This window comes from Phaenicophaeus curvirostris, chromosome 9 (genome assembly GCF_032191515.1).
Source record: "Phaenicophaeus curvirostris isolate KB17595 chromosome 9, BPBGC_Pcur_1.0, whole genome shotgun sequence".
NCBI classification, from domain to species: domain Eukaryota; kingdom Metazoa; phylum Chordata; class Aves; order Cuculiformes; family Cuculidae; genus Phaenicophaeus; species Phaenicophaeus curvirostris.
Window position 1 is genome coordinate 24,424,726 of NC_091400.1, and position 143,504 is coordinate 24,568,229.

At 39.8% G+C, this 143,504-nt stretch overlaps 7 protein-coding genes and 1 long non-coding RNA gene across 15 annotated transcripts; 5 read left to right on the plus strand and 3 right to left on the minus strand.

The window, feature by feature from the left end:
• Positions 1 to 288: 288 nt before the first annotated feature.
• LOC138724093 (uncharacterized) lies at positions 289 to 5,993 on the plus strand. 3 transcript variants are annotated; one of them, XR_011337975.1, is made up of 4 exons: positions 289 to 864; positions 3,728 to 3,814; positions 4,067 to 4,173; positions 5,945 to 5,993. It is a non-coding gene; the product is annotated as an uncharacterized lncRNA (long non-coding RNA). The 3 variants fall into 3 exon arrangements; XR_011337974.1 differs by lacking the exon at positions 3,728 to 3,814; XR_011337976.1 differs by lacking the exon at positions 3,728 to 3,814 and having other exon boundaries at positions 5,951 to 5,993.
• A 23,545-nt stretch (positions 5,994 to 29,538) lies between these two features.
• LOC138724214 (pulmonary surfactant-associated protein A-like) lies at positions 29,539 to 35,400 on the plus strand. The gene is made up of 4 exons (XM_069864075.1): positions 29,539 to 29,681; positions 31,843 to 32,008; positions 33,838 to 33,915; positions 34,585 to 35,400. The coding sequence occupies exons 2-4, from the start codon at positions 31,858 to 31,860 to the stop codon at positions 34,959 to 34,961; spliced, it is 606 nt and encodes a 201-aa protein (XP_069720176.1). The 5' UTR covers positions 29,539 to 29,681; positions 31,843 to 31,857; the 3' UTR covers positions 34,962 to 35,400.
• An 8,430-nt stretch (positions 35,401 to 43,830) lies between these two features.
• LOC138724243 (pulmonary surfactant-associated protein A-like) lies at positions 43,831 to 46,171 on the plus strand. Its single transcript, XM_069864125.1, has 3 exons — positions 43,831 to 43,846; positions 44,252 to 44,329; positions 45,835 to 46,171. Exons 1-3 carry the CDS (start codon positions 43,831 to 43,833, stop codon positions 45,945 to 45,947), a joined length of 207 nt encoding a protein of 68 aa, XP_069720226.1. The 3' UTR covers positions 45,948 to 46,171.
• An 11,467-nt stretch (positions 46,172 to 57,638) lies between these two features.
• Positions 57,639 to 66,093, minus strand: LOC138723996 (uncharacterized). Of its 2 annotated transcripts, none has more exons than XM_069863585.1 (6): positions 65,924 to 66,093; positions 65,519 to 65,598; positions 63,957 to 64,071; positions 63,174 to 63,280; positions 62,843 to 62,957; positions 57,639 to 58,378 (listed from the first exon to the last, which is right to left on the minus strand). In XM_069863585.1, exons 1-6 carry the CDS (start codon positions 65,988 to 65,990, stop codon positions 58,371 to 58,373), a joined length of 492 nt encoding a protein of 163 aa, XP_069719686.1. In that variant the 5' UTR covers positions 65,991 to 66,093; the 3' UTR covers positions 57,639 to 58,370. The 2 variants fall into 2 exon arrangements, with proteins under 2 accessions (XP_069719686.1, XP_069719685.1); XM_069863584.1 differs by lacking the exon at positions 57,639 to 58,378 and adding an exon at positions 60,521 to 61,574 and having other exon boundaries at positions 65,924 to 66,085.
• Positions 66,094 to 69,261: 3,168 nt separating this feature from the next.
• On the minus strand, positions 69,262 to 87,555 carry MAT1A (methionine adenosyltransferase 1A). The gene is made up of 9 exons (XM_069864232.1): positions 87,416 to 87,555; positions 80,670 to 80,747; positions 79,204 to 79,326; positions 77,393 to 77,505; positions 75,899 to 76,042; positions 75,077 to 75,295; positions 71,536 to 71,718; positions 70,864 to 70,997; positions 69,262 to 69,957 (listed from the first exon to the last, which is right to left on the minus strand). The coding sequence occupies exons 1-9, from the start codon at positions 87,507 to 87,509 to the stop codon at positions 69,855 to 69,857; spliced, it is 1,191 nt and encodes a 396-aa protein (XP_069720333.1). The 5' UTR covers positions 87,510 to 87,555; the 3' UTR covers positions 69,262 to 69,854.
• Positions 87,416 to 113,465, minus strand: LOC138724305 (DPY30 domain-containing protein 1-like). 5 transcript variants are annotated; one of them, XM_069864238.1, is made up of 8 exons: positions 110,836 to 110,917; positions 109,253 to 109,405; positions 109,031 to 109,153; positions 107,006 to 107,107; positions 106,084 to 106,176; positions 104,513 to 104,571; positions 90,521 to 90,563; positions 87,416 to 88,024 (listed from the first exon to the last, which is right to left on the minus strand). In XM_069864238.1, exons 2-6 carry the CDS (start codon positions 109,397 to 109,399, stop codon positions 104,518 to 104,520), a joined length of 519 nt encoding a protein of 172 aa, XP_069720339.1. In that variant the 5' UTR covers positions 109,400 to 109,405; positions 110,836 to 110,917; the 3' UTR covers positions 87,416 to 88,024; positions 90,521 to 90,563; positions 104,513 to 104,517. The 5 variants fall into 5 exon arrangements, with proteins under 5 accessions (XP_069720339.1, XP_069720338.1, XP_069720337.1 ...); XM_069864237.1 differs by lacking the exon at positions 87,416 to 88,024 and adding an exon at positions 88,175 to 88,448; XM_069864236.1 differs by lacking the exons at positions 87,416 to 88,024; positions 90,521 to 90,563 and adding an exon at positions 103,506 to 103,900.
• On the plus strand, positions 113,443 to 119,458 carry EXOSC3 (exosome component 3). Its single transcript, XM_069864233.1, has 4 exons — positions 113,443 to 113,746; positions 116,486 to 116,635; positions 117,506 to 117,657; positions 119,162 to 119,458. The coding sequence occupies exons 1-4, from the start codon at positions 113,477 to 113,479 to the stop codon at positions 119,364 to 119,366; spliced, it is 777 nt and encodes a 258-aa protein (XP_069720334.1). The 5' UTR covers positions 113,443 to 113,476; the 3' UTR covers positions 119,367 to 119,458.
• An 11,694-nt stretch (positions 119,459 to 131,152) lies between these two features.
• Positions 131,153 to 139,507, plus strand: PRXL2A (peroxiredoxin like 2A). Its single transcript, XM_069863975.1, has 6 exons — positions 131,153 to 131,260; positions 134,033 to 134,212; positions 134,582 to 134,673; positions 137,535 to 137,675; positions 138,736 to 138,900; positions 139,036 to 139,507. Exons 1-6 carry the CDS (start codon positions 131,251 to 131,253, stop codon positions 139,132 to 139,134), a joined length of 687 nt encoding a protein of 228 aa, XP_069720076.1. The 5' UTR covers positions 131,153 to 131,250; the 3' UTR covers positions 139,135 to 139,507.
• Positions 139,508 to 143,504: the final 3,997 nt, after the last annotated feature.

Sequence of the window (143,504 nt, forward strand, 5' to 3'; positions counted from 1 at the left end):
AAGGCTAAAGGAAAGAATTTTAAGTTGAACTTCAGGGATGGTCTGAAAATTTCCCACCACCAAGTTAAGAAAAGTAACTCTAATGCAAACATAAGTGCCATAAGAGATTGAATGTTCATAAATTGATGCTGCTTGCAGGACAATATTATTAAGGCATTAAACCAATGGAAAAAAAAAATGTATGGAACAGAAGGCTGCTGAAAGTTGTGAAAGGTCACATAATCCATCTCTCTGGCAGAAGGAATGGTAGAAAAATAGTGCCTTTAGAGCAAACCTTAAGGCAGAAGAATTTTTACACTTTTGTTCCTTGCAGAATTCCTGAGATCTGCAGCAATGGTGAGGAGGATACTAAAGAAGGTAGGCAGACCAAGATAAAACAGCAGCTGTTTTCCTGCTGGAGAAACCTCCCAGCTTAGATAGTAATAAAGTCAAGACATGCTGCTAATAAGGCCAATATTAACTCACTGTAATTACTTGACCTTACAGTAATGCTAATTCATCATCATGGCACTGCTATAAATAGAATATCATCATTTCACATTTTCCAATATATTCAATACATTCTAAAATTAAGTAAGGTAGTAAAATTTGTGATTCCACAAAATAACACATAGCAATTGCTATTTACCACTGAAGCTCTTCTTTATGAATTCAGGTTTAGGGTTTAGTGATGGTTGTAATTTCAGAATAGAAACTGAATTTTCTACTGAAATGATGATTTGTATATTTCCAGTATATCTAGGTCAGTGCGGTTGCTTAGTGTATGTGGAAATTTGACTACTGTGTACATTTTCTGATGATGAAAGAAGAAATCCACCATGTAGCACTGAAGACTCTTCACTATTGCACCTCCCCTCCCATCAAGTAACTTTACAAATGCAGGACAAACTTGCACAGAAAGCAATATCTCTTTCCCTCTTAAATAATTTTACGAAGTACAAAAGGAAACTTAAAAAAACCATTACTCAAGCAACTGTAGGAATTTATTCAAGATGGATATACATGCAAACGTCTAAACTTTTTCAATATATTCAGTTCTGAAATTCCAGTTAAGGTCCATAAGGATCAAATCTGGTATTTTGCATTTGTAGTAAAAGATTAAGGTTTCCTTTTAGTTGTTACAGCCTGTGTCTAGTGGTCTTAAGAGCAATTTGCAAATATTTACAAAGCTCTGAGACTAAAGTAATGATTTGCTTTATTTGCACTGTTTCTCTTCAATTCATTCTCTTCAGCTTCCCTGATCCAACTCATTGGATCATGAAGTGCTGAGGATCTTCTTGGAAAAAAATGGACAGTGTGGACCAAAAAGGGCCGTGTACAGAGACATTAGATAAGCTGGGTGACATAGTTCAGCCTTTTCATAAAAAAAACAAAAGACATAACGAGCGGTCTATTGTTATAGGCAGAAGGCTTGTAAGGTAAACAAACATGTTGTAAAAGTGGGGGAAAAAAGATCCTCTTCCTTTTTTCAGAGTGAGATAACGTCCTTGTTTACATAGGAGAAGGTTCTGTAGCATAGGTACAGTAGCTTCTTTTAGTCACTACACTCATACAGATACATTTTTTGAAAGGTGAATCAGATTGAGATTGGATTTACAAGTGATTTGGACACTTATAGGGTTGCAAGTTTTGGGTTGTCCTCAGCTGAGACATATATAGCCAAGCTGTTGTGTGGCTGGTGGTGATGTGCAAATAGCATAAACAACAGCACATTAGTGTGTGCAAGAAATACAACACTGCTCCAAGAAAAAAAAAGCGGTTCCCAGAGTTACTGCATCTTCCTTAGGGATCTGATTGAAGTATTCTCCAGGATCTCAGTAACACCAGTGCAACATAAAGTCTGTCTCAAAGGGATTCTTGTTCCATGACCCTTTTGATCTTGAACCCCCTCAATCTTTCAGAGAGCTACAGAGCTAGGAACCCATTTAAACTTTATTTGGAATGCCAGTATTCAGCTGAACTGACATCAAAGTGAAATGGCAGATTAGCTATGAATTTATATGCAGTGCTTTCACACGTAGGTCACTCAGGGAAATGATGTGGCCTTGCTCAGTGGGCTTCTAGAAGCTGCCACTCTGCCGTGCTGTGCTGAAAGTAATTTTGATGTATTGTGCTTCTGGGTCCTCCTCATTCTCATATTCTCAAAAGGCATGATTGCTGGTGGAAAAACATTCAAAAGTGGTATTTTTGAAGGTGACTTGAGACTTCGAGCTACTGGGCAGCCAGCAGCCAGCAGTGCTATAGACTAAATAGCATAACCATCATGATGATGAAATACAGGCAGGAGAAATACTTAGGAATGTAAACAATAGAATCCTGTAACTCAGACCAGAATACAACAGAAACAAATAGAAAGTAATGGACAATACGTGTGAGTGAGAAGATGGATGCTGCTAGTAATTTCTGACTCTCTAATCTACCTGCTCTGGGTTGTTTGTCACTTGGTAAAATGCGCATGTTGCTTTCTATGTTATCAGTGTATCATATATAAGTAATGTTTTGGCTTATATTGCATACATGACAAGTCCACTATGGCTGTACTGTATCACAGTAACAAAGTCACTATTTTAACAGTTCCACTTGGATTCCATATTGAAGTTCATCAGCAACGTGACTTTTTTTCCCGTATTCCTTTTGTCATCCGTGAAAATTAATTTTCCTGTATTGTGCCCTTCTTATCACTTTTAGACAAACAGAAACTGTCTGCTGGATTGGAACTGGATGGCTTTAAGGTCATTTCTGACCCAAACCGTTCTATGATTCTGTGAGATTATACTTATTTGCACATCCATCCAACTGGTAATAATGGCTAACTGCTGAAAACATCTTTATACTGAAAATGACATAGTTCTGGCAGAGCCTGTAGAAAAAGTCCTTGAGACAGCTGTCTAAAAGGCATATGGAATCTGAATTTCTCAATTGCTGATAGGTACTAAAAAGTGTGATAGTGCTGCCGATATGATACATAATTCAAACTGTGTAGATGTACCACATAATATTGCAGCACCTCCTAGCCCAAGATGTTCGTTGCTAAATTTGATGTCCAAAGGAGTGCAGCAACGGACCTCTGCAAGTGCTTTAGCAGAGGTGAAAAATGTGCATTCCCCCCTCTTTTAATTTGCTTATGAAATATTCTGAAAATATTGTTCCTAGAGAAGAAATTTAGCTGTTTAGCATAAACATACCTGGGGTTGACGTTGAACCCTAAATACTTAAAGAACATTTCAAAAACAATGTTTTTTCCTCCTTCGCCTCTCACCAGTCCTGTTTAACAAGTGCTTGATCAGGGCTGAAGTGCTTCTCACTACTCAACGTTACAGGGCTTGGCTGTTAATAGAAGTATTGGAATAGATGCTCAAGGAAGCATATGGCTTTGCAAAACAGGTAGGAATTTATTTAGTAATAGAATTTTATTTAGCGATTGCTCATTAATTCTTTAAATCAGGTTTTGGTTACAAGTATTTGCTTAAGTTTATGCAACGTAAATTGCATACAACTACAGCTCAAACTATTTCTCATGAATAATGTATTTAAACAAATATAGGCCTTTAATGTGTTTGCAGTTGATTTGTAGTCAGCTCATAATTTTTATATCTGAGCCATTTTTTTTCAAGTTGTTTACTTGTTTAGGTTAGAAGTAGAATTTTGCGTATCTCTAAGTACTTGCTATGCAATTTTCAGGGTGTGTGATTTATTGCTTGAAGTGCTTTTTTCCTCTCTTTGAAAGGCTCTGGGAGTCCACCCACTTGATAGCCTCCTGCAACATTTACTGTGTTTGAGTTTACTGTGCAGGTAATCAAAAGAGAGGTGCAAGGTGATGAAAAACATTTTCCGATCTTGAGCAAATATTAACTTATGTAGTGGTTGTGCTGTCATCTAATAAACTCTTTTGCATTCCTCCTATATGGCAATGCCTGTGTACAAGTATTCATGACAAAATAAATAATAGTATGCCTAGAATGGCATCATTCAGATTAAAGAAACAGAATAAACCATGAGAAATATTCCAGGAGGAAATAATTGTATTGCAAAGTCATGCTTTCTGAAACAGGAATGTTTCTTTCAGACCAGATTCTGAGAAACTTCTGGAAACCCTGCTATTTCTGGATGCAGATGTGCTGGTGCAGCCTTGCTTACCCTCACAATGGCCTTTTTGAGCTGGAACGGACTCAGGTACTTCTCTTGTTTCTTCTAAATGATTGTTTCTTCTAAATGAATCATTGCAAATTGTTCCAGCTTAAGTTTCTGCTCACCACCCAACCCCTTGCTTGATATTCACTTGCCCAGTACCTCCAGTCACAGATGTCCTTTGAGAGAGACAAGGCCGACAAGCCCATGTAAATGAAATGGCTCATTTTCTGTTCCATGGCTTTGCCCAGGCACCAGGATTTCAAGGGAATGCCAGTCTGTGAGCTGGCTGGGCACCACCAGCTCTGCAGCCAAAGGGTTGCTTATCCTCCCTGTGAAGAAAAGCTGCCATCCCTGCAGCCCTGTCCTGGTGCAAGAGCCCTGTGGCTGTGCCCAGGTGAGGCTCACCTCATGGAAGGTTTCAGACACTTCCGGGGGTGTTGAGGCAAACTGGTTTTTGGGCCTCTCAGGCTTGGGAGTGTAAAGGGAAAAGGGGACAGCAGGGTTTCATTGGGAAGTGAGGCTTCACAGGCTGTGCTTTTATACCTGGTTTGTGCATGGAAATGGTGCTGAAAAGGAGACTGTTTCATTTTTGTGTTTCTGTCCATTTCAGTGACTGCTAGGCAATGCTCTCTAGGGCCAGAGCAGCAATTAATGCAGCACAAGCTTTGTCCCAGAGTGATATTCACCTGCAGAAATGCCACTTTTAGCAGCAAGAGCAATCAAGTCATAACAGGCAATCAGGGAGAGCTGACCATAGGAACATTCTCCAAGGCAAAAGACAACAATTGGAGCTCCTTGTTATGAGCCTTAGGTTTCACTTAGGCTCAGATCTGGGGTTGTGCAGTTGCAAGTCCAGCACAGACTTTCTGGAGCAGTGTTAGCCCTAATGAGCACCTCCACATAAAATATGAAATCAAAAGCTGTATAGCTCTTCAAAGCTTCCACATTGTGTTCTGAAAAGCAACTTAGACAGAAATGTGCTCTGCCATTTTTATCTGTGCTCTGCTTAGTACAGTCATGGTTGTGATGACTTACATTCTGATGTGAGTTTTCTAGGGCATTTTTCCTTTCCTGATGGAGAGTAAGCCAGTCTTTAAAATGACTAGCTAAAAAAAAAAAATAGGTGTCTGTAGGAATGATATCTATTAATATGCCTTGTAATTAATACAGCCTGGTTCCGTGTTGAAGAGACAGAATTTCAGTTAACCTCTTTGGCTGGTGGAAAGTCCCTATTAACAAGAGGGAGGGAGGAAAGCTAAACTGTGGGAGCTCTGCAGCTCTATTCCCTGTTTCCTCTGGTCTCTGAGAAAAATGACTCACAGATGGATTTCAACAGATCACTGGCCATCATCCTCTGCAAGGAGACTTAGTTACCAGGACAACTGTTGCCAAGACAGACTGGTTTTCCTTGGGAAAAATTTCAGTGCATTATTTCTGTGCAGCAAAACATACACCACGTCTATTGTTAGATCCTGGCTAGAAGCTACTGGAATTCTACCTCCAGGTGAAAATTAGGAAACAGTAGGAAGGGAAAACAAATCTAATTACCAAAAGAAAGTTTGTGGTCCTACATCGATCTGCATAGTGGTCTCTTAGACTGTACACACACTCTGTAAACACAGGCCCCAAAACGCAGCATTGGGAGCCTCTTCAAGACGAGATCAAAACTAATTCCCAAACCTACAATTCTTTTTAAAAGATATTAGTTTGGAATAGGATAACATCTTTGGGGATATTCTGTACTGTAGTACATAGCTATAAAATTTCTTATGATTGAGTACAGTGGTTGTGTTCACCCTGCATGTGCTGGGAGCAACAGATTCCACCACCCCACCAGACCTGGGAAATGCTGGTTGTTTCTGAACAATTGACATGGAAAAGGTCTCAAAGGACCACTCCATTCCCTTTGAAACTGTGAGTTTTCTATCACCTGAAATTTTGCCTTAGCTTCCCTTTGTTGATGGTATATATGCAGTAATCAGTAATCCCTTTAGCTACAGAGGCTTTTGCAGTTTATGATTCAAAACCTTACCCTTCTGGCATTAGTTGCCAAATTTTTGCATTAAATACTTCTGATTAAAGTGGAAAATGCGTTTAATTATTGTATAATATTAGACAATATCTAGCTGAATGAATGTAAACTGCTAAATGGGTAAACTACTCTCTCGAGAAATACAAGCCAAACAAATTTAACACTGTTCTTGTCCACCAGAGGTCACTTCGAGGCCACTTTATTCATTATTGTCTGTGCTTTCACTCGCGTAGTTAGCATCTGCTATTTCCTATGTGAAGTACTTCTCCATCAGCTGTGCAAGTGTGGGTCCTGATGATCTTACTAGCAACTTTGAATCTCTTCTAGAACCATTAACACTAAGAATCAGAAAGGCAAAATCCTGTCAAAGCAGGAAAAATGATGAAAAATGTAGGGACTCCATTGATTCCATAATCTCAGTAACTACACCATACTTTGCTGTGCAAATAGGAGAATTTGCTGTGCAAACAGACTCTACCCTGTATTACTAAATCTATGTGGGATTCTTATCTAGATTCTTATCTGATCAATTTTTACAAAGCTTTTCTCAATGTGCCCTTAAATTGAGACACAAACTGTGTTTAAACTTCTGATATTTCAACTGTATGTGAATCTCAGTTGTACGCTTGCAGAGGTCTTTTCTTCACAAGTTTTTTTTATTGCAACATAAACAAAACCCTTTAGAATTCTTTACTTGACCCCAATAAATTGTTAAACATGAACAACTCATCCAACATTGGCAAAAGATGCCAATTCTGCATCTTCTGTTGTGAAAAGCTGGAAATCAGGCACAGTGCTTTATGAGCCCTTAAGCATCAAGAAAAGGCCTATAGTTGAAGTAGTCTGAACAGACAATATCCCCGTTCCATTCATGTTTTCTTTACAGCAGATGAAAGAAAAGCAGAGGAAAAGAGTGAGAAGGTTCCTGTTCCTCCAAGATGAGTGATGGACAGAAATTCTCTATTTGCCTATAGACCCCATCAGCCCATTAGTTAGATTAAGTGCTCTGAAGTTTGTATGAATGACATTTTTTTTTTGGTTTATCTTTACTTATTTGTAACAAGATTTAACTACTTCTTGCACAGAGCAATATAACACTAAACATTTCAGGACCATGCGCCCATATAATCAGAATTCAGTTGAGTAAATCACAGAATCACAGAATCACAGAATAACCAGGTTGGAAGAGACCCACCGGATCACCGAGTCCAACCGTTCCTACCAAACACTAAACCATATCCCTCAGCATCTCGTCCACCCGTGCCTTAAACGCCTCCAGGGAAGGTGACTCAACCACCTCCCTGGGCAGCCTGTTCCAGTGCCCAATGACCCTTTCTGTAAAGAATTTTTTCCTAACGTCTAGCCTAAACCTCCCCTGGCGGAGCTTGAGGCCATTCCCTCTTGTCCTGTCCCCTGTCACTTGGGAGAAGAGGCCAGCACCCTCCTCTCTACAACCTCCTTTCAGGTAGTTGTAGAGAGCAATGAGGTCACCCCTCAGCCTCCTCTTCTCCAGGCTAAACAACCCCAGCTCTCTCAGCCGCTCCTCATATCAAGGTGTAAACTGTGGTTTTATCATGAAGAACTGTAATTTATCTTTGTTTTATAGATAGGCATGAACTCAGAGTATTATACATGCTGATTCTTATGCTGCCTAATTTCTACAGAGTGTAAGACTCTAGTAATTACATTATTATTGCTATTCCTACTTATCTATATTTTTACTATGGCATGAATCCTAATGACCCCTCCCTCATGTCTCACAAGCAGTTAATGCATTTATCTTGTTCTTAATATGCATAATGGACACAGGTTTTATCCAAAGCCCAAAGAATTTGGGACTAACTCAGGGTACTGGCCCAAAATAGGAAGGAACCATTCATCTTCATAGTCTCTGTGGCAGGCTGGCAAATGAAAAGAAATAGACGAAGAGCTTCAGCTCCACTCCATCCTCCTCATTGTGCAGAAGTACAGATGCGAGGTTGGTTACAGAGGAAAGGGATAAACCACTACTAATTCAGAAGAAAAAGATCTTGCACAGGATAGCTTCCACTTTGTATCTTTCCAAGAACTCTAATTAAACTCACTGTATGGACACCTATTAAGAACAGTTCTCCATAATGCCTGGTTTGAGTTTTTTCTGGAACAAGGTTATCCCTAGGGTTTTGTTCTTCAAAACTCTTTGATCCTGACTGTAGTTGTCATGAAAAGTTTGAAATACTTTGTAAACTCCTGGTCTGGGGATAAGAACGTTCTGTTGTTCTGACATGAAAGTGAATCAATGAGCTAGCTGTGCATTTCTATCCCCTGCTTTAGCCATATATTCTTTTGCAAGTGTCTAGAAGCTGTCACCCTGCTATGCTGTGATGAAAATAATTGGATACAGTTCCCACTTCTATTATTCCCATATGATATTACTCCTGGTGAAGAATACTCAAACCTGATGGTTCCAAAGGCAAGTTTGAAACTTCAAAAGCCAAGTGTTCTCACGTGCAGAGCTGCTTGCTTCTCCAAGGAAATCTGTGGAGGGCTGTACCATATATCAAAGAGCAGCCAGATATAAGACTATTTCCCCAAATGAATGATATGCAGAAAGAAGGTACGTTCAAGGATCTAAACAGTGAGGAACTTGATATTCAAACTAGGAATCAGGAGAACCAAATAATTCAGTAGGAAAGAAAGGTGTTATAGAAATAAGGACATAGAAAATGACATTACAAATCCAGTGAAGAAAGATATTTAAGAATTTGTGAAGACTAAGCCACCTCCCCTTCTGCTTTTTGTCACTTGATTCAGGGATTTGTAACAGACATGGAGCTTTGGATACCACATATAAACACGCTGGTTTTGCTACAGCTTAGTAAAATTTCTATTATGTGAAAAGCTACGTTTCAGAAAGATGGTGTCCTGAGCTGGCAAGGAGAAATAGGGGTGAGGAAGGTGCCAAGAACCCTATCTGCTTCATACTTCTGCATTTGCAGGCAAGTAACCTTCAGAGAAGTCCAACAAACATACAACAAAACAGACGTTGTTCTGGGTTACAAGCCTACAAGATGAGCCCTAGATGTCATGTGTTTACATCAAATAGGTACCACATTTAATTCTTGGCCAAAATAGCAAAGATTGGCATGGAAATTTCAGCTTCCTACTTAAAAAAAAAAGATCTTGTATTCCAAAACTCTGTTTAATGATGTTGGCTTTACAGGTTTTTTATCAAATCATATATCAGATCACTGTTCTGAACTGATGTTTTTATTTTATCTTTACTAAGACTAAATTTATTCTAACTTCTAAACAGGAAAGATATGAAAGCAGCCTAAAACACGTCTATCTGATGCCACCACATCAGAGAACAACAGCCCCAGAAATGGGATCTTGGGAACAAAATCACTCCTGACACTACCACACAGATGGAGAGTTTGAATTGGTTTTTTGCAGCTGGAGATGTCTAACAGACCTTCCTCTGGGTAAGAGAATTTTCTGCAAGAATAATTGCCCAAGACATCTCTTCCTTGGCATTATATTTTATTATTAATTTTGCAGAGCCACATGTGGCTGTGTTTCATGCACTATTTTTGCTACTGTGCTTTTCATGGCCACACAATGATAGCATAGCCCGCTGGATGGTGCAAGTTCTACTGAGAATTTTATTCTAATCACCCGCTGTATCACTACCATTATAGGAAGACAAGTCGTAAGTGATTTACTTAAAAGTTTAAAGAGATATTCCTTCAGTCTTTGTTGTTTTTTCAAATCCCACACCCATTTTTAAACATAAAAGGGCATGTTTGAGTTGGCCAAGGTTTTCTTTCAGAGGTAATTCAGAATACATTGCAGGAAAGGTAGTCACTGCAGTCAAGGAAGTCTCAAATTTCCCTCCCTCTCCTAGATTATTCAAAAATTAATCCATTGACTGAATAAAAGGGAAAAACCTTAAGTCAAAACTTTCAGTGCCTGCAGTTGTTCTGATTTTTCTGTTGTTCATTTGCACTGTAGCACAGCCAATGTCTGTCCAAGGCCAGGCAAAGAGCAAAGGGCTCACTTCCAGAATGTTGTATGCAGTACCTGTAAATAGGGGTGGTAAAACTGAGGTAGGCAATCATTAGGATTGTGCAAGGCAGAGATAAGGCAGTAAGCATCCTCTTCCCAAAACAAAATTACAGCTTTTAGTAGAAATGCAGGGGATTTTTTTTTCTCTTTCTCTTGGCAGGCTTGTCTTCATGGTCAAAATCCAGCAGGTTTCTGTTCCATTTCTTCTCTATTACGTTCTGTTGTGCTGTCTGTCAGGGAAGCCAGTGATGCAATGAGTTTCACTGTGTACTGATCCAGTAAAGGCAACGGTGAGTAAAGATCTCTTATGCTGTAATAAGTATTTGACCACACTGAGGCCATGCTACCCTTGCTGGTGCAAACATAGTGGTTAGAAAAGACTTGTAGGCTGCCCTAATGGAGCATGGCAAGCTGATGAGAAGGACTATTAGCAGGATGCTATCTTTCAGTTTAATAGCATTCTGTTACTGAGTATTCTCTGTATAAATGTAAAATCTGCTTTTGAGGAGCAGTTATATTAGTATTTGACTTCAATAGGGTTGTCCTGTGGTGTCAGACTCTCAGGCTTCAGTCTAATGACTCAGAGCTGTCACCTCCAAGGCTAGGTGTGGAACAAGGAACGCTTGCTGCTTTTTCCAGAATCCCTTCCATGCTGTTACCTGAATTGGGTGAATCATGTCCTCAAGCATCTTTTATGGAAGAACAGAGAGTTACCCGAGATCTACGTCTTTAAACAGAACCTCCAGAACTAACTACTTCCTAAATATAAGTTTCATGGCATCTTTCATGGCCTAATTCAAATCTCTCTGCTGGGAAAGTCTGCAGTTGTGTAAGCCTTGGGACCTGAGGACTGTCATTGCATCCAAACTTAGTGTGATTCTCCACATGGGATACTTGATCTTCTCTAAATATCAATATAGATTGCAAAACTTGCTTTTTTCCTATTTCAGCTCCCTAAGATTTACTCCATTTTTTAAAGAAATTCAGAAAATTTTGCTTTTTTATTTTAACCATTGTTAGTCTGAACTATTTTTGCTCTCTTTGGGAAGTGAGTTCATTGCTAGGAAAGCCTGCCACTAGTTTGCTAAAGATAAATATACACTTCAGCTCTCCTAGAATAAAGGATTGGTATGGTCAACTTGGAAAACTTTGGAGGTAAGTAGATCTTAGTTTCTGGCAGGCAGAAAAATCTGCTTTTTATTCTAAGGATAATGTTCTCCGTAATGTGCAAGTGATTATACTTTTTATTTTACTTATCAGATGAAACATGACAGGGGAAGCTGCTCTCTGTGGGTAGTCTTTTCTGAAGCTTAAAATAGGGAGAAATAATTGAGGTCACTAGCAAAATTCATGCTGGATTTTATTTCCTATCCTTACCCCAATCTGTTAACCAAATGGTGCTTCCTTAGGCTTGTTTTTCATTTTAACTAGAAGAAAAGAATGCCAATTGACTTTTTAGTATGTGGCTTATTTACTATAAAAGTTTGTCAGCGCATGTTTGTGATAGTTTCATTTTGGTTTTAAAATGAAAAACAAACAGTTAAACACAGAATACATGGAACCTCAAATTTGACCCTTGTATTAAAATCAGGGACAATTACTGTGGTGCAACTTGTCAGAACATCATGAAGATCTTTATCTTATGAATTTACTGCCTGTTACTGTTCTACTTGGAGAGCACAGCAAAGTGATGCAGATCTGGGATCCGAGAGGACTTAAGTTCTAAGGTGTAATACTGAGGGACAGATGTGTCTTATTAATACACAAGATCTCATTAATATACAAGATCTGAAAGGAGAAATTGGGAGGCAATAAGATCATTAATACTTAAATGCACTTAAGCTTTTTGTCCTTTAAACCATTGGTGTTTGCTAGTAGCAGGGAAGCTGTCAAGAGCTTAGATACACAGTAATCCTGATTGATAGCTGTAGAAAGAAAAGTCCCAGCAGGAACACAGTAGCTGGAGAGCCCAGGATTCATTCCAAGTTGGAATACTATATGACTAATTTGGAATGAGAAGAAATGTTTTAAAGTTAGAGGTACAGTGAATACATTGAAAAAGATTTGCAGCAAAGTGATCATAGAATCACCGGGTTGGAAAAGACCTCTTGGATCATTGAGTCCAACCATTCTTACCTGCCACTAAACCATGCCCCTGAGCACCTCATCTACCCTTCTTTTATATACTTCCAGGGGTGGTGACTCAACCACCTTCCTGGGCACCTTGTTCCAGTGCCCGATGACCCTTTCTGTGAAAAATTTCTCAAACCTTAAGATTTTCAGATTCCTGTAAACTTGGCTATATCTTTCCTTGTTTCCAAATATAAAGATACAATCAGAAGTGAGGTGAAATGGTTCAGACCCTATCCCTTGTTCTTGATCTTTTGGCTGAAGATGGGAATATATTTCCTCGGCAACACAGGCAACTCTTTCCTAGGCAACCCTTTAAAATTATGTAAACGGAGAAAGTTATGAAATAATTACTCTATTTTGTCACAGATTTTTGGACTTAGCAATGAATCTTCTTCAGCCATTCAGTGTCTCAGTACTTTGGCTTTCGCTGTTAATAGTAACAAGTTGGGTTAACACGGGTAAACTGGAAGAGAAAATGTATTCCTTCCCAGTAATTCAGTGCAGTGCTTCTGTAGTCAAGGGCTGACCAAGAAGAGATGGAGGAGATAGTCCAAAAGGTGAAAAGGAAGAACGAGGTACAGAGCTACAACCATTTAGCAGTTTAGTATTTTTTACACTCCTTATCTTCCCATTAGTCTGGTTTCATGTCTGCTTCATTTTTTAATTTTGTCTTTTTGCTTCTCTCCTTTTCTACTGCCCCATTAACCTGTTGGAGGCTCTGCATAATTTCAGGCAGCTTGAGATGCTTTCTGCATTTATAATGTTACTCTAGATACTTGGCTTCTAATAAATAAAAACCCCAAACCCAATACATTTTCACAGCAGCCCATAAAACAGAAAGGTAATGAGATTTTTAATCCAATTGTACTATTTGTACTTGGAATCACTTACAGAGTTTCCTATAATATCCTATGAAATTATTATTGTTTTTTCTTTCCAGGGGCCAGATCTCAAAACCAGAAATCATGCTTGCTAGAGTTGCCCAATAATCTGATGGCCATAAATTGATTGCTTCGTACTCACTGAGTCCCAGTAGCAGAATTCCCCCAAGGCATGATTCATCAGTTAGGTAATTTTTTTTTAAGCAGTGCCTCAAAGAGCGAACAGATCAACAAGTGCTTTCTATCATGTGGCAGAACCAAGTGACCTGCTCTCCAGACTTGCCAAATCATACTTTCTGTCCAAACACTTAATAGGTACACGTGGAATTGTATGTTTTCTTCCTGCTCATGTTGTTATGTGTAAACCACATATCTTGGAAATAGATAATTGCTTTTCAAACTCCAAGGAAACTCCCATTAATAGCAATACCACTTTATATGAACTATGACATAAAATTTCAGTGGTATCTATTGATGTCCTGTAGAGACATTTTCTGGTCCGCTTACTTTCAGTATGTTCTCTGCAATTTCACAGTTGAAAAAAGTGAAGCCAGCGCTACCTGTTTTGACAAACTGCTTCAGAGGCGTCCTTAATTTTGTGATGTAGCTCATTTTCTGTATCATATACTGGGATATGTAATTAGATTACAGCTGAGCTATATTGGCTTTCTGGTTTCAGAGCATGTGTACCTCTGATATAACATAAGACAGTATTTATTTCATTGTATTTTCAGTGCCATAACTAGGTGTAGCAAAGAATTTTTCATTAAAGTGATGCATTTCCTAGCAAATGAAGCTTTCCACAGGAACAATTCAGTTTTCCTGAGATGTTTTCTATATTCCTAAGGGAAAAAAATGTAAAAGAAAACGGTATTTGGTACTCTCTCTAAGCATAAAGAAAACATAGTGGGAGAAAAAAACTTAGAAAATTTATAAACAGTTTTATTTCTAATTCAATTCTAGAGGCATGATTGAGAGGTTTATAGGGTTCCTCTGAAAAGGGAACAGAGCCTCAGGAATAAAAGGAGAATTTAGGAATGACAAGGAGAGAATAGATAAAAAGGAAAATCATAGAATAACCAGGTTGGAAGAGACCTACCAGATCATCGAGTCCAACCATTCCTATCAAACACTAAACCATGCCCCTTAGCACCTCATCCACCCGTGCCTTAAACACCTCCAGGGAAGGTGTGGAAATAAGAAATAAAATTCTTATGTTTCTGTAATCTTGTTTTCAATCTTTTAGTATATTTTAAAATAACATTATTTGAGGAAAGTTATCACTTCCAGAAGTGCAAGGAGTAGAAAGATAAACCCTCTGTTACTAGGAGATGAGTTCACCAACATAACGAGGGGAAAACATGTCTGGAATGAGTCATTAATTTATTGTTGTCTGTGAGTGAAGTAACAAATCTAAGCTACATTTCTTGAACCTGCTTGAAGTAAATGCTTGGCCAGCTCGTATCTTGGGTCCTCAAGCTCTGGGGCTCCAGTCTGTTATCACTTCTCCTCTTCCCAGCATTCCTTGTCTTGTAGGTTTACCCTGGCGTACACCATCTCAAGGAAAATGGTTCCCCAGCTGAAACACCTCTCCTTTCTAGAACACCAAACTCTGCTCCATATTATTTTGATGAAAATCCATCTCTGGTCGAGTTGCCCTACAAATGCAGCTGTGCAAGTGAAAGTGGCTCTATTAGTCTGGGCTTACCGAGTAAACCATTGCTTAGAGGGGCAGGATAGCAATGTTGAAATCTGTGGCCATTGTGTGGGAGTAGGCTAGTCTTCTCAGACCGGAAAAAAGTCTGCAGGGCAGGAACAAGACCTGGAAATAGCAAATAAGCTTTTATTGAGTCATATTACTTGAAACTTTATACTTGGCAAGGTACTATCTGACATGTCGTAAGTTTTCACCATGCATGTGAGGGACAATTTTTTCTTCAGTAGGTGCTGAGAAGAGAGTTTGAAATTGTATTTTATTATCTTCCAGGAGGCTTAAATCTGCATCCCTGATGACCACTTAATTTTGTATTAATTATAAACTAATTTGTATTTGCTGTTATACCCCTGATTAGAATGATCTCATTTGATGTTAATATGACCTCCGCAGAGCTTCTCGGTAATTTAGGATGAGAGCAGTATTTGTTAATCAGCTATTGGTTTATCTTTGTGAAACATAGCACAATTTCAGGCTAAGTACAGGCTTAGTAAGAGCTATCCTGTCACATGTGAGAAAACACAAGCTATGAAAAGCTCTTTTTCTTCTACTTATTTTTCAAGTGGCAATTTTCAATGGGAACCATGAGGTAGGAACAGGAAGCTATTTCAATCAGTAGCAACTTCTACCTGCTGCTTTGTTTTTTAATTATAACACATAAATATGGGGGAAGAGGTGGCTAACGTGCTCAGAGCAGAGTTATGGAAGAAGGCATCACCCTCTTGTGCGAAACAGGCAGAGAAGCGTTACACGGAGAAGTCTGTGGCTTTAGTGCTGCCAAAGTGGCTCCACCCTTTTAGCCTTGCACCCAGACACATAAGGAAAAGCAAAATAATTCCTGGTTTCAGTTTGACTAATAATACTCAGGAGAAGAAATAATGCAGGAGAGCCTGGAAATCCAGATGCAGTCTTCTATCTCTTTTAAGCTCTCTGCCAAACCTCTCAGCACTAGCAGCATGACTGAATCCTCTGTGTTATCTTCAGGGAATGAGTCTATCCCGAGGCACCTGCAGTTAACATTTCTTTTTATGCTCTGTGACCCCAGTGATATTTCTGACATTGGTAGTTTGAGCTGTTTAGATCAGTGCTTCAGGGTAGAGCTGTAAGAGCTTTTTCCTGGCTATTTGCGTGCTCTGGTTTGTCTTCAACAGGCAGCACAGTCTGTCCCGTGGAGCTGAGCTTGTGCGCTAATCCTGCAAAAAGCTTCTGGCAACTTTGCGGTGGGAGGAAGACTCTACAGTGTCTAGCTGCTTGGCATCCTCTTCCAGGGCGTTTAAATACAGATGAAACTTCAAGCAGATGGACTAAGTTTACAGAATGTGAGAGCAGTAGTCAACTCACATTCAGATGTCTGATTTCAGAGATTGACTGTGCTAATGTTGGGCTTCCTGGAAAAGGGCCGGCATCAGCTCAGCAGTGCCGCAGAATGAATTTCAGTGTTTTGCTGCAGCCTTAACAGAAAGTATCACTCGAGAGCTGCAAAAACATCTACTGATTATGTATAGTCTCATGACACTCAGAACCCCAAAGCTGCCCTCTGTTCCTGTTTTGCTTTAGTGTGGTCTCTTACTTACCACCTTGTTTGGATACTCACAGCAGCTGTATCATGATGAGTCCCAGTTGTTTACATCCCTTACTGTCCTACTTCATCTCGCAGCTTCTACTGGAACACATTTCGGAGATACGTCAAAGGCAGTGAGAAGAGGAAGAAGGGATTAAACCATCTGGTCCCGCTGCCTTTTTGCAGCTTTCCCCATCAGTCTTTCCGTGCTCTCTTGCTCTGAACAGCATCTCTCCCCTTCCTCCTATCTGCCCTGCTGGGCACCTTTGCCTTGTGCTTGAGATATGTACAAAAAAAGACTCTGTGCAACCATTCCCCCGACCCAAGAATTATTCCCAAGTGTGTTTTTAATTCACTTTTGGTTTTATACAACAAGGGAAGCCAAGCCGCCACAAGCTACTTTAGCTGAGAAGGGCACAGCACTTCATCAAATCTTCTTAAGCAACATCATAATGAATACATTGGTTACTGTCTGGATTATCTCCTGCCTTGCACTTTATGGATCAAATGACACCTGTGCAAGGGTGTCTCACTCAGAAGTGGTTTGATTGATGTTACTTTGCTTACAGGTCTCAACCTTTTAATCCCTCTCTCCCCTCATGCCCTTTCCACTCTGCTTAAGCAGCTATGTGTGTTCACAGAAGCAAGGTAAGAAGGTAAAGACAGAAAAAGAGAAAGGCATGAGAAACAAGTGATGAATTTGTTTTAGAAAAGCTTTTACTTCTTTACCTTTTATTACAGAGAGCTACAGCTAAAATAAAAAAAAGGGTGGAGGGGACTATTAATGGTACTTCCTAAACTTGCTAGATAGATCTTTTATTTGTGCATCAAACCAGTAGAAGAAGTATTACCTTGAAGCCTCAGGTTGTCCTCTATGTACTGTTATTTTCTACTGCCTGACACTTAGCTTTAAGCTACAATTGCTAGCATCTGGAGAATCTCAGCTTTCATTTTCAAGACTGAAGTGCATTTTCAGCTTTCATGATTAATGGTGGAAAAGGGTTAAAAAACTTTCAATTGGAAAGCTCTGTAAACAAAGTGAAAACATTTGTTTCCTTTTAATCTCATGTTTTAAAGTGTATCTTAAAACAGAACCTTTATTTTTAACAAATGGGGATTAAGTGTCTGAAACAATATAGCATGACTCTCTACTGTAAGAAAAGCTGCCAGCTCATCACACAGTAGCAGTTGTAAAAGCTATTTAAGAAATGCTTCAAATGCTGCCTATGAGGCTTAAGTGTTTTATATATCACTTCTATAAAAATTGTATTTTACTCTCTGTCTTGAGTTACTGGGAGCTCTCCAGTGGTTTTTGAATGCTGCAGCCCTGAAGTTTGTCTTTGCCAAATGCTGTAAGAATAGTTCTGAATCTGGCCTTTATTCTAGAAAACTGTGTGAACTGTTGGAAAGCATAATTATTTACATCATATATGTCTGTTACAGTGGCACTGTACTTTTTTCTAGAAAGGTAAAAGAACATAAAATATGAGAGTTATTAGACAGTTAGGCCCTATTTCTATGGAAACATAGCTGAGGATATGTAGATGCTAAAGAAGTGCAATGTTATCAGTTGCCTGGTGACACTGGTACTGCAAAAGTCAGGGGCACAGTTGTCCTCCCCACATTTTAGAAAACAAGATTTTAGAAGTTAATACTTAAAAACCACTTCAGCTTCAGAGGATTGTCTAAGAAAAGAGTGGAAATGGACTGGCCTTGTGAATGGGGTATTCCATGTACTCAGCAGGCAGGACTTTGTACAGGACTGAAAACATATCTGAAAAGTCATAGTTAGGAAATAGCTACGCTACACATATCTTCTATCTTGAACCGTTAAACAGTCTGGTAAGATGGACAAGCAATGAGATTACTTTTAAATAAATGTATTTGAAGTGCTCTTGCGTAGGTTTCTACTTCTGACAAACACACATATTCCTGCCTGCCAGCTGCTAATTCTGCAGGCATCTTTCTGTTGCAGTCTATTCCCTGACAGACTAGAGGTTATAAGATGTCACAGCCTGCTTTTATAGAGGAAATGATACAACCTGCTTCCCTCTCATGCATGTAGACAGAAATATTCAAAGAACAGGCAGGTATGAGTGGCTATAGATGTGAGAAACCACCGAGGGCTTCAGGAGATGGGAGAAAAGCAGAAAAAGGAAATTTTTAGCAGGACAACAGCTGCTCCAGTGAGGCTAGAGGCTATTGGTCTAGATTTTTTGGCAAACTTCACCGTAATCATGGCATGTGAGCTACACTGATGTGAAAAGTCTTGGTTTAGTTCAGCACTTGTTTGGAAGGTCATAGCTCTGTTAAAATGAATGGGGAAAAACAGATAACAAAATGGTACCCATAGTGGTGCTGCTGTTTATATTTCCAGGACAGGAAAGGACTATCTTTCATAGTCACTGCTGCAAAGATATTTGAATGAGGTAATGGCAATATAGTTGCATGGTATGTACATTGGGGTCTGAGCCAAATGAACAGAAGTTGCTGTTTGTCCTTTTACATTTTGGATGGAAAAGGTATGGAGATACACACAGGCCATTGTACAGGTGTGCATGTGTTTGTCATGCTTAGAGAATGGATCTGAAATCTCCAGGTCAGACTGTGGTGCAGATTGCCTCACTAAGAACAGGACGACTGCTCCTTAACCAGGCAGTGAGATATTTCACTATACAGGGGCTGGATTTCTGCATGCCAGCCACTGAGAAAGTGTCCTCAAATCAGAGCAGTGAATGGCAAACCAAATATAAATAATAAGAAATAAATAAAATACAATAGGTAGTTGAAAAGGTTATTAATAACATTGTAGAGTGTCTCTTGTCTAACTAAGAAAAATAATGTTTAAACTTCAAAACTGCATATAAAGCTGCTATAAAGGCTGTAAGGATGTGGAATAACAAAATTATAGTTTGTTAGTTAGGCAGCTGACATCCATGGTTATTACATTTCTCAGGGTTATTAAACATTCTCTCTGATTCGTCATACAAGCTAAGTCTGCTGTGTTTTAATAACCTATTAAACAGTTTTAGTTTGAATCACTCTGGCCTCAAGCAATGTTCAAGATCTCCCAAACTCTCCAGATATACCCTGAAGTTGTAGGGCTCTGTTCATTTCCCTTTTGTTTTCTTTCTATTTCTCTGAATCTTCTTCTGTTCCTTGTTTTTATCTGCTAGATGAACTCCAAGGGCTTTAATTAGCTAGCTGAAAAAGAAAATGCACTGCAGAGGTGAAAGAAAAAAGATGGGAGTGTTTTTCTTCCTGCCACTTGCACTAAAGGTTACAGTGGCTTGTGACTTGGCATAAGGAAAACATTAACTGTGCTGTTATCCTAACCAACAATTGAATAGGCCACCTTTTTCCCCTCTCACTTTCTGATTAGTGACAATTTCCTTCCAGTGATTTTTCAGACCTTCCTTTTGTATGGTTTACCATTCCTTATTTTTTCTCATCTTTCTCCTCAACATTTTATGTGCCTAAGGGAGTTTGCAAAAGGCAATTAAGCACCAAATTCCCTTTAAAGGTTAGTGGAAATCAGATTTTTAGAAGTACAAGTGTTATGTTTTAGACTTAAAATGAGTTGCATATTCCTGCATTACTATGTAGTGTTCCTTGAATCATTCTGTTCACTGCAGAAACACTTACTGGTTAAAAAGTAAAAAATTCAAGAACTTGCCGCTGTTCTGTGCATAGAAATCATAGAATTTCCTGAGTTGGAAGGGACCTACAAGAATCATTGATTCCAATTCCAGTCCCTGCATAGGACAACCTCAGCATTCACACCACATGTCTGAGGGCATTGTCCAAATGCTTCTGGAATATTGTCAGCTTGGTGCTGTGACTGCTTTCCTGAGGCCCCTTTTCCAGTGCTCCACCCCTCTCTGAATGAAGAAAAGGGTTTTAATAGATATAGGTATGTGGCTGAGCTTTTATTTTCTCCTCTTCCATTACAGAATTCATCCCAGAATATTTATATGTCTCTGCAATAACTGTACCTCATACAGATAACAGCTCAGGTATCATTGAGGGGAGATTAATTCTTGGGCACTTTAGTCTGTGGCCTTTCCTTGGCATTTCAATGTTCTAGATTTCTTGCCAGCAATATCCAGCATGGCTGGTTTGAAGCTGCCAGGGATTTAAAGGCAGAAGCAGTAGAGCTGTCAGCTGGGGCAAGGCAATGGCGCTGCATTATGCTGCTACTCTAAGGCTTGGCAGGATGCAGCTGGTGAGCACAGAAAGGGCTGGGACCACTTGCCTGGGACACTGCTTGCTGCTGCTGCCTGACCCACCTTGCTCCTGGGGAGTGAGAGCTGCTTCTCCAGATGTGAAGCACACAACCCCCAAGCAGAATCGCTGGAGCTGGAAGGACACGTGGCTGTGCCTCACCAGTGCATTCAGGTACTCAGGAGCTCTGATTTGCATGGAAACTGAAATAATGAAGTTCCTCAATATCTGTCTGCTACCACAGAGATAGAAAGTGTTCCTCTATATTTTTGCACTAATTAGAATCTAAAAATGTGTCATTACAAAAGAAACACGATTGGTGTGTGAAAGACTATATGCTTCAAACAACAAAATCAGCTGGCACATACAGAATTTTGTGCTCAATGACCTGAAAATTTCTGTGCAAAGTGAAAATCTGTAATATGTATCATCTTAATTTTTAGCTCATAACAGCAATATCAACCACGACATGCAGTGTTTCCCGGGTATTCATTACCACTTGGGGTCCCTCCATAGTAAGGTGCAAAGCAGTTTCATTTTACTTTACATCAGACCTTAACAATAGTTTATTTTTTTCATCTGTAACTCTATATTTCCTGTTTTCAATAACAAGTCTACCAAGGACTTTTAATTTCTATTACAAGTAATATGTTGACAATGCTTTCGGATATGTATGTTCTATCACTTCTCAACAAGATATTAGGCAGGCCATTTCCCAGCAATTACAAAGTAATAACAGCTTATCAGGATTTTTTGCTATGTTCAGGCCAGATTATCTTTATTTTAAATTGATAACAAGGGCCAGGTGGCTATTTACAAGGGCAAGATGTGAATTACTAGCATATGTTTCCAAGGCAATGTTGGCCAGTGGCTGTTCAAGCACAAATTGCTTCCTATTACTACTTCTTATAGGAGAGACATGGTAGAGCTAATTTCTATGGGAACGTGATATGGCAGGATGCCTCTATAATTACTATTTGTGCTGTTTCCAGTAAAAAAAGGCGATATTTGCTCTGTTATGATACTAATAATTGATAATGCAGTGGGCAATTTTGTTGTGGTGTTGACCAAAGATTAGGAATCATCTCCCATACTGTTGTGTATTATTCCCATAGAGGGCCACATGCTTCCTCAGTGATCCTAGGGATAGTATCTCTTTAAACTTTAGTTTCTCTAGCAGTGGAACAGGTAAAATACAGACCTCCTGGAAATCAGATTGTGAAGTTACAATGAGATAATTTCTGGCCTTCTGTTTGTCTCTAAAAAGTCAAGACAGAAAGTGATAAGAGTATGGTTAAATGTTTACTAAACCTATTGAGAGAATATTTTGTATCTCAGATTTATGCAATATCTGCAATTATTCTATGTTAGAAATTCTAAAATTAAGCATATAGGATATTTTTTGCCCCTGAGAAAATGCCAAATGGTGGTACGTGATTAACTTGATTAAAATGTACCTGATCTAAGGTATTTCTCTCATGTAGGGCTGGGAATCACTCAGAATTCATTTTTCATGGCGGGCTATGTCTGTGCACCGTGCCTTTGTGAAGATTAAAGTTAAAATCCAAGGTTTGACTTGGAGTATTGGAAAAGCTTGTAGTTAAGGTTGCCCAGGGCTTCATAGTGGAAGCAGTTTCAAATATTGAATTGTCTCTGCCTTAAAAGAGATGCACAAAGGTGGGTTCACTGAAGCAAGTACGGTACCAGGTTTTGTATATCTCTCTGAATTAAATGGCTTGTATTGTGTCATACTGAAGCATGCACCAATTCATTCAGCATACATATTTAACTTTGGTTTTATTAAAGTATTAACAGTACCTGTTACAATCAATCTTCTTGGTTTCAGAAGCTACTCTCTATAAAACATAAGATAAACATTGCATTAGATCCATGTACACACAGAAACTTACATATAAAATGCTGAAGATTGCTTGTTGTTGCTAAAACTTCACATTACCTCATAAAACCAAGAATATCGTGGTGTTAGAAGGCCACCTCTCTTCCCTGTAACCACTGAAAAATCGCATACTCTATTGGGGGAGCAGGTGAAATTGTAATTTCAATCAGTTCAAAGAAAAGATGTTTCTCTGCTGCAACCACAGAGTCCAACCATGACTCAAATGTGCTAGGATCAAGAGCATCTTTTCACAAAATTGTAACTGGTAGCAGTGGGAGCTCAGAAAAATACCATGGTCAGCAGATTCTCACACTCTTACCTTGCAGTGAGGAAGTCCTGGGCTCATCCATTCTCATTTTCACACCATCTGAGTTAAAACCAGGAAACACTGGGATTAAAATATGTGCATAACCACTTTTAATTTATTATCTCTCCTCTTCCCCAATACTTGGCTCTGTGCAGGAACCCCATAGGAACCAGGAACTGACTCTCAGTCAAGTTGTCCCTTGTCCCTAGTCTGCACTGAGGACAAGGCAGGATCTATTCACACGGTCATTTCCTATATAGTAGGAAAGCTTTAGCATCTCCAGACACAGGAGATAAGGGGATACTTTTGGTAGCTAAGTATTCATGTCCAGCATTGCTCAGAGCAACCTGATAGAGTTGAAGAAGTCCTTGTCCATAGCAAGGAAGTTTGACTGGATGACCTTCAAGGGTCCTTTCTGAAGCAAACTATTTCAAGATTCCATACAGCACTCCAACTGATTCGAGAGTGGGCAGGGACATCAAAATGGGGAAAGTACACCCACTACCATGTTGGATGGATGTCAGAGTGTGAACCTGCTGCATGACAGCTTCTTTTGAGACCTGTGACTGTGATCCCATTTTGGCCAAACAATTTAAAATGGGAATCACGCCATAACCAAAAAAAACCCGGACTCTCAGATTACTTTGAGAAAATATGAGGCTAAAGTAATACCTTTTAATTTTTCTAGGCTTAGTTCTGACCAGTGATGCTAAATCTACTAGAAACACTTGAAGGTTTACTTAAAAATAGCTCTACCTCTTACTTTTTAACTATTAGTATTTTAACGAGTAAACATTGTTAGGAATTGTTGAGTCTTTTACCTGATTCTTTGTTAGACCAAGATGATTACCTGGCATAAGAAGGCATTGTGTTGGAGAAACAGGCAAAAAAAAAATCACCCTACAAACAGGATCTTTTATTATATGAACCAAATTCACATATTAATTTACACGGATCTCCGACTAGGTTTGCAGTATCCCGTTCCTTTAGTTAATCAACAATTTATTTCCACCACATTTGCATTTAAAAAATGACTATACAAATATGTTGTGTAATGTGTAAAATCATACAAACAGCTTAACCCAATATATTATTTATCTCTAAACAGTTTTACACTTAAAGATACTTGTGTGATTTTACCAGGTTAATAAAAATAAGGGTATTTTTCAGTCAACAGCTAATTTTTACTACAACAATAAGCAAAGCATCTAGGTTAAGTCTGAGTCCAATTTCTTTCTGCTTAAGCGATTACTATTAGAAAAAAAAAATAAAACAAACCAAAACCAATAACCGAAACAAGTAAAACACACAGAGATGTTGCTTAAAAGTAAAAAATCCTGAAACTAAAAACTCAGAACTGCTACGCAGCACTTTCTCCTCGACAGCTCATATTGAGATATCTAATGTTTCAGGTAATTGAACTGAAAACCTCAGTTTTTTCCATAAAATATCTCCATGTAGCATCATACTTGGATCTTCTCTTGCTATGCTTTAGCCTAGAATTTTCAGTGTTATATCTCAGGTGTGACGCACAGATAAGGGCAAAAGAGTACCTTACAGGAGGTTAAGTATACAAAGGAAAGGCTAACAAACAGGCTCATGGAAGGAACACACACCCACATTCATAAACTGAAATTCAACTCTAGTGTCCGTATTTCTTGAAACAGCTGTTGACCAACTTTTGTCCTTAGCATGTTTTCCATTCACCTACCTACATTGTGCAACACATCCTACGCTCAGAATAGCCTTAGTTTGCTTCGTTAGTAATGAAATAACAAAACCGCTTAATGATAGATGAGGAAACACAAAAGAGAAGTTAACTGAGTACACAAAAATTATTTATCCTTTATCAGATTTATATCCTCGAATCTTGCAGAGCTTCTGTCATATGCAACTCAAAGCAAGATCTGAAAATAGTTTGCAACTTATGGTAGTTCTATAGAATATTCCATTAGGCAATCATAAACAGGCATAGCAGCAATGTAAGTATTTTTAAATATCTGGTTCAGGGTGTTCCACCTTATCAATATGCTGATGAAAATCAAGAGGCAAAGAGCTTTGCATTTATCAAATTTACATCAATTCTTCTCAGGAGTCTATCTTACAGGAAAGCTTTAGCCTCCCTCCAGGTTCCCCAGGCCATCAGTGAAGCCAACACATGAAGGCCAAGCCTCACCCTCTCTCACTCTTGCCTAACCTGCGGTTTCTTCCAGATGCAGTTGAAGTGCTAAAGTTCTTCTCTCCACAGACACAAAAGCCCAGGTTATGCCAGTGACCTTTTCTAGGGCTCAGTTAGAACCGAGGAAACGCCTCACCTCATGTTCTCCAGGGATTTTCCGTAAAATAGGTAGAAAATCTCAGCCAAAAGAATGTTAAGTAAGTCAAACACTAAAGCTAAAAGCTAAGAAACTTGAAGTTTAACAGGAAACTTTAAACAGCAGTTACTCATACCCTCTTCTCCCAAGGGACATATGACTGGGCACTGTGTATTTGTTTTTCACAGGATTGGTCTCTATTCTAGGGCACTCCATAAACAATGCTGCCGAAATTAACCGGTGGACACAACAACCAGGACAAAGAACTCTCCATCAGTTGTTGAGGTAAGCACGAGGGTGCAGGTTATAGGTGCAGAGTGCCTGCAGAAATCATCTAGGCTTGCTCATAGCCAGCAGCATCTTAGACTAATGCAGATGTTGCCCACATTCCCCATCTAATGGCAGAGCACCTGTTCCTCAACTCTGTCATTTACGCAGGTGTTCTGTGGAAACATCAGGAATTTCAAATGTGTGTTGAGAAATTGCTTTGTTCTGCTCCAGCGCTGGGTCTTTTTAAACACGTGAAAGAGTTTCTACAAATCAAGAAAGTACCCTCAAATATTTTCCTCACAATTTAAGTGTTAACATCCCCCCCACCCCGTTATTCCAATTAAGCTCATTAAATTTCTATTCATGTGCAAATCCACACCATATTGCATGTTCTTTGTATTTCCTGTAGGTAACAAATTACGTTCCCTATAAACTAGGCCACTTAATGAGTCTTTCTTATTTCATAATCCTTTTCATATTAGAAATGAGGAAACCATTTCTCCTGCCTGATGGAAGGAAGGACCTTCCTTTGTCTAGAGACCTGCCATGTAATGTCAAAGCAGTGACTGCTTGCTGCCTATATTTTAATGTGCCCTAGTTGATTATCTCTCAATTTCTTTCAAGGCATAGTAATAATGATTCAGTCAAAATGACTTGTCCAGCAACTTGTCTCCTATTTTCATATAATCCAAGAGGCTCCTTTGCTGGTGTCCTGCTTATGCCAACTATGAACCTTTAGTTTATATCCATTGCTTGAAGATGAGAAAGAAATAACGAGAAAACAAAGGACCGATAGTTCTTTTGTTAACACAGTTTTAAGGTTATAAGTTTTTAGGAGCCACAACTATGTCTGTTGTTTTAACAAAAGCTCTGAAAAAAACTGGTCACCCCCTTTCTTGCCAGTATAGTTTGAATTTGCATTTCCTAGAATGGAAAATAGTGAAAATAGTGAAAAGGATGTGGTTTTTTTCAATTGAATTGCTTGAAGGCTTAAGTTTTCTGGACTTTGCAATAAAATTGCTGTGCAAGGGCTGTTCTGCGCAGTCTAAAGCCAGCTCCTTAAAATCCACTATTTCAAGCTCGTTCCTTGTCTTTACTGTCTTCTCTTTAGGAACCTCATCATCTATATCTAGCATTCCTTCTTGTCCTCCACCCTTCAGCTTACACTTAAACCTAGAAACAACAGCATATTATTAAGCTGACAATATGTCACTGATACCTTATGTGTTCATAAATATATCTCATCAGCAATTACATTCTTCCTGCATGATAACTATCCTCACGTTAAGGTGGCATGTCTGGATTACACACAAATAAAAATTTTAAGGCCTAGTCACACCAGAGCTTGTATTCTTTTGTTATTAGTAGTGTAGTAAGGTAGTGTTCTCTCTACACTTTTCATCCATTTCCTGCAAAATTTAGTATAGCACTTTATGTGCTGTAAACTAGCATTAAAATGATTTAATTAGTGTTTCTAATTTTCCAAATGCAGGAGGACTGTTGACATTCCCATTTGTATTGTTTGGATTTTTCTCAATAAAATTAAACCACAGGTGGGGAGGAGGCAGCACTTTACCCATTGGGGTTTTTTGTTACTTAATAGGGAATATATGTGTTCTTCTGTATATTTCTGATGAGGACTTAAGGTAATGCTAATGAGTTTGACCATAGGCACCTATGTCTGGGTGATTTTAATATCTGTGGCAGATGAGCATATTACAGTGAAAATACTAGAAAAATTTTAAAAATGAATGCTGTTTTGAACAAGTAAAGATGAAGAATTGACCACCCTTGCTTACCACACAGATGCTGTGCCAAGGGTAAGCTGAGAGAGCTGATATCAGGAACTTGCAGCACAGTGACACATTTAAGATTAATCTCTCATGGATTGGTGAAATAAACTAGTGTGTCCATACAGCACTGCATTTTACCTGAAAGAGTGCAGCAAAGCTTCATGCAGATTGGGCTATGATAAAATTGTTGGTAATCAGCTCATTCCAAAACTGTGCTGAGTAAAATGGAGAGTTCACCTTGTTTTCTGAAAATTAGATATTTGAAGGCTACGTATTGAAACCTTCATTTTGAAACCACTTTGGCCGTTATTAGTTTTCAAATTACTTTTTCGAGGATAGCATGGATGGCTGCTGTTTAAAGAAGCAGTCTTTCTGCGTACATGGCATCTTTGAAAATCAGGTTCCTTTTGTTCCCAAATTTTCTATTGCTAGTAGTTGATAAGGTCATTGTGGGGTTTGGCATTAACACCACGGCATTTATAAAGCATTAGTAAACATCAAAAGGAATCCTATTGTTCTACTTAATGACAGAAAGAAGGATGCACTATCTTGGGTCCACTGAAACCATTAGAGTTCTCTGGCTGGGCTTTGTGGGTGTTACCTGGTTAAAGATCTTCAGCCATTACCACACAGGTTTGCCTGTAAATACTGAGAGTCTGAGCTATTCTACAGGGATGCCAGGTTGCAGAAAGAATATTTACATACTGCTTTATTCTACTGTATTTGTTTTCCCTAATACCCTGCCATATAACTAAGGAAAATAAATCTAATGACTAAAGTAATCTCTCTATTGTATTACAGTTTAGATTTCTTATTAACTATCATTGTGTAAGGATAATTTGAGTCATGGGAGAAGAACTGTTATCACATATATGTTTCTTTGAAAGTTTTAGTAAAATAAAATAATTTATAAAGTTCTTCTACTTGTTAAGCTAGTATAATCCATGTTTTGTTCATGCCACACTTTCCTGAATAGGCAGAGATAGTGTGCATCTGGTGGGACTTAAATGACTTCCCCAAATAATGTTTCCAATTATTTATTTATTTAAAGTATAAACTGTGTTAGGTGAAAGAAATAATACAAATCTGCAAAGATATATCATGTTGCTCATGTATTAAAGTTGCATCTATATGCCTGGGTAGGATGTATACATGCATTGATACCACAGAACAATATTAACAACTATTGCATTGTTGTCTAGAAACTGGGTCTGTATGATATTGTGTTCAAGTAAGTTAGATTCCCAAGAGCTTTGGCACCTAATCGTTTAAAACATCCCTTCCCAAAATCTGGATCCATAAAGCTCCATCTTATTTTACAGCTGCAGATATTTCTTAGAGCTGTAGGTACCCCAGAGGTCTGCTGTCGCTCAGAAACAGAGTTGCCCATATCTTGATTGTGCTGAATTGCCTGGTACTTGTGCTCTCCCCAAACCATGTCAGGATTCAGAAACAAGGTATTTTACCTACTGAGTACTAGCTAATCAACATCTTATACGTTTAACACCAGTTCTGTTCATCTACCTACAGAAGGAAATAGTTTCAACTGGTGGGATTAGAGGTTTTGTAAAGTGACTAATCTGCATTCAAAGCTTTGCTGCATATCACGTAGAGGAAGGGCTTGATTGTTTATAACATACATTTGTGAGTGTTAATTGTTTGTTTGCTAAAAAGGGCACTGATCTCAGTTTTCCCTTTTTTGTGTGTGTGAGGGAGGACAGACCATTCTGAGCACTTTTAACTGCAGCACAAGGCTCAGTTCTGAATGCACGTGGATATATGTGATTAAGTCATTTCTAAAGGGATCCTAAACATCCCTCCTCCTCTGCTATTTTCTCTTAGCTGGGTCAGCCAGTTTATATTAGACATCTATAATATTTGTTGAACAAGGAGCCTAAAGATGTTAGCTTGCAGCTATGAATTCCACTGGGTAGAAAGACCATGTAGGTAGGGATCATGGCAGAACTTAAGCAGTTTTAGTAAAATGTAAATGAAAAGTACAAACAATTCAATCCTTAAAAGACTAGAGAAATGCTGCGAAGAAGCGGTACCTGTCTTAGAGGTGAGGAACTGATATGTTGTCTTGCTGAGGTTCACAAAACAAACCTCACCTAGGATCAAACATAGACGTCCTTACAGTAGAAGGCATGAGAACCAACTTTGGCTTTCTATTCTTATAAAAAAAAAAAAAAAGTAATTTCTCAACCCTTATTATTGTTCTCAGTATTTGCAGAACAAGTGAGTAAGCAAAACTAAAAAGGCTCATTTGTTCCATCATTGTCCAGTCTCCACTTCAGTGGTGTCATTTAACAAACACAACACTATATAAGAGGGAGTTGCGTGAACTGCTTTTTCATTGAGCTTTGAAGCAGAAGGGTAAGTAGAATTTCCTGTTAAAAAATTGCAAGGAACCTCAGCTAGAAGTCAACTCTGTTCCCTCTCATTTCCATGGTCATATTTACCTTTTAAAATTAAGTTTTCTTTTATTAGTATTTTTTTTACGTTGCTTATAGCAGCAGTTTTACTAGATGAGGAGATGCCTGAAGGACACCAGATTGTAATGACTGATGAAGGTTGTTAAAACTGAGGAGCTGTTTTCCTGTATAACTGATAAGGACTCTGAAACTGTATCGTAATCCAATTATGGGCTGGATGCAGTAATTCATTCAAATGTAATTCCCTGAATGATCAGACAAAGAGCACCTGTTGTAATTGCATTTCCTTATCTCAGGGATGTAAGTATTCCTAGACTCCTAAGGTAGGTTTTTGTTAGAGACTTTAATAATCCACTCTCTGAGTAATTGGCCAGCATTGTCAGAGGTGTCTGCTAGCCTTCAATGTAGTAAAGGGTAAACAACTTGAGACACTTCAAATTCAACATAGGAAACTTGATAGAAATTTTAATACAGCACGTGTTCTCAGGCAGGTTTGAATTTCCATTCATTAAATTCTTGACCACAAAGAACAGACAATGATATTACTTAAACAGATTCTATATGCACTGAAACATTGAAATTTATGAACATAATTGGATATTATTTCATTCAAGGGTATGTCCCACTGATCTGATTTTAACGAGATGTTCCTCAAGAAAAACAAGTTAATGTTGTCCTTAAAAATAATTGTCATTGATGTTGGTTTAGAATAGTATCAAAAGCTTTCTATGATAGAGTAAGTCTGGAGGATGTAAACAATACTTCCTACATGTAAAAGCTCACTCCAGTTTTAGTCTATTTAATAAATTGCAATAATAATAATAAACTGATATTTTGATTCTGCTTTGGAATATACGCTTTCAAACAAATTCCTCATTTTAACAGATGAACCCAGGAGTTAATAAACTTGAAGCATTCAAGCAAACCAGGATCTGATTTTCAACTTTAAATGGAGCTGGATTTAGAGTATATTGTGTGTCAATTAATATGATCCTGTCAATCCTGAGGGTTTTTTTTAAGGATGGAAGTTTTTAAGACAATGCAGTAGATGATATACTCTACTTTGTACCAAAAGAAAAGTGAAGTCATGACTATTGAGTTATATGTTGTATGAGAGTCAACCCATTAGGGTCATCTCATTAGAAAGGTTCACCCATTCTGGCATCTTGAGCTTATCTTTCTATCTCTTCTTATTTTAAAGGAATGATGCCTGTAACTGGGTATCTTTATGCCATAATGTCTTATAGTCCATCAGTTTGGGCTTTATAACTGCATAGCGTTACTAATGCTGCATATCCACTAGCTGCATTGTAAACTCACAATCTGTAGTTCAGTGTGCATTTTAGTTATGATATCTCAGCATTGAGATTATAAACCTACTTAGTGTTATAGCTGAAAGGATAAAATATGATTAATAGGCCTATTGCCAACCAGTAAAAATGTGTTTTCTACAAGTCTAACTCTGACATTTTCAAGATTGTGGAATTTTGTTCAAAAGAGAGGAATGTCAGTTGAGCTATAAAACTTTTCGTATATGGAAAACTCACTATCAGTGTGCTTATTTCAAATAAATGTGCTTAAATAGTGCTGTACTTAGAGACTGCTAACTAGCTCCAAACCATCACAACAACACTGGTGAAGTATTGTACCTTTTAGGTTGGTAGCAGATGCAACTGTGTTTCATTGATTGATCAGAGCCCTTACAGACAACTCATGGTCTAAGCATGCTCAGTTATGTCTGAACTCATCAATTCTCAAGGATTAGTCCAACAAATAGTCATTAATATAAAAAAAAGAGATTGTCTTCAGTACTCCCAAATGTGTAGCTGTCATTCTGTAATAAGCGTATGAATTTGTATCAATCTAGAAACAGTTTTGTGTGTAAGCAATGCAATGGTAGCAAAATAAATCTGATAAGTCAGTCACTTATAACTTATATAAAGTCTTACACATAGACTTTATTTCAACAAGGAAAGAATGTAAATTTCAAGATGGGACAAATGGGTAAAAATAAAGAAAATGAGAAATGTTCAATTATATAAGTCAGTGCCTGCAATTTCTTATAGAATCATTGCCTGACACATATGTGGTTTTTCTTACAGCTGGCCTGAGCAAACATGTTCTTTCAATCGTTCTACACATTCACAGTACTAGCTGCTTTGTTAGTCACTTGCCATGCCCTGTGCAGGTGTCCAGATAACTCTGGGCTACTTAAGATCCTTGGAATAGCTGGAAAGGATAATCTGAAAGAACAGCAACAACTGTCAGGTAAGTTCCTTTGTTTTGCAACAAATCCTCATCACGAAGGCCACTTGAATAAAAACAGATAACTCAAAAGGACATGTGCCCTCAAGGAAGCAGCTGCATTAAGCAGAGAAGTGAAAACTGAATGGAGGAAATGGTTAGTTTAATGTTTTATTTTCTAAAAGATAGGCCTCTTCTGGGAGGAGAATGGAAATTATCAGGTTATCAATACTTAAACGTATAAATGTAATATCTCTCCCTCTGTGTAGTTTGTTTCTATTGACTTTCCAAAGGGATTGGCTTCTTTCATAGCAGAATATTTTAATTTTTTTTTTAAATATAGAGGAAATGCTATTGGAGTATACAATACAAGTACAAGCTAGGGAGAGGCTCTTTATCAGGAAGTGCAAGGATAGGATGGGGAGGAGCAGTTTTAAGCTGAATGAGGGTAGATTTAGATGAGATATTGGGAAGAAATGTTTTCCTGTGAGGGTGGTGAGGCACTGGCCCAGGTTGCCCAGAGAAGATGTGGCTGCCCCATCCGTGGAGGTGTTCAAGGCCAGGTTGGATGGGGCTTGGAGCAACCTGATCCAGTGGGAGATGGCCCTGCATGAGGCAGGGGATTTGGAACTGGATGGGCTTTGAGGTCCCTTCCAACCCAAACCAGTCTGTGATTCATTCTATGATTCTAAGTGTAACTAAAAGGCTTCTGGCATGTTTTTCTATTACTTTAAGGTGGTATGTGCAAAAGGAGTCTGGTAAGGAATACACTTTGTGTACGCTGTGTGATTTACTTCCTATGTAGAAAGGCTTTTTCCCAGGTCCATACAAAGGCTAAAGTGCTATCAAAATTATTCATACATGTAACATATTTCATTCAATCTGATATTATTTCATCCTCAAGTTCCCAGAATGCACATAAATTACAAAGAAAATGATGCTTCTCTTTTCCAGGGCTCGTAGGTCTCTCCGGAAATAATGCCTTTGTTTGGCCACAAGGTGAGAAAGGAGGAAAAGGAAGTGTTGGACCACTGTGTGAAAAAATCTGATGTCTGTGTTATCTTCTGCCAGTCAAATGGAATCTATTGAGTCAAATATGTTATTTTTTTACTGATTGCGAAGTGCAGTATGAGTTACAAGATCGTAACTCAGGGAGCAGGAGATGCAGCAATATTTTGTGCTTTTACATTGCCATTTAAGTTGTGAATGATGGGAACATGATTACAGGAACATACTAGCAACTTTCTTCTAAATGTAGGACTTGTTATCCATGGAAATCTGTATGAAAAAAATACCTACTTTTACAGTGAGTTCCCATCTTTAGCAAGCAATTCTGGACAGACTGTATTTCACCCAACCTATGCCGAAACCCTCCTGCACCAGTGTTTATAGTTTCCATTACACTAAGATCCCACTGTAGAAACACAAAGCATCCACCCAGCAGATTAAAAAGAAAATGCTATGGCTTGCATAGGAACTGTTCCTTCCCCAAGATCTCCCTCATGGCTCTTCACTAACAATTATTAGAATGAAACTAACTCTCTTTGACAAAGCCACTTTCATAGACATGACAAACATAAGCCCTCAACTTAGAAAAAATCATTTTCTTCTGCACAGAGGAAAATTATCAGTATTTCAGAGGGTGGGAGATTTTGTCTGTTTGCTTTAAGATATAGGTTAAAAACAGTGTGAAAAAATACAGGTAAAATATTTATTTTACACTAGATGTTGTTAAAAAAAAAAATACAGTGTGCTAGTTAGCTTTGAGAAATTATTGTTTTATCCAAGGAATTGTTCCTATCAGCAGAGCCTAATTTTTCTTGATTGTATAACTTTTATTTTCGTCTGTACAGTTCTGCCTTGTTCTCTGGACAACAAAATGCATAATGTTTTTGGAAATGTGGAACATCGACTTTCCAGGCTTGAAGGCGGTAATTTGTCTCATTTCAATTTTTCACCTTAGAATCAGTTTTCTATTTCTATTTATAGAATCATGACTTGCAGGAAAGATGTCCCACTTGAAAACAGTACTGCATGCCAAAACTCCATTTTCTGATTCAAAGCAGGGGAGATCAGGACTCATTTTCCCTGGAGAAACAGGTTTCTCTCAGGAAAAACAATGTGCATTTATTTAAATTTAATTTCTTTTAAAAAACATTCTAACTGATGTTGTGCTTTCCACATGAATTTGTGGGAACTCCTCAGCCTTGCAGAACAGTTCTAGCATTTTTTATCTGTCAGCAACCAGACTGTTAAAGGTGGTAAATTGTTTTGTATTGAGAAGGAATTCACAAAAATTATCATTTCTCCCTTTCATTTGCTCAAATTGATCCTCTTCAGGGAATATACACGGTACAATAGGGCTGACAGCATATGTAGTAAATGGTAGTAGGGCATCCTTGTCTTGGAAATGACAATGACAGATCATCATAAGCAGCATAAAGATGTACTTACTGAACAAGTAATGAACTGGTAAAATTTTGAATTTTAATTCCATTTTAATTTCCTCTTCATCTCTTGATTTCTGTTTCTTTGCTCTCTCATCAATATGTCAAAGAAAATTTAAAAAGCTAATTAGTTTTTTTCTTTTCATATTTTAGTGCTTGCTTTGAATGGGAAAATTAAAGAAGTAGGAGAGAAACTATTTGCCAGCAATGGGAAGGAAGTTAATTTTGCATCTGCGCTAGAGTCCTGTGAAAAGGCAGGAGGAACTCTTGCAACTCCTAAAAATGAGGAGGAAAATGAAGCTGTTCTGGGGTTTGTGAAACAGTATAACCGATATGCTTACTTGGGTATTAAAGAGAGTGAGAACATAGGTCAGTTTAAGAGTATAAATGACACAACTCTGAATTATACCAACTGGCGCAGACAAGAGCCTAATGGCAAAGGGACAGAAAAATGTGTAGAGATGTACACTGATGGGACCTGGAATGACAAAAAATGCAGCCTGAATCGCCTAACAATCTGTGAATTTTAAAGAATGGCCTTTCAGCCACCTCAGAGTATGGAGACAATGAAATATCCTGCGTCTCAGGTTTATGCAATTTCTGCATTTATTCTAGATCAGAAAATCTGAAATTAATCATATTATAGTACTTTTGTCCTTAAGTCAAATGTGGTAGGTGATTAACCTGATTAAAACATGCCTAATCTGATGCGTTTGTCTCTCTTGGAGGGTTGGGAATAGCTCAGAATTTGATTTTCATGGCAGACTATCTCTGTGCACTGTGCCTTTGCGAAGATTAAAGCAAAAATCCAAGGTTTAACCTGAAGTATTGGAAAAGCTTGAAGTCAAAATTGCCCATGGCTTCAGAGAAGCTTTTCGAAGTGTTTAATAGTGTCTACCTTAAAAAGAGATGTACAGAGGCCAATTCCACTGGAACAATTACCTTATCAGGTTTTGTACATCTCTGAAATAAATGGCTTGTATTGTTTCCTGTCGAAGCATGCACTCATTCATTCAGCATCCATATTTAACTTTTGTTTTATAAAAGTATTAACAGTACCTGTTACAAGTGATATCCTTATTTTGAGAACGTAATTACTATAAAACATTAAGGTAAATATAAAATCATAGCATCATTAAAAACCTCTAAGATCAAGTCCCACCAACAGCCCCACACCACTGTGTCTACTAAACCATGTCCTGAAGTGCCACATCTACGCCTTTATTGAACAGCTTCAAGGACGGTGACTCCACCACTTCCTGGGCAGTCTCTTCCAACACCTCACCATTCTTTAAGTAAAGAAACTTCTCCTTACATCCAATCTAAACCTCTCCTGCTACAAGCTGAGGCCATTTGCTATCATCCTGCTGCTAGTTACTCAGGAGAAGAGACCAACACCCACCTCGCTATGACCCGCTTTCCAGTAGCTGTAGAGAGTGATAAGGCCTCCCATCAGCCTCCTTTCTTCCAGACTGAACAGCCCCAATGACTTCCATCACTCCTCATAACAGTTGTGCTCCAGCTGCTTCACCAGCTTTGTTGCCCTTGTCTGGACATGCTCCAGCCCCTTGATGTCCTTCTTGTAGCGAAAGCCCCAAAACTGAACAAGGTATTCAAGGTGTGGCCTCATCAGTGCCAAGTACAGCACTGTACCATGGCTGGCAGAAGCCAGGATGCCATTGGCCTTATTGGCCAGCTAAGCTTGCTGCTGGCTTGCATTCAGCCAGATGTCAACCAGCAACTCCAGGTATTTTTCCTCCAGGCAGCTTCCTAGCCGCACTTCCACAAGCTTGTAGCACTGCATGGGGCTGTTGTGATCAAAATGCAGGACCTGGCCCTTGGCCTTGTTAAGCCTCTTCCAATTGACCTCAGCCCATCAATCCAGCCTGTCCAGATCCCTCTGCAGAGCCTTCCTACACCGAAGGAGATTGACATTCCTGCCAACTTGGTGTCACCTACAAGCTTACTGAGGAAGCACTCAATCCCCTCAGCCAGATCACTGACAGAGATATCAAATAAGACCAGCCCCAAAAACTAAGCCATGGGAAATACTACTTGCAACCAGCATCCAGCTGGCTTTAGCTTCACCCATCACAATGCTCTGGGCTTGGCCATCCAGCCAATATTTTATCCTGAAAAGCATATGCCTGTCTACACCATGAGATGCCAGCTTCTCCAGGAGAATGCTGTGGGAGACCATGTCAAAGGCTGTACTGAAGTCAAGGTAGAGAACATCTACAGTCTTTCCCTCATCTGCTAGGTGGGTCACCTGGTCATAGAGGGAGATCAGGTTCATCAAGCACAATCCAACTTTCAGGAACCCATGATGGGTGGGCCTGATCCCCTGGTTGTCCTGCACATGCCTGGTAAATGTATTCAAGATGAACTGCTCCATAATCTTCTCCTGCACAGAAATCAGGCTAACAGGCCTGTAGTTCCCCTCATCCTCTTTCTGTCCCTTCCTTTAGATGGGCATCATGCTGGCAAGGCTGCAGTCCTCTGGGACCAGAACTGCTAATAAATCATGGAGAGTGACTTGGCAAGCTCCTCTGCCAGCTCCCTCAGTACTCTTGGGTGGATCCCATCTGGCCCCACAGACTTATGAGTTTTCAAATTGCATAGCAGATCACCAACTTCTTCCTCCTGGATTGTGGGGGGATTCTTCTGTTCTCAATCCCCATCTTCCAGTTCAGGGAACTGAATACCCTGGGTATAACTGGTGTGACTATTAAAGATTGAAGCCAAGAAGGCATTAAGTACCTCATCCTTGGCAGTAAAGTTCCCCCTTGCATCCAAGAAGATATGAAGATTCTTCTTGGCTCTCTTTTTTGTTGTTGACGTGTTTATAAAACGTTTTTTGTTGTCTCTTACCACAGTGGACAGGTTGAGTTCGAGCTAGGCTTTTGCCTTTCTAATTTACCTCTGCATGACCTAACAAGACCCCTGTACTCTTTTTCAGTTGCCTGAAGTAGGAGCTCAGAAAAACACCACAATCAGCAGATTCTCAGACACTTACCTTGCAATGAGGAAATCCTTGGCTCATCTGTTTCATTTTCACACCACCTGAGGGGAAACCAGGAAGCACTGGGGTTAAAACATGTGCATAACCACTTTTACTTTATCATCTTCTCCACCCGTCCCCACCTTTATCTCTGTGTCGGGAGCTCCTAGGAACCTGGGCTTGACTCTAAGTGATGCCCCTCATCCCTAACCTGCACTAAGGTAATTGAACTGAAATCCTCAGGATTTTTCATAAAATATCTCCATCCAACAAAATTTTCAGCTCCGCTCTTGCTATGCTCTAGCTTTCCCCTTACATCATTCCTCAAGCACTTCCTTTTTTTCTGTCTAAAGTCTTGACTGTGTCTCATATAAACCTGAAGATATGAAGGGGGCATCTAGTTTACTGCCTTCTTTACAAAAAAAACTTTGTTCACATTCTATTGCATAGACTTTTATCTTCTAACTTTGATGAACTTCAGAGAAAACAAAAAAGGTTCAGTGTCAAGCATCATATGTAGAAGCAATAAAATTCCCTAATAGAAGCAATATTCTACAGATAGGTTTGCAATTCATTTGTGTGTTATGGGATTCACACATGGTCATTAAAAATCCTCGTGAAGGTACATAACTCAGTAGAATATCACTTGATTATTCTTTGCAATTCCACAAAGGAACAGAAAGGTACTCAAATTATTTTGTTCTTTCAGATAGCTTTTTGTGTGTGTATGTATAACCCTTTCAGAAATACAATAAATTGTTTCTTTTTTCTGTTATTATAGGATAAATAATTTGGATAACATCTTTCCTTTAAAGTGCAATACACCTGATGCAGAATGACCAGACGAGGAAAAATCCAGGTTAGTCTTTTTTTTAGTTAATTTTTAGTAATTTGCCACAGAAAAGCAATCTAACAACAAGACCTTTAATTCAGAAAATAATGTACACACTTCTCAAACACTATAAAAGCAGAGTTTGAGAATTAAGGTCTTAGTATAAGTAAAAAGGTCACAAAAATTCAATCCCTTCTGAAAAAAAATGGATTGCATATCACATAAAAGAAACTTAATAGAATTGTTATTATGTTGTTATTAACAGTGAGAACCTGGTCTTGCCATAAAAATTACAAATATTGGTTTCAAAGAGAATTCTCTCTGGTCTGGAATGATATCTTCTTTTATAACTGTATAATTTAATTAGCTATTTTAGCTTAGAAATACTATGAGCAATTTTAAGCACTCAAAAAAGTCTCCCTGTCCCCATCAATCCCTACCACATGTAAAGACACTGACCTTTGATATTAACAAATAAATATTTTTCCATGGCTTACTGATTTTTGCAGAAATTTTATTAAAAAACCCAAGTTCCATTGTTCTTGTAAATCATTAGTTCAAATTCAGCCTTCTGTGAAGACAGTAACTGGCAGCATGTGACAACTTGGCAGGGCTACTTATCTTGCATAAATTATGACCAGTGTCATCTTCATTTAAAGGGGAGGGAAGGGTTAAAGCTTCAAGTCAAATTTGATGAGTAGTAATTACATAATTCCTCTGTTCTTTTCCAGAGGAAAGAACACATATGGTGGAAAAATACATAATTGATGCTGCAATATCCTAGCAGTGCTGCAAATACAAAGTAGGGTAAAGGTTAATCATACCTTTTACATTTATTTGCAGCTTCTCTTTTTTGAAGTACAATAAATAGGAGAAGAAATATTTGACACCAGGAAATTTGTTAGCTGGTTTTGAAAGAACTAATAGAAGACTAATGGCCCTACTACAACATTTATGAACTAGAGGAAAACAATGTTCTTGGGAGTATTGTGTAATGTAACAGCAGAGACAGCTGTCTGCACACCAGGGTGTCAGATCGCAAGTGATTTTCGTTATTCAGAGGTTGATATGTATTGTTATAAAATCATATTAACCTATGGTTATGCAAATGTACTTATACATTTAAGGCAGGGTCAGTACAGGATGTTTGGAAATTAGAGTAGCACCTTTCAAAACGATAAGGCAACTTGGATCTGAGTTGATGTCCCAGTCAGGAACCCAGGGTTTGATGGAATTTGGCTCAAAGGTGACAAGCCAGGTGTGATGACAGATCAAACCTGGAATGAAGCTTCCACCCATTTCTGCCCTTGCGGCTCAGGAGCCAAACAAAACAGGGTACATTAACCCTTGAAAAGGTTGCAGCGATAGAAATTGCAGTACTAAAGAGTGCAGTGAACAAAATCTTCTCCTGCAGATAATGGAATACAGCTGCAGAATATATGGAATAATAATTTCACCTGATTCATGAACACAAGGGATTTTATCTCTCACCCACCAGAAAGCTATTTTGCTGTTAATTGCTGAAGAGATTAGATATTACTTTGCTTTCCATTTGCTATAAATGCACAACACACTTATTTTCTGTCAGCTGAGCTGCACCAAGTGACATACCAGAGACATCTAATGACCTTACAGTACTTAAAGGGGACCTACAGAAAAGAGGAGGGGTTCTTTATCAGGGTGTGCATGGATAGGACACAGAGGAACAGTTTAAGCTGAAAGAGGAGAGAGATGACATATTACAAAGAATTTCATTTCTGTAAGGTTGGTGGGGCACCTGCTCAGAGAAGTTGTCACTGCCCCACAACCTGTGGAGTTCAAGGTCAAGTCGGATGGGGGCTTTGAACAACCTGATCCAGTGGGAGATGTCCCTGCCCCTGGGGCAGGGTGAGGGAGTGGAACTGCATGGTCTTTAACATCCCTTGCAACCCAAACCATGCTATGATTCTATGACCTCCACCTGGATCCTTCACATGTAACTGAAGTCAGTGCAGCAAGACAGCAGTAGCATTTGCAAGCACTGATCACACTGTCTACAGGTAAATTAAAACTTTCTGCTCAAAAATGCTAATAATTATTATTAAAAAAGACACGTTTTAGTTTTCCATGTCCATGTCCATACCTTGCTGAATTATTTGCTTCCTGTTTTTAAAGCTCAGCAAAAACAGCCTGAGCCCTCCTCTGAGAAGGGGAAACAGTATTTACCTCTGTATTCTGTGCTCTTCTTGATATTCCCAGGCAAAATGGAGCTGGTACAGAGAGTCTGACAATGTTTTGGAAGATAAAAGAAACATAAAAAGCACAGGACAAGCAGCTATCAAGGCAGGATAGAAACAACATCAGAACAGCATGAACCAAGTGAATAAATTTAAGCCGTGTTGGGGCCATTTAAATACAAACTGAGAAAATAATAGAATTTTCAAGGTTATCTGATATGTGGCTAGCACTATGAAGGGCAAAAGAATCTATCAGGAGGTTAAGTATACAAAGGAAAGGCTAACAAACAGGCTCATGGAAGGAACACACACCCACATTCATAAACTGAAATTCAACTCTAGTGTCCGTATTTCTTGAAACAGCTGTTGACCAACTTTTGTCCTTAGCATGTTTTCCATTCACCTACCTACATTGTGCAACACATCCTACACTCAGAAAAGCCTTAGTTTGCTTCGTTAGTAATGAAATAACAAAACCGCTTAATGATAGATGAGGAAACACAAAAGAGAAGTTAACTGAGTACACAAAAATTATTTATCCTTTATCAGATTTATGTCCTCGAATCTTGCAGAGCTTCTGTCATATGCAACTCAAAGCAAGATCTGAAAATAGTTTGCAACTTATGGTAGTTCTATAGAATATTCCATTAGGCAATCATAAACAGGCATAGCAGCAATGTAAGTATTTTTAAATATCTGGTTCAGGGTGTTCCACCTTATCAATATGCTGATGAAAATCAAGAGGCAAAGAGCTTTGCATTTATCAAATTTACATCAATTCTTCTCAGGAGTCTATCTTACAGGAAAGCTTTAGCCTCCCTCCAGGTTCCCCAGGCCATCAGTGAAGCCAACACATGAAGGCCAAGCCTCACCCTCTCTCACTCTTGCCTAACCTGCGGTTTCTTCTAGATGCAGTTGAAGTGCTAAAGTTCTTCTCTCCACAGACACAAAAGCCCAGGTTATGCCAGTGACCTTTTCTAGGGCTCATTTAGAACCGAGGAAACGCCTCACCTCATGTTCTCCAGGGATTTTCCGTAAAATAGGTAGAAAATCTCAGCCAAAAGAATGTTAAGTAAGTCAAACACTAAAGCTAAAAGCTAAGAAACTTGAAGTTTAACAGGAAACTTTAAACAGCAGTTACTCATACCCTCTTCTCCCAAGGGACATATGACTGGGCACTGTGTATTTGTTTTTCACAGGATTGGTCTCTATTCTAGGGCACTCCATAAACAATGCTGCCGAAATTAACCGGTGGACACAACAACCAGGACAAAGAACTCTCCATCAGTTGTTGAGGTAAGCACGAGGGTGCAGGTTATAGGTGCAGAGTGCCTGCAGAAATCATCTAGGCTTGCTCATAGCCAGCAGCATCTTAGACTAATGCAGATGTTGCCCACAATCCCCATCTGATCTCTAAGCACCAGTTCCTTAACTGTCTCATCTGCCAGCCTTGCCACAACATCAGGGTGCTGGTCTGCACTACAAGGATGATATGACCACATCTGATTTGTTTGAGGTGGAGCAGAGCCTGAAACTCCTTTTCTAAGAGTTTCCAGAGTTTTCATTTGATAGAAAGAACTCTTAGACGAGAAGTACTTAGAAATACTTGGAATTGCACTTCCATTTCAGTTAAGTTCCACATCTTTAGATGGCTAAACTTACAGGACTGGTTCTTCCCTTCACCAAAGGGAAAGTTTTTTCCTTAACTGAAAAGTAATTTTTCTGTTTGATAACACTGTCGTTATTTATGATATATGTGAACTTCCCCTGGAGTATGCTCTAACTTATTGAAGTACATGCCTCTGTGGCTTTAACCTCTACACATGCTGCAGATTTACCAATGTCTTTTGGCTTTGCTGCTACAAATTTCAGGTTCTGTTTAGTTACAAGACTTCAGTAATTATCACTGCTAAATCCTCAGTCTGCAAATGGAAATGATACTGGAGTTTCTGCTGCATATAATGTTTCAGGTGATCTTGTTTCCGTTTATCTTCAGTGACATTTACAATTTAACATTTACGCAGGTGTTCTGTGGAAACATCAGGAATTTCAAATGTGTGTTGAGAAATTGCTTTGTTCTGCTCCAGTGCTGGGTCTTTTTAAATACGTGAAAGAGTTTCTACAAATCAAGAAAGTACCCTCAAATATTTTCCTCACAATTTAAGTGTTTACCTCTTGATGAAAATACCCCCCACTATCCTTCAAGTTGAAGTTCATTCGTTCAATTTCTATTCAGATGTAAATTAATATTGTATTGCATGTTCTTTTTATTTCCTGTAGGTAAGAGGAGTCTCAAGTTACATACCCTATAAATTAGATCATTTAATGAATCTTTCTTATTGGAGCTGCTTGGTAAGTTGAACATTTTTAGATACATTTATATTTAAATTACATTGAGTCCTTTTTAACTGTGTCACAAACCTTGTAATTTCAGATTTTTATTTGTGTCTCAACAATTTTAATAAAACTTTCACATATCTTTTTTAAAGGATACCGCCTGAAGTGATTATACTTTAAGAGATGGGTGCCATAATGGAAGAACAAACATTACTATTTGTTTCCCTCTTAGACCAATTGCTAAAGACAGCATGCCTCCATTTATCTTCACCTTGCTTTCTTTCACTAAATAGATAAGTCTACTGCTCACTTGTAAAATGAAGACCGCAACTACAGCTTTTTGCACGTGAAAAATGGCATATAATGGTATTTGCTGTGCAAAAAAAAGAGCTTTTTTTTTTATTTTACTCTATCTTAAACTCCCGCAGACTAGCAGACTGAGTCTTTTGGAAATTTATTTTAATTATTTTAAATAACCTAACTTTACAACTAAATCAATGACATTCATGCTACTGAGGGCAAAGCTTAACCCACATCAAACCTCCTAACTGACAGCAAAATTCTCAAACACTACTTTTTTGTTGTTCTTTTGGGTTTGTTTTTTTTTTTTTTAATTAATACAGGACTCTACCTTGGAGAGTGAAAGTCTGTTTTACATGATCCTCTCTCCACAGTTGTTTTACAAAATCTTAGGAGTACCTTCTTTCATGCTCCTACACTGTGCTCAAGGTGAGCCTCCTCCACCATCCGGCTTTGCACACTTGGCCTGAAGGTGGGATACATGAAGGATTTATACCAGGTACATGCAGTTACATTTTTATCTAAATATATGCTGTGCTCAATTTTTGTGCTTCGTAAACTCAGTGCTGTGCTGTATAATCAGATGTGGGTTCTGGTTGATCAAATATATACAGATCTTTATTAATTTCCTGTGTGAAGTAAGACGCTCACGTTTCCTACTTAATGATGGAATTGTTCAATTCATAGAGAAAAGGATATCAATTCCACAACACATGGCTCAAGAAACTTGTTGCTAAGTGTTAAGTTGGAGACGCAAGTATTTGAACAGCCCAAAACATTCTATCAACAATAACCTAGACAGTAAAAACAAACAAACAAATCAACTAAACCTACTGCAGATGTGCCAGTGTTTTGCCTGGACTGGCTCAGTCACTTGTAGAGTGAAGACCAACTAATTCAAATTTTCCATAAGCATCTAGAAACCTCATTCTGCAGGTAGTTTCCAGAAATGTATTCCCCATCCTTATGGAGATCTTTGCCTGGAAATATCCCCCATTTACAGCAGTAAACTAAAACAGGTCCAACAGACATTATGAAAGCTCTTATTAGTTTCACACAATTACCTCTGCTTTATCTTGTAAACTCAGATTAAAACTGTAGCACAAAGTGTGTAATACCTGGTCTTGTTCATAGGTATCCTAACAGTAGCTGATAATGCAGTGGAAGATGTTAGCTGTCAATTAGAACATCAAATTTTCAGACTTGAAGGAGGCAATTTATCTGCCCTTACTTTCGGCTGTAGCTGGATTAATGGGCATACAAATTGTCTCCTTAGGCAAAAGGCAAAATTTTCTGTGGTTTTATTGCATTCTTTTTGTATTTTGTTTACTGGTAGATAGAGTGATGACTCAAATGGGAGTTTTTCACAACTGGTGGGTGACACTCAAGTAACAGTTCTGAAGTACGGGTGCCAACAAGCCAGAAATTTATCAGATTGAAATCCCTGCCTACACAGAAGTGCTCCTCATGTTCCTAAATAAACCAAACACTAAAAACATACTAAAACAATAACAACCAGATCACATCTAAGAGCCTACTCACTTAATGACCACAATATATCCCTGTAGGCTTCAAACCATCTCTGAGAGCTAATGCAAAGCACAGAGACTCAAAGAAAACAATATATTTCTAAATGTCAAATTTCTAATTTCCTTCCCTGCCTCAACCACTTCTTTCTCCTATTTCATTGTCCGTATGAGTATGTTGTTCTTCCATGTTCCCCTTCTCATCCTTTCAGATCTCTTCTGACTTGTGGGACTTGCCTTTTTTCTTTTCTTTCTGAATCTTTGATTTCAAGTTTTCCTCTCCTTTACCTTCTCCTAGGTTTAATCTAAAGTTACGAAAAAAATAGCAGGAATTACAACTGGCAAAGTGACCACAAAGCCACACAAAAAATATTTGCTGCCAGTGAGGATAAAGTTAATTTCCATGCTACAATGTCCAACAAAAAAAAAAACCAAAACCTCACAACCAGGACTGTGCTTGTAACTCTTTTTGTTTAATTTAACAAATTAAGAAAATCACCTATGAACACCTTAAAAATAGTTCCCTTCTGAACTGATGCATAGTAGTATATGATGCTGTCAACGTTCAAAGCAATTCCACAGATCATTTGCTGAAAGGCTGTTAAGGATCTCCATCATTTTTGCTTTCACAACTTCTACTGACAAAAAAAAACTGGGTTCCTTTGGGCACTGACTGGATCTTTGGGAAGAGGTAGAAATCGCAGGGAGTAATAGGGTGGGTGCTCAAGCAGAGCGATGTTGTTCTTAACTAAAATTTGCTTCACAGACAAAGAATTGTAGGCTGGCGTGTTGTCTTGATGTTCACTAGCTGTTCACTGTTGCACACCAACATTTCCCAACCGAGGGTAAGAAAACGTTTCTACTCAAACACACATCCACTCATACCAAGTGAAGTGATCAAGTTGAACCTTGCCTCTCTGTGACAGGTTAGAACATCCTCTATTACATCTTTCCGTCTCCCTTCCCACTCATGGTTCCTGAGCTATGTGGTCAGTCTCAAATTTTTTGTATCAGACCTCTTATGATGACAAAACTACCAAGAGGCTGGAGGGCCTTTCCACTCCAAGAAACACAGTGGAAAATGATGCCCTGTGAAAAGTTTTAATATCCACACCTACCCGGGGATAAAGGAATCCCTAATCACAAGCAAATTCTAGCTCCTGGATGGCACAACTGAGCTATACTAACTGGCATTTAATGAACCTTCTGGCAAAGGGGAAAAGGATCATGTGGAAATGTGCACTGATGGCACTTGGAATGATAAAAGGTGCAACCAGAATCACCTTGTTGTCCACCAGTTTTAGTGCTTCCCCTTGCTGCTCTCTAGTGAGGTGCCCGAAACACACTTTCCTGTCCCCTGACTCTGCATTTGCAGCTGGTGAACTCAGATAATCCAGCACAAAAAATAAGTCACTCATGCCCAGCCTGATTTGTCTTGTAAACAAGTGCCAACCATGAAGAAGAAACTGCTTATGAGAGTAGTGGCCATTCTATCTGGTCTATTTTTCGTTGCCCACCAAGTTTCTTGATACAACTGTTGATTCCTACTGCTGTTAACCTGCTGACTTATTACAAGAGCAAGAAGTAAATCAGTAGACCCATGTTAAGTTCAATCATTTTTTTAAGTTAGATAGTGGGGAGGTTCAGATACAGACAGTTTGTGGGCACCACAGAGCTTCCTGGCAAAGCCTGATTTTGTTTCCCAAGGGGCAAAGCTTGGGTGATGCCTACATTTCTGAAGCAGCCAATATTCTGTGGTCACTGCAGAAGCTACTCAAAGCCTGCACCCTCCAGCTCAAGCTAAAATATTATTTTGAGATAAAATTACCTGCTCAACTGAGTATTCCCAAGGTTAGATGCAGCTGTGCAGTGCAACAGGCACATCCAGAGATGTCTATGATTTTGTTACCCCTGGGGCACTTGACTAAGATAGCTCAGACAATGAAAGTTTTGCATAAGCTCCGTGACACAGTGCAAAGGGTGGCTGAGCATCCAGACACACCTCCATATATACCAAGCAAAATTCCTGGCTATCAGTCACATGAGCTTCATTAGGTCCAGTTTGGTCATGGAGAGCTGAGCGAGAAAACATCCAGCTCTAGAGCCAGAGCAGCTCCTCTCACTCTCTGTGAGAGAGACATAACAGCCCAAGTATGAAGGTAATTGGGGAGGGAAGGCAAACTCACAGTTGATATGAATGCAAGGGCCAGCAAAGGGGCTGCTGGAGCCTTGTAGCTATGCACATCGCTGTAATTCCAAAGCAGCAACTGTCCATGCATGACATTACTGTGTTGGTTTAAATTCAATTGCTCAAATGTTTTAAGTATGTGGTTTTGCCACCTGCTCTATGACAAGGCATGAATCTTCCTGGCTTCTGTTCAGTCCACAGCTTGATATCATGGCCTGTGAATCATCCTTACCTTTATTCTCTGCAAACTAATCTATCTCACAGGAATTTACTTAGGATGATCTGTGCAATAGGGCTAACATCAAATCAAGACACCTTTCTGCTTGAGCTATTTCATGCCTGCAGGTGATCTACCTCCAAAAGTTACTTAAATATTCATTTCAGCAATGTTGATCCTTCATCAAAATAACACATACCAAATGTTTCCCTGTTCTGGGAGCCATAAAGTTATCCTAACATATGTAGGGAGTAAAATTGTGCACAGCATCTACATTTTAACCAATGCATCTACTCAGCATATAAGGAAATCCAAAAGCTGTTAAAAAACACCCTGTTTCTGGACAATACAGCCAAAATATAAATTACTGAATCATGTAAAGTCTAAGCAGACTGGTACGTTAATCCAGCTGAAACAAGTACTTGGAGGGGAAATGAGGACTTAAGAGTCCATAGGCACTTTTTCACTTTGTAACTCTGTTCTTACTCACAAATGTTTTACAGCTCACCCACCCAGTCTTCAGCCTTGCATGACTCCTGTTGTGAAACTCAATCTGCCACAAGCACGAGGAAACAGGAACACAGGCATCACCTTGTACAGTAGTTTTCCACTCATCGTATTCGATTCAAGTTTAGGAAGTTTACAATGATTAACATCAGCCTGAGAATGAAGTTGGACCCCCTCAAACATTTAAAGCCATAAGTTTTTTATTTTAACCTGCATATCTCCAGGGGTTTACAAAATCATCAGAAAAAGAGGGCTACCTGAAGGTCTGAAAAAGTAGCTGCTTTAATGTCAGTCTAATGAATATATGCACACCAGAAGTGTTCCCCTAGCACCACATGTTTGAGCATTTTCCTCTTGTGGTCTAGCAGGGAGGAGGCTAAAGGACATAATGTGTTACTCCACCACTGCAGATGCTGCCCCTCCTTAGCTACATTAGCTACATGTGGTAATAGATGTGGCCCTAAAACCTTAAAGCAAGCGAATATTTCTCACCCTGCCTGACACTGCTCCCTCCAGCAACCCTGTTGACAACAGGCAGGTCTGGAATCAGCAGGCTTGGCCTGGAAAGCAGGTTGGTTTGGCATTTGAACACCTAATTTATTTCCTAAATCGAAATGTAAAAGCAGCATAGTAGCATTTGATTTGTAGAAATACAGGTTTCCCCAAGGCTGGCAACTGCTGCAAAGTTATTTCCTGAAACATATATAAACTTATTTTAAAAGCCTAATGCACTCTGTCTCAATCTTAAATACCAGTTGTGCCTTTTAAAACTGCCATCATTCATTATGTATTTACCAGTACTTGTGCATATATTGGACCCAGCCAAATTGTGCAGTGTTCAATTTTCAGCCAATGGAGAAACCACTTGCAAAGGTGAGAGTGATACCACCACCAGGATTAAGTAAAATTAGAATCATAATAATCAGAAGAGCTAGTGAAAAACAGGATTAGCAGATTTCTTGCAAAGAAACTTAAAAAATAACTTGGTTTTGACAGGATCAGTGAAACAATGATGTCAAATATCAAAGATGGGAGTCACATGTCAAGTTTGGGGGGAAAAGTGTTATTTATTGTCTTTTAAAGTGGAAAACATTTCCCTACCCCCCCAAAGAAGTGTTCAGAAATTTGTTTCTAATTCTATAAAAAATATTCCTCACAAAAATCATTCTTAATCATCATTTCCTGTAAAAATACCCTAGTTCATCTTTGCATTATTGAATTGTTTAAAAAAAAAAAAATCTACTGCCTGTTAGGTGACTTTAATGTCTAAAGGGACCTGCTTTAAATCTGCAAACATTCACCCCTTTGGCTATCTCCATTGATAGTTGCATAGTTTCCAGTCTCCCCACTGAAAGTTTTTTATAGCCCAGGCTGAAATTTGGCCTTTACACCTTTCCTTGTCACCGGACAGTACTGCGAGCAGATCAGAGACATTTCTGAGTCTATGCAATACCACCTCTGCAACAGGTTAGAGCAGAACAAAGCCTACAAAAGGGTTTCTATGTGCTTTTTACTGCATGCAATAGATGCTGCAGCAGTCTTCAAATATTTAAATAAAGCTATACTGGTAAGTTGCAAGTGGGTTGCTAAATATACGTATTTGGAAGGAAGTTGGGTATATTTTGTGAATCTTGTATCTGCAGTAACCTTAGGGGTGTCAGCCCTCATGTTCTGAAATCTGCATGTGCTACTCATTAAGTAACTCAGATTCTGACTGGTTATTATTATCAGATTATTAATTTCCACGTAAGAGAGATGATTTACTACCAAAGCCCAAGTGGTTTCCTGGCAAAAAGAAAAAAAAAAAATCATTGTTTCTTTCACTACTATCTACTAAAACAGCTTGTGCGTGTGTGAACAGTCAGCTATTGTTTTGCTTATCCTGAGCAAACTGTGGTCAAGAGAGAAGGACTTCATCCTTTGTTTGGAAAGGATTGTGCCACTTTAAGAACAGCACGTGGGAGGTGATACAGGCATCACTATACAAACAAGTACCTGTACCTGTGCGCAGTACTGCTCACCTGAGCCTCAACAGCTGCAGGGACACTGCCCTCTCCTTCCCTGGTTTATCTGGCAGTCGAACATCATCTTCTCCAACACACCCTCTCACTGCCTGACAGCAGAGGATGGACACCCGGACAAAGCAACTCAATTTTATCCACATGACTTGCAGGACACCTTGAGGACACTTCGAAGGTAAGAGTGGCTGGAAAAGAGTTGAATGACTGCAGGACCATGCAAGCTTTAGACAGCCAGAAGTTATTTCAGGTAGTCAACTTGAGAAAGACACAAGCATTCAACTCAAATTCCGTTGGCCTTTCTGTAAAAGTAGGGGGCCAGCTAAATTATTTCTAATTTGGTTACAATGTTGTCAGAAGAGAAGGGATGAAGAGGAAAATATCCAGTTGCTATTCACGTAATCTAAGTTCACTAATATCAAAATAGTTTGCTAAATAGTTCTAGAATTATATCTGCAAGTACACTGCATAAGGAAATGCTTTCTTATATTTTTGAAGTTAGGAGACTGCAAACTTGTCTAAGTTCATTCAAGTGTTTTAAGTCTGAATATTTCTGAACAGAAGACTATTTTACTTACAGGGGCATATTTGCATATTGCTCTCTGCAATACTCTCAGGGGTCAGAAAACTAATAGACACATGCCACAAACTCTAAGATAACATACAAAGCCACCTTATTAGATAAAATGCAAAAACTGAGGTTTACATGTCCAGATAAAGTGATTTATGCATAGTTTAATAGCAACAAATACTTCTGTTGTATTTTAACTTTCATTGTAGTCACCTGCTTACTGTGGAAGTGGGGCAAAACATACTTCAACTACATGCATGATCATCAAAATTTCAGCTGCGTTCTGTACCACTATCACATTATTAAATATGCTCTGTCTTCATTATACTTTTTAAGCTCTTCTCTCAAGTTTTTTACATCCAATTTCTGCACCCAAACACCACATTCTTTTCCAAAATTCTTTAAGCTAGGTTTGCATTCTGTAGATGTTTTACTTAGCAATAGCTAAATGTACACAGGTTTTACTTATAAGTAATCAGACAGAACTACAGCAAGATTTATAATGGCTAAAATCCTTCTAAAAATTAATACTAAAATATTTATAATTAGCACTTTATTCCATTGTTACTTGTAGAGGAGACATTAATGCAAGTGAATTCAGTGATGTTTCTTCTTTTAGGATTCTGAGCATTTTCATAACACTTCTGGTGTGAAAGTTTTCACCCTCTACAGATCAAAGCAGCATCAAGTGACACTTTCAGCTAGCAGTAATAGTTCTTTTAACCACCACCTCATTTTGAGAGTCTATTACTGTCAATGGAAGCCAGGTCTCAGAACTTATCGCATTTCTACTGTTTGTACCTCTACTTATAAAAAACATAGTCTCAGCAGTGGCACAGGAATCCACCTTTCTGCAGCTTCACACTGTTACAAGGCACCCTACAGACCTTGCAGCAGTGACAACCTCTTCAGAAAACAAGCCGACACTTGTGCAATTATCTTTAAATATTAATAGGAAGTTGGCAGTTATGTTCGAGAACAAGTACATAGTAACACTTGTTTTCCCTACTTGAAGGCTAAAGATTCAAATCACTGAGTGGAACAGGAAGCAGAACAAGTTCATTGCTGCTGCTGGTTGAGCCCTTTTGACTTGTTACTCCATTAGAGTAGGTACACGCCTGGGAGAAGAGAGGTTCACACCTTTGAAAAATGGAAAGTGTGGCACAGCTGCAGTTGTGCTAAAGCAACTGAGGCCATCTGCATATCTAACAGGGCTGCTTTCATGTGTAGATAATAAAACCCCTCCCCACATAAAGAGCTATAAGCCCTGTTTGTATAAGATACCAGAAATGCAATATCATATATCTAGTTTTATCTGATATACTTAATTAGCACATTTTAGTGGAATTGCTGACCTGCTAAAATAGCAAAAAATGATCTGTAAATAGATAACTAATATTCAGTCTTTAACATTTCGCATATATGGGGTTTTTTAGTACTATCAATTGTGATTTTTCATCCACTCTGATTGTATTAATTTCCACCTGGAAATTAGTAATTGAGCACTGTCACTGGATTACATAAACTCTGACCAAGGTATTCCCAAAAGAGCTAGTACAACTATATTATGTAGAACATTTTTTTGTCTGCTCTAGCTTCAGTCTGTTACAGTAGTAATGAAAATCCAAGGTTATACTGAACAGGACCCTGCCTTTGGTGATAGAGAAGGAAAACAGAAGGATTAATTCTTATTTCTATATTACTGAACAGTAAAATTACTGGACTAGAGCTCTTGTAGAAAACTTGTCCAGACTACTTGGTCTCTGTTAAAGCCACAAACATTTTCTTTGAGATATGACCAGTTTTTCTCTTCCCTCCTTCTCCCCTCAACATGAAACGTTGAAGAAGCCAAGCAAATCATGATTACTTGACAAGCTGCATGAAAAACACCAGTGCCCAGCTATCTACTCCCAAATCAGCACCAAAACCAAGCCTCCTAAAATGGGTTTCCAGATAGGTCTTTGAAGAGATACTTACTGCCAAGATACATATGCCTACATTTGTCAATATTTGCTTGCCTATAAGAACATCTGGGATAGAATCTGATGCTGTTGCCAGGAATTTTAAGTAACACTAGAAACAAATCCACACAGCACAAAATTAAACACTGAATTCACATGTTTGTACTTCAGTCAAGGGTCTAATTTCCTTGATGTGCTTCCATAAATACCCAGACACAAGCCTATAAGCAAGTGTTAGCCTGAGCCATGTTTAATGCTTGCTTTAAAAATTTTTAGCAGCAAGGATTTTACTAAGAAGATCAAGTTGTTCATGAGTGATGAATTTGCCCTGTTGCAGGCACTGAGGTTCTCACCTGCCTGAAGTCATCCAACTACAGAAATCATTTAAGAGTCACAGGACTTACACAGAATCAGTTCTTTCCTAAAGTGTACAAATATTAGTGTAAACCTGAAATGCTGTGTTGGCAGAAATTAAAGAATTGCAGCTTTTCTGTTGGAACTGAAAATGAGGACAGGCAAGCAGCCTACCCACATTTCTTGTTTGCTTCCAACTGAGTCAGTCTTTTGCACTCAGGTGCTTTTTTTAATTGACATCAAGTGCTGTGGTTATCAAGCAGAATATCATGACAGAAACAAGAGGGAAATATAACTCTGTTACAAGACAAGCCTTGCAGGCTTTAATCCATTCTGCCTTTTAGTGGCTGCACTTAAAATTTTACTGGGCTCTCAAAGAATTAAAAACTTGTTTTTCTGTTCCCAGAGGTCAGCCAGCAGTACTAGATTTGTGACATTTCCAGGAGAAAGATTACACAATTTTCAATTATTATGAAGTCCAAAGGAGAACAAATTACATAAATAGGTGCTAGTTCAGATATCAGATCGTCTTTCTGCCCCATGCAAATCATCTTCAGAGGAACCACAACTGCAAGAAAGTAATTGACTGGGAGGCTACTGCATCCCCAAAAACATCTTGCAGGGAGCTTTGCAGGTTACGATGACCCCTATAAGCTCCAGGACCCTGTCTCAAGGCTTAATGCTACTTCTGTTGATGGTAGATCAGCCTTTTTTTACATGACAGCACAGATGACCTTCAGCATTTCACCTCGTCCTACATTAACAAAGTATAGCTTCCCACCCCAAGCTGTGATGGGGCTAAGTACATCTGGGTTTTTGTAGGGTTGCCCTTGCTGTTGGTTCTCTAAAATAAAGAGATATTTATGAGTAACTTGGAGGCAAAAAATTCAAGATTAGCAGAGAAAAATAACTGACCTTTTAACTTAGATTCATTACAGCTAGAATTAAAGATTGCATTCAATACTGCAGAGCCTGCAAGAGGCATGACAAGCATGCTTAAATAGGTTCAGCTGGTGGGGAACGATTGGGGTAGTTTCCTTGCACAGCAGGAGCCACAAGGCAGCTGCACTCTGCCCATCCACTTCATTGGAAAAGAGCAGCCCATGCCAATAAGTCATCCTGTCTGCCTGTGTGTGTTTGAGTTTTCCTAACAAAAGTTAAGGTTTCAAATCAAATGGTCAAACAACATTTTCTGGCTTTTCTATATTGCAGCAGGCTTTGAGCTGGCAGACAAGGACATCCGCTAAATATACTGCAGTGCAAGTATCATGTTTCCTGCTTACATAGTCCTCTGCAACAGTTGCGTGCTGTGATCTTAAAGATATTCTAATTCATAAATAGATCTGTGTTGAGATAAAGGGATTAGTGAAGCAATCCACAATCTAAGACACACATTTTTACAAGGCTTCCTTTAGATTGCATTAAACATATGCAGTTAAAGCATACCAGTTTCATTTCCAGAATTATCCAATAAGGTTGTAGTTTTGTTTTCTGTGGAAGGTATAACATTAGAATTGTGATTTTGCTAGGAAAGGATTCTGTCCAGTAGCATCCAAAGAGGTCTTTCAACAACAATAGCTCAGAAAAAAAAATATTCAAACTTTGGGCAAATCTTAAATGGAAGGCACAAGCAGACATCACACTTCTCTTGATAGGCCCCTTTTTCCCTTCTTTAAATGCCTTCATTATTGCATACTTCTCTAAAGTAGTCATTTATTGCCTTCAGCTCCAGTCCTTGCAGAAGCCTGTGCTCTTATACCTATTGCCATCCTCCACTACTAAACAGTTTGTGGTTTAGAGACCAGATTTGATGCATTCACACATTCACCAATGAGGATTTTAGTTGATTTAAAGAACATGCAATTCTCCAGTGGCAGCATGTATTTATTCGTTTGTTATTTCAGAATAATTTGAATGGAATACCCCTGTCTCTGCATATCTAGAGCTGTGCTTTGATTGACTGCTGTTTTGATTCATTCCTACCCTCCCAGAATCAAATCATAGATGTTTAGAAAGTCAGAAGAGGTACTGCCCACTTGGATACATTATTTAACCATTCAAACCCTGTACCCATCAAACATTGCTGTGAGAAACACCTCTGATCTGAGCAGCAGTCCCAGATGTTTTACAGCTGTGCTAAATGAAACACAGGCAAGTAACACTTAGAAGGGTCATTGGGTCACAGCCTCCACACCCACTGGTCATACTTTACCACAATTTAACAGACTGACTTGGCTGTTCACCTATTTCTATTCGGGATAGCTTCCATTGTCATGAATGTTCCTTATTTATGATGTATCTTACTGAAAGTTATGTAATATAGTAATGAGGATATGACACAACTCTTTAGTCATATGGGCATAGGTAGGAATTGTTGCTGATGTATTCATTCTGAAAAAGACCAAAGCAAGCTGCAAACTCAACCCTGGGTTGTGCAGCACTTACTCCTTTACAAGGGAAAAGCCCAAAGCCTTAAAACCTGAGAATATGAGTGCAGGGAAAGTACAAAATAAATAGATGAAGGATAAATTAGTGGTTTGGGGATATCATACAAGATTTTCTATCACTTATTAGCCATCAGCAGCTTTTCTAGCTAAAGCCAACATACTCAATAGGCAAACTTGGCCCTTTGCAAATCAACTGCTGCTCTTTATAGCCTTGATTCCTTCAAGCTGTCTCGACACTATCATACACCTTCCCATCACTTCCCAAATTGCTTCTACAATAACATGCTCACCATTATTTTTTGGCTACAGAGCATTTCAGCTCCTCAGAAAGAGCAAGGTAGATAGAAGCCCAGCAGTGTCTCCCAGGGAGCAGTTCCTCTCACAGGCACGTGTAGGGCTGTTTAGTCCAATTTTTGTTTCATGGCCACTGGTACAGCTTCCAGAACAGCAATTCCTTATCCAAGCATAGCAACACGTTATGTCATCTTCACCAAGGGACAAAGTAGAGGGCTACCTTTCCCATAGTGTCTCTACTGTCGAGTACACCTTGCCTTCCTCACCTCAAACCATATGGTTTATTTTTTCAGCAGAGGAAGAGGACACAACCTTCCTTCATCCTCAGCATCTAGGATGTCTCAGGACCTCTGTTTCTTACACAGCATGTTAAGTTTTGAGGAAGTTTAACTGACATCACCTTCCTTCAAAGCCAGGATTTAAGGAAAAAGCCAATATTCTGCTCTTATCCTCACTAATTCAGGCTGCTGAGGGAGAAGCAGGTGCTTTCACTGGATTCTTTCCCCTTAGCCAGATTCTGGTGAGGGATTACTAGAGCAGAAAATAGGGACTGGTGATTTCCTATGCAAACTGTGGCTGAACATGGCTGCTTTGTTTATTCAAAGAGGGCTATTGCAACAAACAGAGAGGAATGAGGAAGAGAATGAGATAAACAACGATAATTGAAATGGAAGTTGGAGAAAGAAGCAAAAGTAGTAGAAGCAAGAGGTTAACAAAAATTACCTAACAGAGAAAAGGGCAGAAACAAGAAGCCACACAGCAAGTCAGAAATTGAGATATCTAAAGTATTTTATTGATGGACAAAGGAAATTGAAGTAGAAGACAAGAGGCCCACATCTGATATTCCTAGTGTAGCAGCTGTGTGCTGAAGCAGCACAAGGCAGCTCCCCATGCACAAGCATCCATTCTCCCACAGCTGCCTCCTCTGATGTGAGCAGCCTCACGCTTACCTTCATCCACCAACAGAGGAGAAAGAAGAAAGTCAAGGGTGTCACAAGAAAAGTCAGAATAGCACATAGCCTAACCACTTCCAGAGCACAGCCCCCCTCCAGTTCGAGTTGCAGGTCTGAGCAAATGAAAACCGAGCAGCTATTTTGTAGCTTAGGTGACACTGGACACAACAAACCTGGTGGGCAGCATTCCAGCATCAGTGACTGTCCTGCCCTGCCACAGGTATGTGGCTTAGATGCCAGGGAGGGAGCAGCCACAAGCACGCTCCAGGTTCTGAGCTTGGGCAGCTTCACCCATATCCTACATACTTTTCTCCAGTTTTCAAGATGTGATATTTATCTGAACTCTGACTTCATGCAACCTTGCTGAGATTTCTGGAAAGGTCTTGGACACTGACCCTGGCCAGGCAGGCACAACTGAGTACGGAAAGAGAACGTGTTTTCAAATGTCGAAGTCAAAAGGCTGAACTGGTATTTCAGTAACAAGAAAAGAAGATAAACACACAAGAAAGATTTGCATCACAGAGCCAGGATCGGGTGAGTAGCAGAGTCCAGTTCATTTAGCAACCAAGAGAAACCCCACCTAGAGTCTGCCTAACAGATAACTAGCGTTCATTACCTAAATCATCCAGGATTTGTTACTAGGCATCTGCTGCTCTCCTCACAGACCACAGCATAAAACCCTCAGAGCTAAAGGCAATTTTAACCATATTGACATAGGCACAAAATCACTACCAACCCACTAGCTTCTCCAAAAACGCTCATGTTCCTCTACTCTCTCTAAAAAAGCACATTCTATCAAACCTGTCGCAGTAGTCTTCTCGTAAGGGTTGGGATTTAGTGACAGAAAGACATTATATCACTCCTTCCAGAAAACAAACAAATAAACACCAAACAACCAACCAGACAAACCTGAGATGATCTCTGGTGAGATCTAGGCCAAAGGCAGCTCCTCAGGATACCTCATTACTATCAGAACGCAGAAGCAAAAAGGCAAAAAGTCATAAGGCAAAACCCTAATTAGCCCTTGGCCACCACCTTTTATACATTCACCCTCTTATGGCTTCATTAGGACTTTCAGGTGTGTGGCTCCCCTGAGCCCTTGATTAACCAAGACACAGCTGTTAACAGCCCTGCCTCCTTGATTTAACCCTTTCCCAACTGGTCTACTCTTTCCTTTACTCTTTTGCAAAACTAAAGACTTGAGACTCAGTACCTCTTCTTCTGTTCTGCATGTACAACCCTGTGCCAAGCTGCTAAACCTCTCTGAATCTTAAGCTTATACTTGTTTGATTAAACCATTTCATATAGAAATCAGTTTTCAGCAGATTTAACATTTTAGTTAAAAAGACATCGGTAGTCATTCTCAAAGCACGTAACTCCTTACTGAGTGTTTGCTGAAGTTCTCTGGCAAGCAAAAGGTTTCTAAAACCTACTTTACAGGGGTAAAAAAGATAAAATACACACTCTGATGGCAGATAATGTACAGCTCTCCTTTCCATCATATCCTTTTGCTCACAGCTTTAGCTTTGATACTTGTCACTGTAATAATCAGTTTTGTGTAATGATGCTCCAAGTGGAACGGGAGGGCCTTAAAAATCAAAATTTTAAAGAGGAGGTGACCAAAGCTGGCCCACGAGTCAGGTACAGAGTTTCAAGGTATACATAGTGTCTTACACCAGAACCAGCAACTGCAACCGAGCCAAAAGGGAAAGGCAGGTCGATGTTCCACCATCAGGCTGAGTCCATCGAGGGGACAGAGAGAGGGTGGAGGAGCTCTTCTGGAGCCTCAGGATGAGAAAATAATAAGGGAAAGAGGCTGACAGCCCTACTCTGAGTAAAACAAACACATTTATACAGTTGTAATACCTATTTCCAAGAAAGTAATGCAGTGTAATTTTTGCTTTACAGCTTCAAACTCTTGACATGGAGGAAATCGTGGTGGAAACAATCCTGGCCCCATGGGAAATACTGCTGGTCATTTTTGCTGCGGTGCTGGTAATGAGTTTCCTCATGTTTCTGCCCCCCGCAGCAGTGGTGATCTGGAGAATGAAGCGCATGCCGCAAATCTCGCTGCATGGCTCGGTGTAAGCCAGCCCTGGCATAAGCTGTAAAACCACTGATCCCTTCAAAGGATGATTCAGAATGATGACATCTCCAAGGACCACTGTTATGGCCTAAGATCCTTCCAAAAGCGATGGGTTTCCCAGTCTATTCATGCTAACATCCTGTGAAAAAATATGTATAATTTTGACTTCATTTACCATAGTTCTCAGCACTTTGCCTTCCATTTTTGGCTACGCTGTAAATACTGTTGCTGGCTTAGTTCCTAGGCTGACTGCTTCTCTCACATTCTAATGGACTGAAAAGAAGACTGAAAGAGAAGCAAGCGTAATATGGCATTGTATTCCCTTAACTAACATCAAACCTTTCCATAGTTACACTGTAAATATTAACAAAGCCTTTAGCTGAGGTGACTGCTGGTTTTGCAGGTGGGCATCTCAAAAGCATGTGGTATATACTGTGGGGAGGCAGCGGTTTAGTCTGGTTGTACCAGACCAAATAAGCATCTTTGTGTTGCTTTGGTCTGATATGAAAACTTACTGGCCTGAAGCATTTTATTTCTTTCCTTCTATACAAATTTTCCACTCCTGGCAAATCTCAAGTGCCAGAAAACAAAGCCCTCCCTGTCCCAGGGTTAGAGCAGGGGCATGAGGGACAGCCCAGTGCTCAGACCTGCCTGGCCAGACACTGACTCGAAGCTAACGCCAACATGCAGCAACTATTTGCCTGAATTACATTATGCAAATTTACTCTGGGAAACAACATGATTAAGTTTACTTTAGTTTTTAACTGTGTCATAGAGGCTTATTGGTTCAGCTTCCCTTTCTCATATATAAATAATAACTTGGATGGTGGGAATAGAACAAAATTGCTTTTCTGCAAGTTTATGGAAAAAAAAACTTGAACCACCTAATCTCCAGCTTAATATCAAATTCAGCTTTCCAGCCTGATTTTTTCACATTATGGGATGCTTATTAGCAGGATTTCTGATGCACAGATTTAACAGTTTCTGTTAGTTTACAAGAGCAATGGTTTCATTTCCTCATGAAATCTTATACTGGGTTTCTTTTCTTTTGTTAGTTCATTTGGAAAATCACAAGAATAGCTCAATATAACTCAAAGAAATGTATCTTTTAACACTTGTAGAAAAATTATTATAGGAAGTGCTCAGTGCTTCACGTATTTTAACTAAAATCAGCATCAGCTGATAGTGAATCGGCTGGAAATGAAAGAGTCAAAGACATTTAATGGTTGGACTCAATCTTTAAGGTCTTTTTCAACCTTAGAGATTCTATGACTCTGTAATCGCATTTCATACAGATTATTTGTTTGCCAGAAATAAACAAACCCACCAGTGATTGAAAAACAATGACTTAAGTTACTGCCTCATTGTTTATAAGCAGCCAACTCATCCCTTTGTTGGTGTAATTGCCAGTCGCTAATAGTCATATGACTGTCTGGTTCTGGTCCCAAAAGTAACTGATGGGTTTTTTGCTTTTAATGACTGGCTTCTGAATGTGAAAGGTAGGGTGTAATTTTATATATCTGATTCATTTAAGTGATTAATGAGGTAAAGGTCAATTAGACTTCATGTACCTCACAACTGTACTGTCTTTGCCTCAGAGATTCACAGGAATAGGGAAAAGGTAAAGAAGAGAAAGGAAATGCAAACAGATGAGCTGTTTTTCTTCAGATCTATGCCTTCAATGTTTGCTCAACAGAAGAAAATTAAAACCCCAAGCATGGTTTCCACTGAAAACCAAGCAAGCAGTAACTAAGCCTTTTGTTTAGATTTCATAATTCACATGCACAATCTGCTCTGTAGCTACAGCTCCACAAATAAACTGGATCTCTGGTGCTCTGTCGTCTTTGATCTTCACTTGCACTAAATACTAGGTGGCCAACAACCTACTTTTTCTGCTCTTCATGGTTCTTACTCTGTGCCTTTGGTTTTCCAGAGCACACATACGTGAGGGGTGTAAAAGAGGGAGAGCTCACAGAAGGAACAGGATTACAGCAGGAACAAGTGTTATTATCTTCCATGAGAAGAATCAATAAAAAAAAAATATCGCTTGGATATTTGTTCATGTTTAAAGCTGTTACAAATTCAGATGACAAATTAAATTTTTGCTAACTTTGGCAATGGCCAAATCTGCTCCAGTTGAGACCAGGTTTGGAAATAGAATGAAAGGGAGGGGGAAATGGAGAGAACAACTAGCCAGAAGATGTGGCAATCTTGAGCTAAGGCCACCAGCTACCCTGGCAATACTGTGCTGAGACCAGAGCATCTCCACTGGTCAGCCCCACAGGGACTGAACAGAGGAGGTTGAAGCTGATCCTTCGCACGCTAACCAGAAGGCTTCTCATGCAGGTCCCACAGCACTCACCTCCTTTACCTTTTTTGCAGAGAAGACGTGATGTAAATGTCTGCTAGTTTAGAGCAATTCTAGTTCTCACATTCTATAGCAGACCAAGATGTTACAAATTTCCTGTCATTTTGCCTGGTTACAGCAAGCATACAGGGCACTTTTTGACTCCTAGAAGTGCATTGAGGTATACCTAAAGGCTATAGTTTTTTTAATAAATACAGGACAAACCTTTGAGCTGTCCCACCAACAAAACACAGTGCAGGTTGTAGCTCATGCAAAACACAGGACCCTGAACAGCTGTACGTGCAGCCTGATTTAACAGCTCCATCAAGTAGGCACATGAATTAAGAATTATACCTCTACAGCCAGTAATTGTTGTGACTTGCATTGTTTTAATGATCATTTGAACAACAACTGTGATTCATTGGCAGCTGTAAAAGCAACTAAAAGTATGGGCTATTCTCAGTAAAGATGATCCCTGACAGAAGATGATTTCTGATAACATTTACTGTGTTTAACTAATGACTGCATCCATTAAAGAACTCTAATGTTTCTTCAATTCCAGCGAGACAAGTCATAAAAATGATCTTCCTTTGAAAAACCTCTGCCGTGAGCTCTATGATTATGTTTAGCCTATAGATCTGTACCCAAGAGCTGAGGCCAAATGGTCTCTAGTCCTGTAACTAACTAAAAGCTAAATGTTTACATGTCTTAGCAATAATTTCACTGCTCCACTTATCTTGCCAAAATACCCGTGTCAAATCGCAGATGGCTTATTAGTCTGTTGCACAAGCATTATGGTTCTAGTAACCACAGATGATACAATCAGCCTCCTTGTCACGGTTGGAGATCTTGATGCCTTGCTCTTTGAGCTCATTGAGGAAGATGTTTAGCTGCTCTGTCACCTTTTCAGTGAAGGCTGATGTGTGCAGACAGGAACTGTTGGTGGGGAAATAGGCAGATTCAGCTCCACTGATGGCCACCTCAGAGGCTGGAAAGATCAAAGATGACATCAACAAAAAAGCCCAGCTAAAATATTTACCTTAGATTTGTCCCAATTTTTAAACAAGCACCAGCATTCCCATTTTCCAGACTAAAGACTTCAACTTGGAATAAAAGTGTCTAGATGACTGGGGCTTTTGCAGGCCTTGGGAAACAACTGCTGTAGCAACAAGGCACTGTCAACAGTAAACTATTTTCCGCTAAACATTGGCAAGATAGGTTGGCCTTTCTATATATGTATATGCACATTTATTTTTAAATTGAGGCAGTAACAACAGAGTCAGTCCACCTGCTTCGGGTCACAGGCTGCTCTCTGGATGCAATGGGAGCAGTTGGGCTGCCACACGAAAACGGCAGCATTGCTGGCTGGGGTCCAGCTGCCGTGTTTTGTTGTATGTACACACAGTGAATAGTGCAGGTGTTGGCCAATTTTCCAGGGGTTCTTTATGTACTGTTGCAAGATAAAGAGCAGTTTTATGTTCTATTTCTATCTGCCCAGCAGGTCACACAGCCCTTGTGCAACGTAGGATTTGTATTAAGTGACACTTACTTACTTTTTTTTTTTTTTTTTTAATAAAACAACAGTGTGGCTGAGGGAATTGGGGCTGTTTAACCTGGAGAAAAGAAGACTGAGCAGAGACCTCATTACTCTCTACAACTACCTGAAAGGAGGTTGTAGCGATGTGGGTGCTCTTCTTCTAATTAACAAGTGACAGGAGAAGAGGAAATGGCCCGAAGTTGCACCAGAGGAGGTTTAGATTGGATATTAAAAAAAAAAAATTACTTTACCAAAAGAGTGGTAAAGCATTGGAAAAGGCTGCCCAGGTAAGTGGTGGAGTGTCCATCCCTGGAAGTCTTCAAAAAAATGTGTAGACATGGCACTTTGGGACATAGTTTAGTAGGCATGGTGGTGTTGGGCTGACAGTTGGACTTGATGGTCTTAGAGGTTTTTTCCAACCTCAATGATTTTATGATTCTGTGATTCTGTGATCTTCCCACAAACACTACATACACATTGTATTTGCTATCCCAAGCTGAATAAGTGATGCTCACCACCCCAGGCCTTCATGGCAGTTCTAAAGCGAACATGATTTCTTGTTCAGCAGCTTGCCAGCCCAGCACTAGCTCTCACAATGTCACAGATACCAAGGTCACCAGGCACACCAAGGAAAGAGAAACATTGCCTTCCTCCTTTTTCTAAACAAAACAGACCAAGCCTCCCATCCCTGCAAATAGATGTGTTTGAAAAATACTCACGGTTACAAACAGCCAGTTCCTTTCCCCCAACAAGCTGTGTTGTCCAGGAAAAACTAGTGGCGCTGCCACATACTTCATACAGCCTATTTCTCCTGAGGAACTGAAAGTCATAACCCTTGGGAAAGAAAGATTGGGGAAAAAAACGGTCTTAGACTACATCATGGTAACTGTAAGGTGAAGAGCTATTCAGCCAAATAATGTCAATACAAACACTACCACCTCTCCCTGACTTAAGGAAAAAAAAAAAAGTATAAAATGGAAAATTATACTTCACACTAGTAAATTAATGAATAGATCCAGCAACAGAAGAATAGAAAACCATGAATATTACCTTGTTGCACATGGGTTTGCAGTACTGAGCATCGTCAATGATGACACACACCAGCCCACCATTCCTAGGAGCCGTTGGGAGTGGGCACGAAAGCAGCTTCTTGCAAACTTTTGAGTGGATTAAGAAGAAAAGAGACAAAACAACACATCAGAGTGAAAGTAAAACTCTCCCCTTTCTCAAGCAAACAATAGGCATACTCATTGGCTGGGACATGGGTGGTACTTGCCTCCACAAGGTCACTTTGTCAAAGTAAGCATTCTTGTTTGTTTAAAAACATTTAATATTTTCTTGGAAACACCCAATTTTTCCACTATCACTTGTCACCATGCCAGCAAAATCCTTGTTAGCCCCAGTTACACTCTAGAAATGACTCAAAGTGACATTCACATTCAGTACTATTGTCTCCAAAACTATCCTAATATTTCTTTGAAAAATACGACTGATATGCTCGCTCCCAGGTACCAAGGAGTCTCTTGCTGGAGGACAGAGCAGGCCCTGTTGCCTCTGTGACTCTGCACTGCTGTTCAGCATTGGAGGCTGGGCTGGGGGGATAGTGGGACTCCATACATTGGTGGTGCCGTGCCTCCCCAATGCCTGTCTGTGCAGTGGTTAAGCATCCTTGCTCTCTGGCTTATTACCAAGATGTCTTGGTTTTCTCCCCCTCAAGAAATGCAGATACGTAGCTCATTCTGACTGTAGGTAAAGAAATTTTCTTAATGCTTCTCCACTGCCTCTTTGTTCAATACCCAACAAAGAAGGACATCAGCTCATGAGGGGCCTCACATTTTGCTTGAATAGGGAGCAGAAGATCAAGCATGTCTTGCAGTTTCCAGACAAGGCGGTTGATTGAAGTTTTTTCATCCTTGGCGATCATATCAAGAAAGCATTTTGAATATTTCTGTGGAGTTCGGGGAGAAGAAAGGCCAAGTTAAGGAGGAAAGGCCTTGGAATTAATTTATAAATGTAGTCAAATATTTTTTCCTTTTAAAAAAAAATGTAGAACAAGAACCATACTGAAAATTATACAGCTTTAAGTAACATTAATTTCCCCAGCGAGGTGTTTGGAAGAAATCCAGCACGTTTTTTTTGAAAGCAGTGCCCAGATAGGGTTTTACCATTATATTGAGATCAAGAAAGAGGACTGGTAAAGCCTGGGGACTTTTTTTGCCTATATTTGAAAACATAACTTTATAAACCACTATAAGTATCTTCTTTCTATAAAACATCAGTTTGTTATTCTTCGTTACTGAACCATAGAATCATAGCATCACAGAATGGTTTGTGTTGGAAGGGACCTTAAAGATCATCCAATTCTGCCCCCTGCCACGGGCAGAGACACTCCCCACTGGACCAGGCTGATCAAAGCCTCACCCAACCTGGTCTTGAACATGTGTCTGTATGTGTCTAAAATATGTATCTATTTGTGAGTGTGTGTAAAGTAAGTATTTGTGTCTAGCTATTGCTCTATACCCATATAAACAGCTTCTGTGCATATGTGGATGGTGTAGAGCTGTGATAAATGCCACAACCAAAACACAAGTGTGTGCCAGCATTATAACAAGACACCAATGACTCTGAACTTACACAGATGCAGGAAAAAAGAACAATTCTCAGGGGCAGCTGCTGAAGCACTGGCCAGCAATGGCTAACTCTGCTTTTTGGGATGAAGCTTTCAGAAACGTTGCTGAAAGTGATGGACATCAGTCGTACACAGAACATAATATAAATCAAGACTACAGTCCCCAGAGGTGTTCAAGGCCAGGTTGGATGGGGCTCTGAGCAACCTGATCCAGTGGGAGGTGTCCCTGCCCATGGCAGGGGGGCTGGAACTGGATGATCTTTGAGGTCTTTTCTGACTCAAACCATTCTCTGATTCTATGGTGTGCCTAGCCCAGAGAAGACATTAACTCATAAAACGTAGGGCTTCAGCTGACTGGCTTTTATATTTAAAACACTTAGCACTTTCTATTTGAAAGTGGAATTGAAAACAACATTATGCACATAAGGTAAAAGACATAACTGTTTATGTTCAATGCACTTCATATATTTGAAGCAAAGCAAAACTGGAAGATGTACCTACAAGGACTTTTTTTGACTAGCAGTAGTAGAGCCAAAGACGCAGCAGGTCAAATGACACTAAACATTTTTTGCTCTTTGATCTTGCTCCCCTCCCCACTGTGTATTTTTGCTTTGGGCCAGGCACTGCCAAAGCAATATGCAAGTTGTGCTTGACCAGCCAGCACACCCTGCTGCACCAGGACACACAGGCAGGCCCCGCTCCTCCCATCACCTTAGACGAGTGTGCAAAGCAGGTCCTGGGCTGGCTGATGCCACCAACCTCTTACCTCAAGACTCCCAGTCACATCGTCTATCTTTGCATTTTCGCACTCACTTTCACCAGCAAAAGCTCCAGTTGCAGCAAAATCTAAAGGACAAACAGAAGCAGGTACATAGCTGTTTAATAATCCCTTCCAACACATGAACGAACCTCAAACATCATACAAAGACAGTTCTTTATGGGACTTTTGCCACTACTCTGTGTTGCTAGTGCTACCTTGTACGTACACTTGAGATGATCAGGGGTCAATTGTGAATAAGTTGTGCACATATTGATTGATTCTCAAAAGCCAGCAATCTAATCACCCCTTCGTGGCCACCCAGGGCTGGGTTCCCAAGTGAGATGCTTCATCCTCTAAGACAGCCACTATTTAAGTAATTGTTAGTCATATACAACAACAGCAATACCTTACCTGTAAGAAGCACTGCTAAACTTACAAAACTCAGGGTTTTCCAGAGTGGGTAGGAGCTGAACAGCATTTTTTTCTGCAGGGGCTGGTTACTTGTTCCTTGTGGATCCTATGAGCTGAGGTGCTGGAGTCACACACAGAGGTACATTCCCACGGGTCACTGCTTGCCTAGGGAGTGCCTCGGTGGAACCAGTGCTGTGATAGGCCATTAGCATTGGATGAGGGGATGCACAAATTGCTCAACTTGCTGGGAAGCCAGTGGGGAGCTTGCCAGCATGGTTTAAGAAGAGCAAAGGGAGGTTTCTCGTTATCGTACTGTGGCAACCTGGCTTCCCTGCTGCTGCCAACACTATTGGGAAATTTTCAGATTATCTGCTTTACTATAAACATATTTAATGTATGCATACTCTCTCCCCACTCCTCCGTCTATGTTTGTCTGTCTTGCTCACATATACAAACATAAATATTTTCATGTAGAATACATAAGCATGCCTTACAGGGCTTAACCCTGTGCCTCATGCTGGAAAAGAAAGCTCAAAATATCAGCTGATGGCTAAACGTGGACCAAGGGAATATGCTCTATATCCTGGAGCATTCAGAGTTTAGCTGCTTGGTAAGGAGGGCAAGTTATGGTTTCCCATTTCTAGCCTCCATGTTACTACATACAGATTAAACAAAGCATCAATGGCAGCAAAAAAACAGTGAAAAAAAAAGAAAGGTGTGAGAACATGAACATACTTTCTGTGTGTATATTATATTGCTAACTGCATACTTGCTGTCTGTGTGTATATTAGGTCAGCAACTGCATGGTATTTCTATTTGTAGTTTTGGGGCCAGGAACCTAACATGCTTATATGCATTTATGGGAAAAGCTAAATAGCTAAATTGCCACCAAACTTCAATAATTTCTACGCTAATCATTTACTAGCAGATTAATCCAATTATCTAAGTAATGCTGATGTGCTACTGGTGTGACTGATGACCCTGTCTGTAGAAGGGCAGGTTTCAGAGTCACGGCCCTTTGCCCAACAGCCTGTTACACACACTGTGCTGCCAAGCACTGACCTTGCCTGCCCACCAAACTACATTGACACACACTCTCCTTCTCCAGCAAGCTCTGAATGGTTGTTATTGTCACTACCAGGGCAGAACTGTTCATCTTGCCCGCAGATGTTTGGTTTTGTCAAGACAAGGATGTTCTGCTTTGATGTTACATTACACCATATATTTATTTATGTGGCACTTTTTCAGGTTTTTGTTTATTGCATTTGCTTGCTCCTGTGAATTGTAGCATAACACATTATGACCAGAAGATCCTGGAGCAGTGAAGCCAACAGCAAGACCTCCGTGCATTAACAATGCTGTGCCTTCTTAATATCATAACAACATCTTGATAAACAGGTATGTGTCCACAAAACAGTTCAGTGGCAGCCCCAACAGTGACTTCCTTATTATTAGTAAAATACCTTTGTATACATTACTGATTGATAAAAGTTTGTAAGCAAAACAAGTCTTTGATAATGAAGGAGGTTTATAGAATCATAGAATCACTAGGTTGGAAAGGACCCACTGGATCATCGAGTCCAACCATTCCCATCAACCACAAAACCATGCCCCTCAGCACTTCATCCACCCGTCTTTTAAACACCTCCAGGGAAGGTGACTCAACCACCTCCCTGGGCAGCCTGTTCCAGTGCCCAATGACCCTTTCTGTGAAATATTTTTTTGTGATGTCTAGCTTGAAGCTCCCCTGGCAGAGCTTGAGGCCATTCCCCCTTGTCCTGTCCCCTGTCACTTGGGAGAAGAGGCCAGCTCCCTCCTCTCTCCAACCTCCTTTCAGGTAGTTGTAGAGAGCAATGAGGTCTCCCCTCAGCCTCCTCTTCTCCAGGCTAAACCACCCCAGCTCTCTCAGCTGCTCCTTGTAAGACTTGTTCTCCAGCCCCTTCACCATGCTTGTTTCTAGGCAGAGCAAAAGGACCTGTTTCCAAACAGTTTACATTTCTGATGCTGAAATACAACACTCTTCACCCTTGCAAGATAAGCAATTATGCTGCTGGGAAAACAGTAACTGGGAAATTTTCGCCAATACAGTTTTTAAATGCAGCTGCATTTTAAGATATTTTCCTGCCAAAATGTATCCAGTTCACCAACAAGGGACATTGATCAAGGCTCTGTGTTCTCAGGAGGTCAAGAGCTACACATAAACCTTTGTCTCAACTTATACAGCACACATAGCACACAGTTAATAAAGTGGATAACTTCTGGCCTGAAGAGATAAAAGTTGTTTGTGACATACTTGAAGAGACTGAATGGCAGCTTTTCTTTAATGATCATCACAGTCAGGCACTCTTTCCACCTCAGCTTTGAAGACGCTCTAAAAAGGAGTTTAGCTAGGAGAGAAACATGGGGTGGCAGCATTTCTCCAGTGTAGAAGACCTAACAGGATGCTGCTGAAAGGATAAAGCTAGGATAAAGCGACTCTCTCGGGGAGTATACATAGGTAACCCCTGTACGGCAGGATTAAGTTCAACTTCATTGCCTATTGAGAAACAAAACTGATCAGAGAGGATAGATGTGATCTCACCCCCTCCCAATTTAAACAAACCTGAGATTAATCCGCAGTCCTTTGCAAAATGTAGATTGTCCCGTTATAAGACAATGTCATGCATGAGCACAGAGATGTCCTTGTCCTTGGTCTAGTTTATAGTCAATCCACCAGGCACCTTGATCAGTCAGGAGGAGAGGAGTAACAGGGTACCACTACCCAGACTCAGTAGCTGAGCAGTGGCACAAAGAGGGACTTGATTTCTGCAGACACCTGCTCCCACAGCTGTGGAAGGACACACAGCCATCTAGCGGCTAGTTCTCTGGTGGGAGACTGCTGAACAGGGGCGTTGTCCCAATTTTAACCTCATGCTATATTTATTTGTTGATGTTTGGCAGTCATTTCTATGTACTTTTGTTCCATCCCAAAATTACATTAAACTTAGTAAAACACACAATAAAACAAGCTTTTGGGAGCAAAAATTTACAAGAGGATACTGTATAGCACAAACCTAAGAGTCAAAAATTAAAATCTAACACTTTTTCAACAAGTTTCTAGATATCCCAAGGACTAAGCAGTGATCACAAATGTATTGAAAGACAAATTCCTATCATGATTCCAAAACCTAATAAAATTAAATTATAAACTAAAAACATACAAGAGTATAAGAGGCTGAGTTGAGGTGGACCATCAGAGTGCAACATTTAAAAATAATAGAAAAAGAGGCATCTTTACACACGTGGTGCTAAAATGCTTTTTATTCTATGATTGTTGTTTTATAGAAGAACACATCTGTTTCAAAAAACATAGGTAAGCGAAACAACAGTACAGCACATGTGCAGTGAAAATGATTTAAATATTACATATACGTTAACACATCCTACAAAAGAGGCTGAGATACAGTTACGTGATATTCAGCCTTCTCCCATAAAAGCAGCCCCCAGCTGAATGCAGTGCTAGCTCCAGTAAGGAAATTGGACCCCAGAATTTCCCATTGTCTAATTAGAAGAAAGAGATCTGCTGATCCTTAGTCAGAGTTGGGAAAGTCATCTTTGCCTTTGCCCGCGAAAGGTTTGAGTTTCAGTGTACCTGAGTCATACTTAGCCTTTATCAAAAGAACCAACAGAGCAGCAATAAAAAGTAAACTGTATTATGTTGTCTTATGCTGATTAAAAAAAACAAAACAGACTCTATCTTTTGTATCTTAGATAATGAAAGACACTGAGGGTAAAAAACCAATCAATTTTCAATAAAATATTTTTTCTTTCTTCTATTTAAAATCTAAAATTCATTTTGTTAAATACAAAGCTGTCAGATTTGATTTTCAGAAGCATCCTTATCATTAGTGGACTTCTCTTCTTTTTTGTTTTTAAAGGGTGACAGCTAGTGTCAAAACACCAGTTTTTTAGGCACTTCCCATGAGAATTCATTTCTTCCAAAGTGACCATAACATGCAGTCTTCTGGTAAATGGGCTTTTTTAGGTCCAAATCCCTGTGTGTATAGTAAAAAGAAGAGAAATTTCTTCACATTAAGATGCTTCATGATAATTAGCATTAAGATTCTGATGTTGATATCTATTTTGTGCCATTAGTCAAGCAAGCATTTTCCAGAGATGCAAGCAATACCAGTGAACATGTCCAGTGAAGAACCATGACAGTGACAACAAAATTTAAATGTGAGGTACTTTAGGGCTACAGAAGTCCTTATTATTAAGAATTATTAATTTTGATGGAAAAGATGAAATAGCCTTCAAATCCTTTTGTAAAACAAAACATTTCTTTTTTCATAGCAAAGTAACTTAAATTTTTGAAATACACAAGTTCTTTTATTTGGATTCCACTTGCTATATAAGACCAAATGCTGAAAGTATATCCTTCATATGAAACTCAAAACGTACATCTGTTATCTTAAAAGACATAGCACACTGGTAGATCCATAAAAAGACAGATTTCTTAGCAAGGTCAGTTGAGACGGGACAAGGTGTAATGATTTTAAACTAAGGGAGGGCAGATTTAAACTGGATATAAGGAAGACATTTTTTACAGTGAGGGCAGTGAAACCCTGAAACAAGTTGCCCAGGGAAGCAATGGAGGCCCCATCCCTGGAAATATTCAAGGCTGGATGGGGCTCTAAGCAACCTGATCACGTTAAAGATGTCCCTGCCTCTGCTGGGAGGTTGGACTGGATGACCTGCTAAGGTACCTTCCAAGTGAAACCATTCTATGATTAAAACTGTGAAGACTGACAGAATGAGAGAAAGTCTCTTCCGTACGGCATGGAACAATCCCATGCTAGTTTAAGAGGCTGCCTCTGACATTGTAACATCTAATGGTTTTGCAAGAAATCATTTCTAGGATGTGATCACTAAGATATTTTCCTTTTTGTGTGTTTCCATACCTGACAATGACTCCAGGCCGAAGATCAAAGTTTTTGTGCACAATGTCCAGCAGCTCTTTCTCTGTTTTTTGGGAAGTTCCATAAGTGAACAGTGAAATGGACAGTGGACGAGCTACCCCAATAGCATAAGAAACCTGTGGCAAAAAAAAAGACACCATAATTAGCAAATAAACACAGCACCTTAGTAGGCAACAGTATACAATGGAAGGAAGGTTCATTCATGAACCATCTTCGGAAAATTCTCTTTTTCCTTTCCCATACTTATAGAATCTGTATTTGTAGTAAAGAAAACACTGAAAATGCTGAGGTCTCCAGACAACTTTCTTCCCTGTTATCCACTCACCCCTCATTTCCACGACAGTACATGTCAAAGGTTGAGGGCTCAATAAATGTCAAAAAAAAACAGCCAGTAAAAGAAAGCAAAATGAAAAGTTCCAGCTTCAAAAAGCCGATAGGCCATTAGTGACATGACAGTGGGCCTGAACCAAGAACATTAAGGTCTTCCTTCAGTCCCAAGCCACCAAGACCACTTCTACTACAGCATCTCATACGATGTGTATTCAAAGTGAAGCTGGAAAGGTATGGAGGAGTGCGCAGTTATAGGTAATTGAGAAAAAAGGATTACTTCTTTCTCTTTTTCTGGAGAAAAGCAACCTTCATAGCAAACCATACCTGAACCAGAACACGGCGACAGAGCCCAGCTTTCACAAGAGACTTGGCCACCCAACGGGCTGCGTACGCAGCTGATCGGTCCACCTTCGTATAGTCTTTGCCAGAAAAGGCACCACCTCCATGGGCTCCCCAGCCACCGTAAGTATCCACAATGATCTTTCGACCAGTAACACCAGCATCCCCCTGAATCAGTAAAAGAATTTGTCCGTTTTACAATACTTTTTATTATAACTCTCAAAGTTATGCTTTCTTCAGAAGACTACAACAATGTGTAAGTTCACCACATATGGATTGCAGTGGGGTAGCTGAAGGAATAAAATCGTCTCACTAGGCTACAATAGTGGCTATAAATGTTCATTGAAGCCAGATTCATAAGACAAGCCATTCACAAATTGTGTTTGGCAATCAAGAAACATGGTTAAACCCAGAGAGCTAGAGCATGCACTGTTTCAGAAGTAAATATTCTAGACAACATGGAAACTTTGCTTTAGAAGTGACCTATCCACCACATCCAAACTGACTACAGAATATTGCTCACAAACTATGTGCCATATAGGAACCACTGAGAGATTTTATACTATTAATAAAATAAAATAAATAAATATATAAATACATAAATTATATATAAATATATAAATATTAGACTGTCATATTTTTTAGTCAAAATCTGACTTGCACTTCAGTATCAGTATAGAGGCTGTCACACAAGCACATACTAAAAAACATATATCCAATCCCAGAATAGTCATAGTCTAATTTAAATTGTACACAACTCATATGGAGTAGCAGGCAGTTATAGCTAATTGAGAAAAAAAAGGTTACTTCTCTCTAAGAACAGTTACTTATAGATGAATACTCTAAAATATTAAATAAGGAAATGCAGATAAGCTTCTAGGTGTCAGCACAGCTATCCTGATGGTCCTCGCAAGTACTTCGTGTTTTCAATTGATCTTGGTTAGCTGACCAGTGCCCGACTAATTGTCTGACACCTCCAGTTTGCTAAATCCTTAAGTTTTCCAGGGTGAATGGAAACATGGTCATATTTGAAATTCAGTCTCCACCTGTGCGGGCAGGTTTGAAATTCTTTGTCCACAAAAAATCATGTCAGTAAAATTCAACTGCTGGAATGTTTGCATGGCAAACACAAGTGGAGAGTCAAAGTTTTTCTTAGGGTGACTATGCATACACACAGAAGAAAACCTTTGGCACTGTTTGTCCCATTCAGCCAGGAAAGCAGCAAGATGTAAATCTGAATTGCAGATAACTGAGCTTGTCTAAAGAATCTGCTCCTCCTGGGGTTCTTCTGTTTAACTCCAAACTTAATTTCTGATGGCACAGATAGTTGCAATGAGAACAACCTGGTGTGCCATTGTGCCTTGACTGTAGAACTGAGTGAGAGGAATAGAAATCGATAGTTGAAAGGGTAAAATAAAACCTACCTCACATTTTAAAGGTGCTGAAAGAGCATAAATGCTTTTGTAAAGCATGTAGCCACTATTGTGACGAGGTGTAATGTCCTTACAGCACCAGCAGGTGTTGCTGCTGGGAGAACAGCAACAGCAGCCAATTTACTGATTTTGTCATAGCCAGAATTCAATTTATCACCAGACTCGAAAACATAAGGCAAAAATCCCCAGTGAAACACATGTGTCTTCGTTAAATAAACTGAACTGGAGATAAAAGCAGCCTTCTATAGCTAGTGTTGTCAAAAATAAAACTGAGTAATACTCTTATGAAAAGTAATACGAAAGTTCAAGATGTAAAAGACAAGGAAAGAAATAGGTCTGTGGGTTTGGGTTTGGTTTTTTTTTCTGGTTGCTGCAATGCTATTTTAAATTGCACAAGTGATAATAGCAGTTGTAAGGCCACGGACACACAGGCAGATTGACCCATACTTATCTCAGGTTTAACAAGTTGCAAACATACACTGCAACCTGCCTGTGTTTGTATGTGCAAATATAAGCAATACGGTTCCACCACAAGAGCAGAAAAGGTATTTCTGCTTAGCTTACCAAATATAATTATATTACAATTTTAAATTAATGCAGTTCAGTGCATGCCTGAAAACTCTGATGTGTGTTGCCTTTTATGTATGTAGCTACGACTGCTGCATTGGTTCATTCGGTCCAAGCTACGGCTTAGGTTTGCTTCTCCATTTGTCCATAGTCTAAGATGTCAATGATAAACGAAATTAGTGATACAACCAATTCAAATACACAAAAATACATATTTTGTGTAATCATTTTTATAATGAATATTAATCTCGAAACTTCTTCTGTAGCACTAATGTAAAAAAAGACACAGCACTTCAGAAAAAATTTTGTTGTAAAATTTGACCTAATTGCAGGAAGGAGCTTTGAAATTTTGCTGTTATAGTTCTGAAAGGAACAAAATATTAGAACATTTGGAATGGTGAATTTGTTTTCAAAACCTAAATCTCAAAAGCCTTGATCCTGAGAGTGGAAGTTCTGCCTGAATTCTGTGAGTGCAGGATCAAGTTATAAATCTCAGCTCCTGCATTGCCTAGATCAAGCAAAAGCAACATTTATTTTCTCAACAGGAGAAACCTAACAGGGGCTGATTTTCAGAGCAGATGAACACCTTCAGCTCTCACTGGTGTCAGGCAGAACAGTGAGAGCTATACAGATATGAAACCCAAGTTCACTGTATGAAAAGTAAACCTTTTCTTGTCCACCGCTCTGTAAGGAGTGTGTGTCTCAGTACTGGACTACAGGGGGTCTGAGGAAGCACAGAGCTCATCTATACATTCCACATGCAATGCGAGATGCAGCTCAACTTGCCTGCCTAGTCACAACACGTGATATAATATAACCATGCCCTCAAAGCTTACTTTGGCATGTAGCACATGAAACCTTGGGTGCTGCTGAGTCCTGTGTGCAGTTTGGGGCACTACTATAAAAGGATTGAAAGCTACTGGAGAGTGTCCAGAGGAGGACATGAACCACATACTTGGCGAAGGGTTAAGAGGGGAAGCCATATGAGGAGTGGCTGAAGTCACTTGGTCTGCTCAGCCCGGAGGAGACTGAGAGGTGACCTCATCATGGTCTACTGCTTCCTCACAAGGGAAAGAGGAAGAGCAGGTATCGATCTCTTCTCCCTGGCGACCAATGATAGGACTCAAGTAAATGGCAAGAAGATGTGCAAGGAGAGGGTTAGGCTGGATATTAGGAAAAGGCTCTTCACACAGAGGGTGGTGGAGCTCTGGAACAGCTGCCCAGGGAAGCAGTCAGAGCACCAAGCCTGACAATATTCTAGAAGCATTTGGACAATGACCTCAGATACGTGGTGTGAATGCTGGGATAGTCCAATGCAAGGACAGGAGTTGGATTCTATGATTCTTGTGAGTCCTTTCCAACTCAGGACATTCCATGATTCTGTGAACTGCAATGAAAACTCCCACTAGGCAGCTTGCTTCTTACACCCTAGGACAGATATCCTAAAAAGCTGAGTGCTTCTTTTAAGACATATGCCCAATTTCAAAGGCAAGCTGATAAAAGCACCAAAATAATTCAACACAAACCTGAGGCCCTCCAATAACAAAACGTCCACTAGGCTGAAGGTGATAAATAGTTTTCTCATCCAAGTATTTTGCAGGGACAACAGCTTGGATCACACGATCTTTCAGGGTTCTGCGCATATTCTCCAGTGAAATGCTTTCATCATGCTGCACAGATATCACAATGGTGTGAACACGCACTGGGATGACTGCTCCATTGTCCTGGATGTACTGAACCGTGACCTGAATAGAAGAAGAAGGAGGAAATAAAAACCCAAGTTGCTATACAAGTTATTACTGGTCCACACCAACCTTCATCCTACGCTATGCCAAGAGCAAAATTGTAGCAAAGTGCTAACATCATAAAGATCACTGCTGTCAATACTGAGGCCTCTCCAAAAGACTCAGTTAGGACATTCTGATTTTTCTACTAAGTTGTTCAAAACATGTTTTTTTTGATTGCGATGTCAGGTGAAACTCCCAAGCCTCAGAAATCTATGTTCTCAGTGCATCTTAAAAAAAGCCAGCCTGCATCCCTGAAGACAAATAAATCCTTTGGGTCTCTTGTCACTTTTTAAATGAGCAGGGACCAGTTAGGTCTGATGGGTCAAATGTTTCTTCATGAGTAGGTGGTTAAATGCTCTGAGCACTCTGACTCATGTTAAACATTTCCAACAGCCAAGAAGACAGTATCATAAGCAGTGGAAATGCTATTTGTAGGTTATATATCTGCTACTTGTAGATGATCCTGATCCTCTGAACACTACCAATTACTGTCTTTTCAAGATTTCTGGAAAGAAAAAATGTTAGTTTTCAACCATGTGAACTATGCGGAGCAGAATTTACCTGCGTCTTAGAGTCAGGCCTCAGCCAAGGAAGCTCTCCACTACGCCTCAGCTCTGCTAACCTGGCGTTCAGTTTATGAGCAAGAATAATTGTTAGAGGCATACATTCTTCTGTCTCATCTGTTGCATAACCAAACATCAAACCCTACAGGAGGAGAAGATATACATCAATCACTGTTAAAAGCACCACAACCAAAGGCAACAAGATTTAATCTGAAGTAAAGAGTAAACAGCACCCTCAAGTTTAATTTCTGCTCTTTTACATTACAGTGCAAGAAGCCTTAATTCAGATCAGGCTCTAACATGTTACAGTGTAATGAGAAACAAACGGCATTCCTAGAACTTTTCATGGAAAGACTGAAGGTTTCCATGTTGAGCTGGAAATCGGGAAAAAAGAAAGAAGTTTCTGTGGAAAAAAAAAAAACCAAACCAAAACATGTTCTTTCATATAAAAAAAAAAAATCTCTTGGAGCAAAACAGTTTCAGGACTATTTTGTCACAGGAAAGGTGCTATCATGAACCTGAAAAGATTGTAGGGGCTCTTGCATTGTGATTTAAATAAAAAAAGAAAGAAAAAAAAAACCAGAAAAAAGACAGGAAGGTCCTTTGATACCATAGGAAGAGAGGCCATCCAAGTGCCAAAGAGTCAGATATCTTTTCATCTTACATATTATTATGTCCCCATGACAGCATAAAAGCATTTTCATTTAGTCCTCAAGGGTTTTATGAACAATATTAGCTTGGCTCCTGGTCTCTGATATCTCCACTTATGGTTCTCAACGGCATTGTTAGAGACTAGATATTACTACTAATGATAACTACTGTAAATGTTAAACTCACTCATACTGGCATCAGTCAGATTATGGAGTTTTTACGTTAGCATCTTTCTCTAGGAAACATACATAATTATCTACATGCGTTACTTAGCTCACAGAAATGCAGCTTGGACAGCCTTAATTATGTGGAACACCTATTACAATAGCTGCCTCTGAGAAATAAGTGAGAATTAAATATACTCTTGTGTATTTGCCTTTGTTGCACTAATGCTGAAGGCAGTTGAAACATTGCCTAATTTTTTTGCTGTGTAAAATCTCAAGAGCTCTGAGAAAGTACAAAGATCATTTGTTTATTCCATCTTACATGACAAGTCTGGCTGCAAGATGAATGGTCTAATGAACTGAAAGCTACTCAACAAAAACACGAAATACACAAGTGAAATACCTTGCTAAGTTCTAAAGGACACACACTCAACTATTAGAAACTGCCAGAGCTCTCCTGACTTGCATGGAGTGCTGTAACAATCTCCAGGCAGGAGTCTGTGTTCAAATAATTTCCTATTGTTTTAATAAAAATGTGGGCTTTTATTCTAGGGTAGCCCAAGATGGAAGTGTAGAAATCTTCACACGGATTGTGATTTAGAAAATAGGGCACTAAGATGAGGTAAACGTTTTCCAGTCAAACAGCTTTGAAGCATTAGTTGTGATGTTATGTCTACCTGATCTCCAGCACCAACATCCTCTTCATTCCTGTGTAGATGAACACCTTGGGCAATATCAGGTGACTGCTGTTCCAGAGCCACTAAAACATTACAAGTCTTGTAGTCAAAGCCTGTTTGGAAAAAAAAGGAATAGCAGTGAATTAGCTTTTTCTGTCACAATGAGGGAAAGAAAAGTGGAGCCATATGACATTTTTCATCTTGAAGGATACAGCATTCAGGACTCAAAAGCTAACTGCTATTTTTAGTCAACAACAATGCAACAATTGAAAACTTTTCTTGGAGAGGGTGGGGTATATAGGGTGGCCCTTATAGCGTGTTACTGCTTGTTTTCTCTTGCATTGGCACTCTGTGCCAAGTCAATTCTGATTACAAATTGTTAACTGTAGAAAACTCATCAAGAAAATAAATAATGAGCCTTTCCCAATATATAGTATAAAAAAACCTTTATGTAAATTTCTAGGATCCAATGCTTTCAGCAACTGAAGGCTCTGCTCTCTGATATGCTATTTTTAATACATGTAAAACAGTGTTTATATCTAAATCTCTCGAGGGAGTTTGCGTAAGAGCCATAAACAGAGAAAAACATAGATTCAAATCTCACAGCAAATATAAAAGGGGGAATCTACGTTACAAAGACCAAAAGGAACCTTTTCAAAAGAAACTGAAAGATTTACAGAGGACTTACAAAATTTTCCACCTGCTCCTAGGTATATTAATAGTAACTTGCTTCTCTCCAAATCCAACTTTTCCTAGAACTGTAGCTACTGGCAGCTGCTGACCAAACTCACGTTCAGCCAATACAACATAAAGACATGTCCATATGCATGTGATCCACTTGAAGAACGTTCTTCACCCTCTTCTAAGTATACTATATAGAGAAGAAAATTATATTTCTGTGTGCAGTTGTTTGGTTTAGCGTTTTGTTTTACTTCTGCATAGAAAATGGTTTTTACTGTGTCATTGCATCTCCCCTTATGATTTTTGGCAGTTAGGACAAAAAGGAGATTTATGACCTACTAGATTTGCCAGCATCTTCTAAAAGCACCACTGTTACATGATGGTGGAGGTAACCTGCAGATGTGCTGCTATATTCTCCCATCAACACCCCCCTGTAAATTCAATTGCAATTAAAGGACTGCAGGATACAACTTTTTTTAACCAAAAAGCTCTTTAAGTATAAACTTCACTTTAAAAGTATACTTGGAATATTTGCAATGTTTAAACAGATATATGGCAAATCAGAAAGTGAAATGTATCTGGTATATAAAGCATTTTGTCTTTTTTATCACTTGTACATTACACAAACTAGTTTTGGGCAGCAAACTTGAGTGTAGGAGTTGTTGAAAGCTAACTGAGCACTTTGCACAGTGAGAACTTGCTTTACACCTGGGACTTCTAGATACTACCACAATACAAATACATAATGGTACAAAAAAATGAACTAGGTATCTTCTTCCCTCTCTCTCAAACCAAGATGCACCAATCAGCTTGCCAAATAAATAACCAAGATTCAGGTTCTCACAAGTTTGGAGGAGTGGCTCGAGTTACAGTTAATTATTCTGGCCTAATACCACATTTCAAAGTATATTCTGCTTATTCCTTTTGAGTTTTACCCAATATATGACGGGTTTTCTACTTACTGGGATAAAGGCAGAAAGTGTATCACGTAGCACCATGTAAGCAGCTTTCACACAGGACATTCAGTTTTTAACAGGCTTGCTAAAGCCCGTATGTGGCAGTGGTAACAGACCTGTTTTGCAGTTGCCTATTCCTTGCTCTTCAAGGATTTCATGAGTTTTTCCACCAACCTTTCGCTGAGTCATCATAGCCAATATGTCTAATTGCATCTCGAACAACTCGTTGATAATCCACAATAGCACGAGATGTGATCTCCCCACAGAGCAACACCATCCCTGTCTTACATACTGTCTCTGAAAAGAGTGATGAAAACAGGGTTACAACAGCAGAAAAAAACAGCCCACAAAGACAAATAAATAACTATGTCTGTGATGGTGGCGACTGAGAGATCTATGGGGTATATAGAGTACAAGTCCTTTCTACCCATATATTTAGCGTTATTAGCTCCTTCTGCAACAATTTCTTTTCATATTCATCATGAAACTAAGGAAAGTAATAATATGTCCAACTTATAAATGGGAAAGTTAAAACACTGAGCATGATTCGGGGAGTCCTGTGTTCAGTTTTGGACTCATTCATCGCAGGAAATACACAGATCTGGTAGAGTGAGTCCAGAAGAGGCCATGAGGATGATCAAAGGTCTGGAACACCTCTACAAGGACAGGCTGAGAGAGTTGGAGTTGCTCAGCCTGGAGAAGAGAAGGCTTCAGGGAGACTTATAGCAGCCTTCCAGTACTTAAAAGGGCTACAGGAAAGATGGGGAGGGGTTTTTCATCATGAGTGCAGGGATAGCACAAGGGGTAATGGATTTAATCTGAAAGAGGGGAGTTTAGGTGAGGTATTAGGAAGAATTTTTTTGCGGTGAGGGTGATGAGGTGCTGGAACAGGTTGCTCAGAGAAGTCATTGCGGCCCCACAACCTGTAGAGGTGTACAAGGCCAGGTTGGATGGAGCTTTGAGAAACCTTGTCCAGTGGAAGGTGTCCTTGCCCATGGCAAGGGGCTGGAACTGTAGGCAGGGGGCTTTAAGGTCCCTTCCAACTCAAACCATTCCATGATTCTATGATTTTAGGGAAATACAGCATTAATCAGTGATTTCTAAATCCCCTTAATCTTACCAAAGATACATACTAAGGCTAGATAAAATGCATCAGTGATCAACTATTTCAAAACCTTGCCTCCAGTCCCAGTAGGAGGAATCTGAATATGGGATTTAGTCACATGATACATGAACTGGGGTAATGACCTAAGAGTTAATGGCACAACTCTTGCTGAATAGATTTCAAAACCAAGCAGTTGTGGAGACTTGGACTGAAAAATTAGTACTTCATCGAAAATAGTAAACTAACTTTCCAATGAAACATTCAAATATTCTTTCAAAATCCACTGTAATGAAGCTAAATCTATTTCTCCCAGGAAAATTCAGTCCACAAAATTAACTATCCTACCCTTCTACAACCTGTATAGGCTTGAGTCTTTATAAACACTTCTACAGTTTCTTCTCACTTCTCCTTCTCTTCAAGACTGTAATTCTTATGTAATTATTTGAGAGTAAAATGATAGCATCAAGCTCTTTGCAAACATTAAAAAAGAACATTGTCTGGGTGATGACTTAAAGCAAAGCAGCAAACAACTTACCACAAGCAACCTTGGCATTCGGATCCTGTTTGAGATGGGCATCTAGTACAGCATCACTGATTTGATCACAGATTTTGTCTGCAAGACATCAAAGTTGTTATTCAAAACCACAGCACTCAACACAAAACATGGACTGTCTGCATCTCTTTGAACAAGTAGGAATTTCAGCAAGGAATTCTTTTATTGCTTGTTACTGGAGTATTTAAGCTTGCCAAACAGAACAACATGAAACATCCTGCAAGCAAAGTCAGTAGATGGAGTGGTGAATGTATTTACTGTTGTAGACAGATTACAACCTCACCTGTAGTTCTCTGCACCTAAGTGTGAAACAAGTATGTTATGCATCGAATTACCTGAGAGGCTTTACTATCAGCCTTCTCCTTCACTAACATCACAAGTCAATGCAGCACATATTCCATATCATGAGCATATCATTCTGCTCTAACAAGAGCAGAATTTGGGATAATTATTACCAAACAGATATCAGACATCATTCTTTCAGTTTAGGTAGAAGTCCAAATGAACCTTGTTTAGTGAGACTGGGGACAAAGGTGACAGGAGTGATTAAAAAGTATCTCTGCTTGCTCTGTTCAAAATTTCCATTTTTATAAGGAAATATAGCTGTATTTTCAAACATAAAAGCAAAAATCATAGATGAAAACATGCATTTTTCTTTTACTTGTGTGGGACAACAGAGCAACTGGGATAGGATGAACTTCGTAGTGCAGGTCCAATGTCCTGCTGTAAACTCCCAGTGACTGGGAATGTTTTGTAGTTTGTTGTTGTTGTTTTTTTTCTTTTCACCACCCAGAGTTTCCATGCCAGGAACAGTCTGTCTTGCTCCACACAAAGCATGTGTCACCTGCATTAGATGTCAGTGTCCATGTTTGTCTAAGTCCCCTGTGTGGCCTCTGAGGACCAGCTGAGTGAGAGTGTTGGGGTTGTTCAGCCTAGAGAAAAGAAGGCTTCAGAGAGACCTTATAGCAACCTTCCAGTACTTAAAGGGGGCCTGCAGGAAAGCTGGGGAGGGGCTCTTGATCAGGGATTGCAGGGATAGCACAAGGGGTAACAGTTCTAAGCTGAAAGATGGGTGGTTTAGGTGAGATCTTAAGAAGAAATGTTTTCCTGTGAGGGTGGGGAGGCACTGGCACACGTTGCCCAGAGAAGTCACGGATGCCGCATCACTGGAGAGTCAAGATCAGTTTGGATGAGGGTCTCAACAACCCGAACCATTCTATGATTGTATGATTTTATGCATCCTTTCCAAAGCATTCAAGAAGAGTACAGTCAATCCCATATGACTCATGCATCCTCGTTTCTCCCTGTGGGACCCATCTGGTACAAAGAACCTTATGTTGGTTTTGCACCCTGTGGTTGAAATTAATTTATAAACTCAAACATTCATGAAATGTCTCAAGGGAGCATTAGCCATAGTAGGCAGTGAAATCAACACATGAAGATTTAACAGGATCTTTTCATGGGTTTTTTTGCATGAACTTCTTCTACAGTATTCTGTGGATACTGATAGATAGAAAGCAGCTTTTTTGCTTCCCTTTCAGAGAAATAACACAGCAAATACTTATGAAAAAAAAAGTCCAGTCCACATTTGCAGAAGGAAAGGCTTTGTCTTACAAAACTCTGAGAAGATCATGACAGAAATCCAGATGAACAGTTGTCCATAGAAATGAAATTATCTCCATATAACAGCATTAGTCAGACTGCTACAGAAATAGCAGATTTTGGTGGTGGTATTGCAAAGATAAAGTTAAGAAGCTGTGGGAAAGTTTAGGACAAACTGAGAAGAACAGCCCAATATCAGAAAAATCTGTCTTACAGGATGAAATCAATCAAGCTCAATCTAGTTTGGAAAGACTGAAGGAAAGGCAACCTACCAAAGGTAAATGGTTACAGGCATTTGGGTCACAGTCTCTAAGGACCTAAATATAATATGCCAAGAGAAAAGTTTTTGCCTGATGGACTACAGTTGAGAGCTGAAAATTAAAGAGAGAGAAACAAAGATTCAAAAAGGAAAATCTTCAAAGGTCGAGAGCCATTGAAACCATGCATCTAAAGGTATGTGGGATTCCTTGTTCCTTCAAACCTCTAGATGAAAACTGGATAACTTTTTGAAAGGTAGGAATGAAATTCAACCATCATTTACTAATATGTCTGAAGAATTCTTGTACAAATATCAGTACCCGTATATTAAGTTAAGACTAGTTTGTTCTCTAAAATCTATGTGAGAGCTTAACAAATTAAAAAAAAAATTAGAATAATTTAATCTGCTATGCTGATAGCAGACCTTTAGATTAAAATAGGCTGAGACAAATCAGTTTGACAATTCATATCAGATCTGATCGTTGGTGCAATAACCAGCGCTGCTAGTGTAGCTAGACCCAAACACAGATACAGAGGTATCTATCAAGAATGGAAAGAGAAATCTAGCTGGTTGATTAGCTGATTAATGCATTCAGTTAAAGGCATGTCTATTAATAAAGGTCTCTGGTGTAAAATAAAACCAGGCATTCTATTTTTAGCAAAGTTTAACAGGCTTTGTGCACCCTTCCTTCTGTTATTTAAATTTCTCATCTCAACCATCACTTTTTCATTTATGTGCTGCTAAATGTAACAGGAATCTTGTCCATTATTTACTTCCTTTTGTTTTCCTTCATTTTTGGAAATAGGGAAAGCATAACAGACCATGTCTGGTGAGGTATTATCATCTAAAATTATGATGTAATAGGTAAGAATTCAGTTTGTGCCTACCTTCATATAGTGAGCTACTATCCAATAGGATAAATATTGCAAAAGGAATATCTAGGCTAAGGATGTCTTGACTGAGCAGGAAAGTATTAGATAATCATGAATTCTTTTCATGAAATCAAATCATCCAACATACCCAAACCTTATGGCAGAGATGCCAATTACGTGTAAAACAGCTCTTGCTAATTATAAAAGGAACAAATGAGTCTATGGGAGCTGATAATAAACCCTTCTCAAATGTCTAATTATGAATTATCTCCAGTAAGTTGAAGGAGATTCACAGTTTTGCAGGTAGTTGAACATAGTTATGTGAATCTACACTACATAAGAACCTAAAAAACACAAGCTGTGACATCTGCAAGTTCTGAGGACCTCCGCAAGAATTCAGTTTCATGGATTCACCACACACACCCACAACCCCCCATCTATGAAAAGCAGTAACAACTGAAATTTAATTAAACGTATCTCGGCCCTTTGAAGCACAAAAAACAGGTAGAGCCATGCTTCTGGCTTTGATGTTGTAAGTAAATATATTAAATATTGAACATTTCAAAAGGTAAGGTTCATTTTCTAAAAAAAAACTATGATTGTCAAAATAAAATATGGTATTTTTAATGATACATTATTTTTATCAAAAGAAAAAATATTTCACACTGGAATGTGAAATTATATATTCAAAATATGATAAACTGAGCAATTCTCAGTTTTCCGGTAAACAAATAAAGCAGTCAAGAAATGCAGATACTTATGAGCACTTGATCAAAAAATAAGCTTTCTACAAAAAAAGGTTTCACTAGACTTTGAATAGCTGAATTGTGCTGTCTCACGTTTTCCCTTATGTAAAAGACTTTTAAGAAGTGTGTTATGATAACTGCGGTGGTACTTCAATATTAACATTTCACTATTTAAACATGTTATGCATCTGTTCTCTTTGTTCAATGCACAGTTTACTTAAATATTATGTATACAGTTAAGTACACATAATGCTAGATATAAGACACAAACATCAACTTGCTGGAAAGAGCACTTTCTGCTTGCTTTTGTTTTTCTTTTGTGATTTTTTTATCCTGTGAATATTCAAAACACAAGCACAGGTTCTTAATATGTTTGAAAATCTGAAGGTGCTTTCAGTAGATGTTTTCTTTCATATTTTCAAGATTTTTTTATTTTCAAGATTCCTTGATACTTACTGGAAAACTCAATGACATTCTGTTTGCCAGCAACCCCACCTGAAGTCACACCAGATAGGGGAAGAAATTAATCCTAAGTAGTTTGGCACCTGTAAGACATTGTGGGTCACACACAATGCCTTTCAAAGGACTGTGAAACCATTGCATAGCACAGACAGACACTACTGGATAAAACAAAATGGAGCAGTGACAAAAAAAGGCTATCTGAAAAAAATAAAAGATTTTTCTTCCCCATGCTGCTGTATCCTTCATTACACTGAAATGCAGAAGTTGTCACTTGCAAGTCTTCAGAGAGCTTGGAACTTACCCCACTAAATGCCAAGATTAAAGACTGGAAGGAAGTCCCAAATTTTATACCCAAGTGATTATGAAGAATTTGGACTGAGAGGATGGGATAAACAGTCCTCTATAAAGTCTTTGGGAAGCATAGGTAACACCTGTATGTTAATCATTGCCAGATATTACTTGCTTCTCTGGAATTTGGGCTTCTTAGTGACACACAACTCTCAGGCATCGCACAGGTAAAAGGCTGTTCTCTAGATACCCAAGTAATAAGCATGTAATTTCTCCCGCTTTGTTTATTAAGAAAGAGGTCTCCATTAAAGCACTCAGTCCTCAGCTAATATAAACAGAACAATTCATAGCTCACACAAAGATCTTTCCTTCAGGTTCAGGATCTTTACTTCTCATAATGCCCCGTAGCAAAATTATACTACCACATACAGAAGAGAAATCATCAAGAACATGCAAATTATCCATTTGGTATCAAACAGAGGAACTCAAAACTTACAATAAAATTCTAGTGCTACTGATAATGTTAGAGGCCGAACTACAGCCTCAGACATCATGTCCAATTTTAAGAAATAGCCAAGACTTTCCTGGGTGATAAAAACCTAATGGCATGTCTACACCTCTCCCGTAAAGTCACAGACGGGGAACAGGGGCGCTGGCCACGATGTAAGGGTGATGCATTTGATGTCAGAAACTAGAGCTGTCACTGAGATGATTAAGACCCATTGCTGAGCTGTGTTCAGAAGCAAGAATTTGCAGGACCAAACAAAGTTAATTACTGTAAACATGTGCTCCCTTGATCTGGAAAACCTGTATCTTTCCCTTGTCACAGGCATTTGGGTTTTCAGTACCCTACATGAAGACCTAGGCTGTTTAAGAAAGTATAAGCATCACAGTCTTGAGAACACCCAAGTAAATGTCAGTTTTCTGCTCCCTCTACAATAAGCTTCCTTGACAGCCAGTTCGCATCTCATGGTACCCAGAGACCTGGCAACCTCTACCAGGTAAGAAGCTGTACACAGATCCAACAAGTAGCAACGCTGTTTCTTGAAGGCCACACCAGTGCTTCAGCACAGGAGGAAAACGATGCTCACAGGGCTTAAAAGGTAGCTTGCTGAAGGCCAACAGAGTTTGGAAACGTAGAAGGGAATGCAAATAAGAACTAAAAGATAGGCCAAATTCTAAAACAAGAAACAAAACAAGAAGAGACTCAGTCAACAAAGTAAACCAAGGGACAAAGCTAAATCAATGGACTCACTTCAACACCTCCTGTTCTGTGACTTATCTATTATTGCTCATGTGGGATTAAAAATAATGATTAGAGGGGCATAAATTGTGATCTGTCAACTTTGTTAATACCATCGTCAATTTAAAGTGATCATATTGTACAATGTTATTTTTCCTATGAATCTACATTGCACTACTGACAATGGATGTAATTATATATAAATTCGACACACTGCAAGGACTGAATGTGGTTGCCATTTTCTGATTGTGTTACATCAGAAAGAACCCCAGCTGGCTTAGCCTGATGTAGCTGCCTTGACATGGACAGAGCTGTACTCAATTGCATCAGCCATGGATTTGAGCTGCATTAGTAAGCTAATATTATAGAAGAGTATCAGAATTTTAGACACAAAATTCTCACTGCTGAACTTTTTATTCTCTGCTATGAAATCCACCTATTTATGATTTACTCACCTAACATGAGTACATACCTGAAAAAGCTTTATTATAGCAAAGAGGTACAGGATGCCAAATCAGCTGCTAAAATAAATACACTTCTTAGGACATCAAACAGCCTATTGTCCCCTGGCCCCACTTGGGGGAACACTTGCTGTTGACATAAGGCACATCTTTATGGTGGATGAACATTTGTTTTCAATAAAACTGAACTAAGCTCTGCTGACCATACATAAAGTTTAGCAAATAACTGTCCACTCTTTGCTTAAGCTGTTTTGTATATTGCATCAGATGATGGAATAGGGGGCGAGGGGAAATCAGCAACTTTGCCAAGTGCAGCTACTAGAACCACTGATTTTTAAAGGCTTTAAAATAGCTTGCTTAGAGATATCCCTGTCGTGGGTGACAGTTTTAATGCAGAGCATATATGCAGGGCAGTTACACAGGGCCCCTAAAGATATGGAACTTGAGAAACAAGCTATGCATTCTTATCCATATGTGAAACTTGAGTCTATCAGATCTATAGCAATGTCTCCACTAGAAGAAATTCACATGAAAAGGAAGGAGCAGCAATAATAAACCCCACAGCCCTCCTCAGTGTAACACACACCTGCAAAAGCACGTAAACCGCTGTTGAAAGTGCCCTGGTTACAGCAGCTCTATAGGTTGTATGGACACGGTCCAACAGAAATAACGGTGCTGTGTTACAAATAATGCCTGTCATAAAATTAATAGGAAATAAATTCTTCTTCAGGCGTTCAAAACATTTTAAATTAAAATATTATTCTTTTTACGCATTTCTTAGAACTGATTCCTCACCTGGATGTCCTTCTCCCACCGACTCCGATGTGAACATGAAAGCCCCTTCATCATCCAGCGTGTAATCGCATAAACCATCCACTGGTCCATTCATGGCTGTAATGCTTCTCCTGATGGATTATTATAAATAGTGGTTGAAGAGTTCTACCTTTAGTGCTTTCTTTTAAAGGAGACGGTCCTTTATCAGCAGGACTCTCGCTGTCTTCACCTATTACCTCTTACAGTAACTTGAATTTCAGTGTGTGGAATCAGCGTGTACTTGCATCTGTGCACACACACAGAGTATGCATGTGCCTGAAGTCTGTATCCCTACCTAGCCTGATCTGTCAGTCCCTGAGCTGCTCCTATATATGGAAAAGTGAAAGTGCCTAGATAATCATGTGAGGAAAATGGAAGAGCCCATTTCTTGGCAGGGGAGTTAGTTAACTTCAGGATATTTCACTAATTAACTCAGTTCTAAGAAACATTTGGGATTCAACCCATGAAAGATCGGTTATCTTAGCAGCTCAGCTGAGCATGAAGTACTCCAGGAGTACTGGTGGCAGTACAGGTCAGCTGCTTCTTCAGTTTCTTTCTCCCCTGATTCTGGGATCTATGTTGTGCTTCCAGCTGTGTGTTGTGGGGATGGATAAAAAAAATCAGTAAATGCATGTCTTTCCTAGCAAGAGATAGAAGAAGTTTGCTCTGCGTCATGTAACTGTATTTTATGTCATTTTTTTATTTCCTGAAAAGCAGAACTCTTTCCTGAAATACTTTTTTCCATTTTCATTCATCCTTCGTGCACATTTGAGAGACGAAACATCTGATAAGATCCAGCACGACGAATGCTTCTCATTTATGCAGACCTCTCCCTTCAGCCTTTGCTTTTCTTTCCCTCTGTCCTCACTTCTATTAAGTCAGAACCATTTTAATTCTCTTTACATATTATATTTCATAACCCTTAGAAATGCAATAACTGCCATATCCGAGTACTCAGTGCTCAGTTCTGCAAATGAAATTTTTTTCTAGTCAGATGGCTTGTGTCTGGAATACGCTGATGGTATGACAAGTATGAAGAGAGATGGCATGTTTTGCGTATACATGTTTTTAAGTTAGTATACAAAAAAAAAGTAAACAAACCCATGGGGCAGATTCAGAAAATTCCCAGCATTACTGCACCATTATAAAAAAGTGCAATTATTCTTAATCCATTTATAAAAAATGTTCTAGTCTCAATCTTAGCCCAAATCATTGGTGTACCAAAGTAAAAATTCCCCTTTTCTTCCACAAACACTGGATCACACCCTTGTAATCATCCTAAGTGTACCTGGTACTTAGATTGGAATAAAAAACATAGTGCTTATTCTATAGCCCTTGCAATTTTGACAGCAACAAAATCCTTATAACTATTCATTTACCTAGTTCACTTCAAACCCTTCGTCAGTATTATTTTTAAAAATTGCTTTCTACAGCCTCTTGGATTCAAATTTCTGCACTGCTACACATTTATGTAAGAATTCATCAGAATTTTCCCTTTCCGTGTGCATTCCTGAAAACAATAACTAATGCCTGTGAATGTTCACCAGTAATCTGTTATAGCATTGGCCCCTCTAATTATCATCAACATGGAATCATGCATTTCAAAGACATTTTCTTGTTGTATAGAATTCATTTCACAGAATGAAAAGCACTAGCTGCACTTAAAGACGCAGAATTCACAAAACAGATACATGCTATGAAGCACAGCTTTCTTCAGAGTAAACTGTCATCACTCCACTGATACAGAGATTCCATCATAGCCTGAATAAATTACGCATTAACACCACCTAGAAAAACAGAATTTGTAAATAAAATAAAAGACCAAAGAGTAACTAATTGTATTAACCCTAGTTAATGGGTAACATTCAAAAATTATATTAACTTGTAAAGTAACACCAATAATAACCATTCTTTCTTAAATCACAGAAAGGTGATGGGAACAGATGAAATACCTCTTAAAAACCTCTTCTTGTACACCTAAGAGTTTTTATTCTAATTCTGCAAAGAATTCTCCAGCAAAAGCAGACAAGATTGTATATTGTCAGTCTAAGAATTCCATTCTCTCTTCTGGTTTTCCTTTTTGTTGGTTTTCAATGCCACTTGAGGACAGAAATTGAGACCTTTGGAGGGTCACCCTTCATTAAAATAGCCTCTCTGAGAATAGTAATCTAGAAACACTGCATAGCTGCATTTCACATGACTTGTGTAAAACCTCCAGTCTGAACTGCTTCCAGTTGTGCTTTTACTACCAAGAGCAACACATGGCCATGAAGCACCTCAGCATGTTCCCTTCTAGGACATCAGTGACCAATTGTAAACCAGCGTTGGGTTAGGTAATATGTTTAATTTGGCTTCTCTTCCCAGACAATTTGACTTGTTAAATACTTGCAAAAAGGTAAGATAGTGCTCTGACATCACATCTTTGGCATAGATCTCCTGCCTATGACAAAAGAAAAAAAAAAGATGATAATAAAATATTGATATCAAAGTTTTTACCTACGCCATTTCATAGATAATGATTCATCATTCAATGTAATAAGCTCCCAAATTTTCTGTTAACTTTATTGACACGGGACTGAGCCCTAAAGAACTCGGTTTCTCTGCAAGTGTCTTTATTGAATCACCTTCCCTGGAGGTATTTAAGGCACGGGTGGACGAGGTGCTAAGGGGCATGGTTTAGTGTTTGATAGGAATGGTTGGACTCAATGATCCGGTGGGTCTCTTCCAACCTGGTGATTCTATGATTCTATATTGTACATGTTGCCCACCATTGCATTAGGTGTCTTTTGACTATATTCTACAACCTTTACTCAGAACATACCTAATGGCAAAATCCTCTCAATCGGTATGACTCCTGTGCTTTAAAATGAAGCTAAAGATGAGGAAATCCATGGAAAACTAACACGGTCCTTCTGTATTCCTCCAGGTATTTATTCATATTGACTATGTCAATCCCAACTACTGGAACAGCAATGTGAATCTATTAACTGTAAGAGCCTTGGCATTTGGCACCATCCCATGGTTTTGCTACTTTTAGCCATAGCAGTTCTGCAAAATTACACCCCTTCTCATTCATAGACCACTTACCAGCTGTCAGAAGGCATGGGTTTACTGCAGCCTTGAGAAAGCCCTGAAACTAATCAAGTGAACAAGATTTAACACTGGGAAAAGAATTTTATCAAAATGATTGCTGTTGAGGCTGCTGATCCTCTAGACAGATATGACCGCTAAATTGCCTTGAGCTTAGGCCTCTCATAATGTATTCACATCAGACTGTTTTCTTTGTTCACTTTCTCCCTTCCTACCCTCACCTGCTTTTCTCCTGTACTCCCCTTCTCTCATTTTTTCTTGCTGATATCTTTTTGGTTAAAACACATTTCCCTTTCCTCTTTTTATTTTTTCCTTTTACACATCCTTACCTGTCTCTACTGATGTGCTATTTATGTTAGAAACTGCTAAGAGTGGAGTCTACATGGATGAGTGATATCTGTGGAAATGAGAAAACAAGTTTGAGGCAATAGCTTACAGATAAAACACTTGCAGCTATCACAGCAGAAGGGCAAGAAAGAAAGCAGGTATCCATATGATCTGGTCATCCTAACTTGGTGCAGAAGAATCATGTTCTCACTGGAAGCAATCCAAGTTTAGACTCATTCACTGATACTGTTTCACCACCATGGTAACTATTATGTGACTTCTTTTGAGTGAAGTAGAAATCTTACCACAAACTCTGAAGAACTTCTATATGACTAGAATCAGACTTGGGAAACCCGTTGCTTAAGTTATTCAATTTGTCTCCCTCACCACAAATTCCAAATGCAAAGGACAATGACTTCATTTGGAGAGTGCAAACTCAGTAACTTAAAGCAGCGATTCTATTATCATTAAAAGATCCAAACACGCTTGATTTTAACAACATACATAAATTCTTAATGCATACAAATAACATGTAGGAAAGTGCTTTCCTAATTAGTTCTGTTTTGTTTTATTAACTTTATCATCAGTTAAGACTTTATTTTACTAAGGTTAACTGTTTAACAGGCTAACAGTTTAAGTTTCTTACCTTGCTATTTTATTCTAACTTTACAAAATCATGCAAGGAATTTACTCCTAACGTATGCCTGTGGAAATAAAGCAGTTTTTCAGGTGTTTATGAAAACAACTTTAATACTAGTTTCATTTGTGCTATTTACAAGGAGTAGCTCATATATTACAAATAATGTGTTTTCAAGAAGTTACTGCAGTTAATCTTTTTCCCTATTGGAAATAAGCACTAAATTATTGAAGTCTCACAGGGACGTCTTTGAGGACTTTTGTGCTTGTTGGAGAAAAGACTTGGTTTAGCCTGTACATTTTGGTTTGGGGGAGGTGGATGTTTTGTTTTAGTTTTAAAGTTACCGTAAGGAACATTGGTTTAGCTCGATTTATTTCTTTTGTGTGAAGAATGGCAAGCCTTGTCAGAGCAATGGAGCTCAAACATCAAAAACTCAACACAGAACTCCCACCTGCTTCAAATGTCTCCTCTCTGTTATTACCTGAAAAAGAGGGTTCAAGGCCTTTCAGATGCGCAGGTGTAGGATTTCACTGGCCCATAACCATTCAGGGTAAAATAAATATTGTAGGGCAGTTGTGGTTGTAAAAGGAAAGGAGGTAGTACATAAAATATTTTAAGATATTTGTTCATCATCCAGCATTTGTTCTTTTATATCACATTACTCCTTCTCTGCGCCTACCATAAGCAATTCTGCCCTTTGATTCTTGAGTTTTCTTATACCTTTCTGAGTAAATACCAATTCCACTCACAGCAATTTCTTGGTGTGCATTCTAGCTAACTTATTCCACCGTTACTTTAGCTTCACTCTGCTGTATCTCCCATCTGCCTTCCCTTCCACGCCCTAAGAAGTCTTTCCAGGTTCTTCCATTACTAACATCAAAGACAGTAATTAATTTTGCTCCGCTCCCACATGTTGCTCATAGCCATGCCATAAAGTGGCATGTGCCAGGGCTTTACAGATGAAGTAGCATCTTCGAGTTGCTTCTTAGGAGATAATTAAAGTCACTTTGGGGGCTAAATTCTGCACTCGTTAAAGTCAGCTGGAGCCTTGGTACTAATTTCACTAGAAGCATTATTTCCTCAGAACTGGAACACAAGGTGCAAGTGAATACAACTTAATTTTCTGTTTATTCACTTATTAAAACTCCTAGCTGTTTGTCTAGATCATTCCTCACCAAGATCATTCCTCAAGGCTCTGTAAACTAAACACCTATTTAAAAAAATAGGCATTTTTAACACCTCATAGATAGATACCTCAGTTTCCTGCATAATAAATAAATAACCCTCTGTTTTCTAATCAGTCTTAATAAATGAGCAGTGTAGTACCAGAAATGGTGGAAAAATAACAAAATTAGTTAAAGTTTAAGGTTTCCCTTAAACCGATTGGCTTTTATTGCTTCATTTAAACAACATTAAACCATACTGGTATATAATTAGTTCTGCCTTTATTCTTTGGCAGATTTTCGTGCTTAATTTATAAGCTCTACAGACCAATGTACAAGTGTTTGTTTGTGTTTTGTCCTTTCCTAGAGCTCTACTGCAACAGGATCACAAATTCCCTGGGTCCTCCAGAAATGATGAGGGGTAGATGAGAAAGAACAGAGCCCTATTCCACCTTCACTTCACGTTGCAAAAAGTATTTTCAGTTTGCAAACGTACAGATTTAGCATGTTTGCTCACAGTCTATTAAGCTAAATTTAATAAATTAACCCATTCACTGTTAAAATTATGCCTTGGACAGGAATGGGAAAGTCTTCATTTAGAAGTGGTCTCCCTTTAACCTTACAGAAAGCCATCTGTGTGTTTCCTCTAGATATTTTTTCTAGTTGCTATGGTCAGTCGTTTGGTGGGAAAAGGTTGTCATCTGACATGTCACAAAGAACAACCCTTAATTTCAGTTGTGACCACACAGCAGATACACACGTGCAGATCCTTTCTGGGGGCACAGTGAGGACTCCTTGCTGCTTATGATTGGTCTGATCACCTACCCAGACTAAACCCCATTACAGCCATAGATCCATATCCAAAAACAATTTGGCTAGGGAACTGCAGCCATCTTCCAGCAGCCTGGGATCGGTACTATCTTCTGCTTCCACATGCCTTGTGACACTATTACTGTATACGTAAACCACTAGGATTTCCTCAGTGCCTTAGGAAACAGACTGATGCATTTAAACAGCCGTTACCTAAGAGGTTTGCTGCAGTGTTTCATAGATGTTTAGAGTACAGGTGGCCTTTGGACTTTGAAACAAATATTGACTCTAGTACATGAAGTCAGGTTTCAGAAACCTATCCGCAAGGACAGTTGTGGAATTCGTAAATTCTGGCTTCCTGACAAAGAACATTAGGTTAAATTCAGACATTTTTTACTTTTTCTAGGTACATAACACCAAAAGAGACTTTTCTTTCATGCGTTATGGAACAGCAGTTACTTCTCTGAAACATTTAGTGATCAAAACCCTTCATAAGTCTATGCTATATGCATACTGTATGTGAAACAACAACCAATATTTGCAGACACACATCATCTATGCTCACAGGGAAAATATTTACATACTTGAACTGCTTGATACAGGCAAACATATCTACTTACACACTCTGTACTAATCTAGTAAATAATGCACAGCAGAATTTAACCTTCATTTTGCATGACTGAATATGACTGCACAATGCTGCAAGCTCCAGACTTAGTCCGATATGGCTGTCTGGAGAAAAAGATACAACATATATCCAGCAACGTTTTTAGTCATGACTCCTAACCATGGGTTATTCACAGCCTTTTCAGTAATGCTCCCACTATCATTGCTACAGAGCTCAAATACCGGTGCACCAACTGCTGCAGGAAACTGCTGACTCTAATAATTAATCCGATCAGTCGCATCTTTCAGAAATCCTCCAACCTGACCTTGTTGGTTCAGACAGGGAAGGTTGCCATTCAAGTAGCAATGTCACATACTTCACCTGGGCAAATATATTAGCAAACAGCAAACATCATTATCTTTCATCTATGTCTGAAAGATTTCACTGCAACCAGTCATTTAGCAGTTCCAGAAAAAAAAAGCCTGAAATAAAACACAGCCAAAAATACTCTTAAGTATCTAAACAGGGTACATTATATGATGGAGGATGGGTATGTAGCATCAACCAGCACAGGTATATAAATGGACTAGACAAAAATGCTTACAGTAACCAGGACACTCAAACAGTTCTACTGATTGCCATTCATAGATGGAATATGGAATGGAAAATTTCCATCTCACCAGCAGATCTCAGGCTTATGGACATTTTTTCTAGATTTGTAAATAGATAAACTTGGGTTCTTAAGGCAAGGCAAGTAAGAGTCCAACATCTTTTACAGCATGGTATTGACATTTTAAATAACATTCCAGAAATGCTGCCTTGCAGTTATTTTAATTAGTTTTGAAACTTCCCATTCAGAGGAAATTCTGAGGAATGTCAGCAAAACCTGATAAGACATGCAGTGCAGGATTTCACTCTGCCCCCAACTCAACATCTTTGTTTTAGCTTTATTTTCTACAAGTTATCAAAATTATTATGCTAAGAATTGATTCATAGCCAACTAGAAAGAAACAATAAGGGTAAGGCATCTCTGCAAACGTACATTTCACATTCATAAATGTAGATATATATTTGTCCACATACTTTTTCTACAGTATAAGGAATTTTTCCTATTACTTTCCCCATCTCTCAATAAGTATTTTGATATCATAGGATGCTTAAAGGTATCTAACTGCGACAATATCTTGAAATGAGACAGATGTAGGTCCTTAGATTAATTAGGCTCTAAACTTCCAAGACAGTATTGTGGAGCTTGTTACATTTATTGGTATAAACTTTCATATAGACTGGGCTAAACGCACAACTGAGTCAAGTTATCAATGCATTGTTTTTCCAATGGAATGCTTATCATGACAGTGAAATGCAAGTAATACCTTTTAAAAAGCAATTTTTAAAAGTCACATGCAGGATTATCAAAGTTTAAAAACAGAAAGAAGAGAATGTTTTAAAGATCCTTGCAAAATGATTAGTAATAAAGACTTGTGGTTTCTTATTCCCCAAGTTCTTTGTACTGAAAGCCTACTGCTGCAAAAGAGAGAACCACTACAGAATACTAAATCAACCCAGGCACTTCTGCTAGAAGTCAACGTATAACAACTTTGGCTTTTCCATGAGGACAATTTTACCTTTCTTAGAAATGGCATTCAGTCTAGCTAAGAACTAAAGTGGGACATGAGGTGTAATGGTCTCATTTTGACCTTTAGCAACAAGAACACTTTTAGCAAAGAGAAATGTAAAGACTAAGAACATCACACCTTACCCGTTGTACTGAAACATGCAAAAACTAACAAAACCCCCTGCCGAATATGATCTGGTGCCAGTGTCTGCAATGGGAATTACAACTATAAAAGTAAAAATTTGGTCCTTAAGGATTAAGATCAAGAATTTCTTCATTTCTGCAATGCAGAGTATTCAAGTTGTGCTCATCATAAAAATCACAACGCTCCAGGAAATGGACCAGCAGTACTAGATCTTCTCAAGGAAACAGATACAGTTTTAGTCCTGCATAGGGAAACTGAAGTCTGCAGCTCTGCTAGGCAGGGAAGAAGGACAGAACTATCAACTCCTCTCTTTACTATTCTAAACCTTACCATACATGAGTACATAGGGTACTCACAAGTACTACCTCATAGCTAAATATGTGCAAGAGCTGCTCTCAGGGTGTATCTCTTTCTTTTTCCACTCCAATATTTTCTCATCCTCTGGATCTTTTTCCCCTCTAATGGATTTAAGGAGTGCCTTAATATCCTAAATCCATACCAATCATTGATTCAGTTTCCTAGGCTGAGGATTGTTTCCTGGTTTTGCGGTTGCAGCTTACAGGGCTCTTGCTGCTGCTCCTTCCTTATGCTCACAATACATGTTGCCTTTGGCCTCAACAGTTAGCTAAGAAGCCAGTCAGAAAATAGAGAACACAGAGCAGACCTGCCGTAACCAAACCCTATCAACTATTCCTATCGCTCTTAAAAGAAAAAGTAATAGACTCATGTGTATTAGAAGGCATAGACAGTGAAGTGAAATGAAAGATTATATTTTCTGCTCTTGAAAATTAGTCTTGAAATTGGCATTCATCATAAACCAACTCCTCTTTCCCGCATCTTTAGAAATCTTGGCTAATGAGAATACTAATGGCAAGTCTACACTGCAGACGTAGTCTACACTGAAGCTGCACTTCCCAACTGCTACCAATAGCTTAGCATCCAAACAGCAACAGTCAGAGGATGAGGCACTTGAAAATCTGGGGAGATCAGTTCTATTTTCTTATTTTTCCACCTGTGCAGTACCACATAATTAATCACCAGAATTCTTTCAGTCTTTAGAAGCAAGGTCAGCAAAGTTATTTTAATGTGCAATATTCTTAAGACATATATGGATATTCCCAGACAGCTGGCATGAATGTTTTGCCAGAACTAAAGTGGCAACCCTGCTAGTAAGTTCAATAAGCACAGACATGATCTCCTTGGAAACTAAAATATTCTATTCAAAGCTGCAAGTTTTGGTCTTACAGCATTTGTAACAATGATATACTGTAAGCAATAAAATTTTATTTTACTTAATACTAGGAATTTACTTATCCTAACAAACAAAGCAAAATACAGAACAGTCAATGGATATTTTTTTAAAGGTTAGACAGCTCTTTGATGTAAATAAGTGTGAAAAGGAATATTGGAGTATTGCTTCCAGCTGCATGAGGTTACCACATGTTAGTGGCCACTTTTTGTAGTCACAGAAGAGTAGGACGCTTCTAGCTGCTTGAGACACATCTGAAGAAACTGCAGGAAAAAAAAAAAAGGCAACCTGCCTTTACAGTACTCTATGTAAAGACTCAGGCCAACTATATAGAAATATATAGATCTGGGTTTTTTTGTGCAAATACTAAGACAGATTCACACGTCATGTAATCGTGCTGAGCTCCCAAATGACAGCTAAAGAAAAAGAAAAAAACTAGAAAAGTCACATAAGGGTAACGGGAATATGTGTTTGAATTAACAGTAGCCTATGCCTGAGCTGCAGTGAAAACATTTATCCTAAACATATTAATCATAGAATGGTTTGGGTTGGAAGGACCTTAAAGCCCATCCAGTTCCATCCCCCTGCCATGGGCAGGGACACCTCCCACTGGATCAGGCTGCTCAAGGCCCCATCCAACCTGGCCTTGAACACCTCCAGTGATGGGGCAGCCACAACTCCCTGTGCCAGCGTCTCACCACCCTCATTGTGAAGAATTTCTTCCTAATGTCTAATTTAAATCTTCCCCCTTCTAAATTAAAGCCATTGCCCCTCATCCTATCACCATAAGCCCTTGAACAATGTCCCTCCCCAGCTCTCCTGTAGCCCCCTTCAGATACTGGAAGGCTACTATAAGGTCTTTCCAGAGCATTCTTTGCTCCAGGCTGAAGAGCCACAACTCACTCAGCCTGTCCTCACAGCAGAGGTGCTCCAGCCCTCTGATCATCTTCATGGCCCTCCTCTGGACCCATTCCAACATTTCCATATCCTTATGTTGGCAATTCCAGAACTGGACACAGTACTCCAGGTGGGGTCTCACAAAAGCAGAGTAGATGGGAAGAGAAGTAGAAGGGAATATTAGGAGATTAGTTTCTATAAAAACATGATTGATTGAGCTAAAAGAATAAATAATGTTTCACAGGAATGAATGATCCTAGTTCTTGCTGAGAAACCAGTCTAAATAGTTGTAAAATACAAGCAAATACAATAACACTTAAGCCCAAGTGAGAAACAAAATAGTGGTGCATTTTTTCTATAGGCTCCTCTTCAATATGTATGTCCACTGAAAAAAATGTTGAAGAACAGCTGTCTCAGAATTTCATAGCAGCCTCAACTCTAGAAATTTTCAGCTGTCAGTGCCTAAGGGTAACTTTTCAGTGCAGCTAGGTTTACAATTAAACAAACAACAGATCCTGTTTCCAGGGTTACAATTATCAGCTAAATAAATAGCTTTTTTTTAAACTTATCTACTAAACACATCAGTGGCAAAACCGCAATTGCTTAAGATAATAATGAACCAAATACAGGTGTGTCTGCATGCAGCCAGTCATTTCTGTAAGAAAGCACTTTCAGGAGGTGGAGTAGAAATGCAGCAGAATGATTGGAGAAGCCAAACACACTCCCAGGAATGCGACTTGAAACTGAGCAAAGGAGAGCTGTGCTGCCCCTTTGCTGCACTGGGAATGATTTATTATCTGAACGTTCCTCTCCCACTCACAGCAACTGATCTCTCTTTATTTCTGCAGTATCATTTCCTACATGTATTTTGAATCAATCAGTTCTCTCATGTTTTAATACTAAGTATATTAAAAGTTTAATAAATAGCAGATGGCTTCTCAGAGGCAGAACTCAGGCTCATGCTACTAGAGAGCTCAGTCCTCTTAGCATTTCAACCACAGCAATTTCAATGAGAACAAAATTGAGATCTTGGAAGATAATTTCCTCAATTCACAAAAAAAAAAAAAAAAACCAACCAAACATAAGTGCTTTGCTTCTAGTTTTACTTGGAAGCAAAACAATCAGCTCTATAACACAGCTGAAAATCTGATTCAGTTCATTAAGAAAAACACACTAACCAAGATCAAGCTCAGACACATTTACTCTTCCTCCCTCAGAAAAAGCTGATTTATCTGGAGTCTGCTAGACTATGTCTAAATTATAGAGGAACCACTGAGTGAAATAATTTCTTTTGTCCAGAAAACAATTTGCTGAACCCAACACCATCTTGTTCTTGCATCAGACTAAAATACTGTATTTTTCACACTTACTTTCCCAAGATTATGGGAAAAAAAATTATAATAGTAACTTCTGTTGAGATCCATCAATGACTACATGCAGAGTGGCAAACTATCTTGGAGATTTTGTTAAAAGACTCCTAAATCTTCTAAACCCTCCTTAGCTAGGGTAAGATTATTCAGATAATTTCAGTATAATATTTCTAAACATTGTGGGGGTTTTTTCCTAAATCAAACCTAAGCTTCATATCATTTAAAGTATACTGAAATTTTAAATCATGCAGATGCAAAATGATGGTGAAGAGTTCTAATTTTTGTTGAAATAAGTATTTCTGTATCAGTTTAGAGATATCAATACAGCCTTTGTAACAGATAACTTGAATAAGATTCACCAACAAAAAGCAAATGGCAACCTTTTCTACTTATTACATTACTTGGCCATTCATGTGTACATTTACTTTCAGGAGATAATAGAAGCATGCTTGGCATTAATAATAAAATGGTTTAATCGCTTTGGTTTATTACCTCCTCAATTAACTCATGTCCATATAGTCAAAAGGCAAACCTAAATAAGTGATCACCTTTTTTTTTTTTTTTTCAAAATGGCCATTGATTTTCGGTGCCCTACAACTGAAGATAAAGTGGAAGCACTCATCATCCCCACACAGGCCCTAGTGAGCATAGGTTTTTTCCTGATGTAGCATCTTCTAGAGTAACTTATTTCAAATCAAAACTAGCAATATAGATGAGAAATAAGAATTGCTGTCATTTAAGTCAAACTCTGATTTGGGTTTATGACAATGATTCTGTGAGATGCAGGTTAACAGGGAAGACCCACAGGATTTTGCATCTGAGAGCTCTCAAATTCTGTGAATTAAGTCTTCTGCTTCTTAAAAAGTTAGCTACACTGCAACAGCTTGATTAAATGGCACATTCCTCTACCTTGCTTTTCTTCCACAACTATTAGACCAATAATACCTATATAAATGTTTTTAATAGTAAAGATTTTTAAGTTATATGATTTTAAACAAATAAATAAGTTTAAAGCACAAAGACTGCATTAATGTTTATAATGACAATGCCAGAAACCAAACAAAAGTAAAAAAAAAAAAAAAGTGCACTGGTAAGATACTTTAAAATGTAGATTTGTCCTTGTCAGCAGATATCAGGTTTAGACCCTCTTTTCTAGCTGTAGTCAAAAGAACAATGTTTTTTTATCTAACTTAAGTACAAGAACATCTTCACAGAAGTAAAGCAGCCAATAGCTGCCTTCAAGTATAAGTAAACTATATTAGCAAAGTTCTGAGGAATTCAGTTTTACATTTAATCCAGACTAATTCATCCATCTCTCATTACCATTACCAAATTACTGTACAGAGCTTTTGCTTACAAAAAGATAAGTCAGTTCCTTTAGACTACAAAGGAAAATAATCCATCATAAGAAAGGGACTGCAGACTTAATAAACCTATTCCGCTAAAAGGTAACATTAAAACTTGCTTGCTGCAACATGTATTTCTCCTTGTAGAAGGAAAGCTTCTCACATCACAGAGCTGAGTTTCCATCTTTGTGAGCAGACTGATAGTTAATCTGATTCTTTTTGTCCTATTCTGGGCTTCATATCTGCTTTCACCCTTATCCTTCAGTATTGCTGGAATGAGAACAGCTGTGAACAGGCACCTTACTATCAGCACGTTCTCTGGAGGATCTGTATGTGGGGGTATGGCAACAGTCTAAATGAGGCTGCTCCTATTCTAAAGAAAGGAAAAAATTACAATTTCATAAATCTTCTGTCAGCATTTAACATCTTATTTTCACCAGCTCTTTCCATCATCTGCCTCTGAATTCCTTCTTCACTCCACAAAACTGTACTCAAAGGGAATGCAAGCTGTAGTTGAAGTTACATTAGGCAATTGTGGTTTTGGGGCTTTTTTTTTGTCAACAAACAACTTTAGATTTTATGCAGATGTTAAATTGTATTAACACTTTTGAAAACACACCACACGCAGTAACAATAAGATAGTATCTTCTTCTCTCTTCTCTTCTCTTCCTGATTCAGGCTCTGGCTTGCTATACTCCAAAGGAGGTTAAAGTTCAGAAGGAGAAGGCAAAGATGATTTTAATCTGCCTGAATTTCCCTCGAGGCTTAGACACCCAAGCAGAAGTCATCTTTGTTGTGAATTACATTTCCAAGTTACCTATAGGCCACTTTGCACCTTAAGAAAGCACTGAGCCAAGAACTGTTTACCCTCTTAGCCAACAAAAGAATGCCTATAAAACTGTAAAAGGTGATCAGTGCACCAGGTCTACACACAACAAATCCTGAAAAAATGGGAATTCCTACAAATAACATTTGAGCAACGTCTTCTGTACATAATATAACTGCAAAGAAACAGGAAAACTGGAATCTACCATTTTATTTCGACCCTTGCTGAGCAATTTTCTGACAAAAGTTTCCATCCAGAAATTCAATTCCCATCTAGAGAGAGAATGAGGAATGCAAATGGTAGGATCACAAATAAAAGTCACAGTTAAAAATAAGCTGAAACAAAATGACAAACAAAAGCTGTAGTTTTCATTGATTGTGACTGATGGAGCCACCAGTTTGTTAATTTAGGATGCACTCTAGTGGACACACATGTAACAAAATCAAACAAAGAAACACATGTTATGAAAATAAAGAAAAAGAAAGCCACATGTTGGAAGTAGTTACAATTCTTTATTGGCATGTTTGAAAATACTCTCTTATAACTGGAACGTATTTCCTAATTAAATTCAGCCTGTGTGAAGGCTGAAATTTTCATAGTTGACATGACTGGACATAAAATGTAGATGGACGCAAGTTACTTATCAATTTTTAAAAATTTTAATCTAAATAACAGGATTCAGTTACACATACTGGCTCAAAAGAGAAACTGCCATCCATTGATCCAGTTACTCCATCCCTTTGGAACTGGCACAAGAAGCTTCTATGCAAACAGTGTTAATAGGTACAATTAGAACCGTAGTACCTTTAAATGCAGCCTCAAAATGACACTATTTTAACTGTTAGTAATAAATATAATCATAAACTGTCCTTACTGGAATATTAACCATAAGGACATACTCATCCCACAGGAAAGATTCTTGACTCACAGAAATTGCACACCCACACCAATGCAGAATACATGTTGACAGCAAAGTCTGACCACCTAATCACAAAAGTAGTTCCATTTTTCTGTGGAACAAAGTTACACAAACCTTCCTAAGTACTTATACCCAGAAAGTGACGTTTTTCTCTTTTGATTTTAAGGATGTTCGTGTTAGAGATGCCAATTAACAGTATCCAAAAAACAAAAGGGCAATACATAGGGCAATAGGGGTTTTTCTAATGAATGTATTATATTATTTTCAAGGGAAGTATATAATATATTACTATACTAGAAATCAACAGTACTTACCTTTTTATAAACCGATAGGGTTATGCCTAGTATGAGCTCCATGAACAGAACAAGTTATTTAAAGTAGAAAACTATTTATTACACGATGGACCTTTGCCTCTTGGGTCTATAGATACTTTTAGCAGGTTACCAAAGATAGCAAAATCCCTAAAGCAAGATATAATGTAAACAAATTAAAGTAAAATTATTCCAAAAATCTCCTTCATCTAAAAACTGAAGAATGCATTGAATGCATTAACTACGCAGTGAATTTGTAATGAAGAGTATTTTCATTATACAATACTAACGATGACTTAACGTTGAATGTCCAACTAACCTGTATTATCAAGGGACACCAACAAAGGCACCTTTTTAGCCAAGAACCACAATGTTTCTTAAAGCTGCTGTCTTTTCCATTTATAATGAAAAAACACAGAACATTCTTGACAACCTGTACCAAGATATCTGTGCTTATGGATTTTTTTCTTATAAAAATTAATGTAATCTTTAAGAATTATAAAACCTATTTCTATAGATAAATATGGATCATTTTCTAAATTTTTTTCAGAAGTGAAGCCTTGAGAACTAATAATGGTATTTAATAAAGACAACAAAGTTGTAACTTATTGACTTGCAAACTCAAGACAAATGCAGGAAAGAATTTTAAGGCCTGATGAATCAAAACTGATATGCAGGCACTTGCAGCTCACCTAATATCACATGATAATCAGAAAAGGTTATTATAAATCCTAGAGCCAACACATACCGTCACACCTCATGATTTCTAAGATAGACAAGATCTTTTAGTACATTGGTCTACTGAGTCACATAGAGCTCAATTTATCTCTTCCACATAAACTGGATAATTGTCTGATTTGACTTTTGCATCTAGTTCAATGTGCAGAACTCTCTCTCCATCTTTTAATCTGTAGAGCACACCCTCTTTCTATCAGAAACCATTCAAATTCCCAGAAAATCGTTTTTCAATCATCTTTTATTCTTTTAATATTGACTCAGATGATCACATTATAGCCTCTACTCCAAAATAATTTTGACAAATTAATTATATCTATATTATGGTTACACTTCAGGAATCAATGGGCAATAAGTAGAAAATATATTTACTGCTTTCATTGCGATTGCAGTTTTCTTCCTCAGAGTCAGCCGCAATAGCTGCAGTGGTTTAAGAACAAAAAGGAAGCACAAGATGTCAGAATTAACAGAATTTATACAAACATCCAGAAAGCACAGAAACTGAAACAACAGGTATGTTTGTTCTGCTTTGAGCTAAAGCAAAACCAATTCTCTAACTATTCAGCTAAGTCTCATCTAAGTAACTATATTTTCTGAAAGTCAACATGTGTTTCAGACAGTGTCTGTCTCTAGAAGTGATTATGCTTAATATTTATAGTTATCACCAAAGTAGCAGGGCATTGGTATGCAGAAAGGCCATTGCTTATACTTATTCCTATAAAAACCAGGGCCATTCTCAAGTTGGTGGAATGCCATAAGTCTAAGGGTGAAAAAGGGTCGCACCTGCAGGGACGAGGGAACAGGACAGGTGACTCAAAACTCACCAGCATTTTCCATCCAATATATGTCATACTTGATATAAAGCTCAGGGATCACAAGGGTCAAGCCCTCTTCTCCAATAGCCAGGGGTTTGGTACTAGATAATCTTTAAGGTCCCTTCCAATCCAAACTATTCTATGATTCTATATAAAATACACAAATAATGATATTACAGTTCTGGATCACCAAGTAACAAGTAGAAAATATATTTACTGCTTTCAGATCTGTTGGGAACTTTCTTTTTCTGCTTCTGCTGTGTCATCTGTTACGCTCTAAAAAAACAAAACAAGGAATTCTATCAGTTGCCAGCATTAATTGAACTCTGTAAAACGTAAAAAAGAGGAAAAAAGAAAAAGAAAAAACCCCATATGACAGATAAGTCTATATTCATCAATGTAATTATATATTCTTCCATCCCATGAAATCAATGAAGTTTACTGACGGACTCTCATTATAAAAGTCAGCAACTCTGGATGAAGTCTCATGATTCTGAGAGCAGTAGAGTTTCAGTAGCATGAGCTTATATAACTTCATTTGATCAATCTGTTCTTAATTTGTAGTTTAACTCAACAAACACATAACTCTAAAAACTGAAATAACATCACCATAGACCTATGTAATCCAAATTGCAACAACTTTAGTAATGAAATTTTGGAAGATGGCATCTGTAAGAAGAGGCAGGTAGGCTTACTACTCATTTTCATTTCTGATTTTGCCATTCACATATTTAAGAACACAAAATATGCCCGAAGCCTTAAGAATACTTTTTAATATGTAATTATAAGCAAACTATAAAAATCCAGACTTTATGAGATCTTAAGAACTCACCTGATTTACCTAAGTGAAAAAAACACCCGCTGTGGAAACCTGACCCTAATAATAGTCATAAATACATTTATAAATCTATTTAGAGAACATTTATAATACTTATTAAAGTAATCATAAAGCATATTAATATCACAATATAAATTCTGAGCTAGCATTAAGCTACTGATATCAGAAATGAAATGAAATGAGAAAATTATTAAAGATTTCTGATAACAACGTACTAAAAATAATACATCAAAGTCTCAAGTCACAACACTCGGAATAGTCTAACTGGAAAAAGTCCGACAGAGATCGACATTGTTGTGACCAATGAATACTCATAAAGGAAATAAATAAGCTGGGCATAGAAGGTGCCTGAGGATCACAATATGGAGCGATATCTGTGGTACGGAAAGCAATACTTTAAGTTGGTGCAGGGCTCAATATGATTTACAGCAGGTCCCAGCTTTAGTGAACACTGTGTCCTTAGCATCCGATGTTGTATGTTAAATGTTTGTTTAGGTATCTCTACACAAGATGGCATCCTACTGCACCAAAAACAGACTTCACACCAACCAGAAAAATTTAAATAACTTCAATCATGCAAAAGCGAATCATCTTTTGTGAGTTGGTATGTGTTGTATATGATTATCTGTTCACATGGCAAAGGAAGGCCACCTCCTCTCTGAGAGTATTCACACTTCGATTTGTAACACATCTGAATACAAAAGGGCATTTTAAATATTGAGGATTTAGTCATCCGACACCACACAGTCTTTTAGAAAGGCTTAACTTCTACCAGAGAACAGACTATGGGCAGTTAGGAGGTTATATCCAAAATTCCCTCCTGTAAAACCACAGAAGAGAACTAGCACAGTCTTAAGCATAACAGTTTTAACCTTTGGCATGTCAGCACAGAAAAGCAAATCTGTAAGAATCAAACATTTATAATCTCCCTATTCATTCTACACACTTACCTCACTCTGTCCATTATCATCCTGCTCCTCAGTTGTGGTCAAGGTAGGTGTTTCAGGTCTATCTGCAAGTTCAGCTACTGTCTCTTCATTTTCCTATTGTAATGAAAACTAGTTTTCAGCTAAAAGTATTCCATGTCATGAGTAATTATCTCAAGAAAATATTTCAGATGTGTTAAAATGACACTATGTTAATATAAAGAGAATACTTTAGATCTGTGCTATAAAATGTCTTAGTATGTGAATATGGTCTTTGTATGCTTGTTAAGACTATTTTTATCAATGTTTTTTAAATAACAGGAATTTTGGTTTAAATTTCTACATAATATCTTTTCCTATTACATTCATACTGTCGTCTTTCTACAACTAAGTTCTGTCAGGATTTTAAGACTGTTCTAGAAACATGTATATATCTAAAATATTACGTGTTCCACATAAATTTAAGAGATATTCACATTTAAAAGATTTATAGCTTTATATTATAAGAAATGGTGCTAATTACCAGTGCATGTTTTTACTGAAATAGCATCAAAAGACCACACATTTACACGGATATCTGTACATACCCTTCTGTTAGTATAAATTCCTGTGGACCAAGAGGATCTCTCATTCCAAAGGCATCCCAATTCCAAACCACAGTTCTTTTTCCTAGTACAGCAAATGGACTTTGCACTGACACAGTGTAAAACACTACTGCTTAGACATTTAAATTAGAAATTCTGAAAAATATTTTCTAAAAAAAAAATATTCTGAATAATACTTTCTCATAAATGGGAGGAAGGTGTTAGACATTCTTCCTCCATTCCTATTTTTTAAAAATTATGTGTTTGTTCAATACCTGCGGGCTTCTGCCTTGTGTTTTGTATTTAACACTTGCATCCGGGAAAGACAGCTGATTAACAGTATTTTCAAAGCACTGACTAACCTCTTGATCTTTCTGCTGCAACAGCATTTTATCTTCTTCATTTTGCTGTTCCAACTCCTCATGTACTTTTCCCAGCTCCTCACATTCTTGTTCCAACTGACGCTGCAGTCCGTTTAAGAATGGACAAATTAGAACAAAACACACCCCACATCACTCATCTTCCCCACTTCACTGTGAAATGCATTTCACAATTGGAATCTTAAATAAAATAAAAAGGAAGCACAAAATATAACTACAGTGTTAATAACATAGGGCCCTTTCAATATCATCTGACTCAACATTCTCATAGGTTTTAGACTCACATGGATAGAAAGTCTTTGCTACCAAGAGGAAGAAGAAATACACCACTGAACTTAGGGTACACACCTAAGATACTGTCTCATTCCACATGCTCTTTATCAGTCTATATTCATTATCTCCCATACTTAAGCTCTTTGATACTTCGTATAGTAACTAGCAGAGACAGATCAATACATATAGAATCAAATCTCTAAAAAAGATCAGTAAGTGACGTCATTAACATTAACCACCTTCATCACCAACCTTTAATATTTCTAATGGGAAATATCTAATACAATTCATTCTTTTGTAACCCTGAGTCCTAAGAAAACTGTGGAAACTGCATACTACGAGTGTTCACATCCAACAACACCAGGGTCTAGTGAATATTATTTACCATAGCATTTTGCGAGCAGTTACTACAAACGTGGTCATATTGTAATAACAGTTTTCACAAGCCTTTTTACATATAATCAAAACATGCTTGTGTACATGACTACAGCCAAAACTGTGAGTTAGGTTAAAAGATGTGTCTAATATGACTATTGTTTAACATCTTTCCTGTAATTTACACAAAATAATTTACTTAATTCTCTTTTAATTATTTCTAGAAACAATCTTATGCTCTTGTCACCATTTACTATTTCAAATGACAGAAGCTCTGGTCTGCAAATTAGGAAATTCCAAAATGAAGAACTGTAATAGAATTAAATGGAATGAATGCATCTTGCACTAAAACTTATTAAGGTCATCACAGATTTAAAACTACACTTCTGATTTTAACACCATGGAAGTCAGCCACAAGGAAAAAATCCAGTCAGACAATGTCACCATTGCCACAGCAACACTGAGGGTGTTACATGTGTGGTCAAAGTCGCCCAACTCCTTTATAAGGAACAGCTAGAAACACAGACGTTAACTTTATTTCTCATAATTGAAGTCATTTTATTATGGGATTCAAACTGCTTTATGCCAACAGACAGCTCAGGAAGAGGAAAGGAAAGGAAAGGAAAGGAAAGGAAAGGAAAGGAAAGGAAAGGAAAGGAAAGGAAAGGAAAGGAAAGGAAAGGAAAGGAAAGGAAAGGAAAGGAAAGGAAAGGAAAGGAAAGGAAAGGAAAGGAAAGGAAAGGAAAGGAAAGGAAAGGAAAGGAAAGGAAAGGAAAGGAAAGGAAAGGAAAGGAAAGGAAAGGAAAGGAAAGGAAAGGAAAGGAAAAGAGAGCACCTCATTGGACTGGGCTATACATACTGCTTAAATACGCAATCTTCATTCACGGGTTCCCAACCACTTTTAGGACTCTTTAATTGTGTATACATTCTCATTATCTTTTTTGCATTACTGTTATTGCATTGAACTAACTTGAGACTATGATCAGTTATTACTTCCAGGCCTTCTAGCATGCACGTAAAAAAATTTTGCAATGATTTCTAGCTTTATTTGTACCAACTTTTATTTGTACTTGACTACGGAAGATAGCCCACTTACTTACTTTACAAGTTCTCATGTAAGTCTTAAATTGGTTGTTTTTTATTTTGTGTTCCTTCATTTTCTTTAATAACACTCTACAGCATAGTATGTAAGTTTTCCTTCCCAAGTGCTGACTAATCACTTAGAAAAGTAAGATTAAAATACTTGATTTATACTACCTTCTATCAAAATACTTATAAAGATCTTAGAAGTATAGAGAGCTACAAGATGCCACAGCATCATATACCTATCATATAACTATTGTTTAAATATTTACTAACCTGATGTTGTTCTTCAAGTTTCTGCTGGATCATTAGCTCTTCTTCTTTCATTTTCCTTAACATTTCCAGTTCTATCAGGGCTGCCTCTCGTTCTCGTTCCAGCTCAATCCTCTCCAACATTCTCTATTTCAGAGGTAACACAGAATCAATTAAAAAAACAAGAGGGAGATTAAATAGTATCAATTAAATTGTCGTGATTTTTTTTCCCCAATGTAGTTTCACCTTTTTTTCTTCATCCAAGTTTCTTCTGTAATTATAAATCCAGTGTGCCAGATACTCTATTGGATCAGCTGGCTGATGCTCTACAACCTCTGCCAGTCCCTTTGTCAAGCAGATTCCCAGGCATCTCTTCAGATACTGAGACTCCATTCACACCTACTAACAACAGACAGACATCAGCCACCAATGTCAGAATTAGATTAGAGTTTTTAAGAATCATTGCCTCGAGCACCAAATACTCTTTTTATTAACCTGGCAGTTAAGAGAAGAAAGTTATTTAAACTTAATATTGGTTTAGTTCTTAAAAGCTCCAGTGACAGATTAGTTATATCAAGCACTGCAAAAAAAATGCTCAATCCCCCCCTTACTGTTTGGGCAAGTATAATTCAGAAACATTTTATTTAACAAATTAAGAAAATTAACTACTATCACCTTCATAATCATTCCCTTCTGAGCTGACACACAGCTGCAAACAGTGCTGCTAAAATACTAAGCAATTCTGCAGTTCTCTGAGAGGCTGTTGAGGACCTCTGTTCTTTTAGCTTTCGCATATTCTACTAACAATAAAAAAAAAAAGGATTGTTTGAGCACTGACTGGGTCTTTGGGAAGAGGTAGAAATTGCAGGGAGACAGGTCTGGCAGACAGGGTGGGTGCTCACACATGGTGATGTTCTTAACTAAAAACTGCTTCACAAAGCACTGTGGGCCGGTGTGTTGTCTTGGTGTGAATTCACTGTTCACTCTTGCACATCGTTTCTGACTAAGGGTAAGAAAATTACTGTATTTGAACACCTGTCCACTTGCACTGGGTGAAGTGATTGAGTTGAGCTTTATCTCTATTTGAAAGGTTAGAACATGTCCTGTAACCTCTCTTTGTCACAGAACAGTTTGGGTAGGAAGGGACCTTAAAGACCATGCAGCTCTGACCCCCCTTGCCATGGGCAGGGACACCTCCCACTGGATCAGGTTGCTCAAAGCCCCATCCAACCTGGCCTCAAACACCTCCAGGGATGGGGCAGCCACCACGTCTCTGGGCAACCTGTACCAGTGCCTCACCATGCTCACAGGAAAACATTTCTTCTAATATCTCATTTAAATCTCCCCTCTTTAAGCTTAAAACCATTCCTCCTCGTGCTATCCCTGCATTCCATGATGAAGAGCCCCTCCCCAGCCTTCCTGTACCCTCTTTCAGTACTGGAAGGCTGCTTTAAGGTCTCCCTGAAGCCGGTCTGTCCTCGTCTGGGAGGTGACCCAGCCCTCTGACAATTTTCGTGGCCTCCTCTGGACTTGCTCTAACAGGTCCATGTCCTTCCTGTGCTGAGGACTCTAGAGCTGAAGGCAGGTCTGCAGGTGGGGTCTCTTGAGAGGCAGAGCAGAGGGGCAAAACCCCCTCCTTCACCCTGCTGTTCACGCTTTAGATGCAGCCCAGGACACTGTTGGCTTTCTGGGCTTCGAGCACACATGGTCTCTCCCCTCCCACTCTTGGTTCTCAAGCTGTAGGGTCAGCCTTGGTTTTTCTGTGTCAGAGCTCACATCCTGCTAATTCCAGATTAGCGGCCACAGCAACAAAAAAACCTTATTCTGACCGTTTTCCCGCGGAGCCTGTCCCCGCACCCCGTCTGAGCACGGGCCGAGCCTTTACCCCTCTGCCACCGCGTTAACCCTCCGGCACCGGAGCGCGACGCCGCGGTGGCAGCCGGGAAGGAGGACGCGCCGCGTCGCTAAGCAACGCGAGGAGGCAGGCGATTGGAGGAAAGGTCCGGCGGGGCGGGGCCAGCGCGGTCGCCGACAGCGCCCCCTGGCGGGGCGGCGGCGCGGCCCCGGGGGAGACAGGGCTCGGCATCGTACGACGGTTTGGGTCGGAAGGGACCTCAAAGCCGTCCAGTTCCACCCTCTGCCATGGGCAGGGACACCTCCCACTGGATCAGGCTGCTCCAAGGGTCATCCAGCCTGGCCCTGAACACCTCCAGGGATGGGGCAGCCACCAATACTTCTCTGGGCAACCTGAGCCAGGGGACCACCACCCTCAACCTGAAGAATTTCTTCCTAATGACTACTCAACAAAGGTCTTTGAGTTTAACCGTACCTGCCCACTACTAAACCATAGCTCTGAGCACCTCATGTCTGAGCACCTCTGTCTTTAAAACACCTCCAGGAATGATGACTCAACCACTTTCCTGGGCAACTGTTCCAGTGGTTGTGACCTCTTTCCATGAAGAATTTTTTCCTAATATCCAATCTAAACTTCCCCCAGAGGAACTTGAGGCCATTTCCTCTTATCACTTGCTGCTTGGGAGAAAAGACCAGCCGCCACCTCCCTACAACCTCCTTTTAGGCAGTTGTGGAGAGCACCAAGGTCTCCCCATGGCCCCGGCAACCACTACCGGCTCCCCAGCATCTTCTACAACCAGTACCAGCACCCCCCTTCGGTCCCTGCAACTGGTACCAGCACCCCTGATGGCCCCTGCAATCAGTCCCAGCTCCCCCACTTCTCCTGCAACTGGTACGAGTGTCCCCTCTCAGCTTCTGCAACCAGTACGAGCTCCCACTTGGACCTGGAACCGGTACCCATGCCCCTCTCAACCCCTGCAACCTGTACCAGCTCCACCTACAATCCTTGCAATCAATACTGGTACTGGTGCATCCCTCTGTCCCTGCAACTGGTATCAGCTCCCGCACTTTCCCTGCAACCTGTACCAGTACCCCCCACCAGCTCCTGCAACCAGTACCAGCCTCCCCTGATGGCTCCTGCAATTGGCACCACCTCAGCCCCTGCAACCGATACCGGCTCCACTTGTGGTCTCTGCGATACTGAAAATGCAAATAAACTCTCCAAGAGTCATTTTGGAGTTTTAGAAAGCAAGCACTCTTTAATCAGGCCTGGGAGCACGAGGAAGTGATCTCCATCCACCAAGTGCAGCCAGACAAGGGCTGGTTACAGAATATATTTCCCATTTATATGCACACATATAAGTTTTCCCAGAAATCTTACACATATTCTATTGCTTTCCAAGCACTAATTTCAGTACTATTATGAACTTCACAACAGTCAAATCCCTTGTAATTTGGAGCTGGCTGCAGGTCTCTACTTGACCTTGCATTTGAGACGGAGGAGGACTGCAAATAGGTGACTGCAGAAGACAGAGCTGTTCAGCACAGACCATACTAAACACAAGACGATATAATTTCCAGAGAATGAACAGTGTCAGGAAAAACACCAGTTTAAAGAAAACATACTATCAGACTTGGGTGGAAACCTTAACTTAAATAAAAGTATGCCACTTTTTGTAACATTAACCACTTCTTGTATTACCTGCAAGGGGTACTGGTGCCTCCCTTGGCCTCTGCAACTGAAACTGGTACTGGCTCCCCTGCAACGGGGACCGGTGCTGCCACCCGTCATGGCCCCTATAACCGGCATCAGCACACCCCTCTCGGCCCATGGCAACCGGTACCGGTCCCAGCCCCCTCGGCCCCCACAACCAGTGCCACAGCTCCCTTGGACCTGGAACCGGTATCAGCTTTCCCACATCCCCTGCAACCAGTACTGATGCTCTTAGCCCCTGCAACCGGTACTGGCTCCAACCAATTAACAGCATCCATGGCCCATGCAACCGGTACCAGTGCCTCCCTTGGACCTGGAACGAGTACCAACTGCCCCACAACTCTTACCACTGGTACCAGCACCTCCTGCCCCCACAGTCCCTGTGACAGGTACCGGCTGCCCCCATGTCTCCTGGAACCGATATCAGCGCTTCCTTTGGCTCCTACAACCAGTACCGGCTCCCCTCTCGATCCCTACAACCAGTACCGGTTCCACCCATGGTCCCTGCAACAGGGACCGGCTCTCCCACGCCCCATGCGGCCGGTGCCGGCTCCCCCCTCAACTCATGCGGCCGGTGCCGGCTCCCCCCTCAACTCATGCGGCCGGTGCCGGCTCCCCCATCAACTCATGCGGCCGGTGCCGGCTCCCCTCACGGCCCCTGCAATCCGTACCAGATCCCCCTTCAACTCTTGCAACCGGCACCTCCCTTGGCTCCTGCCACCGGTACCGACTGCCCCAACATCACCTCCTGCAGCCGGTACCAGCTCCACCCGCCACCCCTACAACCGGTACCGGCCCTAACACCCCCCACCCCTCGCGCACGCGCACTTTCCGTCGCCCCCTGCGCCCGCCCCGCCCCTCGCGCACGCGCACTTCCCGTCGTCCCCCGCGGCCGCGCGGCGATGTCGGCGCGGGGCGAGGCGGCGGAGTCGGTTGTGGGGCGCGTGGTGCTGCCGGGGGACGTGCTGCTGCTGCCGGCGCTGCCCGCCCGCCCCGAGGAGGATGAGGAGCGGCTGCTGCGGCTCGGGGCCGCCGCGGGGCCCCCACGGGGGCGGCTGCTCTGCGGGCCGGGGCTGCGGCGCTGCGCCGCGGGGCTGCTGGTGACCAAGGCCGGCGTCCTGCGGCACCGCGCGGCGGGCGGCGCCTACTGGGTGGACTCGCAGCAGAGGCGGGTACGGGCCGGGAACGGGGCCTGCGTTCCGCAGGGGCCTCGCCCTCTCCCGCCCAGCGACACGAGTAGTCGGGGTCACAAAAAATGGAGGGGGGGGAGGTTGGTTTAAGCTGAAATAGAGTTTGCACCCAGGTAGCTGTATTTTTGAGACAGAATAGCCATCTGATAGCGTGTTTTCTTCGAAATGCTGTTTTTTCCGGGTATTAATCGGTTTTTAGCAGACCAGCAGGTCGAGGAAAGTGATTTTGCCTCTCTGTTCCTTTCTTGTGAGACCTTATCTGGAGTCCGGTGTCCGGTTCTGGAATCCCCAACATAAGAAGGTTGTGGAACTGTTGGAATGGGTCCAGAGGAGGGCTGCAAGGATGATCAGAGGGCTGGATGCCCCATCCCTGGAGGTATTCAGGGCTAGGTTGGATGGGGCCTTGGGCAGCCTGATCTACTGGGATGGCCCTGCCCATGGCAGGGGGTTTGGCACTAGATGATCTTTTAAAATCCCTTCCAACCCAAACAATTCTATGATTCTTTAAAGATGATAAAGTCTTGGGTTCAGTGTGACCTGTGCTGAACAGATGTCTCTTCTATAATTGTCTCTGTTTGCGGTCCTGCCCTGTCTCAAACACAAGGTAAGGCAGGGAGCAAGAGTCAGCTCCAGTCAGCAAGAGATTTGAATGTGAAGTTCATGGTAACATTAAAATTAGCCCTCGGAAAGTACTAGAACAGACATAAGACTTCTGGCAAAACTTATGCATGTGCACACAAGTGGGAAATATATTCTGTCCGCAGCCCTTGTCTGGCTGCACTTGGTGGATGGAGAGCACTCCCTTGCACTGCCCGGCTCTGATTGAAGGCTTGTTGCTTCCTAAAACTCCAGAATGACTCCCAGAGAATTTATTTGCTAACATTTTCAGTATCAGTTACACTCTTTGTTCTTTTGGAAATTGTAAACTTTTATGTTAAGGATGACCTGTGCTAAATGTATGTTTTCTTCTGTAATCATCTCTGTTTGCAGTCCTTCCCTGTCTGAAATACAAGGTCAGACACAGAGCTGGAGCCAGCTCCAAATCAGCAAGTTTTCACTGTTGTAAAGTTTCATAATAACGTTAACTTGCAGCAGAGGCAGGTGGAGACCGAGGGATTTTTGTGGAGATTATCTATGCTATCCTGAGCTTTTCTTTTTCCAGTGATACAAGAAGTAGTTGCTATTACAAAAAGTGGAATATATTTGGTGGAATCTAAAGTAGAGTTAAGTTTCATCTAAGTAATTGTGTTCTTTGAAAATAACCCTCTGGTAGCATGTTTTCTTTGAAACAGTGTTTTTCCAGATACTGTTCATTCTTTGAAGATGACAAAGTCTTTTGTGAAGTATTGTCTGTGCTGAACAGATGTGTCTTCATTTGTAATCACGTCTGTTTGCAGTCTCTATCTCAAATGGAAGGTCAGACAGAGAGCTGAAGCCAGCTCCACTCTATACAAGAAGTGGTTACTATTACAAAAAGTTGAATATCTTTGATTTAAGGTAAAGTTTCAGCTAAGTAATTGTATTTTTTGAAAGTTAGGCAGGGTGTCCCTCTGATAGCATGTTTTCTTTCATGGAAAACACGTTTCATGTGTTTTCCAAGACACTGTTTATTCTTCAAAGGTGATGATATCTTGTCTTCTCTATAATCACTTCTGTTTGCAGTTTTTGCCTACTTCAAATGCAAGGTCAGGCAGGTAGCGGGCTCCAAAGCTCTAAATTAGCAAGAAATTTGAGTGTTGTCAAGGTTCATAATAACATCAAAATTAGTGCTTGGTAAGGAGTATAATATGTATAAGATTTCTGTGAATATTTATACACATTCATTTAAGTGGGAAATATATTCTGTAACCAGCTCTTGTCATGTTGCATGTGATGTATGGACATCACTTCCACATGTTGTCCAGGCCTGATAAAGGATGCTTGCTTTCCAAAACTCAAAAAAATAGTCTAGTTTTATTTGCCAGCATTTTCAGTATCACTGGCTGCTCGATGGAAAAGCAGCTGGGAGTGCTATTGGCCTTCTGCCACCTGGCAGAAAGGGACCTGGGGGTGCAGGTTGACAACAGCTGAAAATAAGCTAGCAGTGTGCTCAGGTGGCCAAGAAAGGCAGCATTATCCTGGGTTGTATCAGCCATGGTGTGGCCTGCAGGGATGATCCCCCTGTACTCAGTGCTGGTGGGGCTGCACCTCAAAATCCTGGGTTTAATCTTGGGCCTCTTGCTCCAAGAAAGACATCAAGGGGCTGAGGTGTGTCCAGAGAAGGGCAATGGAGCTGGTGAACGGGCTGGAGCACAAGTGTTATTGGTGTCAGCTGAGGGAACTGAGGCTGTTTAGACTGGAGAAAAGGATGCCAAAGGGAGACCTCATTACCCTTTACAGCTACCTGAAAGGAGATTGTAGTGAGGTGGGTGCTAGTCTCTTCTCCCAAGTGACAAGTGATATGATGAGAGGAAATGGCCTCAAGTTGTGTCAGGGGAGGCTTAGATTGGATATTTGAAAATATTACTTCACCAAAAGGGGTTTTTTTTAGCACTGGAAGAGGCTGTCTAGGGAAGTGGTAGAGTCACCATCCCTGGAGGTGTTCAGAAAATGCGTAGACATGCCACTTCAGGGCATGGTTTAGTGGTGGGCTTGGCAGTGTTATGGTTATGGTTGGACTTGATCATCTTAAAGGTCTTTTCCAACATAAATGACTCTGTGATTTTGTCACTCCATTTGTAGTATGTTCCAGTCAAGGGTGACCATGTCATAGGGATAGTGACGGCCAAAGCAGGAGATGTGTTTAAGCTGGATGTCGGTGGGAGCGAGCAGGCGTCCCTGTCGTACTTGGCCTTTGAAGGTGCCACGAAGAGGAACAGGCCAAATGTGCAGGTTAGTTCTCCTCTTTGTTGACAGTAATGCTGTAGCGATGTTGTTTGCAGTGCTTGTGTTACATTTTCGTAGTTTCCCCTAGCAGAAGTATTCTCATAAGCAGCGTGTAAAAGAGGGAGCACAGGTTTACTTGCAGTGATATCACATTGGCCTTCCTTAGGGATTTTTGCACAATTAGGCTGTGGGCTTTCTGACATTTCTTAAAGGGAGACAAAACGACTGTGGTTTGATGTCTGTCAGATGGCAGGCTTTTCATTCTTTACGTTTGAACATTCCCGTCTGCCAGCAGCAGATGGGGTTCATGTGTAACATGCATCCAAGGGGGCACTCTGAAGGTAAGGTTTTAAAACAAGCTTTTACACAATCTGATACCATATTTACACCATTTTTTTTAATAGCACTGTTAATAAACAGTTGTGTGGCATGTTCATGCCACATCTTCTGCTTTCAGATGAAATACCAGCACCAGAGTGTAAAAGGGGGACTGTAGAGAGAAACAAAATAGGTTAGCCTGACTTTTTGCTGTCCAGTAAACGATTACAGGAGCAGGTAATACCTTTAAAATCTGTTTGTTTTTTTTTTAAAAAAAAAAACAACAGAGGAATACTGCCACAAAATAAAATGTTGTACTTTGTTTTTATCTTTCAAACTCATGTAGTAGTAAAAGATAATTGTTCCTGGAAGATGTTTCCTTTAGTAGAAGAAGAGAAAATGAAAATTCGTATGATACTAATTTCTTTTTCTGTCACCAGTATTTTAAAATTATTTTGACGCCTCATGGGAGGGTCTTTATCAGCTGAGTGTTTTTTGCAAACTTGTGATGTGATCATTTTCTCTGCTACTATTGCTTTTTGTTGCTGCTTTGTTTAGGTGGGAGATCTTATTTATGGTCAATTCCTTGTGGCAAATAAAGACATGGAACCAGAGATGGTCTGCATAGACAGCAGTGGAAGATCAAGTGGAATGGGACTAATTGGGCAAGATGGCTTCCTCTTTAAAGTCTCCTTAGGTCTAATAAGAAAGTAAGTACTAAGAAAAGTAAATAATAACTCTTAACATGCAGTACAGTAGGTAAGATTCACACAACTCTTTCCTCTGAGAAGTGTGGACAATTTGGTAATTGGTTTGTAATTGTTCTAGTGCGTTTATACCAGTTTTACTCATTGGAGTATGGATATTGACCTAGAAGGAACACTTGTTTTTCCCCATTAAGAGATGTAGATGGTGGTCTGTGTGGTGGTGTTTAAAAAAAGTGATGTGGTTGCCAAGGCAGTATGGAAAAAAAAAAACAACTATTGACCTGGGAAATCAAACATTCAGGCTGGGGTTTTGAGTATCTACCTTCCACCTTGGAAATACTGAAAATGCTTACTGTCATTTTTCTCTTTAGTAGGGTAGTGTGGATGTAAATTTGGCTGCCAGCTGATTAAAGGTGTCTTACCATATCAATAGATCCTTCTAAGTAAGACTTCTAAGTAAAATAATTTTTAAGTAAAAATTAAATTAAAATTAAATTAAAATTAAATTAAATTTCTAAGTAAAATAAATTTTACTGAAGTAAAGCTACAGCTTAAAAATATGTGAGATTTTCATATAAAACTGATATGTTCGTCTAGAAATCATTTCATATGCTTTCAAATGTATTGAGAACTTTGAAGTTACTTATGCTGATGTAAATAAGAGGGATTTGTGACTATCAATGAGTACCAGATTATATGGATAAATAATTGCCAAGCTTTGTTGCCTCTGGGTGGGTTTTTTGGTTCGTTTTTGTACTATGGAAAAGCAGTTTGGAGATGCAGAGCAGCTATTGTATATTTGTTTTTTGGGAAATGATTTGTCTGGTTTGTGTCCCATCTGAAGCCAGTGGGAACCAATACAAGTATTTTTGTAGCCATTCTCCTTGTTTTCCAAATTTTTTCTGTATGGAAGTAAAGAAATAACAGTATGTTACAAGTAATTGCTAAATCCTGCTAAGTTTGTTTTTGAGAAAGTCTGTTGAAGCTTGATTTATTCCTAGATGTATTATGATATTCGTGAAACATCTATTTTTCAGTAGACTGTCACCTAATAAAACCAAAATATTCTGTTTCCTCCTCTTAATATCATCTCCTGAAGGACAAAAAGTGTTTTGAAATACATTAACTCTGGTGTCAAATTTGTAAATAGCAGCATTTTAAATATGTCCCTTTGTCAAACAGGTGTTTAGAATGTATTAAATCACAGTTGTTATAAAAGCATGAATTCGCTTTAAATTCATCAGATACTGTTTCTCAGTCTAATTAGGAAAAACTGCTAAATTCAAGAGTGCTATATTTTTTTTTTGGTAGATGTATTTTGTGTGAGATGAAAAGTAAAAATCTGATGCTATATGGCTATTTTGTGTGCATATGCAACTTGATCGCCTGGCCTTTTGGTGTTCCTTCACAAGCTCTTAGTAATGCAGTTTAGTTATTAATAATGTGATGTTTAGCAAATGTGAGCACTTATGTTTTCCTCTGACTTTTTTTTTAATCTTGTTTACAGACTCTTGGCTCCTAAATGTGATATAATTCAGGACTTGTCACAGTTGTACCCGTTTGAGTTGGTGCTAGGAATGAATGGAAGAATATGGGTAAAAGCAAAAACAGTTCAACAGACTTTAATTCTAGTAAATATTTTGGAAGCCTCTGAGTATATGACTGCAGAACAGCGAAAACAAGCGCTTGCCAAATTGTCAGGGAATCGATAAAAGAAAATGTTGAGACTTTGTTTGGCACGACTGTGGGGGGGGGTGTTATTTTTGTATTCAGATTTATATTAAAAGCCATTTCTAAAATGTTACAGACTTTTGTTGTGGTTCTTCAGTTCACTTTATCCACTCAACTTGATTTTGTCTTGTTCAGGAGCTTCAATTTTACTGACTTCGGTGATTATGAAACTCTGTTTATGTTCATTAACTTTCTGACTGATGTGGAGACAGTCTTTAAAAGCTTCCATTAGCTGTGAGATACTTAAGTCTTCTGTAAGAAAACTAGTCAATTTGTGAACTGCATATATTTGCTTTTTTAGTCATGTTAATATTAAAACTTCAAACAATACGTGATTACTTGGGGTAGTGGGAAGTATCCTGCAGGGCATACATTCTGATCAGGTGCTTCTATTTATACAGTGACAAGAAATGATTATATATTATAGTAATTTAAAAAATTGGGGAATAGAAGCACAGGTGGCAAATACCAGAAAACAATTGCAGTGTGTAACATAAAATACTCATAGGGTGGTTGAGGCAAATAAGTGGTAAGGCCCAACATAGAGTTATAGTGGCCTTACTGCTTGCCCCAAGACATAACCTGGCTAGGAGTACTAAGGGAATAGTGATCAGGATGTAACTTCACTGTGAATATTCAGGAAGCTTGATGGGTCACTGAAGGTGAAAAATAGACTTGACAGCAGTGCTATTCGAGGTCACTTGCAACTTTTTCCTAAGTCCTTTTTAATTGGAGATTAGGTAAAGACGACTGCAGCAAGAGCCTTGGATTTCTCAATTCTATATATTGTAGATAACATTTTTTTTCGATTGCAGCATGGAGATTCCATAAAGATTTGCTTCGTGTCTGATAAAATCAGCATTTCTGAAAAATGTTATATTAAGCTTCATTGTGTAGTTCCTCACTTTCACATAGAGGAGATACTGTCCTAGGAGGGATAAGCTGTCAGTTTGGTTTAGTACTTGATTAGTTTGCGACTGCTCTTCCAAGAGAGAAAGAGAACTTCGGCGTGATGGAAGAGTAATTACTGATGCCTGCTTCCAGTGAGAGAAAAGTTTGACTGTATGTGCCTGTTGAACTGCATAGGAGCTGTTAAGGCAGCTATTGAGAACTATGATCTTTTTTTAATTCTTAATAAGCTGAATAGTTTGATAGCAATAGTTAAATTAGAAAAAGAAATGGACTAAGTCGAGTAAGCCTGAATACCATCTTGACTCTAAGTGGAAACAAAATTCTTCCTGTTGTTCTGTATTTCATGTGAAGTTCAGCCTGCGGTATTCGATGAAAATGTTTTCTTTGGCATATCTCTCATTTAGGAATTGCTGCGTTTCAGAGATGGTCCTCTGAATCACCTCTATCAGGCTTACCTGGGGCTTCCCCTGATTCAATAAAAGTGGCTTTAATGGGTTCCACGTGAGTTCAGTGGCTACAATTCAGAATTCTTTCAGGGTTTCCATAGCCTGCCTTATTCAGCATTTAGGGTATGGCTCATCTTTAGTCATCTCTTTTCACCTCTCTCAGCTGAAGTGGCTTTCATTCACAGCTCATAAGCCTTTTAGGTCTTTCTCTTAATACACTTGAAAAGCTGTAGCTTAATAAGGATTTCACTAACTCTGCTCTTCTGTGGTGTTTATTCAACTTCAGCTACCAGAGCCCCTGCAGGTTGTCCGTTATTAGAACAATAGTTGGCATAAGTGTGAAAACCACTTGCCAAATCATTTGAGGGTGTTAACTTTGTTACTGTTCTTGGATCATAATAGTAAAACCACAGGAATGGGGAATGACATGGATCATTTCCTGAAGAGTTGTGGCTTGAAATGCAATTAGCCTTAGCACTCCTCCTCTTACCTGTCCAAGCAACCTCCCTTCCCTCCCACAAGTATGAGTTTTAAGCCTAACCTGCAAGGTATGTGAACAATCCCTTATTTAATAATGCTGCTTTGGTAGCGTGGTGTAGCAAATGATGACCTTGACAGTTTTTAACATCACCAGTGCCCTATTGCACATCGCCCATTATTCTGTCCCACTGTCAAATGCTTATCACGCAAATATAATCTGAGTGAAATCAAGAGCTAGAAACAAAAAGCATTAAAATTATATTTGTTTTTCGTTTAATAAAATGGTGCATCCACAAAGTGAATTTTACCCTGTATGCAATCATTACAAGTATGTACTAAACTTGAGTTTGATAATTCATGCAGTGGCAAAAATGGCGCTGGATGTGAGCAAAATGAGAGCAAAATGTATGAAATACATCACTAAAAGAAGGCAATGTTGGTGTTTCAGGTTTCTCTTTATTTGAGAAAACTACCTACGTTCCTTAATTACTAACTCGGACAAGTTTTATCTAATGAACGCAGTGTTCAGGCAAAGTCTATACAATGTCTTTGAACTTTCACTTCTGGCTCTGTGATGAAACCGGTGTTACCAAAAAGAGTGACGTAGAATATCACGTGGTTCTGGGAAGAATGATGATGAGTTAATGAGGTAGTCTGCTGGAAATGGTACTGAAGTCCTCCACATTCCCATTAAAGGCACATAAATGCTTATGTTTCAGGAAATGGAACTTGCAGAATGGATGCTGTGCACTCGAAATGTACCTTGTTCAGCAGAATGTCTTTCTGTTGCATTTATCTGCATGATTTATGCCTGTGTCAGTCTTAAGCGCTTATTTAGAGTCGTTCATTTCAGGCACTCAGTTGTACATTGGATGTTTGTTATATTGCTCTTCTTTCAAGTTGCTGTGATGAAAATTAGCAAGTAAAGTTTGTAGATATCAATGTGTACACAGTCCATGTACCAAACACAACCCCTTAAAAAGAATGTTCACAAAGATTTAAATGGAAACCAGGCATTGAAAACAAAATCTGTAGTTTGTGGTCCTGCTACTGTTGATGTGTTTTATTAGGAACAAGAATAAATGCAAACAGAAAGCACGGGTATGCAGTGTGGAGACTAAGAGTCATAGTAAAACACTGGTATTTTTCTCTAGGAGAAGAAAGTTGCACAGAAATTCTTTACTGTAATAAGAAGATTAAGAGCTTTACTCTAAGGCCATGATTACAGCGTGGCTGTAGCTCTGCTAGATTAGAAGTTTACTGTGCCCAACTACTCATGACCACTTTATGGCCAGAAGTGGCAGCTGAGGTTTGCTGGCACGTGTATTTGATTCTGTCACAATGGCCTAGATTGGCATCAGTGTGTTTAATAGCAGGGTTATTTTGTTTTTCTAATCTGGATATTCATTTAGCAGAAGAGGTGATGGAATTTTTCTCTCAGATTTTAAGTATTAAGAGCAGCGCATCTACTACTGGAGAAGAGAAGCATATGTTTGTTAGAGAAAGACCAGTTCTTTTCCCTAGTGCTTGAACAAATAATTCTAAATAACAGCTAAATCAACCAGTAATCAACAGGTTATTTTAAACCTTAGAAATTGCTCCCCACCAAGCTTTACATACTTCTGTAAAAATATTTACACCATTTTTTCTAGCTGCATACAGTCAACTTGGTGAGAAATGTTATTTGACTTGAGTATAGAAACTAGCTGTCTTATGGACAACTTTATTCAGTTGTATTAGTAACATAGGCAGCCTTGTCCTTGTTAATGACTTGTACGGACCACAAGATGCGTAACTACTTATGAACTCCATAGCAAAGAATTAAACATGCCAGTTTTGCCCCAACAATTTGAAAGAGAAATAGAATGCCTAGAAGCATTTTGGGTGTCTCGGGTTTAACAGAAGCTATGCAGTAGCTGAGATGGTTAAGCAGGACCACTGTGGAAGTGCCTGTTTCCCTCTGATGTCCTGATCTCGTAGAGGTGCAGTTACTGTGTTTTTGATGCTTTCAATAGGGTCATTTTAGGATGTTCAAGAGCCTATTTTTGCTCATAAAGGCTGAAGCTTTAGTCATTAAAAATAACTCTTTTTCTCTTACCCAGTGTGAGAAAAACTAAAAAATTTGAATACAGTTAACAGTGTAGGTAGCACTGCAGTAAATGGGACAAACTATAGGGCAGCAAAATTCAATATGGCTTTAATTACTTGACTGAAAGATATTAAAGACTGAAGGACAGACAGAAGGACTAATGACCTACTCGGCTTCTTCACTGGCTTTGGTTATCTACTGCATTGTTGTAAATGGCAGGCTTTTCTGTGATTCAGTGTTTATAGGGCTATAGCCAAAAGGGATTTGCTTGGTCATCTGTATACTCTTTTAAAAGACTTACTAATTCTTTCTTCCTGTTCTTGTCGAGATGGAGGGTGTTGCACCAATCTCTTCTTGGTGTTCCGCTGTGAACTGCTTATGTGGGTGAAGCTGATTTCAAAAGACCTGTAGGTCTTTTGGTTTCTTCAGTTACTGCCACAACCTGACCTTCTTTAAAATAAATCTAAGATATTGTGTCCAGGCTGTTTGTAGACAGACTGCTGTGTTTATTTCCTGAGAATAAGGATGAGCTTGAAAACACCACCATGTGCATATATATATATCACCGTACGGCCAGCAAACAAGAAGTTGCTTTTGCCTGATCTGGTCAAAACCCATGCCTGCATCTGTGTACATGTGCCTTCAGAAGCACGTGGGTGAAAAGTTCAAGCTGTTTTTTTGTTTATCCTCATCCAATCTTATTGGCTTTATATCAAAAATCTTAATGAGTCTGAAAGTCCTCTTGCACACGTAGGGCCTAGGTGCTGCTGTAGCCCATCACACTTCATGTCTCCCTTACTTTCGTGATCTCCTGTTTCCTGATAGAAAAGACAATTTGTTTAATACAAGCCATGTGTCTCAGAATGCCCTTGGTCTAAAGCTGATATACAGAAGCATGATCCAACAAGAAATAGAAATAATTAACTTCTGAAATAATGCACAGCTTTGTCATTCTCTGAATTGAGAGTTTCGTAATGTTAGATCATGTTTTAGCACAGATACCAATACAGTGAATGCTGGGGGACTTGTGCACAGGCATGCTGGGGAAATTTAATTAACTGATACACAGGCAGTTTGTAGACTGATACTCCTCGTTCAGCTTAACTGCTATAAAACTGAATTACGTAAGCAGGAAGAGAAGGACTCAATGTGCTTTTTAAGAGCACTATTCAGAAGCTGAGAACTAGAAGATTAAGTTTCGGTGCCTGTTGCTCTGTGAAATGTTTTCTGTATGTGTTAGGGACTTTATTATTTTATTTTTAGTATGAAATATGTGCAAATAACAGCTGAATGTTATTCATGGAAGCTAAACTATTACAGATCAATCACAATATGATTTTATCAGGACGGAAAAACAGAAAATGAAGTCCATTTCCCATTCAGCTTTCCTGCCAAAATATCACTGCCTTTCTAAGGCAGTGAAGGCAAAGATTGTCTAAGAAAGTGTAACAGGGACAAAGCGTTGTTGCTGCAACTCTACTTGGGGAATGCAGTATATTTTCATGGAAAATAAGCCTTACTGGAGACTAGGCAGAAAAGGTCAGAATCCAATATTTTCATGATAACATTTTTCTCTGAGTTCTCCATCTACTAGAAGTATGCATGCATTCAAGGGATTTTACTGCTCTATAAAGTGGGAAGATATTCTTGGATGGAATCCAGATGTGCCATCTCAAGATTTTTCTGCATTATTCCTTTTTACAATGGGGACAAATGAATTCAGCGTCACTTCTGTGATTAACTGCTAAGTGTTCTTGCCTGAGGCTAGTCATGGACTCCTCCTCAGAGCAAAGAATAAGTAAGATGGTTTCAACTTGTCATAGATGGATTTTCTCCCCTCAGGAGTACTGGCTACCTCTGAGTTGTGAAGGCCAGCTGCCAGATTGTTAGAGGTAATGTGCAGAAGTATCATTAAGAAAAAGGTTTGGTTTTTTATGTTTTGTGTGCTTACCATGACAACAAAAATATGGGAGCTGCAATTCTACTATTGCCAAATGTTGACAGCTGGAGCCACAACCATTGTAAAATTCAGAAGAAAGGAATGTTGCCACTCTGCAGAAATTAGGGTTTTAATTACATGATGATGGCTGACAAAATTTGTCAATAACTTTTTAGGTGCATTTTTCTGAAGATTGGTGTGTCTCACTGGCAGAGACAGATGTTCAAGTGCTGACTGCAGTTCAGAAACAGTGAGAAAGCCACTCCAGTGAACCATGGTCAGTATTGACAGAGAACCTTTCCACATTAGTTATGGAGAAAAAGTAGAGATATCATTTAATTTCGTGTATTTCCAAGTGAAAAAGAAAAAAAGCCCTACAGTCTTCCCACATTCCCAAGCCCTTCCAGATAGTCTGGTAATCCTGTTTATGCAATGAACTTTCCTTAGGCTGTTTTTTAATTGCTGGTAAATCTGAGTGACTTTTGTGCTTTTTATAATCCATTTGATTTCTAAAAGCTACTCCAATTTTGGGAAAAAAAACCTCCAAATATTTTCCCTGCAACTACCTGAGACTGCCATTCTAACCTGTACTGAGGAACACAACTCAATGGGACTCTGCCTTGCAAACCCACTGTTCCATGTTGGTGTCTAGCAGCACAGGGGCTGCTGTGCTCTGTGGTAGGAGCAGGGCTGGGAAGCAGCTTTGTGCTCTAAGGGGCTTGCCAGGCTGCTCAGGCAGGGTTTCAGGTGATGTTTCCTGATGCATCCCAATACACGTGGCATGTTGTCTCCAGTCTGATCTGTGCAAGGTCAGAAGTGTGATGCTGTTGTTTCCAGTTAGTGGAGACCTTGGTTTGTGGCGAGATTCCTTAAGAAAAAAACAAGCTCTGCATTAAAGGATAAACAGAAACTGCAAATTATGAGCTAAGCAGAGCAGGTCTAACCAGAGTGGCTGTAACTCCCAGTTAAAAGACAGATAAGGCAAGCCATTTGCTCTAGATAAGTTTGGGACATGCTGAAATCCAGTTGTTTGGAATGTAGACTCTGATATCATCACAGGGGTGACGTTCATTCTCCTGAGCTGCAGCTTGTATTACAGACCAGGCTGTGCTCTCATTGATAGTGCTTTGTTTTGGTTGGTTTTTAGTATTGTAAGTCTATTCTATGCCCAGCCTGTAATTGTGCTTGGGATTGCCCCGACCCAAATGCAGGACCTTGCGCTTGGCCTGTTCTTGGTCTATTCTTGAACATAATATACATGCAGGTATTTAAGGTGCCCCATTAATCACACTGCTTAGATGATTGGCTCACAGTGTGCTTGGACTTAAGCCATTATGGGTTATTTTTTGCCTTAAATATATTAAAGTGTGGTATCTTTGAATATATTTCATTTCTTTCTTTGCTGTAGCAAACCTGTTGGGGAACAGTGGTTCCCAGGGGGCAGGCAGAAGGATGAAAACATCTCCCATACGAGGACAGGCTGAGAGAGTTTGGATTGTCCAGACTAGAAAAGAGAATGGAGACCTTATAGCAGCCTTTGAGGTGGAGAATGGATTGAAAGCAGCCCTGAAGAGAAGGGCTTTGGGTGCTGGTGGATGAGAAGCTCAACATAAGCCAGCAGTGTGCACTTGCAGCTCAGAAAGCCATCTACATCCTGGGCTGCATCCAAAGAAATGTGAGCAGTAGACTGAGGGAGGTGATACTGCCCCTCTACCCGGCTCTGGAGTCCTCAGCACAAGGAGGACATGATCTGTTAGAGTATGTCCAGAGGAGGCCACGAAGATGATCAGAAGGCTGGGGCACCTCCCATATAAGGACAGGCTGAGAGAGTTGGGGTTGTTCGCCTTGGAGAAGGCTCAGGGCAGACCTGAGAGCAGCTTCCAGTACTGAAAGGGGCTACAGGAAGGCTGAGGAGGGGCTCTTCATCAGGGAGTGCAGGGACGGGACGAGGGGGGAGTGGTTTTAATCTTAAAGAAGGAAGACTTTAATGATATGTCAGGAAGAAATATTTTCCTTTGAGGGTGGGAGGCACTGGCACAGGTTGCCGAGGGAGGTGGTGGCTGCCCCATCCCTGCAGGTGTTCCAGGCCAGGGTGGATGGGGTTTGGAGCAACCTGATCGAGTGGGAGATGTCCCTCCCATGGCAGGGGGCTGGAATTGGATGGGCTTTAAGCTCCTTTCCAACCCCAACCATTGTGATTCCATGCTTGCGTGATTCCCTTCGTCCCAGCCGCTCCCGGCGGGGTCGGTCCCCGTGCGGGGCGGGGCCTGCGCGCCTCCTGCCCGCGCGGGGCGTTCGGCCGCGGCGCCGGGACCGGCGGGCGGTGTGAGTGCGGCACGGGGGGCACGGGGGGCTCGGGCGGGCTCGGGAGGCGGCACAGTACAGTCTGAGTGGGGCACGGGGTAGGGTTGGGAGGGGGGCAAACGCAGGAACCGCCACTGCGCCGGCCGCAGGCTGGGGCGGGGGGGGTAGGGGGTGTTGTTGACCCCACGGGGCTGCCAGGTCTACCCAATGGTTGGAGGCGAGGGGACGTGGGGCGCTGACCCTGCTGGGCTGCCTGGTCTACCCACTGGCAGGGGCGAAGAGGCGGGGGTGGTGGTGGGGGCTGACTCCGCGGGGCTGCCAAATCTACCCGCTGTCCTGGCCGCCGTGCGTCGTGCCCTTCTCCGCTCGCCCTCGGCGCCCTCCTGCTCCCCCCGGCGCTGTGAGGTCCAAAATCCTGCTTCTGCCTGACCGACCGTTCCGATTAATCCCTGCTGGTTTATGCAACGGAGTCGGGGTGTGAGCGGGCACGGCGGCTCCCCGCGGCGTTTCTGGTGTCGGCCTGGGGCGCGACAGCGCTGCGCAGCCGTGGGAAAGGCGGCGACAGCGTCCGCGGGGACCCGGCGGGCGGCGGGGGGAACGGAGACACATCCCGAGCCTCGTGTGGAGCTGCCCGCGGGCTGGAGTCGAGGGCGGGCGGAGAGCTGGGGTTGTTCAGCCTGGAGAAGAAAAGGCTCCAGGGAGACCGTAGAGCAGCCTCGAGTACCGAGAGGGGCTCCAGGAAAGCTGGGGAGGGGCTCCTTATCAGGGAGTGCAGGGATAGGATGAGGGGGAGCAGTTTTAAGCTGAAAGAGGGGAGATTTAGATGAGATATTAGGAAGAAATTTTTTCCAGTGACGGTGGTGAGACACTGGCACAGGTTGCCCACAGATGTCATGCCTGCTCCATCCCTGGAGATGTTCAAGGCCGGGTTGGATGGGACTTTGAGCAACCTGATCCAGTGGGAGGTGTTACTGTCCATGGCAGGGGGATGGAACTGGATGATCTTTAAGGTTCCTTCCGATTACATTGATTATCCTGTGATTTTGCTTTTAGTTGCTCCTAGGAAGGGTGTACTCTGAAAAGCGTAAAAGCTAAAATACAAGCAAAGCCAAAGGAATGCAAAAAGATGGGTGAATAGTTCTTAATTTCATAGAATCACAGAATGATTTAGATGGGAGAGTAGTGTAGGGGTCATCCAGTTTCATCCCCCTCCCATAGTCAGGATCACCTCCCAGTGGATCAGGTTGCTCAAAGTCCCAACCAACCTGGCCTTGAACACCTTCAGGGATGGGGCAGCCACATCACTGGGCAAGCTCTGCCGATGCCTCACCACCCTTATCATGAAGAATTTCTTTCTAATGTCTAATCTAAATCTTCCCTCTTCCGATTTAAAGCCATTGCCCTTCGTCCTATCACTACATGCCCCTGTAAAAAGTTCCTCCACAGCTTTCTTGTAGACCCCCTTCAGGTGCCAAGCTTGGATCTGCAGGAATTATGTGTAGGTTGATACAGGAGAGGGCACTTGCTGCCTAGCAGGTCACTGTGGTTTTGCTGAACACTAATTTTTGTTAACAGTGGGTCTGTTGGAATTCCACTTCTATTCCCACAGTGTGCAGCTTTCCTGGTCTGGATCCTCAGCAGGGCGTTGTCTGTAGTATCTTCATATCAGTGGTTTCTTTAATTCCACTACTTCCCTCACCTCTGTGGTGTCTCCAATTTGCAGATGGAGCAGAGATTTGAGTTTTCCCATACATGGTATCCAGCTGCCTATACCCTCTGAGTACACCTGGAGAGCAAGAAGATCACCGAACTGTTGTGGCAGAACTTTTTGCTCTCTCTTACTCAAAAGAAAAGGGTTGTTGAAATGCTGGGCTTCTTTAAAATGGACTCAGAATGTGAGAGATTATTTAGTCTAACAACTTGCTTCTTCTTCAAAGTATGGTTTGCTTGTTTGGCACAGCAACTTTCTCTTCAGGTAGAGCAAAGCAAAGTGTTGTACTCAATTTGGCAATGAAACAGGCTGGGAAGACACCTAAAACAATGACTGTTGTTCTCAACGCAAGGAATGGGATCTTTACAAGGGCAAAGAGCAAAGGAAAAATCCCTTGTCTTGTGATATCGCTTATATTGATGCTACCAGAAATGTTAGGAGGCTTCTTTGTGCCTTGATTTTGGCATTTAAATGACAAATTAGTTTGGAAGGGACCTCTGAAGTTTTTTCCAGTTAAATCCCTTCTTAAAGCAGAGCTAACTTTGAAGATTTGTATTTTGTAATCCTTAATGGTATTTAAAAGCTCATAAAATCTTGATGAGCATATTACCAGGTTATTGTGAATTGTAAATTTACTTTATAGGAGTGAGATTACAGAGATATTTGTAATCCTATGACTCATTTTTGGGGGGAATGTCTCATAAAAAATAATCAGTTCAGCTCGTTTGGGATATGCAAGTTGTGACAAACCTCTGAAAGATTTCTAGGCTCCATATGAAATGTCTAGGGCAAGTTGGGAGTTACAGAGAAGGGAAGAATAAGCAATGGTCAAAGCCATTTTAGAAGAGGACATATGTGCTAGTGCAGCCTGTCCTGTGCAAGTGCCCACTTTTCCTCAGCTGTCTTCTTAGGAAAAGTATGTAAATGAGTCTGTCAACTTTGCAGGCTTTTTGACACAGCTGTGATGAGTCCTGTTTACACTGCTAAAATAAATGTTTAAGGATAGCTCTTCTCTTAATGACCATTTTTTTTCTCTGGTTATGGATGGGAGGGAAATGAGACATCTAGAAAACCATGTTTTAATTGGTCTTCTGGATTCAAAGTCAGGACTATCAGCTGGCACTTAAAATGGGATTAAAGCTAAGCTTGTTTAAGTTCTGGTTAGCTGAGTACTGACAGACCATAAAATAACTTGCTGTTATCTTGGAGATCTCTTGTGGTCACCACAAAAACACACAAAAAGATGTTTTTCTTTTTTCCTATGGCCTCTGCTGTCTATAAAACAAGAAGTGCTCGTTCCGTTCCGGAGGTTTTAGCAGACAGGAGCTTGCAGACCTGATAGTTCCAGAGAAAGTTATGGTCTTTAGCAAAGGGCTGTTGCCACCAAAGCAGGTAACTGAACATAGAAACGCTGAGTTAATTCATCAGGGCAGCCTCTATATTGAAACTTTTTTCTACCAACAGTGTGCATTGCAATGTCTTTCTAATTGTTTCCAGAGTTGTTTGTATTGTTTTGGCATTCAGCATGCGGGCAATGTAGGGGGTTAGAAGTAGAATATGCTGAAACTTAGGGAAAATATTACTTAAAAAAAAAAAAAAGCACAGTTCTACAGGAAGAGCACGCATCAGCATGTAGATCTTGTGTTGCAAGCTTCAGAAAAGGTTTCTGTAGTTGCCGTTCCTTGTACCCATGCACCCGATGAAGAGGGTAATCAACAAAACCAAAGCTGAATGATTAAGATACATTTAGAACGGTCTTGCTGTGGATTGGAGAGCTGTTCTTTCGTAATGGCCACAGGGTGACTGCAGCACATATTGCTCAAAGATGCTAAAAGCCCAGTCCTGGCTGCAAGGCACAGGCTCCAGAGCTGGACTCCTGCCTAGTCCTGCCCACTCGCCACCAGTGGCAGCTCAGTTCGTCCTCCCTCCTGCCTGCGCTCGCATTTGGGGCGAGCAGGCAGTGGCTGATGCTTGTGCAGGCTGCATGGGTTCTGGTGAGTGTGTGCACCTCAATATTAAAGACTTATGGGATGCTCTGCTGTATCTTCTCTTAGACTGTGGTTTATGGGATGCTTTGTTGTATCTTCTTATTGTGGATTGTTGTTTGATGTTTGAAAAGTCAGAGTTTTATCGCAGGGCAGTAGCATACTTATTATAAAGTGGGGCAAGGGGTTGTGAAATTATTTGGAACGTCAAATTTTGTTAATAAACAGCAACTAAACAGAATGAAGCTGCTAGCTGCAAATGCTCAGCTGTTTTCCCTCTGGTCTCTTCACTTGGGGTTCAGTGACATAGATGGGTCGGGGTTTAGCCTGTCTTGTTAGTAAATGCTTTAATAATCCTGGCTGCTGTTTCCCGTATGTATTTTTCAAAGTGGCTTACCATGGTGTTTGCTTAGTGAGGAGGAAATTCAGTATCACTGTGTAGGACTCCTTCTCCTTCTTCCATCCCTCTATTTATTTAACTAGAAAAAGGTTTGCATTCTGAGTAGTTTTTTTGTTGTGACTGAGCAGCTACCTAAGAGTAAAATTAAACTGAAGAGATGTGTTGACTAAGCTTAACAATCTCCTCTCTATCAACTACAACTGAGTAGAAGCTGGCTTTTAGTGATGCTAATAATGCCTGCAGTAATAATGCTGATAAAAATAAAAAGCTATGTAAGAACTACTCATTAACCAGTTGCCACAAATTTGGCAACATTTTTGTACGCATATGACATGCAGAGGGATTAATACTTTAATACTTGTTTTTTTATTCCACCCCCCTCCTCTGGTAACTAATAATTAAGAGAAAAATGGTTCTTGACCAGACCAGATTCAAGTCTAAAGAATAACGGATTATCAGACTCTAGGGGGGAGCAGAGCCTTTTGGGTGGGCCGCAGGATTTAAAGTCTTCCAACAAGGGTATTGCTGCATTACTGCAATGCATTTTGAGTTACATTTTGGTCATTCCAAAGGCTGAGGTCAGGATGGTCTCTGATAAGAGGCAGAGTCAGACAGCAAAAAAATCTGCCATTACAGTATGGCCTCATGTTTGAAAAAAGTATGCAGGGTAAGCAGATACGTTCAAGAAACATTTTCCTTGGTTAGAAATAAGTGATGAAATGGCATAGAATCTGTTCTTTTATCTGCATTATGTTTGTGTAAACTGGCCTTTTTTCCTGCTCGGATCATGGCTTAGTCACGTTTCTAGACAGGGTGATACTGTCCTCTGTGCAACCCAGTGCGCTGTTAAAAGAACAAAGTGATGTTGTTTTCAAGGCGTTTTTAAGCTATTTCTGCAGATCGGTGGTTGGCTGAATTTGTTGGTGGTACTCTGGAGCTGATTTTAAGGATGGAAAGGGGTTTTCTCCCAGAAAATTTGGGTCACTGTGGCTCTGGCACAAAAGCAAGGAGCTGCTCCTAGTTCTTTCTTTCTTACTGGCAAGAGCTAACTGTGGGGATAAAGATTGTGTGTGTGTCTGGCTTGTTGCCGGTCACAGTTCAAAACAGTAATGTTTTCCTATATTAAGAGGAGAAATAGCCTTTCCCATACAAAAGTATATACAGACAACAATATTTACTAGAACAGCCTATCAGGGAATAGGGTTTTGCAGATGGTTCTGGAAAACATTTCATTCTCCGTATTGTGTAATGCTAAAGTTGGGTGACTGCAAATCTCCAGCCCTTTGTAACACATGACTGTTGTGATAGAAGCGTACAGCGTTTTCTTACGCTGCCAAAACTCCAGTGACTTTTGTACCAGTTATTGCTCAGAGCTGAATCTGGAATTTTGTGCACGAGGCAGGGCTACATGTGCTTTCATGCATCTTCATAACTGATACTGCTTCACTGGAAGGTGGCTGTCAGCCCTTTCCAGGCTTGTGAAACATGAGCAAGGGTCGGGATTGGGCAGGGGGTGTTGTGGATGGATGGTGGTTAAATAAAATTGCCACTGAACTAGAGTCACTGGTAACAGCAAGCAGTGTTTGCGCTTGAGCATGCACGTGTAATAGCTTCTACTGCAACATTATCAGTTCTAACTGATGGGTGTGAGTGTAAGGTGTTTGTTCCTGATGTCATTTCTGCTTTAGCAAGAGTGGAAATTGGATAGCATACAGAAGGTCCAGGGCATGCTTGTAATGTGGGATCACTGTGGCTTAGAAAACTTATATTTTCTATGTATTTCTGTCTGCAGAAGCATGATTGCTGAGCTCTAGTTCTGGCTTGGTACCTGCTCTGACTCTAGTGTGGAACTGTAAGGAACAGGAAAGGTTACAGTTATGGTGACCCATATATAGGTTTATTTTTTTTTAAGTCTTCTACCGTATAATTTTAAAATTCATTATTGAATATAGATCAGTGGGATAAAAAAGACCTATTTAATCTACAAATGCTTCTTTTTTAGAAAGAAGACAATGTCTTACTGTAATAGTTAAATTTGCTGGCTAGAGATCATCTTGTTAGAGGCTCTTTATTTCACACATATACGTCAATCATCTTTCTCCCCATTGCATCTGAGCACTTTAAACATTAATGTTTTTGTCTGTCCAGTAGCAGGAAGAGGTAAGAATATCATATTAATAGGTTTTATGTGGGTCAGACATAGAACTGGAATGTAATCTAGATCTTCTAAAACCCAGTTCAGTACATTAATAAATATATGGATCATCTGTAGTCAAACCAAAAATATCTGTGTGAGCTTTTAGTTGTTGTTTTAACCCCTTTCCTCCTTGTTTGGCATTGTCATGTCCAGTGTTGAGCTGCTTTCTTCTTGCTCTTTCCAGAGATGTCCTTCCTGCCTGACTTGGAGATCTTCACCATGGGCATGTGGTCTATTGGTCTTGGAGCCATTGGTGCAGCTGTGACAGGGATCGTTCTCGCTAACACCGACTTATTTTTGTCCAAGCCAGAAAAGGCTACGTTGGAGTTTTTAGAGGAGATAGAGCTAAAAACTTTGGGATCAGGTAAGATTCAGGATGTTTCAGCACACATTCTTTGATGATTGGGGTTTTATCAGAAACTTTGTAAGGCCAGGATTGGAAGAGTTTTTTTGTAGTCTTTCTTAGATACAATGTGTACTTGGGTGTCCTTGATAGCAGATGATTCTGGTGAAGGAAGAGCAACCAAACCTGATATTTCTGGATGAAGCATGACGCACTTCTAAAAGTCAATAGAGCAGAAATACTCTGTTATGCATATAGAATTTTCTTCTGGTAGACCTATATTTGAATATGGAATTCTTTGCCGTGCTTTGCATTGCTTCTTAGAGCATTAATCTTTAAAAACAAGAATGGCTAGTACTGTTGTTAATGCTGTTTCTCCTGTATAAACAGAACAAAGAACATTCAAAGCAGGTGAACTATGGAAGAAGAATGGGGCAGTGATCATGGCTGTGCGAAGACCTGGATGATTTTTGTGCAGAGAGGTACTTGCTGGCCTTGGGGATGAATTAGGAAGGGTTGAGCTCTATTTGCATAGATTCCCTTTAAATAAAGGGATGGGGGTGAACTGGAGGGTCATTAAGTGCATCTGGAGTATCTGAAAGTTCTGTGCCTTTTGCGTACAGGCAGAGGGGAATTAATGAATGAGTTTAATTTTTTGTTTTAATGCTAACTTCTTAAGTAGAAATACAGAGCCCAATTTAAAGAATTGTGGGGTTCTGTTTTCTTTTTTCTTTCAGGAAAAAAAATTAATAAAGAGAAATTTAGTTAATTTTATTTTCACTTATTTTTGATTCAAAACTTCAGATTTTTAACAGGAAGTCACACTACTGATTAGCTAATTAGGACAAAGTTTTTTTGTATTTTAACTATGGAAGTGTTTGAAAAAGCCTTTAAATTGTCTAAACTGAAATTATTTTTGATTGTTGTGTATTCCAAGCATTGAATTGACCCTTGAATTTCTCCCAGGAACAGTTCATTTGGTCTTTTTTTTGTCCATTAATATTTCTCCCTAGTATGAAAGCTGCTTCTTTCCTCACTGTTATGGCTCTAAGCCAGTGGAATGGTTCAGTACAGGTGACTTGCCATATCTGTTCATCGGCAGGCAGTAGGTTTTTGTTTTTTCGCAAGAGACAAAATACACTTGGTTCCCACTGTCTTACACGTTGGCAAGGATGTTGAACTTTATTGACAGCACTGAGAGGAGATATATGCTGGTGGCGTTGAAAACTGGGCACACTGCCTCATAGGTCACTGACCTGGTATCAGTGGTGAGGACACTTTTCCACTATCCACTGCAAAGGGTGTTACAAATCCTACTGGAATGATGCCTTTGGATCCTTGAGAATTGATGCCTGTAGACTTAAGAAATATGACTCTTATCTTTATCATCTGCATCATCAGATTCCATTTTTGTTACTTAAGAAAGACTATGTTTTACAGGACTGCACTTCTGCATCTCATAGTCTGGATCTGGCCACATAGTGATCCAGCGCTCCAGTTATTTTGAAAGCTCCATGGGCTTGCTAAATATTGTAGGTATCAATTCAAATGGTCTAAGGGAGCAGAAGAGCCATAGATGGAACTATCAGAGGGACAAACTGAAATGGGAATTGTTGTTTTGCGTTGTCCCTGCTTTGTAAGGAGTGTTCTGTTAGGGTGTGCTTGTCTGCTTTGTACAAAACCAAGAAAACAGTTTCACAAACTACAAGTCCCAGGTGTACAGCTATTACATGCTGTAATTCATCCACAAAACCAGGCTTCTTAGCTTTATCTTACTGTGTAAGTTTTCAGTAGCAGTAAAGAAAAATAAATCAGGTCTAGTCCCAAGATGCTGTTTGAAGCCTAATCTCTTGAGATGTTTAAAACTTAACTATGCTTTTATACAATTTTTGCTTTCTGCCCTCCCAAAAGCCAAGCAAGGAGACGCAAAATAAACCTCACCAAAGCACTAAAGTACCTTTATCCAAGAGGCTGATCAAGATTTGATGATATCACTGTCTCTCAGGAGACAGTGATTTCTGGCTTTACGGGGTACACTTTGCACTGGCCAGGAACATCAGTACTCAGGCATCTTAAGTTGCAATACAATTCTTTTTTGTTTTATGTTGTTGGTTATGAGAGTTTTGAACTATATAAAAAAATCCCAGATAAGATTGTTATTAACACCTGTTTTGGGAAGATCGTAAGGCATTTTGTTGGGAGAAAACAGAAAACAGTTGCCAGATCTTACAGAACGGAGAAGAGGTGAAAGTTCTAAGAGGACTGGGCTGTGATTCTTTAACCCTTACATTCATGACTCAGTGGTTGCTTATGATGCTGATTCATGTTCTTTCATTTCCTCTGAAAAAGAGAGACAGTGGTGAACTGGGAAGCTGGCCTTAGCCTTTCACCTACTGACATCTTTCTCTAATGTCTTCTCTCATGTCTGTTCACCCCTCGCTGTCTGCTCCTTGATGCTTGTTAAATTCTAGACATCCTGCAAACCTTTGAGTTATGGTGTTTTGGTGAAGTGGCTGAGGGTTTTTATGTAAGCTGTACCCATTTTTTAAAGTGTGGGGTTCTTTGTGGGAGTTTTGTCTGGTAAAAATGGCCTTTCTCCATTTGAGAGAAGAAGAAATATATTTGCAGTGTCCGCTCTGATCTGTTGGCAACCTCAGAGGTCTTTAACAAACTGTGGGAGCTTTGATTCCTTCAACATCATGGAACACCTTGCAGATGAGTGGTGACCGCTGACACTTGTACACACCCGAGAAAGCAGTATTGCTTCTGGAATGCTGGAGATGTATGAAGAATTTCCCTGATGATTTTCACTGGGAGATACAGGAAAGAAGGAGAGTGCATCTTCACTCCATTACTTAGTCTGGAGTTGTATTGCTTGCTCCTGCACAGAGCCCTCAAAATACTTCACAAATGCCCAATAATGATGTATTTCTACTTTGGGGAAAAAAAAAAAAGATTTGGATATTCTGGCCTGGGAAAGATAAATGATGTGCAGGCAGCATCTTTTTACTGCTCTGTAAACACCTTAAAAGATAGCTGAACCCCTAGCACAGACAAGGCAGATCTACAGCTTTGAGTTAAAATTATGCTTTCTCCAGGATTTTAATATTTTATCCAAGTGCTCAAAACTTCTTCTTCCACACTTCAGAGAAGAAAATTTTAGTAAATCTAATGAAGACCTGCCTAGGAGCAGAGTTGGCTGAAATGTCTGATTTACAGGCCTGTTTCTGTTTTGTGCCTCAAGCTAGAATTTGCATATGCTTCTGATGCCCTTGGAATTCATAGTGAAGCTTTTCAACCTCCATTTACTGCCTGAAATGTTTTGGTTTTTTTCCTTTCTTAGGAGGCTTCCGAGCTCTCCTCTCTGACACCTCAGCTGTCCAAGCTGGGTGTCCCTCTCTATGCTGTTGTGAAAGAGAAGATAGGGACTGAAGTGGAGGATTTTCAGCATTATTTCAAAGGAGAAATCTTTCTGGATGAAAAGGTATGGTGAAATCAGTGTTATCCTTTTGTTTAAAAACAAGCTTATGGCTGTCCTCTTTGAAGAGCTTGTATAAACAATATAGGTAGAATGTGGTCTGAATGGAACAGGATTTAGTAGCATTGTAGTTTAAGAAGTTAATTGGCTTTGCTTTTCTATATATATATAGATATGTATATCTCCTGCTCAGCTTACAAACTGCTCTGTAGCTGTGCACTGAGAATATGCAGTTGCAGGATTATTCCTTCCCTTTAACAGGTAAACAATAAGGCCTATTGATAGTTATTCTTTTCTTCCACTGGCTGTGACACCTGCTGATATTGATGATGTGTGAATCAAGGTCTGAAGGTGACAGATGTAGTTAATTGATCACATACAGGCCAAATTTCAGTGGGGTGGCTTGTCCCGGTACTCTGGCACATGCTCTATTGCCAGTCTTATGTCCTACAAAACTATGACCCTGCTTACTCCTTAACCCAGAAGACATATTTAGAAATCATTTGGCTTCAGAAGGAAGAAGAACACTCAAAATCAATTCAAAAGTACCCTTATTTTCCCTTCCCGTTCTGCCTGTGTGAAAAAAAATTGCTGATAGGTATATATAAAACCAGCACAACTAGAAAACCCAAACAACAAGCAAAGAAAACCAAACAAAAAAAACCCAGTCAACCTTCCCCAAACGGATGGCTGATAAAGCTTCGGGCCTTGGCACCACTATTATGTCTTTACCAGCATTTCTATTCCTCTACTTCAAAAATAAGAAAGAATGTTTGTCACAAAACACCTTTGTTGGTAGGCAGGGGTGTAGATGTTAAATGTAGATGACCTGTGGGTCAGCCTAAAATCCACATGAATGGTGGCACTACCAGTAGTTGTCTGTATGGAGGTAAGTGATCAGGTAGTGTGTTAAAGAGGTCCATTCAGGTGCAATTCCTTTTTAGCTCTGCCTGGTTAGCTTTTGTGTGTTGTAACCTTTCTTGGATACGGGGTTGGCTGGTTTCCTGAATTTCATCGGGGAGGAAAATTCAATGTGTTTGCTGAGGTATTTTCTGTTTCTCTGCAGAAAGGCTTCTATGGTCCACGCAGACGAAAAATGATGATGTCGGGTTTCTTCCGCTTTGGAGTCTGGCAAAATTTCTTCCGTGCTTGGAGAAGTGGATATAGTGGTAACCTGGAAGGAGAAGGATTCACCCTGGGAGGAGTATATGTGATTGGGGCAGGAAGACAGGTACTGCAAGCCAGCTAAGAGGCTTTTGTCTCCCGTGGGACCAAAAGTTTCTTTTCTGGAATTGTTTGGTTGCTGGTCAGCAGTTCTCCTGTGGGGACACTAGTGTATTAATTTCTCTCTTGTGTCTTTGACTAGGGTGTTTTACTGGAACATCGTGAGAAAGAATTTGGAGACAAAGTCAGCCTTCCGTCTGTCCTTGAAGCTGCTGAGAAGATAAAACCACAAGCTTCATAAGCAGAAAAATAGTTGCACATGTTTCTGATCACAGCTTGAAACGTAGACTGCATCTGCTTCTTGAACGTTTGCTTCTTAACTATTTAGTGATCAATGCACAGGAAAGATTCTCTAAAACAAAAAATGATGAAAGTCCTCCTCGATCTGTTTTTGGTGGCTTTGCAGCCTTTCAGGTGGTCAGGATTCCAACTGCTCTTTTGTTTCTGGCTGTATTAATGAAAGGCTGGGCCTAAAATCTGACCTTGCCTCGATGTGTTCAGTCAGAGACAGCCGGTTGAAAACCTGTCTACCTAGAGGAGCAAAACTGTGCCAAGGCTGCAGTAATAGAGTACCAGCTGATGCTGAAGGATAATAAAACTTTGCATAAATTAAATGCCATTGGTTTTTTTTTGTTTTCATTAGCATGTAAACACATCTGTATTTCTAGAAGACTAAATCCCGTCAGTTTATATTATTCTGAGATTCCGCAGTCAAGACATGCCACCATGTCTACCCAGTGAGTTTCTTGTTCATTAACTACTGGGACTAGATCTTCCAGCTCTTTGTGTGATTCCCTGCAAAGAAAACTGAAGACATCTAATGTTCACTTCATAAGATAATTGTGAAAGGAGGGCAAATTGCTTCTTGTGATTAGGATTCACAGCAAAAACAAGGGAACAGTATCAGAGAGGAGACTGGGTAATTTCCATCCTGGCTTGAGTTCTGCATTGGAATGACTGGGCTCTTACTCCTAAAAATAGATGTTGTGGTGTTGAGCAATGCGATCCATCAGAGCCGATACCATACATAACCAGATCTATGTACCTAGACTGAAGTATGAACAGGAAAACACATATATTCCAAATGTGCTGTTGTTTCAAAGTGTAAACAAAATTCTAACGTTGCATGTAGGGTGGTGCATATCCTTCATTAGCTAGTGTATATAAAAGGCTAGGTAACTTTAGAAAAGAATGTGGGGGCTAGAAAGTACTAAGCTAGCAGGAGAATTAAAGGGAAGGATTCTTTTGTCCTGGCAGCAGGTCAGTCTGAACTGTCATTCTGCTTGCTTCTGACTTTAAAATCAATGAAACCTTGATCTATCATTGTTACTGAGGGCAGGGGCACTTTGCACCTCTGAAAATTTGGTGTTAATGCCCATTTTTGCTGTGCTGTTGAGCTGTGTGCAAAAAAATGGTCATACTTGATGTTGACTGTATGAAACCTAAATGCCAAAACCTCAAAACATCACAAACACTGCGACCTGGCCTTGGTTGTGTTAAATCAGTTATGCAGGCTTTAACATTTCATCATTATGGATGAAATGCTGGCTTTTAAAGAATATATATTTATTCCCAGGCAGAAATAATTTTAACTAATAATATTTATATGCTCTTTAGAGACTGTTCTTCACAGTTCCCTGAAACGGCAGTAGCAGTGAGGATTTTGAGTGATTCATATCATCACCATGATGTTTTATTTGAAAACTAAATGGAAATTGGACTCATCTATGTTACTATCAGCTGAAATCTGTGTTTCACTGTTTTGGGGATGGAGGAAGGAACAGGAGTTCAGAGTGGAGAGCAGTAAAGTCTACAGCAAACTGACTACATGATACGACTTTCTCTGTAAAGGCTCCCCTAATATTCCCAGAGAGGTGCAGAGAACCCTCTGTTGTCTCTTCTGGGTAAGTGTGGCCGAGATAATATCAAAAGGCTGTTGGGTGCTCAAAGACATAAAATGACCGGTGGGAGGTGGGCTCCTCTGAATGGCAGCCAGGCAGCTGCCTGTGAGTTTGCTCCATGAACTAAAGATTGTGCTGGAGGGCTTTTTCTCCTGGGTTTTACCACTTGAAAGGAAGTACCTGTATTATGAGTCTGACATAAGGCACTTAAAACTCTTCCTCTAAAGACCTGCGAAATTCAAGGCATTGTGTGAGTGGCCACTTGTCTGCAGTAGGTGTATTGCTACTGTGGAGTAGGGGTGGTAGGGAACTCAAAAGAGAAGCTAAAAGAAATGGGTGGCAGCTGCTGTTTCTTAGAGTTGCAAGGTGCTGCTAATAACAAAGATCTCACAACAGGCGCTCTCACAACATTCTGGATCATGGTTCTTCTTGAGCTCCGATTTTTCTTTCCAGTGGAACTGGAAAGCTTTGCCATTTGCAGAGGACAGATCGCATGTGAAGAGACAGGCAAAGAAGGTACTGATCTTAGACCTGAATTTCAGGCATCTTTTCAAGGGTTGTTTATGCCTTTCACATAAACATGAAATGTGAAAGGCATAAACAGCCCTTGGAGGATGGGATGGAAGCCAGATACATTCTGAGAAATTTAAGATTAAGTGAAGTGTATTTAGAACCTCCTAAATTAGGAGAGCATCTCCTTACTATTTTGTGTACATGCAATTGAATTCCACACACTCTGACAGAACTGGCCACCGGTTCTTTCTTGCACTGCAGAAAGGCAGAAAAGTCCTGGATGATGACAAGGATGCCACAAGGATGTGGCCCAGCTGTTAGCACACCCAAAGGGACCATGTTTTATGATCTGGGAAAGGGAAGCAGAAAGCCATCATGTCCAGCATGTAGAAGAGTTAGCTGAAGTGTAACGGCTGATAAACATCAAACTCACTAATGCTGCAATGACGAAATGTACCTTCAGCGTAGAAACATATTTAGAAATACCCATGGAATCCTATTGAGGGCATTTCTTAAAACACTCATGGGCACTGAAAATTCTCCACTCTGTCATCTTCAGCAAAGGCATATGTGCAGTAACCGTGTCAGACTGAAGTCTGAAGGACTGTGTTTTCCCGCTGTTAACAGCAATAATTACTGTGAACAGCCAGAGGACAATGTACTTTCTGATTGGGAAATCACATAAGGGTACCCACATTTCAAAGTTCTCTAATCCTGTCTTTCAGAGATCAAGTCAAAACTTGGAGCCCCAAGAGGTCCAAATGATACATAAAAATGTTCTGAAGAATTATTATTGATATATCTGGCAATTTTTAAGCCAGCCTTGGGATTATTTAGAGTTGGATTATTCTTAACTCCAAATTGGCAAAGTACAAATGGAAAGGACAGAAAATATGTGGTGCTGAGGAGCTAGGAACAGTTAATAGGAATCGGAAATGGGCAGTCTCAAACAAATAAAAATGACAGCAAAATAGTGAAGGAGGAACAGATGAATTCTCAATGAATTTCCAGTGCTGGAGACGGCAAAGTTTTCTTTAAAAACTGTTTTCTTCCTTAAAGGTAGAATGTTCTTCAAAGAAAAAAAGTTTTCATAGTTGTTGATCTTGTGGTACCAACATCTCCCTCTGCTGCTCCTTATGTGCATTTAATGGTTTGTGGTTTGTTTTTTTTTTTCTTTTAACACACGTACACAAAATCTAAATCACTTCTCAGTGCATCCAATATCCCATCACACTTCAACCCTCAGCTAGTAACTGGAAACTAATAATTGAAAGCTTGAGGAACAAAACTCCTCTGTACTAATTCATCTTCAACCAACTTTGCCTTGTTGGTAAGCCCGCTCATTTTTTTCAGTACAAATACAGGGTTAATAAAAATTAAGAAGGAAAATGCTATGAATAGGGTAGATGTAATACGAGAAGGTTCTTTTTACTTGAACTTTTAAAAATACTGACTACATTTCCTATCTATGGTGTCCTTTCAAAGCCATTAGGAAGGTGGGTTGCCTCAAAGGGTGTTTTCTGTTTATTCCCTGTGCTGTGTTCCTGTGTCCTTGTGTGGCTTGTCTGCTCCCACGGCTGTCAGACTGCCTGCAAGTGGTGCCATCTGCAGATACCACAAAGAGAAGGGAATGCCAAGGGATCCCTGCCAGTTTCTGATGCGTTTCCTCTGATGCCCTTTGGTAGGAAGCAAAGAATGAGGCAATTCCTTTCTCTCTCGGAACCGCTGGATGTCACTGCTACCCCAGCCGAAATGAGGGTCAGCTGGAAACCCGAGTTTTCTCCGCAGTAAAAGATTTGCATGACAAAGGTGCCGGGAACAGACCTCACTAGAGTCCGACTAGGCTAGAAGAAAGCTGTTAGGAGACATTTACTTCTGTCATGTTTTTACTTGTATGGTCGTTTTCCTTCTTAAAATAATAAACTTCAAGGATATGCTGTGCTGACTGATGTGGCCTGTGGTATATAGGTATTTCTAAATGAGCGTGGAGGGAATAAATTTTCACACACTGTGATCCTTACTGATGTCTTATGGTTTAGCCATTAGTTTTAGATACTGCCAGTGTGCGAGTGGCTTCCTTCATCCCGCAGGCTTCTGTCAGGGGCTGCTGTAGCGGAGCCAGAGCAGACGGGTGCGATAGCCGTTGGGTAACGGCGGAGTGAGCTGGGGAGAGGAAGAACAGAATCATAGAATGCTT

Coding starts and splice junctions, on each gene's coding strand:
- MAT1A (XM_069864232.1), bottom strand. CDS start 87,509: ATGAATGGACCAGTGGATGGTTTATGCGATTACACGCTGGATGATGAA. Junction 75,296..75,898: donor GGCCTGACTCTAAGACGCAG/GTAAATTCTGCT, acceptor TCTTCTATTCAG/GTCACGGTTCAGTACATCCA. Junction 69,958..70,863: donor CGGCCTGGAGTCATTGTCAG/GTATGGAAACAC, acceptor CTATACACACAG/GGATTTGGACCTAAAAAAGC.
- LOC138724214 (XM_069864075.1), top strand. CDS start 31,858: ATGTTCTTTCAATCGTTCTACACATTCACAGTACTAGCTGCTTTGTTA. Junction 32,009..33,837: donor AGAACAGCAACAACTGTCAG/GTAAGTTCCTTT, acceptor TCGTCTGTACAG/TTCTGCCTTGTTCTCTGGAC. Junction 33,916..34,584: donor ACTTTCCAGGCTTGAAGGCG/GTAATTTGTCTC, acceptor TTCATATTTTAG/TGCTTGCTTTGAATGGGAAA.
- EXOSC3 (XM_069864233.1), top strand. CDS start 113,477: ATGTCGGCGCGGGGCGAGGCGGCGGAGTCGGTTGTGGGGCGCGTGGTG. Junction 113,747..116,485: donor TGGACTCGCAGCAGAGGCGG/GTACGGGCCGGG, acceptor CTCCATTTGTAG/TATGTTCCAGTCAAGGGTGA. Junction 117,658..119,161: donor TCCTTAGGTCTAATAAGAAA/GTAAGTACTAAG, acceptor TCTTGTTTACAG/ACTCTTGGCTCCTAAATGTG.
- LOC138724243 (XM_069864125.1), top strand. Junction 44,330..45,834: donor AATTTTCAGACTTGAAGGAG/GCAATTTATCTG, acceptor TATACTAACTGG/CATTTAATGAACCTTCTGGC.
- LOC138724305 (XM_069864238.1), bottom strand. CDS start 109,399: ATGGAGTCTCAGTATCTGAAGAGATGCCTGGGAATCTGCTTGACAAAG. Junction 109,154..109,252: donor ACTTGGATGAAGAAAAAAAG/GTGAAACTACAT, acceptor CCTCTGAAATAG/AGAATGTTGGAGAGGATTGA. Junction 104,572..106,083: donor ATGATAATGGACAGAGTGAG/GTAAGTGTGTAG, acceptor TTGTTTTTTTAG/AGCGTAACAGATGACACAGC.
- LOC138723996 (XM_069863584.1), bottom strand. CDS start 65,990: ATGCTGTTCAGCTCCTACCCACTCTGGAAAACCCTGAGTTTTGTAAGT. Junction 63,281..63,956: donor GCTCCCTATTCAAGCAAAAT/GTGAGGCCCCTC, acceptor TCCACTCAAAAG/TTTGCAAGAAGCTGCTTTCG. Junction 61,575..62,842: donor GGAACTGGCTGTTTGTAACC/GTGAGTATTTTT, acceptor TGATCTTTCCAG/CCTCTGAGGTGGCCATCAGT.